The following is a 116,514-nucleotide window of genomic DNA, read 5'->3' as shown; positions in this document are numbered from 1 at the left end:
TGTGTGCATGAGAGAGATATGTAGTTGTGTGAGAGGTAGTGTGCGTGATGGGCAATTGTGTGTGCATGAGGCAGCTGTAAATGTGTGTATTGTCAATGTTCAACTGTGTGTGTTTTTTCTATACAGGCACAGTGCTCATTATTTGATGATACTAACAGTATTATTTGAGATGTGACAAAAAATGCTGGAGTAACTCAGCGGATGAGGCAGAAGGAATTGGCAGCGTCGAGACCCTTCTTCAGACTGACTATTTGAGGTGTGTCAGGTAGCGGCTTGAAGGGGTCAATGTCTGGGTAGCACGGTTCTTTGACGATGAATGCCAACACCTGTACATCTGGCAGGACAAATCAAAATAGGACGTACATGGTAAATGGTAGGGAATTGAAGAATACAGTTGAACAGAGGGATCTGGGTATAACCGTGCATAGTTCCTTGAAGGTGGAATCTCATATAGATAGGGTGGTAAAGAAAGCTTTTGGTATGCTAGCCTTTATAAATCAGAGTATTGAGTATAGAAGCTGGGATGTAATGTTAAAATTGTACAAGGCATTGGTGAGACCTAATCTGGAGTATGGTGTACAATTTTGGTCGCCCAATTATAGGAAGGATGTCAACAAAATAGAGAGAGTACAGAGGAGATTTACTAGAATGTTGCCTGGGTTTCAACAACTAAGTTACAGAGATAGGTTGAATAAGTTAGGTCTTTATTCTCTGGAGCGCAGAAGGTTAAGGGGGGACCTGATAGAGGTCTTTAAAATGATGAGAGGGATAGACAGAGTTGATGTGGACAAGCTTTTCCCTTTGAGAATAGGGAAGATTCAAACAAGAGGACATGACTTCAGAATTAAGGGACAGAAGTGTAGGGGTAATATGAGGGTGAACTTCTTTACGCAGAGAGTGGTGGCGGTGTGGAATGAGCTCCCAGTGGAAGTGGTGGAGGCAGGTTCATTGGTATCATTTAAAAATAAATTGGATAGGCATATGGATGAGAAGGGAATGGAGGGGTATGGTACGAGTGCAGGCAGGTGGGACTAAGGGGAAAAAAATTTGTTTGGCATGGACTTGTAGGGCCGAGATGGCCTGTTTCCATGCTGTAATTGTTATATGGTTATATGGTTATATGGTGTGTGCGTGTGTGATCCATGTATACACGTGTGTGCGCTCAATGCGCGTTTGTGGGTGCCCAATGAGTGTGTGTGTGCCCATTACCCGTGTGTGTGTGTGCCCAATGCATGTGTGTGAGCCCAATGCGTGTGTGTGGGGTTGAGTTAGTGTTGGTGAACATCTGCAGGTGCACAGTAGAGAGCATGCTGACTGGTTGCATCGTGGCTTGGTTCGGCAACTTGAGCGTCCAGGAGCGGAAAAGGATGCAGAAAGTTGTGACCACTGCCCAGTCCATCATTGGCTCTGACCTCCCCACCATCGAAGGGATCTATGGCACCATCGAAGGGATCAAGGACCCACACCATCCTCGCCATGCACTCAACTCTCCGCTCCGCTACGGACTTGCTGACATTTTTAAATTTTGTTGTACATGGTTCATGTTACAATGACAATAAAGAAACTATTCTATTCTATTCTATTCTACCAGCGGGCAGAAGGTACAGGAGCCTGAGATCTGTTACATCCAGATTCAGGAACAGCTTTTTTCCCACCCATCAGGCTATTAAACTCGCAAACAAACAGACTCTGAACTAACAGCCTATTGCACTTTATCTGCTTATTTATGTGTATATTGAACTGAACTGTTCTGTATTTTTGCTTACAATATTCTGTTGTGTTGCAGCAAGCAAGAATTTCATTGTCCTATCTGGGGCACATGACGATAAACTCTCTTGACTCTTGACTTGTCTTGACTTGTGGGCAGGGGTCTGTCTACCTTGGGCTAATTTGTCACAGAAACAAGTTTGTGTGTTCAGTCTCTGTACACCAGCTGGGCTGTGCAACGTTGAACACACCCTGGGAATGTATTGATGTATCCCAGGCTCGCTCCTCAGGTGATCTCTGAGGAAGAACAAAGCAAAACTCCGACATGGGACTAAGCAGAGCTGAGGCATCCTGGGAACAGAGGCCTCTGAAGCAGGCTGCTTGCACACAAGGGATTGTGGGATTTGTAGTTCTTTTTGCCACAGATTCCTGTTGCAACTGCTCGACACAAAGTGTTGGAGAAACCCAGCAGGACAGGCAGCATCTCTGGAGAAAAGGAATAGGTGACGTATCGGGTCGAGATCCTTCTTCAGACTGAGTCAGGGGAGAGGGAACCGAGAGATATGGGAAGGTACATAGGACAAATGAATGAAAGATATGCAAACGGACAGATGAAAGCCAGCAACGATGATCAAGGAAAGCTGGAGACCACAATTGTTGGCTGTGGGGAAAGTGATAATGAGTAACATAAACTGAAACTCAGCAATGCAACAACTATGGTGGCGGAGGACAAAGAGAGAGGGGATGTAAGAGTTACTTGAACTTAGAGAAATCAATATCATACCGCCTGTGCTGTTTCTCCAATTTGCATTTGGCCTCACTCTGACAGTGGAGGAGGCCCAGGACAGTAGGTCAATGTGGGAATGGGAAGGGGAGTTAAAGTGTTTGGCAACTGGAAAATCAGTGTAATCAGTTCCTTCCTGCTCAAGACACAATGTGTGTAGGATGGAACTGCAGATAATGGTTTACACCAAAGATAGACACAAAATGGGGGCGGGGGGAGAGGGAAGGATGGGAGGGTGGGGGAAGAAGGGGGAGAGGGGAAGGGGGTAGGGGGGGGGGGGGGGGGGGGAAGTTGTGGGGTGGGAGGGAAAAGGTGGGGAGGAGAGGAGGGGGGGAGGGGATGGGTGATATCAATGTGATCTCAATTGCTGAGATCATTGGACACAGTAAAGACCATGGGGCAGTCAACATCCCAGCTGTACTACTGAAGATCTGTTCTCTATAACAAGCTGAACTCCGAGCTGAACTGTTCCAGTTGTTACAATGCTAACAACCCAACTATGTGGAAAATTGCTCGGGTATGTTCTAACATAAAAAGCAGGAGGAATCCAGTCGATCTAATTATCACCTGTACCTTGTGTCTACCCTCTGGTAAATGTTGAGAGTGTTATTAAAATGCTCACCATAGAAGCAGAAAAATAGGTGCCATTCAGCTCTTCGAGCCAGCACCGCCATTCAATATGATCATGGCTGATCATCTAAAATCAGTACACCGTTCCTGCTTTTTCCCCATATCCCTTGATTCCTTGAGCCCCAAGAGCTAAATCTAACTCTTTCTTGAAAACATCCAGTGAATTGGCCACCACTGCCTTCTCTGGCAGAGAATTCCACAGATTCACGACTCTGGGTGAAGAAGTTTTTCCTCATCTCAATCCTAAATTGGCGGCGGCCCGGAGCTGATGCTGTGGCGGGACGTCTAGGAGTGGAGACGGCGTTCCGGCTTTTGGCGGCGGGGACATCACCATGGAGGTCCGCTGGACTGGAGAGCGGCATCTTCAGCCTGGATCGATCGCCTCAGCGCAGAGGGAGAACAAGGAGGGAAGAGACGGAGACTAAGACTTTGCCTCCATCGCAGTGAGGATGTGGTTGGTGAACTCACTGTGGTGGATATTTAATTTGTGTTTATTGTATGTTTTGTTATTATTGATTCTGTGTATGACTGCAGGCAACATAATTTCGTTCAGACCGAAAGGTCTGAATGACAATAAAGGATCTATCTATCTATCTATCTATCTATCTATCTATCTATCTATCTATCTATCTATCTATCTATCTATCTATCCTACCCTCTATTCTTAAACTGTGACCCCTGGTTCTGGACTCCCCCAACATCGGAAACATGTTTCCTGCATCTAGCCTGCCCAATCCTTTGAACATTTTATATGTTTCTATAAAATGCCCTCTCATCCTTCTAAATTCAAGTGAATACAAGCCCAGTCGACCCATTCTTTCATCATATGTCAGTCGCGCCATCCCGAGAATTAACCTGGTGAACCTACGCTGCACTCCCTCAATAACAATAATGTCCTTCCTCAAATTAGGAGACCAAAATTGCACACAATGCTCCAGCAGCGATCTCACCAGGGCCCTGTACAACTGCAGTAGGACCTCCTTGCTCCGAAACTCAAATCCTCTCGCAATGAAGGCCAACATGCCATTAGCTTTTTTCACTGCCTTCTGTATCTGCATGCTTACTTTCAGTGACTGATGTACAAGCACACACAGGCCTCATTTTACCTCCACTTTTCTTAATCTGACCATTCAGATAATAATCTGCCTTCCTATTCTTGCTACCAAAGTGGATAACCTCATATTTATCCACAAAAAATTCCAGAAGATTAGTCAAGCATGATTTCCCCTTCATAAATCCATGTTGACTGACCGATCATGTCACTGCTTTCCAAATGCACTGCTATAACATCTTTAATAATCGACTCAAGCATCTTCCCCACTACCAATGTAAGGCTAACTGGTCTATAGGGTGATTTCACGAAAGGTCACTGGAGCGTAGATCCGCACCCATGTGACCGAAAATCTCAAGTGGAGGACATGCTAGACATCCGGTACATGTTAGTGGATGGGAAAACATGCACTTTCCCACCCGTTAAAAACATAGAAAACGGCCAGATTTTGATCTGCAATTTGCTGTGCCAGTCGGGGTGGCCATGAGGCACAGCTACCTAGATTTACAGTAAAAAAAAAAGATAGAAACTAAGGTAAATTAAACAGGGAGCTGAAGGTGCCAATCCAGCGGAAGTGAACAGCGGACATTTGCCGTGGAGATTTAAAGGTCCAAAATATCGGGAATTATCGCGTTTGCCCGCTGAATTTCATCAAAAGTAAGTCAATAATGCCTTACTTTTGATGAAATTCAGCGAGCAAACGCGATCACGGTCACCCCGACTGGCACAATAAATTGCAGATCAAAACCTGGCCGTTTTCTATGTTTTTAGAATAGAATATAGAATAGTTTCTTTATTGTCATTGTAACATGAACCATGTACAACGAAATTAAAAAATGTCAGCCAGTCAGTGCACCATTCAAACATTTCTAAAAGCTAACGATACATACAAGATAAAATATTAAAAGATAAACAACTAAAATAAATATCATGAAAATAGCATGCATAAACACCCAACCCTCCATCCTTCTGTCGATTTCACAGTGTACCACAGTCCCTTAGTATGTCTCGCCCCTGCGTTCCTTGGCAGCTACATTTAGTGCTTTTATAGCAGTGGGGTAAAAACTGTTTTTTAGTCTGTTCGTCCTTGTCCTTGTAGATCTGTACCGTCTGCCTGACGGCAACAGTTCAAACAGGGAGTGTCCGGGGTGGGAAATGTCCTTTATAATACTCTGGGATTTTTTGATGCAGCGGGAACTGTGTAAGTCCTCCAAGGTAAGGAGAGGGCAGCCGACAATCCTCTGGGCGTTGTCAATGGCCCTCTGGAGCGCTTTCCTCTGAGCCGCTGTGCAGCTGGTGTACCACACGCATACACAGTATGTTAGGATTCTCTCAATGGAGCACCGATAAAAGGACAGCAGCAGTCTCCGAGTGATGTTATTCTTCCTGAGCACCCTCAGGAAGTGCAGTCTCTGCTGGACCTTTTTCAGCAGCGCAGTGGTGTTCACGCTCCACGTCAGGTCCTCCTCAATATGGATTCCCAGGAAGCGGAAATCCGCCACCCTCTCCACACAGTCCCCTCCGATAATTAATGGTACCATGTCCGTTTTATTCTTCCTGAAGTCTATTATTATTTCCTTTGTCTTTAAGGTGTTGAGGAGCAGGTTATTTTCTTCACACACCACTGTCAGCTGCTCCGCCTCATCCCGGTAGGCGTACTCGTCCCCCCCGGAGATGAGTCCCACCACCGTAGTGTCATCCGCAAATTTGACAATGGTTTTGCTGTGGTGGGCGGGGGTGCAGTCATGTGTGTAGATGGTGTAGAGCAGGGGGCTCAGTACGCAGCCCTGTGGAGAGCCGGTACTGAGGCTGAGGGCCGTGGATGTATGATGGCCCACTCTGACTCTCTGGCTGCGACCCGACAGGAAGCTATTTATCCACGTGCAGGTGCAGTGTGGAAGACCCAAGTCCCCCAGTTTGTCCACCAGTTTGTGGGGAAGGATGGTATTAAAAGCAGAGCTGTAGTCCACAAAGAGCATCTGCACGTAGCTTCCCCGCTGCTCCAGGTGGGACAGTGCAGCATGGAGAGCTGTGGCTACAGCGTCCTCTGTAGATCTATTTGCTCTGTACGCAAACTGGTGGGGGTCAAAGCTTCGGGGCAGGAGCGATGTGATATGACCCCGGACCAGTTTTTCAAAACAATTCATCACCACTGGTGTGAGTGCGACTGGCCGGTAGTCGTTGAGGCTGGAGATGTTGGTTTTTTTGGGCAAGGGGACTATGGTTGCGAACTTCAGACAGGGTGGGACAGTGGACTGGGCCAGAGACTGGTTGAAAATCCTCATACAGACTCCAGCCAGCTGGTCGGCGCAGTCCTTCAACACGCGTCCAGAGACGGCGTCAGGTCCAGTAGCCTTCCTTGGATTGATGGCCCGCAGCGTGCACCTCACCTCATGCTCCTCTATCTTGAGGGTTAGGCTGCTGTGGACCATGTGCTATGATGTGGCTGTCTCGGGTGGCTCCACTTCAAAGCGAGCAAAGAAGTGGTTCAGCTCCTCTGCCAACGAGGCGTCACCTTCAACAGCTCCAAGGTTGGTCTTATAGTTGGTGAGATACTGGATCCCCTGCCACACCTGCCTGCTGTTGTTACTGTCCAGGTGGTCCTCTATCTTCCTCCTGTAGTTTGATTTGGCCTCTCTGATGCCTCTCTTCAGGTTAGCTCGGGCCGTGCTGTATAAAGCCCTATCGCCAGACCTAAAAGCGGTGTTCCTCTCTTTCAACAGCCGCTGGACCTCCCGGGTCATCCAGGGCTTCTGGTTGGGGTAGACCCGGATGTGTTTGTCCACTGTGACCGTGTCCATGCAGTTTTTAATGTAACACAGTACACTGTCTGTAAACACCTCCAGGTCCCGGCGTTCAAACACCTCCCAGTTGGTCCTGTCGAAGCACCATCAGGCCAGGTTGTGATGGTCTTTGTAATAGTAGGAGCGGTTTTCCTGAGGGGGGCATATGCAGGAATTAAGAGCAGGGACATATGGTCAGACTGGCCCAGGTGTGGTAGTGGTCTAGCCCTGTAGCCCAGCTTGATGTTGGAGTAGACCTTGTCCAGTGGGTGGGAAAGTGTGTGTTTTCCCATCCACTAACATGTACCGGATGTCTAGCATGTCCTCCACTTGAGATTTTCGGTCACGTGGGTGCGGATCTACGCTCCAGTGACCTTTCGTGAAATCACCCTATAATTCCCTGTTTTCTCTCTCCCTCCTTTCTTAAAAAGTGGGGTTACATTGGCTACTCTCCAGTCCACAGGAACTGTTCCAGAGTCGAGGGAACATTGGTAAATAATCACCTATGCATCCACAATTTCTTGGGCCACCTCCTTGTGTACTCTAGGATGCAGACCATCAGGCCCTGGGGATTTATCTGCCTCCAGTCCCAACAGTTTACCTAACACCATTTCCTGCCTAATGTGGATTCCCTTTAGTGCCTCTCCCACTAGATTCTTGGTCCCTAGCATTTCTAGGAGATTGTTTGTGTCTTCCTTAGTGAAGACAGAACCAAAGTACTTGTTTAATTGTTCTGCCATTTTCTTGTTTCCCATTATAAATTCACCTGTCTCTGATTGTAAGGGACCTACATTTGTCTTCACTAATCTTTTCCTTTTTACATATCTAAATCAGTCGGGTCTCTGTTGTCGTTGGGGCCTAGCACCGTGGAGTGGCCTCCAACCGGAACGACCTGGGGTTCCAGTCGCGGAGCTGCGGACCTACTACCATCATGGAGCTGGCCGAGTTCGGAGCGGTGGTGGCGCGCTGCTGCAGCCCGACCCCGGAGATTCGGAGGCTCCAACCGTAGGTCTGGTGGACAGTAACACCGGGAGCCCGCAGGTCCCTGATGGGAGACCGCTTTTCGGGGTTTCTGCAACAGTAACGACTTCTCCCGCCCGAGTTGCGGGGTTGAAAATTACCTGGAGCGGGGCCTTACATCGCCCGGCGCGGCTTTAACGGCCGTGGGACTTGCTAGCGCACGCCAGGGGCTCCAACACCAAGACCTGGAGCGCGGCCTTGCATCACCCGGCGCGGTTTTAATGGCCGCGGGACACTTACCATCGCCCGCCGGGTCTTTGACTCTGACATCAGGAGGAGAATGAGGAGTGCAGGGGAGAGATAAGACTTTGCCTTCCATCACAGTGAGGAGGAGATTCACTGTGATGGATGTTTGTGTAAATTGTGTTGTGTCTTGGTTCTTTTTCTTGTGTGTATCACTGCAGAAACCACATTTCATTTGAACCTCAAATAAATTGTATCATTGAATCAAAAAACCATCCCGTATAAATTTCCAGGAAATCCTCCTTCTCAACTACTACCAATTTGGTTAGCCCAATCTATAAGCAGATTAAAGTCACTCATGATAACTGCTGTACCTTTGCTACACACATCTCTAATTTCCTGCTTGATGCTATCCCCAATCTCCCTACTGCTGCTTGGTGGTCTGTATACAACTCCAACAAGCATTTTCTGCCCTTGGCTATTTCACAGTTCTACCCATACTGATTCTACAGTATCCAACATAATGTCTCTCTTTGCTATTGCATTAAACTCCTCTTTAACCAGCAATGCCAACCCACCTCCTCTTCCTTTCTGTCTATCCTTCCTGAGTAACGAATACCCCTGCATGTTTAGCTCCCAGCCTTGGTCTCCCTGGAGCCATGTCTCTCTAATTCCAACTACGTCATATTCCTTAACTACTAACTGCACATTCAATTCATCCACCTTATTACAAAATTATCACCAATAACAAACATGCTCACCATTTCCCAGAGGATAGGCACAAGATGCTGGAGTAACTCAATGGGTCAGGCAGCATCACTGGAGCTACAAGATACGGGAGTAACTCAATGGGTCAGGCAGCATCACTGGAGCTACAAGATACGGGAGTAACTCAATGGGTCAGGCAGCATCACTGGAGCTACAAGATACAGGAGTAACTCAATGGGTCAGGCAGTATATCAGAAACATCGCATCGCATTCAATTCATCCACCTTATTATAACTCAATGGGTCAGGCAGCATCACTGGAGCTACAAGATACGGGAGTAACTCAATGGGTCAGGCAGCATCACTGGAGCTACAAGATACGGGAGTAACTCAATGGGTCAGGCAGCATCACTGGAGCTACAAGATACAGGAGTAACTCAATGGGTCAGGCAGTATATCAGAAACATCGCATCTCCAGAGATGCCGCCTGACCCGCTGAGTTACTCCAGCATCTTGTGCATATCTTCGGTTTATACCAGCATCTGCAGTTCCTTCCCTCACCATTTCCCAGCTTGGATTTCACTAGGGCTAGTTGTCTCTGGACCTTGGTCCAAACATGATGCAAAGGTCCGACTTCCAGAGGTAAAGTGAGAGTGATTGTCATGGAGTAATACGGCAGTGAAACGGACAGCCTGGTGGTAGCAGTGAGGAGAGGGATGGCCCGGGTAATGGGGACCCTTGTATCTCCTTTCCCAGAATGATGCCTAGATTAGGGAGGATTGGCTGCAAGGAGAGGTGGGACAGGTTTGAATTGTTTTCTCTGGAATGCTTGAGGTTGAGGGGAGACACATAGAAGTACATAAAATTCTGAGAGGCATAGAGAGGGTAGACAGTCAGAAACCTTCTTCCCCAAGGTGGAAATATCAAAGCCTAGAAGGTCAAAGACAAGAATATCAAAAACTAGACCTCATAGTCTCTTGAAGACTAGAAGGTGAGAGTGGTAAAGTTTAAAGGAGATTGCTAGGCGATTTTTGTATACAAAAACAAAGCGGTGGAGTTACTTAAGCAGGTCAGGCAGCATCTCTGCCAACATGGATCGGTGATCTTTCTGGTTGGGAACCTTCCTCACACAATGATATCACAATGGATTTTTTTTTACGCAGGGTGCCTGGAACATGCTCCTGGAAAGATAGTGGAGGCATATACGATTTTACATTTAAAGGGTTCATATACAGTCACGTGGATATGCAGAGAATGGAGGGATATGGATCATGTGCAGGCAGAGGAGATTAGTGTATCCTGGCATCATGTTCGCATAGACATTGTGGTCCTGTGCTGTTCTGTTCTATGTTGTATGTTCGACCTATGCAAGTACACAGCAAACAGAAGTTGGCCACGCCACCCCTCAAGCCTGCTCTGCTTCTCGTCGCTGATCCATGCCATCTAGAGAAAGTTGCCTGACCGGCTGAGTTACTTCAGCACTTTGTGCCTTTTTCTGTAACCCAACATCATGGCTTCTTCGACATATTAAAACGTATTGTGTTTTTCTAAATGTAAATGAGCATCTGCAGTCCCTTTTGTCACCAACCATATTGAAGAGAGTGCCTGTGTGGGTGTAGGGTGATATCTGGGCTGGAGGTTTCTGTGGTAATCCCATGGTGAAACTGATTGCCTTCCCTCATTGACGATGCTCTCCATAAGAAATAGTTACTGTTGCCAGAAGTCCATACTCTCGACTGAATCAGCAATCAAAGGAGATGAAGGAAGGCTCCACATCTCTGAAACGCAGAATCAAACATTGCTACCTGTACCACAATGACCTTTATTGTTGGCAGGGATAAAGTGTAACTGTCCTTATTGGCTTCACTGACAACCTTTGCACTGGTGCTCCGCCATTATCAACCAAGTTGGACATTCAAGCATTGTGCCTTTATTCTGTAAATGAGTTGATGTTTCAACCGTCTGTCAATACTTGCAAGGACAAACAAAAAACAAGTATTGTTGGTTTCTTCCGTTGATTTTAGCAGTGACTGATATGCAAGAAACCGTGGGGCGAAAGGTGAACTGAAAAGACAGTGAAAAAACAGTTGGACTATTTGGATTATTTTCTCTCAAATGTTGGATGCTGAGCGATGGGACTATATAAAATTATGAGAGGCATAGATAGAGGGTAGACAATCAGATTATTCTTCCCAGAGTGAAAATATCAAAGGCTAGAGGTCAGAGCTTTAAGGTGAAAGTGATAAAGTTTAAAGGAGATGTGTGGGGTAATTATTTTTGTAGGGAGTGTGGTAGGTGTCTGGAACACACTGCCGGTGGTGGTGGTGGAGTTTAAAAGGCTTAAGATAAGCATATGGATATGGAGGGATTTGGATCACATGCAAGCAGAGGAAATTAATTTATCTAGGCACCATGCGTGGGCTGAAGGGCCTGCTCCTGTGCTGTGCTGAGCTGTGTGCAATGTTCTAAGAATGCCCAACACTTTATTTTTAACAAGAATAAATGTAATTAATGATTGCAATAATATATACAACACAAAACAATACCAAACAAACCCACCACTATTATACAAAATCACCCAATTATCTAAAACAAATATTTTTAAATGCTACACCCTGATACAACTATATTACATTCCTTGTCAATGATGCATTCCACCCCCCCGGTGCCCAGCGGTCCCAGAAATCCCCCAGAATGCCCGCGGACAGCGCGTAGTCCCTCTCTAGTACCACCCGGGTGCGGACGTAACGCCGGAAGGAATGTCCAACAGCAGGGGGCGTAGCTATAAGGTGAGAGGTGGAAAGTTTAATGGAGATGTATGGGGCAATTTTACACTAATTCTACCCGACACACTAGGGACAATTTACAGAAGTCAAATAATATATAAACTTGCATGTCTTTGGGATGTGGGAGAAAACCGGAGCACAATGGCCGGTTTATGAATGCACAAACTCCATACAGACAGCACCCTTAGTCAGGATTGAACCTGGTCTCTGCTGCTGTAAATTCTGCAATTCTACCGCTACGCCATTGCACCGGGCCCAAAGACCTGTTGAAATCCTCTCCTGACAGCTGTGGGCTTTAAATTCATTTGTCAAAAAAGCAACAAAGAGCTCATCGTTATAAAGGTGGCCATAAAATGATTGGAATTTAGTCAAATCTCAGCTGCTTCACCAATGTCCTTCAGGGAAAACAATCTGGCATTATTTCCTGCCGTGACCTATATATCATTTGCTATGGAGAGGGTACGGTTCATATCCCTATCAGGCAAAAGGTATAGAAGTGTGAAAATGCACACCACCAGATTCAGGGCCAGTTTCTTCCCAGCAACTTATCAGGCAACTGAATCAACCTACTACACCCAGAAAGCAATGCTGAACTAATATCTACTTCTTTGGTGACCCTCGGACTATCCTAGATCTAAATTTCGTGTCTATCCTTGATCGGACGTTGCTGGTTTTACCTTGCACTAAACGTTATTCCCTTATCATGTACACTGAACATGGATCGATTGTAAACATTGTATTGTCTTTCTGCTGACTGGTTAGCACACAAGAAAAGCTTTTCACTCTACCTCGGCACACGTGACAATAAACTAAACTGAAGTCTGAAGAAGGGTTTCGGCCCGAAACATTGCCTATTTCCTTCGCTCCATAGATGCTGCTGCACCCGCTGAGTTTCTCCAGCTTTTTTGTGTAACCCTGAACTCTTTGCAGAGTGTGTATTTGCGGAGACGATCTGGAGAACGATGCACGGGTCCCAGTCACGGTTCATCCCGAGCAGTTGCATAACGGAGGACTCCCTGATTTACGGACTGTTCCCAGGGACACTGTTGGGGATGCTCTTTGGTCTCCCAGCAGAGCCGTCCATCAGGGAATGTTGCCGACTGGCCTGCTGCAGACTGCAGGAGTACGTGCTGAGAGACGCACTGAAGCTCAGTGCAGCCAACGCCAAGGCTCTGTTGTGGAGGACCACAGTCTGGGGTCCTTCTGCAGCTGGACATTGAGGGATAGAATTTGGTGTGGTCACCCCTCAAACAAGGGAAAGGATATCACCCCAGGGGCCACGTCAGTGGCAAAAGTGTTTTCACAAGCTCACAAGTTATAGGAGTAGATTTTGGCCATTCGCCCATCACGGCTACTCCGCATTCAATCATGGCTGATCTCTGCCTCCTAATCCCATTTTCCTGCCTTCTCCCCATAACCCTTGACATTCTAATCAAGAATTTGTCTATCTCTGCCTTAAAAATATCCACTACATATTTTATGTAAATACAGATGCAAACACTAATGAGTATGACACCATTGAACGTTAGGACTAAAATTGCGTGAAGATTTTTACACAGTTTTTGTCAGTTTAATTTTTTTAAAGATTAAAAATAAAATTAAAACAAATTTGTGATTCCAGACCATGCATTGTAGCTGACTCTTAAATTCCTTTGAAATTGCCTAGAAAGTCATTTTGGGAAGGTAATAAACGCTGGAGATGTTAACGATGTCTTCATCCTAAACCGAAACTAACTTTAAAATAAAGTATTACAATGGGGTGGGGGGGGGGGCGGCATGGTGGTATAGCGGTAGAGTTGCTACCTTACAGCACAAGAGGCCAGAGTTTGACCCTGACTCCGGGTGCTGTCTGTATGGAGTTTGTACGCTCCCCATGTGAGCCTTCTCCGGGAGCTCTGGTTTCCTCTCACACTCTATACACGTACAGGTTTACAGGTTTGTAGGTTAACTGGCATTGGTAACGGTTGGGAATTGTCCCTAGTGCGTAGGATAGTGCTGGTGTACAGGAATTACAGGTTGGCGCGGACTCAGTGGGCTGAAGGGCCTGTTTCTGCGCTGTATCTAATCTAAACTAAACTAATTGATGATGTACCAGTGATGATGTACCATGATGTGCCAGTGAATGTCCTGTGTTTGTTAATACCCACCACTAAAATCTGTTGTGGACAAGACCCAAAGAGTGCAGGACACCGGGAAGGTCACAGTTTGACCAGGGACGTGAGCATGTGATCGACCTGACAGCACCTGCAGTGAGTTGGAGGAAGTGGTCATGAGGGCCAAGTTAAAACATAGAGGGGAACGATTGGTCAAGCCCCGCTTTGCTCTGCCCCTAACTTGTTGGTGTCCCAGCACCGCGAGATATCCATCAAGGAATGCTGCCCACTGTCCACTGAAGTACTGAATGTGTAGCCCACTTTTTAGTTTTGTTTAGTTTAGAGCTACAGCGCAGAAACAAGATCTTTGGCCCACCGAGTCCGCGCCGACCAGCGATTCCTGCCCACTAACGCTAGCCTACCCACACTAAGGACAATTTACAATTTTAATCAAGCCAATTAACCTACAAACCTGCATGTCTTTGGAAAGTGTGAGGAAGCCCGGAGCACCCGGGCGGTCACGGGGAGAATGTGCAAACTCCGCACAGACAGCACCCACTGTCAGGATCGAACCACTGTCTCTGGCGCTGTAAGGCAGCAACTCTACCGCTGCGCCAATGTGCCACTTGACCTAGCCATGTTAGGCAAGCAATATCCAATCCCGTTTTGATTGCATATCTCCATATATTAGTGTCTCAGGGACACGGAGAGCCCAGAAGATAAATGGAAGCTACCCATTCCATGCAATAGCGTAATATCAAGGAACAGCAGATGCTGGCTTGTACCAAAGATAGACACAAAGTTCTAGAGTAACTGAGCAACTCAGGCAGCATCTCTGGAGGATAGGTGACGTTTCAGGTCGGGACTTCTCCTGAAGAAAGGTTCTGATCCGAAACGTTGCCTATCTATGTTCTCCAGAGATGCTGCCTGACCAGCTGAGTTACTCCAGCATTTTGCGTTTATCTTTCATGCAATATAGTTAAAGCAATTGGCTTTACAAAAGTGAACAAGAAATGCAATAAAAATGTTGTGCTATGCAATAGAAAACGCTTCCTCCTCTCGCTTCTCATCCCTCAATTACTTTACATCCATATTCCCTGGTTTTAGTCCTATTTTCATCTGGAAAATAGTTCTCTCTATTTAATCTTCCTTGTTCCTTGTAATTATATTTAACCTCCTTTGTTATAAAAAATCTCTAGTTTACCTAGTCATCTTTCATAATTAAAATGGAATGGTCGCAGCAACATCCAGGTCAACCTCTGTAATCAAACCTTTTGGGAATTGTGGGAGGAATGGGATTAATGGGACTGCTCTGGGCATTGGGATAGATTAGTGGGCTGAATGGCCTCTTCCAAACCATAGAAATTAAAGGAGAAATACAGGGGTCTCTGAACTGATGAAATGATATGGGTTGCATGGCCATTGACGGGTGCATTCTTTATGCTTCAGACTTTATTTTAGAGGTACAGCGGGGAACTAAGCCCCTAAGCCCACTGAGTCCGCCCCGACCATCGATCACCTGTACACCAGCACAATCCTACACACTAGGGACAATTTACAACTTTACCAAAGCCAATTAACCTACAAACCGCTACGTCTTTGGAGTGTGGGATGAAACCGGGAAACCTGGAGAAAACCCACACAGGTCACTGGGAGAACGTACAAACTCCATACTGACAGCACCTGTAGTCAGGATCAAAACTGTTTCTCTAGTGCTGTAAGGCAGCAATTCTACCACTGCGCTACTGTGCTGTCCTCATAATTAGGTTTAATTTATTGGGTGATCTTATGTGGTTCTTTAATCTTTACATGTGCAGTAAAAATAGGTTCCACCAGAGGGAACCAAAGGGACAGAATACCGAAAAATAAACTTTCAATAAACTATAAAGTACACAAAAATGCTGGAGAAACTCAGCGGGTGCAGCAGCATCTATGGAGCGAAGGAACCATGTTCTTGTGCTCCTAGGTCCCGAAGTTCTATAAACCCCCCCCCCCCCATCCCCCCCCCCCCCCCCCCCCCCCCACCAAGATCCTACCATTTGCATCCACTGTGAAAGTCCTGCCCTGCTTTGACTTTGCAAAATGCAATAGCTCACACTCATCTGAATTCATCTATATTTGCCATTCCTCAGTCCACTTCCCCAGCTTAGCTTTAAGTTTAGATATACAGCACGGAAACAGGCCCTTCGGCCTAAAGAGTCCAAGCTGACCAGCGATCCACGTACGCTAGCACACTCGGGACAATTTACAATCTTTACCAAAGCCAATTAACATACAAAGCCATGTCTTTGGAGTGTGGGAAGAAAACCGAGCACCCGGACAAACCTTACGCGGACAAAGGGAGAACATACAAAGTCCGTACAGACAGAGTCCATAGTCAGAATGGAACCCGGGTCTCTGGCATTGTAAGGCAGCAACTCTACCACTGCGTCACCGTGCCGCCCACCAAGATCCTGCTGTAATTCTTGGCCTGTAGCCTTCTAAGTGGCGTTTTAAGCTCTTAACTAAATACTTAACTGCTCTGCAAATATCTGCAGTGGTTTCCAGATTTTAACCACCCTCTGGGCGCAAACAAATGGTCAAAACCCCTCTAAATCTCCTTACACCTTACTCTAACCTATACCCTTATATAATGGATGCTTCTTAAATGGAAAATGTTCTCAATTGCTATTCAATGTATGTTCTTTATAATTTTGCGTACCTTAATCAAGTACCTCCTCAGCTATCTCCACTCTAAGGGAGACAAACTCAACCCTACTTGTGTCCACTCATAGCTGAAGCCTCTTAAAGCAAAGGACAATAGGAATCACAGATCACAAATCAGATGGCACAGTGGCGCAGTGGTAGAGTTGCTGCCTCACAGCACCAGAGACCCAGGTTTGATCCTGACTACGGGTGCTGTCTGTACTGAGTTGGTACGTTCTCCCGTGAGCACGTGAATTTTCTGCAATGCCCCGATTTCTTCCTACACTTGAAAGATGTACAGGTTTGTAGGTTAATTTGGCTTTGGTAAAAAGAATTGTAAATGGTCCCTGGTCTGTGGAATGTGCTGGTGTACAGGAGTCACTGGTCGCCACAGACCCAATGTGCTGATGGACCTGTTTCCACGCTGTATTTCTAAACTAAACTATACTATACTAAACCAAACCTGATCCTCCTAAGTTTGTTCAGTTCACCACATGTCTTGTCTCAAATTACTTAGCTTTCAGAGTATTCGTTTACAAAAGATAATATTGCAGCATTAATTTACATGAAATGCTTCATTTGTCGTCTGGGGAAGTTTCAATGAAGATTTTCCACTGAAGTATATATTCTGCAGGGATGGGATCCCTGTGCCATTCCCAGCTCACTGATGCTGCATACATATCAGGAACAGACGCTATACGCTTCTCACTGCCTCTGAAAAATAGCCAACAGCATCAAAGGCTGACACAAAGTGCTGGAGTAACTCAGCGGGTCGGGCAGCATCTCTGGACAAAAGGATAGGTGACATTTCGGGTCAGGACCCATCTTCAGTCACGACCTGAGAGGTCACCTACACTTTTTCTCCACAGATGCTGCCCTACCCGCTAAATTAATCCAGCATTTTGTGCCTAACTTTGGTATAAACCTGCATCTGCATTTCATCGTTTCTACATAATCAAAGGTTTGTCTCATCCGGGTCATTCCTTCTTCTCCCTGCTCCTGTCGGGCAGAAAATGCAGAAGCTTGAAGGCACACACCACCCGACTCAGGAACCGCATCTTCCCCTCTGTTATCAGAATGCTGAGCAGACCTTTCATAAAAGAGGGTACTGTCCGTTTCACCTCTGTCCCATTGTGGACATTGGGCTTTGTCTATGGAACTGAGAACTATATTCCACACTTTGTATTACTTTAAGGTGAGAGGGTCAAAGTTTAAAGTACACGGCATTGGGGGTTCAGTATTGATGTGGATAGAGAACTGGCTGGCAAACAGGAAGCAAAGAGTAGGAGTAAATGGGTCCTTTTCACAATGGCAGGCAGTGACTAGTGGGGTACCGCAAGGCTCAGTGCTGGGACCCCAGTTATTTACAATATATATTAATGATCTGGATGAGGGAATTGAAGGCAATATCTCCAAGTTTGTGGATGACACTAAGCTGGGGCACAGTGTTAGCTGTGAGGAGGATGCTAGGAGACTGCAAGGTGACTTGGATAGGCTGGGTGAGTGGGCAAATGTTTGGCAGATGCAGTATAATGTGGATAAATGTGAGGTTATCCATTTTGGTGGCAAAAACAGGAAAGCAGACTATTATCTAAATGGTGGCCGACTAGGAAAAGGGGAGATGCAGCGAGACCTGGGTGGCATGGTACACCAGTCATTGAAAGTAGGCATGCAGGTGCAGCAGGCAGTGAAGAAAGCGAATGGTATGTTAGCTTTCATTGCAAAAGGATTGAGTATAGGAGCAGGGGGGTTCTACTGCAGTTGTACAGGGTCTTGGTGAGACCACACCTGGAGTATTGCGTACAGTTTTGGTCTCCAAATCTGAGGAAGGACATTATTGCCATAGAAGGTTCACCAGACTGATTCCTGGTATGTCAGGACTGTCTTATGAAGAAAGACTGGATAGACTTGGTTTATACTCTCTAGAATTTAGGAGATTGAGAGGGGATCTTATAGAAACTTACAAAATTCTTAAGGGGTTGGACAGGCTAGATGCAGGAAGATTGCTCCCGATGTTGGGGAAGTCCAGGACAAGGGGTCACAGCTTACGGATAAGGGGGAAATCCTTTAAAACCGAGATGAGAAGAACTTTTTTCACATAGAGAGTGGTGAATCTCTGGAACTCTCTGCCGCAGAAGGTAGTCGAGGCCAGTTCATTGGCTATATTTAAGAGGGAGTTAGATGTGGCCCTTGTGGCTAAAGGGATCAGAGGGTATGGAGAGAAGGCAGGTACGGGATACTGAGTTGGATGATCAGCCATGATCATATTGAATGGCGGTGCAGACACGAAGGGCCGAATGGCCAACTCCTGCACCTAATTTCTATGTTTCTATGTTTCTATGTTTAACATCACAGAGCTTGCGATCCGTTTGCTGGGGATCGAAGCACCAACCATCGGCCCTGTGGACTTGAACATCGTGAAGCTGCCCTCATCTCTGGAGTCATAGTCATACTTCAAGGAAACAGGCCCTTCAGCCCAACTTGTCCACACCTACCAACATGCCCCATCCACATTAGTCTCAACTGCCTGCCTTTGGACCATATCACCCTAAACTTATCTGATCCACGTACCTGTCTAAATGTTTCTTGAACATTGCAATAATACCTGTGGTTGGGGTGAAGTGATTTAAAAGAGAAAGGTGATAGCCCAGTTAGCACAGACATCCCCTGCCTCCCTCTCATCCCCAGCAGTCAATGTAGACAATGAGCAGGTAGCTTCCAATTTGATAAACACCGGCACGTCAAACCATTGGAAAGTTGCCAAGGCTTATGATTCATCCAGAATACATGCTGAAACCGGAAACAGTCACCTGTTGGGAGTTTTGCATTACAATCACCTGTTGGAAGTTTAGGCTGGATGGCATTAGGTTATAACTGTGTCTGATCTACCCGGCTGTCCGCAGTGATCCTGGGTACATGATGGAAGGACTACTGTTCCTGGGTTTTGTTGCAGTGATTTCAGAAGCTGTTTCTGGTGAATTTTACTCCCGGTAAGAAATATCACTGGATGTACTGCATAAATGTAGGTGTCGGAGAATTTTTACCACCACAAAGAAAATCTGAGATTTACGTTTTTGTTTTCAAAGGGATAAAGTTTTACGCCTAAAGCCTGAAAATGAACAACATCTGCAGTTCTTAAGGAATGTATCTCATCCTGAGCAGGTATTATTTTGTATTCATATCTGAGATTAAAGAGAGTGGGGGTGAACTACAGAACTAATGGGGTCTTTCATGTGCATGCAGGTTGATTTCTGGAAGCCAGCTTCTGCAGAGCTGGTGACTACAAACAGTACTGTGGACATTAGGGTCCCTGCAGACTGGGTTGCCGAATTGCAAAGTGAGCTGGAGAAGATTGCATTGAAATTTGAGTCAGTTTCAGATACTTTTAAACATTCACCAAATACTATCATTGTTCATTCCCCTCCTTATTTTATGTCGGAACAATACAATGCTTTGTGTTCTGCAGGGTTTTAACTGAAGATTTGCAAATCTTGATTGAGAACCAGTTTGACCAAAGATCAACACGAGATATCCACCACAATTATGAAACTTATCATAGCTGGGATGAGGTAACATTCATTTCATTTTTAGTAGTATTATTTCAAATTGTGTAAAACAGCATTCTGGACTGTTAAGTTAAATTTAAACGAAACAGTAGAAAAACAGGTTCTTCAGCTCGCCGAGTCCATGCTGATCATCACAAATTAGTTCTATGTTGTGCCTCTTTCTCTTCCATTTCCTACATACTCGGGGGAATATACAGAAACCAATTAACCTATAAGCCTGCGTGTTTAATTTAGTTTAGTTTAGAGATACAGAGTGGAAACAAGCCCTTCGGCCCACCGAGTCCGCGCCAACCAGCGATCCCCGCACATTAACATTATCCTACACACACTCGGGACAATTTACAATTTTACCAAGCCAATCAACCTACAAACCTGTACGTCTTTGGAGTGCGAGAGGAAACCGGAGCACCCGGAGGAAACCCACGCAGTCACAGGCAGAACGTGCAAACTCTGCATGGGCAGCACCCCAAGTTGGGATTGAACCTGGGTCTCTGGTGCTGTGAGGCGGCAGGTCTACCAGCTGCGCCACCATGCCGCCCCCTAAGAGAGAAGAGAGTGGACGTATGAAACATCTATTCAGCCTCATGAATCATTTGAGCCATTTGATATAATCTGTTCGGGAGCTTCAATTACTGCCTCTGGTTAGAAATCTGTTCAACTGCCTAATTGTAAAAAGGACTTGCCAGACGAGGTATGGCCATTAGTAGGAAGTGCTAGAAAATATTAACACTGAATACCTTCCTGACCTCGTTAGTGGCTGTCAATAATCAAGTATTATTTTAGAAATTATATCTAATTATATGTCTGAGTGAAACAGTGTGAAGAAGGGTCCCCTGCCCAAACATTCCCTCCACAGATGCTGCCTGACACTTTGAGTTCGTCCAGCACTTTGTGCAATGCTCAAAATTCCAGCACCTGCACCTACTTTTGTCTTAATGTTAACTATGGTTTATATAAATCACTGCATTTCCCTGTAAGTGAATAGCGTGCCATCTATGCATACAATTCAACAACAAATAGAAGCATTTATATGGTGCCATTCACAACTTCACAAGCAATTCCATGTATGAAACTGGAACTTTAGGAATGTGGCAGCAAATTAATGTGCAGCAGATTATTATTACACCTCCCCTTAGGAAATATCCAAGTTATCAGTTCGGACATTTATCAATGGACAAAATTAATAAACTTTTGTTAAGATGCTAGTTTACAAAACAAAAAGACACAAAGTACTGGAGTAACTCAGCAGCCAGGCAACATGTAGAGGCGACATTCCAGGTTGGGACAGTTCTTGGGACTTTTTGAGGTGGGGAGGGGGAAAGAAAGCTGGAAGAGAGATTAAATTCGGGATAAAGCCTGGCGAGTGATATGTGGATACAGGTGAGGTGCTGGAGGAATTTAGCACTTTGTCCCATCTTCATCTCTTCCAGCTTTCTTCCCCACCGCTCCCCTCCCAATACAATAATTCTCGACCCAAGACGCCAGCTGTCCATAATCTCCAGAGATGCTGCTTTGGGCAGTTGAGTTACTCCATGACTTTGTCTCTTTTTTTCTGTAAACCAGCACCTGCAATTTAGGTTAAAGATGCAGGTCAGTTTTAGCGTTATCCCTCACGGCCCGGATAAATCTGGTCAAGATGGTCGTCCTACCCAAATTCCTGTATCTTTTCCAGCATGTTCCTATATTTATCACTAAATCTTTTTTTGATAAATTAGAAAGGAGAATATCTAAATTTTTATGGGGTAGCAAACCGGCCAGAATTCGAAAGACGGTACTACGAAGTCTCCTAAGAGTGACGGCGGTTTGGCACTTCCTGACTTTAGGCGATACTACTGGGCTGCTAACTTGCACAAAATCCTGTACTGGATGAATGATGATTGCGACCACCTACCGATCTGGGTACACATGGAAAAGGCGAGTTCACATCTCCCGTTGCGGTCTGTCCTATGCTCTCAACTCCCCTTTCTATAACATCTGCGGGGGCAGGCCCAGTTGCGTCCCTCTCGCTCAAGATATGGAGTCAACTTAGGAAAAACTTCGGTTTACAAGGCCCTTCCATCTTGACCCCACTGCTTAAAAATCACATCTTTAAACCTTCAAGTACAGACTCCGCATTCAAAACCTGGCATTAATGGCATCAGTAGTATCAAAAACCTATACAAGGATGGCATTTTTTTGTCTTTTGCGGAGCTTTCGTCCAACTATAGCCTCCCAAACTCCCACCTTTTTCGTTTTTTCCAGATTAGGGATTTTGTGAAGAAGATATTCCCCCATTTCCCAAATCGTCCCCCTGAAACCCTGACCGATTCCATCCTAGCTCTAGATCCCAACCGGAAGAAATGCATCTCTTTTTTGTACAACTTGTTAGGGTCGGTTATATTGAAACCTCATACCGCATTAAAAGCTGTATGGGAGGGCGAGCTGAATACGAAACTAACAGACCAGCAATGGGACTCTGCCTTGGATTTGATCCATTCTTCCTCCATATGTGCCCGTCATGGTCTAATCCAATGCAAAGTCCTTCACAAAGTCCACTACACAAACGCAAGATTATCTAGAATATACCCCGCTGTTAAAGGCACCTGCAACAGATGCAATCAATCCCCTGCCAACCATAGTCATATGTTTTGGTCTTGCCCTAAGCTAGCAACCTTTTAGAGGAGTGCTTTCGACGTGCTAAGCAGAGCCTATGGCCAGGCTATTCCTCCAAACCCACTGTCAGCTATTTTTGGTATTCCTCCCAACACCCACCTCTCTGTTGCGTTGAAGCGGGTCCTGGCTTTTACAACATTGTTAGCCCGGAGACTGATCTTGCTTAACTGGAGGCTTACCTGTCCCCCGACACACGCCCGCTGGATCAAGGAGGTGCTCTACAACTTAAAGCTTGAAAAACTTAGGTTCTCTCTCAGAGGCTCTACCAAGACATTCCTAGATACATGGAACCCTTTCCTGGAACTTGTTAACTCTCATAACTTGTTTCCGGACTCGGAAGAGGACTGAGTGCCCTCTATCACTGCTCTGTCTTATTGCAGCTGCTATCCCCTCAACCCCCCCCCCTCCCTCCCCCACCCCACACCTTTTTTTATTTTTTTTTTTCATTTTCATTTTGTTTATCTTATCGTATCTGTGTGGATGTGTACGTATGTGAGTGTTGTTTGTCCCCGGGTGGCGAGGGTGGGTAAGGGTAAGGGTTTTGAGGGTCGTTTACATACTGTTGTACAATTATGTCCTGACTATCACTGTCTGTTATCATTGTATGTATGCAAATTGCAGTCAAATTCAAAATTCAAATAAAAAGATTTAAATGAAAGATGCAGCGCATAAACGGGCCCTTCGGCCCACCAAGCACGCATCAACCAGCAATCCCCATACACTAGCACTATCCTACAGACTAGGGACAATTTACAATCTTTTACCAAATACAATTAATCTACACAGCTCTACATCTTTGGAGTGTTACATAGAAACATAGAAATTAGGTGCAGGAGTGGGCCATTCGGCCCTTCAAGCCTGCACCGCCATTCAATATGATCATGGCTGATCATCCAACTCAGTATCCCGTACCTGCCTTCTCTCCATACCCCCTGATCCCTTTAGCCACAAGGGCCACATCTAACTCCCTCTTAAATATAGCCAATGAACTGGCCTCAACTACCTTCTGTGGCAGAGAATTCCATAGACTCACCACTCTCTGTGTGAAAAATGTTTTTCTCAACTCGGTTCTAAAAGATTTCCCCCTTATCCTTAAACTGTGACCCCTTGTTCTGGACTTCCCCAACATCGGGAACAATCTTCCTGCATCTAGCCTGTCCAACCCCCTAAGAATTTTGTAAGTTTCTATAAGATCCCCCCTCAATCTTCTAAATTCTAACGAGTACAAGCCAAGTCTATCCAGTCTTTATTCATATGAAAGACCTGACATCCCAGGAATCAGTCTGGTGAACCTTCTCTGAACTCCCTCTATGGCAAGAATGTCTTTCCTCAGATTAGGAGACCAAAACTGTATGCAGTTTAAACCACACAGTTTAAAACCGCCCGTGTAGCAGTGGCAAACCTGCCTGCCAGAATGCTGGTCCCCCACCTGTTAAGATGCAATCCGTCCCTTTTGTGTTGGAGGAAACCAGAGCACCTGGAGAAAACCCATGTGGTTACAGGGAGTACGTACAAACTCTGTACAGACAGCACCCATAGTCAGGATTGAACCTAGGTCTCTGGCGCTATAAGGCAGTAACTCTACCGCTGTGACACCCTGTCTGCTTGTGTCTGCTGGAGCAACTCGGCAGGTTGGGCCACATCCGTGGAGGGAAATGGACAGTCGACATTTCGAGTCGAGCCCTTCATCTGGACTGCAAAGGTATAAGGGAGATAGCCAGGATAAAGAGGTGAAGTGGGGAGGGGTGGGCCAAGAGCTGGCTAGAGGTCGGTGAAATATTGATTGGCAGTTTGGTGGGTGTTGGGAGGGGAAAGGGGGAAAAATCGACAGAGGCTTGGTGGGGATGTGTCAGGGGTTGTGGGGAGAAGGCAGGAGAATGGGGTTGAAAGGAAAAGATAGACCAGCCATGATTGAACGGTGGAGTAGAATTGATGGGCCGAATGGCTTATTTCTGCTCCTGCAACATGAACATATGAACAACAGAGGGCTGTAAGATCATGACATCCAATAAGAAATGAAGGGGTGAATGTGGTGGTCCAGTGGGAATAGTGGCATCAGAGGATAAGGGAGGCAGTGGGAGCTGTGTGTAGGCAATGCACAGATATGGTAGGTGGGGGAGGAGGAGAGGAAACTAGGTCATATGGATGAGTGGAAAAAGAAGGGGTTGCATAGAAAATCAATTCTTACAAATCCATACCGGCTATCTACTACTTCAGTCCAGATGAAGACCAAGGGGACTCACTCAGTGGGTACACTGAAGGCAAAGGTATTTGATGTTCTGAGGATCAAGGGATGTACTGACAATGGAATAAAGTAGTACTGAGGTAGAAGATCAGTGACAATCCCAATGAACGACACAAGGGCTAAATCATCTCCGCTTGTCTCTTTGCCTCATGTTTAGTTTAGCTTAGCTTAGAGATACAGAATGGAAACGGGCCCTTTGGCCCACCGAATCCGTGCCGGCCATCGATCACCCATTCACATCAATGTGCACAACTATAATAGTCTTGAATAGGAAGGGACTGCAGATGCACTGTAGATAGACACAAAATGCTGGAAATGTCTAACTCAGTGGGTCAGGCAGCATCTCTGGAGAAAAGGAGTGGGTGACGTTTCGGGTCAAGACCCTTCTTTAGACGTAATGGACACCACATTTTCACAAATCCTTTTACTGTCAGGCTGACACATTTAAAATAATAAAATATATCCAGGGTAATTAAAGGTTTGATAATTGATTGTAGATTGAATCTTGGACTGGCAGAATAGCAGAGGAAAACCCAGACCTAGTTTCACGGATGGAGATTGGAAAGACCTATGAGGGAAGAAGTATTTACCTGCTGCGGGTAAGATCATTTTTTATTATCATACGATATTTCACTGAGGTGGAGGCTTGTGCTCGCCCGGTTCCACCCTGTTAATTTGTAGCCAAACCCCTGTGGTTTAATTTTAAAGATGGTGAGTTGAGTTTGAGTTCAGTTTATTGTCACGTGTACTGAGATTAGTGAAAAGCTTTTATCGCATGCTAACCAGTCAGTGGAAAGAGTGTACATTGATTACAATTGAGCCATCCCCAGTCTACAAATACATGATAAAGGGAAAAAAGTGAATTCAGTTTAGTGCGAGGTAAAGTCCAGTAAAGTCCGATCAGACAGAATTTGCGCCTGGTTCAAATCCAGATCTGCATTTTCCAAAATAAAAATGGAAATACTGGAGGAACAGCCAGTCACGCTACTGAGGGCCAGGCTGCTGCCCCTCCACTCTTCCCTCAGTTCTGAAAATGAGTTCCCAACCCAAAACATTAACTGGAATCAGAGTCATACAACATGGAAACAGGCCCATTGACTCAACCCATCCATGCTGACCATCTAAGTCGTTACAGCACGGAAACAAACCGTACAGCCCAACCTGCCCAGGCCGACCAACATGCCCTATCTACACTGGTCCCACCTGCCTGCGTTTGGCCCATGTCCCTCTAAACCTGTCCAATACATGTACCCATCCAAATGTTTTCGAAACGTTGTGATATTACCTGCCTCAACTATCTCCTCTGACAGCTCGTTCAATATACACACCACCCTTTGTGTAAAAAAGTTGCCCCACAGGTTCCAATTAAATCTTTTCCCCCTCATCTTAAATCTATATCCTCTGTTTTTTGATTCCACTACACTGGGTAAAAGACTATTCTGCTCATGATCTTATACAGCTCAATAAGATCACTCCTCATCCTCCTGCGCTCCATGGAATAAAGCCCTAGCCTCCTCAACCTCTCTCTATAGCTCCCGGCCTTGAGTTCTGGCAATGTCCTCATAAATGTTCTTTGCACTCATTCCAGCATATTTCCAGCATATTTCCTATAACATGGGAACACAATACTCTAAAAGTGGCCTCACCTATTTCTTGTTCAACTGCAACATGACGTCCCAACTTCTATATTCAATACTCTGTCTGATGAAGGCCAATGTGCCGAAAGCCTTCTTGATCATTGCTTACGCTTTCCACTTGTACTGCATGAATGGCTGAATTGATCCGCGTTTATTATCGGACCTTGCTGCAGATTCAGGCATCTGCAGTTTTAATTGTTTTGCATTTTCCAAAAGCTCGAATGGATGCAATGATTTCACTTGATGACGCAGCCTTTCAATTAGACTGTCTGTTCCAATCCTTTCTTAAAGGTCGGCAACAAAACAGGTGCAGAGAAGCCTGCCATCTTCATGGACTGTGGAATGCATGCCAGGGAGTGGATTTCCCCAGCCTTTTGCCAGTGGTTCCTGAAGGAGGTCAGTGGAGAAACCTGATGTCTATCAGTTGTGGAGTTTTTATTTTGCATTTCTCATTCTTCTAGGCCTTGAGAAACATACCCAGGTCTAATTCAATGTGAATAGATGGTGGTTTGGCATGGTAGGGTTGCTGCCTTACAGCGCCAGAGACCCGGGTTTGATCCTGACTATGGGTGGTGTGTGTATGGAGTTTGTACGTTCTCCCCGTGACCACATGGGTTTTCCCCGGGAGCTCCAGTTTCCTCCCACACTCCAAAGGCGTACAGGTTTGTAGGCTAATTGGCTTTGGTAAAGATTGTAAATTGTACTTACTGTGTAGGATAGTGTTAATGTACGGGGATCGTTAGTCACCGCGCACTCGATGGGCGAAAGGGCCTGTTTGTAAACTAAACTAAGTTAGAGACAAGGAAATACAGATGCTGGTTTACACATAAAAGAGGTAAACTGGGGTAACTCAGCGGGTCAGGCAGCATCTCTGAAGAACATGGAAAGCTGACATTTCGGGTCAGGTCCCCTCTTCAGACTAATTGTGGGGGAGGGGGAGGGGGAAGCAGGGAGAGAGAGTTAAATATAAAGACTTTTATATTTTTTAGGTTGTTGGAAGCTACAATTGTATGCCCCTGATAACTACACTTTTCAATCAATTGGATTTCCTGGTTGTTCCTGTTGTAAATGTGGATGGTTACGTCTACAGCTGGACTAAGGTAAGCATTCCTGTAAAGCATTGTATACATAGATCCTGTTGCCTGGGCATTTACTTGGTTCTCCTGCTATCTACTCAGCCTAAATAATTTATCTATCTGGTCTTAACTCAACCCGACTTTCCATTCCTACTCTGTTATATTCCTGTTATCCTCCACACCAACCAAACACATCGTCCATTAAAACTCAACTTGCTAAGCTCAATAGTTTATTCATCCATGTACAAGTATGGTACCCAGACGCCGAGTTCGCAGCTGGCTTATGTCACAATTCATGCAGTGAAAAGTATACCCTAAGAAGAATTGTGTATATCCGGCATCGTCCAATTTAGTTTAGTTTAGAGGTACAGCATAGAAACAAGCCTCTCGGTCCAACCTTCGATCACCCATTCATATTCGGTTTTAGTTATCCCAATTTCTCATCCATTGCCTTTACAGTTCAAAGTAGACAAAAATTGCTGGAGAAATTCAGCGAGTGAGGCAGCATCTATGGTGAGAAGGAATAAACAACGTTTTGGGTCAAGACCTTCAGAATTTACAATTTATAGAGGCCCTTCAGCCCAACTTGTTCATGCTGACAAATAAACTCATCAAACTAACCTACAACCCCTCCACTTCCCTCACTCCCCCCCCATGCCTTGTTCCTCGCTTGTTTCTCCACACCCCCACCTGGATGTGCATCCACTTCTCCCTTTCTCCTCCCTCTGTTCCCCTTCCACCTACACCCCTTCCTCTGACTTCATAAATTCGGCAGATTAGGCAACATCGTAGGCTTAATTTTATTATTGTCATTTGTACAGCTGAAAGCTTTGTTTTTGCACACTTTCCAAACCGAGCAGATATACCATACATAAATACAATCAAGTTCACCCAAACTCGAATAGATGGCGCAAAGGGGAAGGTACAGGGTGCAGAATATAGTTCTCAACATTGTAGAGCATCAGTTCCATAGACAAAATCAAAAGTCCGCAAAGGGGTCGAGGTATATTGAACAATACCCTAGCTTATGGAAGGACCATTCAGCAGCCTGATAGCGGAAGGGAAGAAGTGGTTCCTGAGTCTGGTTGTGCGCGTTTTCAAGCCTCTGTACCCTCCACTGGACGGGAGCAGGGTGGAGAAAGAATGACCAGGGTGGGACAGGGACAAGTCTTTGATTATGTTGTCTACTTTTCTGAGGCAAAGTGAAGTGTAGATTGAGTCAATGGTGGGAAGTCTGGTCTGCGTGATGGACTGGGCCTACATCCAAAAGTCGGCAATTTCTTGTGGTCTTGGGAAGAGCTATTTCCAAACCATGCTGTGGTGGAACCCAACAGTGTGCTTTCTATGGTGCATCTCTGGGGAAGGAAATGGACCCTGAACCAGATTTCTGAATCAGTTTTCTGAAGGGTCTTTGACCTGAAATATCAACTCCATTTCTCTCTCCACAGATGTTGCCTGGCCTGCTGAGTGACCATGCTCTGCTTTTGCTTTAGATTGCTGAAACCTGTTTTTTCTTATGGCTTCAGTTTCCGGATGGAAAGAAGCTGTATCTCCAAATATACAATGGGAAGTCTGAAGCCTCAACGGCTGGAGGCTTTCCCAGCCACTGACTCCAGGACCCCACATCCCATCTTCCCGAACATCACTGCCCTGAACCAAAGTGGGCTCGTTGCAACCCTTAACAACCCATTGAACATGGAACATATAACAGCACAGCACAGGAATAGGCCCTTCAGTCCACAATCTCGGTGCCGAATATGATGTCATGTTAAACTAATCTCCTCTGCCAGTATGTGATCCATATCCATCATTCCTGCAATTCCGCGCACCTATCTAAAAGCCTCTTTCATGCCACTATCGTATCTGCCCCTATCTCTGTCCCTTGCAGCATGTTCCAGGCAAACACCTAACTCTGTCAACAAGCTTGCCCTGTACATCTACTTTAAACTTTGCTCCTTTCATCTTAATGCTACACCTTTGACAATTCCAACCTGGAAAAAAGCTTGTGACCATCTACTCTATCTAAACCTCATGTAATTTTATATATAAAGTGAGATTGAGTTCTGATGTGACTTGGTTTAGATGTTTTATATACTCCTATCAGGTATCCCATCGGCCTCCTAAGCTGCAGAAACCAATCCACGTTTGTCCAACCTTTCCGTATAGCTAATGCCCTCTAATCCACGAATTGTTCTAGTAATCCTCTTTTACGCCCCCTCCAAAGCCTCCACATCCTTCTTGTAATAGGGTGATCGGAACTGCACACAAAACTCCAATGTGGCCTAACTAAACTCCTAGAAAGCTGCAGACGGAAACAGAGTGCTGGAATAACTCAGCGGGTCAGGCAGCATCTCTGGAGAAAAGGAATAGGTGAAGTTTTGGGTTGACACCCTTCTTTAGCTCCTATAAAGTTGTAACATGACATCCTGACTTTAATATTCCATGCCCCGTAGAAGGCAAACATACTGAATGCCTATTTTTACCACGCTACCTACTCATGTTGAAGAAAGAACTGCATTCCTTCGCTCCATAGATGCTGTCTCACCCGCTGAGATTCCCCAGCATTTTTTTCTACCTACTTATGTGGTGTCGTATTTTTGGACTTTGGTTTCTGATCCCACCTTGTCAGTGAACGTGGTCATTTCTGTACCTCCGTGACACTCCTGTCTATGTAGCAAGCGACAGGGTCTTTGTTAATTCTCTGGCTTGTTTCCCATGCTCCATTCTCTGTAAACTGGTTCAGCTGTGTTTTGGCTGAGACATGGATATGTGATACATTGATATTTTGGGCGTAGTGAATACAATCGGGCTTAATTCAATTTCCCAACATTGTGGCATACATTTCACAGCAAAGATAAAGCTCAGAACGGGGGCCGCGGAGCATCTTTGAAAGTGGGGGGGCTGGGCGATCACTTATCACTGGCCTTGGGGGTACCTGGCGCGGGAGTGGAGAGACTGAGTGGAGGAAGGGTGTGGGAGGGGTTGACCCCCCTCCCATGGTAGGGACTTTTTGAAATTTGATGTATTAAAATCATGTTTTAGTGCATTGTAGATATGATTTCAATGTTTTTTGTTTTAAGTATTTTTAAGATAATGTAGCTCCTACATGAGAGATAGGAGCAGGTGACTATTATATTTGTTATTGTTCGACCTCCAAAAACTGGAGGATAATAATACAGGCCATCCCCAACCACAAAAAGTGGGAGGATATATTCGGTTTCCTCCCACTCTCCAAAGACGTGCAGGTTTGTAGGTTTGGTATAGATTGTAATTTGTCCGTAGTGTGTGTAGGATAGTGTTACCGTGCGGTGAATGCTGCTCAGTGCGTACTCGATGGGCCGAAGGGCCAGTTTCCACGCTGTATCTCTAAACTAAATTAAACTAATAAACTAAGATTCAAGATTTCTACAGCTTTTCTTTCTCGATGCTAGCTGATGAGAGGACTGTTCAGCTGCCTGAGTGATAATAGTGGGGTTGGGGAATATATTGTGGTGGGTGGGTGCCAGAGTGAGTAAGAGTAAGGAGGGAGTTGAAAGGATGGGTAATGTGTCAGCAGGTTCCTTTTATTCCACATTCCCTTGGTGCTAAGTCATGAGAATGGCTTCTGTTCATCTGTTGTGGTGTTGCAATATATTTTGCATTGTTGCTTGCATAGGCAAATGATGAGGGTACAGTTATCAACAAAACATCTTATTTAATAGATTGTGATTGTTGATAACTGGTGTATCCTGTCATATCTCAGGGTAGACAATTCTTAAAGGTACACTCACTGTTATGTACACTCTAAAGGTGTCTTTAAGTGAAGCTTTTCTTTAACCTGGTTTTGCAGGTATTCAGCTTTCAAACTCCCTAATGAGTATATTCCCACTACTGGAGAACTACAAGACTTCACATTGCCCACCACATTAAACCATTGGGGGAAGCTGATGAGATGTTAGAGGGAGAAGAAATTGCTGGGAAATAAATTGGGGAGCTGGGACGGATGGGATTGGCATGAGGGCCAGCATAGAGTCAATGAGCCAAACGGCTTTCTTCTGCGTCATAAGGAAATGTGAGCCTGGTGTCTTGAAAAGTGTTCCTTCCACCATTAACTCACAAGCTCTCACAATATCTCACAAGCGTGTTCAGTTCAGTTTCAGTTCACTTTAGTTTATTGTCACGTGTACCGATGCACAGTGAAAAGCTTTTGTTGCATGTCAACCAGCCAGCAGAGATACAGTGTTTAAGAAGGAACTGCAGATGCTGGAGAATCGAAGGTACACAAAAAAGCTGGAGAAACTCAGCGGGTGCAGCAGCATCTATGGAGCGAAGGAAATAGGCAACGTTTCGGGCCGAAACCCTTCTTCAGACTGGGATACAGCAGAGATACAGTATCTGATTACAATTGGGCCATTCAGGGTGTACACAATACACGATAAGGGAATAATGTTTACTGCAAGGTAAAGCCAGTAATGTCTGACCAAAGATAGTCCAATAATAGTTCAGGATGTGATGAATGAACACAATGTTGAACCTGCCTGGAGCTGAGACTTATTCCTCCAATTAAAGGAAGTGCAAAGTCATCTGGCCCTTTCCATGAAGTGATAAGGTGTAATGAAATCAGTGTTTACATCATAATTCCGAGTCGTGGCACTGTGTGGTTACAGCATATTTACATACTTCCAGTTTGCGATAGGAGTAAAATTAGGCTATTTAGCCCATTGAGTTTGCCTCGAGGTCCTTGCTGGTCTGCTGCTGCTGAAAATACTGTCCCACCATATCCAGTAAGTTATGCTCCCTCCCTTCAATGGGAGAAGCCGAATCCACCTCTTGCTCCGATTGTGAGCTCATCAGACTTTCAATATCCCCCTCAGAGGAGTCTGAGATATCGTGCAGCCCTTGAAGGGAACCTGCTGTGGGGCTTACATAGTGCCCACTGTGGCTATCCTCCCTCTCACGGAGCCTGCCACTCAGGACAATTTCGTCCAGCAGCCGCTCCAGCCGACTTTTCGAGATAGGTCGATCGCGGGTGCTTACCGGGCCACTCCAACCGACTTCCGTGCACTCGGGCTACCCGTTGCCGGTCCCCATGCCTCCCAGCACTGGTCGCTCCCGGCCGCTCCATATTATCCTGCCGCCCTGACCCCATCACGAGCACCTGTCGCCGGCGGCTGGGCATCCATCCACTGATAGCGGCTTTCCAGCTCTGTAGGGCTGGCCGCTCCTCATGGCTGTAAGGACTGTCTCCACCACCCGAATTTGGGACTTACGTTTTGCCGGCCTTCCCTCTCAAGTCGGGCACCCCATTCTCCTTCCTTCTACCTGTACTGCATTTGTCCCGGCTCCTTCCCGACTCATTTGCTGCTTCCTCACGCACTCTGTCCTCTTAAGTTAGAAATCAGAGAACCTGCCGTTCGTCGGCTTTTATTCTATCACACGTCCTCCCCATGCGACTCGTTCCGCTTGTTTGCGATAAAAATGTCCAGACTCCTTGGCTATTTAGCCCCACTGTCATGGTGAACTGTGGCAATGTAACATTTCACCACCCTAATCAAGAACCTATCAACTTTAAAAAAAATTGGCCTCACTGTCGTCTGTGGCAATGATTCACCACCCTCAAGTAAACAAAATTCCTCCTCGTATCCATTCTAATGGCACGTCCTTCTATTCTGAGGTTATGCCCTCTTGTCCTAGACTCTCCCACTAGTGGAAACATCCTCTCCACATCAACTGCAAATAGGTATTTCATTATTCGATAGGTTTCAATAGGATTCCTCCTCATCCTTTTTAACTCCAGCGAGCACAGGCCCAGAGCCATCAACGATCCTCATAAATTAATCCCAAAACGGCTCCATATTGAGACAACGTCGGTGCCAAGAGAAAGCCCTCAAGGCGGATGGATCGATGACTCGGATCTGCTGGCAGAATCATGCAGAGCTCATTCACCTGCCACTCTGACTGTGCTGAAGTCTGAGACTCCAAGAATGACTTAAACGTCAGTGCGACTTAACATGGAAAATTCCCACTTCATTCCAATGTGGGAATAGAATGGCAGAAGACAAAGTTTTCTGGCACTTATGGTGGGAACTCTGCCCCTGACCTCTGCCTGTCAGCAACATTTTGCTCAGTCAAGTGGCGCAGCGGTAGCATTGCTACCTTGCAGTGCCAGAGACCCGGGTTCAATCCTGACTACGGGTACTGTCTGTACGGAGTATGTATGTTCTCCCTGTGAAGCGTGGGTTTTCACCGGGTGCTCTTGTTTCCCCCCCATATTACAAAGAATTGCAAGTTTGTAGGCGTCGGTAAAATGGTCCCTATAAGTGTAGGATAGAAGTAGTGTATGGGAGATGGTTGGTCAGTACGGACTTGGTGGGCCAAAGGGCCTGTTTCCACGCTGTATCTTTAAACTAAATTGAACAAAATAGTCCCTGTTCTCTGTCAAAGAGCAGATCTGTTGGGAGTTTTAGTTTTTAGATGGTTTTGTTTTTGAGATACAGCGCAGAAACAGGCCCTTCGGTCCACCAAGTCCGCACCGACCAGCAATCCCGGCACATTAACATTACCCTACACACACGAGGGACAATTTACATTCCTACCAAGCCAATTAACCTACAAACCTGTATTCTGTGGAGTGTGGGAGGAAACCGAAGATCTCGGAGAAAACCCATGCGATCGTGGAGAAACGTATAAACTCTGTACAAACAGTATCCATAGTCGGGATCGAACCCGGGTCTCTGGCGCTGTGAGCGCTGTAAGGCAGCAACTACTGCTGCGCTTCCGTGTCGTCCTAGTTGAATAGAGTTAATCACACTATCCTTTTTCTCAGAACATCATCAACTTCCATTGACGTCTAATCCCAAACCTAGTAAAGCCTTCCAGGGGAATTCACAGGGATGTGATTAGATAAAATTTAGCACCAGGCTTCACAGGAAATGTTAGGGCAGGATGCCAACAAGCTTGCTGAGAGAGAAAGGCTTTAAAAATGAGTTTTGAGGCAGGGATAGTGGTGGCAGGGCAATAACCTCATCAAAGCAATTCCAAAGCTCAGCGCACACTATTCCAGAGATTGGATATCAAATGATAATATGCCAAGTTGCTGCAACTATTAAATCATAATTATTGCACTGGAGTGAAATAGCAGAACATAATTAAATGTTTGCATAAATTGTACCTATGGTGTAATAACTGCCCGATATTTATTCCGACTGTGCCTGTGCATGTTTGTGCGTAGGATCGATTTTGGAGGAAGACACGGTCCAAGAACAGTGGCAGTAGCTGTGTGGGAACTGACCCCAACCGAAACTTTGATGCCAAGTGGTGCAGTGAGTTAAAGCTTTTTAACAGAGACCTGCCGTGTGAGGGGTGGGGAATTTAAATTAGGAATGTTCTAAATATTTCCCCTTGTGGAAAGCGATGATGGTTGGTGCCAAAGAACCATAGCATGTTCCTTCCTTTTGCTTCAGTCTTGACACTAATTGATGATCCAAACATGGTTTAGTTGAGTTCAGTTTAGTTCAGAGATACAGTGCGGTAACAGCCCATTTGGCCCACTGAGTCCAAACTGACCAGCGATCCCCGCACCTCAGCCCTATTCTAGGGACAAATTACAATTTTACCGAAGCCAATTAACCTACAAACCTGTACATTTTTGGAGTGTGGTAGGAAACCAGAGCACCCGGAGAAACCTCACGCAGGGAGAATGTACAAACTCCGTACAGATAGCACCCGTAGTCAGGATCGAACCCGGGTCTCTGGAGCCTCAAAGCAGCAATCTACCGCTGCAACACCATGCCACCCTGGATGGGTTGGACTCAGGTCATTTCAACGTTTCAAGATTTCAAGGTCAGTTTATAGTCACATGTACCAATTAAGGGACAGTGAAATTTAAGTTAGCATACAGCCATATTAAGTGAAAAGCAACATGACACACAACCACATAAAAGTAAATATAAACATCCACCACAGTGGATTCCGCATTCCTCACTGTGATAGAAGGCAATAAAGTTCAAACTTCTTCCTGCTCCCACGGTCGGGGCAGTCAAACCATCCGCTGTCGGGTGATCGAACAACCTCGCGTCATGGCGGTTGAAACTCTCTCCGCGGCATGGAGCTCCCGAGTTGGCCTCTTCTACCAGGGACCGTGGGCTTCACGATGTTCAAGTCCACAGGACCGATGGTTGGTGCTTCGATCCCCGGATCGCAAGCTCTGTGATGTTAAAGTCCCGCAGACTCCTGCGGTTTGGAGCGCCAGGTCAGTCTCCAGGAAAGACCGCCAACTCCACGATGTTAGGCCGCAGTGGGGACGGAGATACGAAACGGAAAAAAAACGCATCTCCGTCGAGGTAAGAGATTGAAAGAAAGTTTCCCCTAACCCCCACCCCCCACATAAAATAAACGAATGCCACTGTCCCACTTAGGAAACCTGAACGGAAACTTCTGGAGACTTTGCGGCCCACATAAGGTTTCCGTGCAGTTCCCGGAGGGTTTTGTCAGTCTCCCTACCTGCTTCCACTACCTGCATCCTCCAGCAATCGCCTGCAACCTCCGGGAACCGCACGGAAAACTTGTGTGGGGCGCAAAGTCTCCAGAGGTTTCCGTTCAGATTTCCTAAGTGGGACAGGGGCATTGGGAACACTAAAGCCTACTTTTTAACTCATACTAAAATTACCAAAAAAGAAGAAAGGACAGACAGACTGTTGGCGAGGCAGCCACTGCTGGTGCAAGAAACATAGAAACATAGAAATAGGTGCAGGCGTAGGCCATTCGGCCCTTCGAGCCTGCACTGCCATTCAATATGATCATGGTTGATCATCCAACTCAGTATCCTGTACCTTCTACTATCACCTACCAAACTACCATCTAACAAACTACCATCCTTGAGTAAAGCACAAAGTGCTGGAATAACTTGGTGGGTCAGTCAGCTTCTGTGGATGGAATGTACAGGCAAAGTGTTTGGTCAGGACCTTCTTCAGACTCAAGAGTGTTTGGAGAGTTGTGTGCAGTTTAAATGTCAGAGACTAGGAACCATAGCTCGAAGGTGTGAGGGAATTTTTTTTAAACAAGATGTGTGCAGCAATTTTTTTCATGTAGGTGGGTGCCTGGGGTGGTGGTGGAAGCAATTACAATATTGGTCTTGAAGAAGCTTTCGGATAGGCACATCTCTTGAAGGAAGAAACCTTTGAAAAAACTTTTGAAGAAAGGACACCCTAAGTGAATCTCAACATATGGAGCTGGGAATAAGGGCATGGGATTTAGTAGAAATGTATAGGAGTCTGAGGAAGAAGGGACTCGACCCGAAACGTCACCCATCCCTTCTCTCCAGAGATGCTGCCTGTCCCACTGAGTTACTCCAGCTTTTTGTGTCTATCTCTGGGATTTAGTAGAGTCAGGCTTTTCACTGTGACCCACACTTTATTTAAAGTATAGATGATATTCCCGAGAAGAAGGAAGGAATTAAATATCCCAGTAGAGTTGCTGCCTCACATCTTCAACAATCTGAATACTAATTTGACCTCTTGAGTTGTTTGTGTGGAGTTTGCATGATCTCTCTATGATTCAGTGAGTTTCCTTTGAGTGCTCCCGTTTCCTCTGGCATCTCCAAGATGTGCAGGCTGATAGGTTTATAGTTTAGTTTAGTTTAGTTTAATTTTGTCAAGTTGGTTTATTGTCATGCATACTGAGATGCAGTGAAAAACGTGCTATCCAGTCAGCGGAAAGACGATACATGATTACAATCAGGCCATATCTGTACAGATAGAGGATAAAGATCTGTTACAAATTCACCCTAGTGTATAGACAAGTGACAGAATCTCAGATGGGAATGTGGTGGGAATAAAATTGCAATTGGTGTAAATGGATACCTAATGGCCAGTGCAGACTAGATGGGCTGAAGAGCCTGCTTCCTACTATGTATGAATCTATGACTCTATAATGATGACTTATCTCACCCACAGCCACGGGTACCTCAACAAATCCATGCTCAGCCGTTTACTGTGGAACGCATGCAGAATCCGAAAAAGAAGTCAAAGCTGTTGCAGACTTCATCCGTAACCATAGTTCGATCATCAAGGCATATCTCACCATCCACTCATACTCCCAGCTCCTCTTGTATCCATACTCCTATGACTTATCTCTTCCATTTGATCACAAAGAGCTGGTAAGTTACCGTGTGTTCCAAATGAATTAGTAACAAATTTAAGGCCTATATAGAAATTAATTGTTTATTTGAAAAACATGCCCGATTCATTAAGGCATCATTTAGAACCAAGACAAAAATAGTAAATGGTAAAGTCAGCTCTGTAATTAGAACTAATTTTCTTTTGTCTGGGTTTTTTTTTAACTTCCCCTCATTGGCCTATCAATGAGGATTCAATAAAATATTAGTGTCAGATGAAACTTTACATATCAGATGATATCATATGATTTAAAGACAATAAAGACAATAAAGTATCATCATCATCATCATCATCAATATCTTATCCCCATGACAATTCCCGCCACACTCTATCAGAGATTCCCTTTGTCCGATCCATCTCTCCCTCACACGATATGTGACTGAAAACAACTTTGTTTTTCTCTCATTCCCAGTTCTGGCAAAGAGCCTTTGAAATATTGACTCATTGCCATTGAAACATTGACTCTTTTCCCCTTTCCACAGATGCTGCCTGACTTCTGAGGGTTTCCAGCATTTTCTGGTTTTATTTCAGATGCTCGGTTATTGCCATTCTTTGATTTATTTAAAATATAGAACATAGTCATAGTTTAAGACAAAAGGGGGTCCCCATCCACAATGGAGTAGAATGTTTCTCGCCCTACGGTTTGGAACTCAACGAGTGGTGGAAGAGATACTTTGAATATTTAAAAAGTGTCGATAGATCCTTGATGTTGAGAAAGTTCATAAGTTATAGGAGAATTAGGCCATTCAACCCATCAAGTCTACTCTGCCATTCAATCATGCTGATCTCTCTTTCTCTCTCAACCCAATTCGCCAGTCTGCTCCCCAAAACCCTGACACCCTTACTAATCAAGAACCTGTCAACCTCCGCCTTAAAAATATCCATTGACTTGGCCCCCACAGCCATCTGTGGCAATGAATTCCAGAGATTCACCTGCCTGTGACCAAATAAATTCCTCGTCATCTCCTTTCCAAAGGTACGACCTTTTATTCTGAGGCTGTGCCCTCTGGTCCTAGACTCTCCCGCTAGTGGAAACATTCTCTCCACATCCAGTTCATTGGAAAGATGTGCAGTTGAGGAGTTGAAGTTACAATCAAATGTACAGGTTAATTGCCTCTGTAAATTGCATCTAATGTGTAGGGAAAGGGTGCAAAAGCGGAATAACATATAACTAGTGTGAACTGATGGCTGGCACGGACTCAGTGGGCCGACCGGCCTGTTTCCATATCTCCATGTATCTCCAAAAGAAACTAAACTAAACTATATATCTGTCTACATTTTGTCAGAGCTACCAAGTTGTCCCACCTGCCAGCTCTGTTACCACGATCATGCCAACCTTTCTTTTTTAACACATATTCAATTTACATTTGAACCATCTTCAATGCAACTTAATCTAGATAATTAAATCACAATCACAATAATACTTTATTAGCCAAGTATGTTTTGGAACATACGAGGAATTTTATTTGCCAAGTCAGTCATACAAATAAAAAGCAACGGAACACACAAAATAGTTTTTAACATAAACATCCATCACAGTGACTCCCCCACATTCCTCACTGTGACGGAAGGCTAAAAAAAAGTTCAAATCGCTTTCCTTCATTGCTCTCCCGCGGTCGGGGGCCTCGAGCCTTCCGTTGACGGGACGATCTTGACTCCCGTAGCGGTAAAGTCCGCAGGCCGCGGTTGGAGTGATCCCAGGCAGCCCAGCTCAAGGTCAGTCCAAGGAGGCCTCCAGGTCCATCGATGGTAGGCTGCAGAACCACCGGAATTACAACCCGGAAAACAATCGCATCTCCCGCAAGGTAAGAAACTGAAAAAAGGTTTATACCAAAATACCAAAAAATCATCTTCAGCCAATTTTTTCCAATTTTCTTCATTCTATGTCCCCTGCTCACTAACTTGATTCTGCTGCTGATAGCAGCTTATTTCAATTAATTCCACCTAAGTCATCTTTGAATTTCTCCTTTACCTTCCTGGTTCTTAGCTACAGCTTTGCAAATTAGTTTAGTTTAGTTTAGTTTAGAGATACAGCATGGAAACAGGCCCTTTGTCCCATCGAGTCCATGCCGACTAGCAATCCTCACACACTAGCACCATCCTTCACACCAGGGATAATTTACAATCTTTACCGAAGCCATTTAACCTACAAACCTGTACGTCTTTGGTAAGTGGGAGGAAACTAGAGCACCTGGGGAAAACCCATGTGGCCACAGGAAGAACGTACAAACTCCATACAGACAACACCCATTGCCAGGTATGAACCTGGATCACTGGCGCGGTAAGGCAGCAACTCCTGCGTCACAGTGCCGCCCATAATCTCTTCCTGTAACTGAATTCATTTCACTCTGCAATTTCAATTAAAACTTAAATGCGCAACATTTAACATACAGCAACGGAACAAGCCCTTCGCCCCACAGTGTCCGTGCCAAACATGTTGCCAAGTTACATCTACTCTTTCTGCACATAAGCCATATCTCTCCATTCCCTGCATATCCATGTGTTTATCTAAAAGTCTCTTAAATGACACTATCGTGTCTGCTTCCACCACAATCCCTGGTAGTGTGTTCCATGCATATACCATTCTCTGCAAAAAGAAAATTGCCCAACACATTGCCTTTAAACTTTGCTCCTTTCACATTCTAGCTATGTCCTCTAATCTTTGACATATCCACTCTGGGGGATTCTGACTGTCTCTACCTTATCTATGCCTCTCATAATGGTATGTACTTGATTTCTCCTATGTGTTAATATCCTTCCTGAAGAGCAACCTTATTTGGTAAGCATTTGACCTGAGCTCTAATCAAAAGAAAATAGACAATAGACAATAGGTGCAGGAATAGGCCATTCGGCCCTTCAAGCCAGCACCGCCATTCAATATGATCATGGCTGATCATCCACAATCAGTACCCCGATCCTGCCTTCTCCTCATATCCCCTGATCCGCTATCATTAGAGCTCTAACAAACTCTCTCTTGAAAGCATCCAGAGAATTGGCCTCCACTGCCTTCTGAGGCAGAGAATTCCCCATATTCACAACTTTCTGGGTGAAAAAGTTGTTTCTCATCACCGTTCTAAACGGCCTTATTCTTAAATTGTGGCTCCTGGTTCTGGACTCCCCCAACATTGGGAACATGTTTCCTGCATGTCCAATTCCTTAATAATTTTACATGTTTCAATAAGATACCCTCTCATCCTTCTATACAAGCCCAGCCGCTCCAATCTGTCAGCATATGACAGTCCCGCCATCCCGGGAATTAACCTCGTGAACCTACGCTGCACTCCCTCAATAGCAAAAATGTCCTTCCTCAAATTTGGAGACCAAAACTGCACACAATACTCCTGGTGTGGTCTCACTAGGGCCCTGTACAACTGCTAGTGAGTACTAATTATTAGTATGTGTCCTGAGGAAGGGTCTAGGGCTTGAATTGTTCATTCTGTTTTTCTTACCACATGTTGCCTTGTTGAGTGTTTCCAGCATTTTCTGTTTTTATTTCAGATTTCCAACATCAACTTACCACATGTTGCCTTGTTGAGTGTTTCCAGCATTTTCTGTTTTTATTTCAGATTTCCAACATCAACTATTTTTTTAAATGTTCACCATCAAGTGCTTCCCAGAACTTCGTCACATTTTTGCTCACAGATTTTATTAACCCAAGGGTCTAATTTGCCTTATATATTATTATCTTGTCCTGCTATATTGCTTGTTTCTACATTGGGGACGATCAGCCATGATCACAATGAATGGTGGTGCTGGCACAAAGGGTCGAATGACCTCCTCCAGCACCTATTTTCTATGTTTCTATGTTTCTATGCTGCCTTCATAGATTTGTGTATTTCTGATCCTGGAGATCTAGGAAAATGCCATAATTTTGTTTATACAGGTGCACAACCTTTTATCCGAAAGCCTTGGGACCAGACACTTGTCGGATTTAGGAATTTTTCGGATTTCCGAATGGAAGATTTTTAGCGTAGATTAGGTAGGTAGCGCGGGCGGCTTGAAAAGTCTGGAGCGGCTGCCTCCTCCCCGGAGACCGGGGAATCATTGTAAATCATTGCATAAATGTTAGTCAGTTAGTTTGGAGGGATTTTATGTGGTTGGTGGGGGGTGAAAGGGGAAACTTTAATTCTTAGTCCCCTACCTGGTCGGAGAGGCGGGGAGCGGGCAATGCCTTACCGGGTCGCCGTGCAGTAAGCTCCGGAGCGCTATGGCCGCCGACTCCCAACATCGCGGAGCTGGGGGCTCCGTCCGGCTGCGGGCGGCGCCGGTTGGAGCTCCGACCCCGGCAACTCTACCCCTGGCTGCGAGGCGCTCCAAATCCAGCGCGGCCCACGGCCAGACGCCCGCAGCCCCAGCTCCAGCTCCACGATGTTGGGCGTCGGCGGCGTCACAGCGCTGGGATACCAGCGGGGAGCGGGCAATGCCTTACCGGGTCGCCGTGCGGTAAGCTACGGAGCGCTGTGGCCGCCGACACACAAGATCGCGGAGCTGGGGCTGCGGGCGTCCAGACGCGGGCCGCGATGAATTTGGAGCGCTGCGCAGCCAGGGGTAGAGTTGCCGGGGTTGGAGCTACAACCGGACCCCGCAGCCCCAGCTGGGAGTTGGCGGCCACAGCGCTGCGGAGCTTACTGCACGGCGACCCGGTAAGGCATTGACCGCTCCCCGACCAGGTAGGGGACTAAGAATTAAAGTCCCCCCCCCCCCTTCACATAAAAGCCCTCCAAACTAACTGACTAACATTTAAGCAATGATTTACAGATGTTTAAGTGTCTCCCCGGTCTCCGGGGAGGAGGCAGCCGCTACAGTAGTACAGACCTGGGTTGACCGTGGGTCGTTTCGGGTCAAGTTTGGCGCCAAGCGCAAGCTTTGGTGTGCAGACGACATCCTGGAAAAAATGGCCGGTTTTCGGAGTTTTTCGGTTTCCGGAACTCCGGATAAAAGGTTGTGCACCTGTATTGGGTTTTTTGTTATGTTATTCCCCATCCAAACCTGCAACAACCTGTGAGCTGTCGAAACAAGGAGCAGCAGTTGCTAGTTTACAAAGACACAAAACATGCTGGAGTAACTCAGCAGGTCAGGCAGCACATCTGGAGAACATGGATGGGTGACATTTCATGGAGACCATTCTAGTTTAATTTAGTTTTTTGTCATGTGTACCAAGGTGCAGTGAAAAGTTTTTTGTTGTGTGCTAGCCAGTCAGCGGAAAGACTATACATGACTATAATCGAGCCATCCATAGTGTACAGATACATGATAAAGGGAAATGCATTTCGTTGTCTCTGTACTGTACACTGACAATGACAATTAAAATTGAATCTGAATCTGAATCTGAATCTGAATAACCTTTAGTGCAGGATAAAGTTCAATAAAGTCTGAATTAAAGATAGTCCGAATGTCTCTATTGAGGTAGATAGTAGCTCAGGACCCTTCTCTAGTTGTCGATGGGATTGTTCAGTTAGCTGATAATATTCTTCAATCCGAAGAAAGGATGGGACCGAAACTTCACTATCCACGTCCTCCAGAGATGCTGCCAGACCCGCTGAGTTACTCCAGCACTCTTTGTCCTCAATCTGTGAGATGTTGCGTTAATTTAACCCACAGTTTGCCTTTGTTTCAATGGATGTTATTTCATGTTATTCTGATTGACCCAACCACTGGAGTAATCATCGCACCAGACACATTCAGATCAAAAATGAATGTTTAGATGCTGTGCAGGAGAGAGGTTCTCTTTCTGACCTGTATTGACAGAGTCTAGGCACTATGGTGGAGCAAAGCCCAACTAGCTGAGAATGTAGAAAGAGACGGCACGGTGGCGCAACAGCAGAGTTGTTGCCTTACAGCGCAAGAGACCTAGGTTCGATCTGGACTACAGGTGCTGTCTGTATGGAATTTGTACATTCTCCCCTTGACAGTGTGGGCTTTCTCCGGGTGCTCTGGTTTCCTCCCACACTCCAAAGAAGTGCAGGTTTGTAGGTTAATTTGGTTGCAGTAAAAATTGTAAAATGCCTGTTCAAGTTCAAGTTCAAGTGAGTTTATTGTCATGTATCCCTGTATAGGACAATGAAATTCTTGCTTTGCTTAAGCAAGCAGTTTCTGCACTGTATCTCTAAACTAAACTAAACTAAATCCACTCGTACATTTCAATTTGAAATTTCTGAAAATCACATTGTTCTTGGTAATTTTATTTCAGGATGATCTAGCTCGGGATGCGGTTAAGAAATTACGAAGCCTTTATGACACTAAATATATCTATGGCCCTGGAGGAAGCACAATATGTAAGCATTACATTATTTGGGTCTGCAGAAAGCATTCCTTTAATAGGATTGGTGTTGTAGAGTTTTGCACTGAGTCTCATTTACAGCAGTAAATTAGGCAATGCCAAGTTTCCTTACTCGTTTTAGGCAATGCAGCACGAAAATAGGCCCTTTGGCCCATTATGTCCACGCTGACCGTTAAGCATCTTGACGACATGGTGACACACTTAGTAGAGCAGTTGCCTCACAGTGCCAGAGACCAAGGTTCCAACTTGACTTCACATGCTATTTGTCAGTGAAAAACCATCTAACCAAATCATACCATGCATGAGCACAATCAATTCCTAAACATGTATAACAGGTAGTGCAAAGATAAAAATAAACAGAGTGCTGAATATTGTGTTACAACATTTCTGTGCAGCAGCTAAAAAGTGCAGATTAAAAAAGTGCAAGAACAGCAATGAATTAGATTGGGAGGACAGGACTAAACCCTTGGCTTATGAGAGGTCCATTCAGTGGTCAGGTTACAATGGGGAATAAGCTGTTTCTGAATTTGGCGTTACGTGCATTTAAGCTTTTGTATCGTCTGCCCGACGGGAGAAAGGAGAAGAGGGAATGACTGAAGGGTAAGTGGTCCTTGACTAAGTTGGCTGCTTTCCCAAGGCAACATGAAATATAGACGGGTTTGGTGCAGGGAGGCTGCCTAATTCATTCACAATTCTCTGCAATTTCTAGCGGTCTTGGGCAGAGCAGTTGCCAAAACAAAGATAGACACAAAGTGATGGAATAACTCAATGGGTCAGGCAGCACCTCTGGAGAAAAATGATGTGCGATGTTTTGGGTTAGATTCCATCTTTAGACCTTCTTCAGACCCCATACCTACTCTAACCTCATCCCCTCCGAATGTACAACCCTCGGCTCACTTTGCTTTAATTCGGGCCCTCGTTGCCAAATCAAGTTGTGATGCATCCCGATTGGATGCTTTCTATGTTGAAGTTTGTAGAGTCATTGGAGAAATGAGGATGGAGAAGTGAAGAGTTTGAACAATGTAGGGTTTCCCCCACTTTCCTCCCACAGCCCAGAGACTTAACAATTGCTGGGTTGATTAGGCACCGTAAAGAGCCCCAAATATGTGGTTGAGTGGAAGAATCTGCATTTGGAATAAAACTGAATCAGTGTTGGGCGGCACAGTGGTGCAGCAGTAGAGTTGCTGCGTCACAGTACCAGATACCTGGGTTCGATCCTGACTACCGATCTCCCTGTGACCCGTGGGTTTTCTCTGGGTGCTCCGGTTTCCTCCCACATTCCAAAGGCGTGCTCATTTGTAGGTTAGTTGGCTTCTGTAAATTGTCCCTAGTGTGTAGGGTAAAACCAATGTATAGGTGATCATTGGTTGGTATGGCCTTGGTGGGCCGAAGGGCCTGTTTTCATGCTGTATCTCTGAACTGAACTAAACTAAACTGTAGATTGGATGTAGATGGTCAGTGCAAACTCAGTGGGATCGAGGGCTTGTTTCCATGTTGTTTGTGAGTTATGTCTCCATAGCTCTCATCTATACTATTCCCATTATTCCCTCTTGCATTCCCATCAAGCTCTCTCCCTGATTCTTCTACCACCCATCACCAATGCTGGCCAATTGACCAACCAACTCCCTAATTTTTGGGAAGTGACTGGTCACTTGAGCCTCCCAGAGAGAAACACCTGCAGTCAGAGGAAGCACGTGCAAACCTCCTACAGATAGAACCAGAGGTCAGGATCGAACCAGGGCTGCTGGAGATGTTAGTGAGTGGCACTAACTGCTGAGTCACCGTATAGCTAAGTACAGCCTTTATTTTGTTTCCAACCTCCAGGAATTGGGTAACTCTTGCTAAGTGGTTGGAAACAAATTCCACTGTGGTGTAATAGAAGAAACTTTATATCTCCCCATCTGTTGATTACTCACCCAAATTATACACCATGGAACATTGTTGATACCATTGTCATCCCAATACGTTAATTAGGCCGGCTCATAACTTTGCTAACCCCTGCCTAGCCTTACATGGCAACCACTCAAAACACAAATTGCTGGAGGAACTCAGTGGGTTACACAGCAGCCGAGGAGGGAATGGGTTGATGAAGTTTTGCATCCGGATCCCTGAAGAAGGATTCTGACCCAAAACGTCACCTGTCCTTTTCCCTCCCCAGTTGTTGCCTGACCGCTGAGTTCATAAGTTCTAGGGGCAGAATTAGGCCATTTGGCCCATCAAGTCTACTCCACCATTCAATCATGGCTGATCTATCTTTCCCTCTCTACCCCATTCTCCTGCCTTCTCCCCATAACCCCTGACACCCGTACTGATCAAGAATCTGTCAGTCTCCACCTTAAAAATATCCATTGACTTGCCCTCCACAGCCGTCCGTGGCAATGAATTCCACAGATTCACCACCCTCTGACTAAAGAAATTCCTTCTCATCTCCTTCTTAAAGGAACGTCATTTAATTCTGAGGCTATGACCTCTAGTCCTAGACTCTCCCACTAGGGGAAACATCCTACTGTGGCAATGAAATTTCTCCAGCACTTTGTGTTTCTCTCGGGATTCCAGCATCTGCAGTTTCTTGTGCCTCCCAAGTATTTTTACTGTTTAAGTGTAAGTTGACAGATTTAGAAACTATGTTGTACTAAAGCAGCATCATTGTGTTTTCCCATCAGATCTTGCGTCTGGGGGTTCAGATGACTGGGCCTACGATCTTGGCATCAAATACTCATTTACCTTTGAACTCCGTGACACGGGCGTGTATGGCTTCCTATTGCCTGAGTCGCAGATCAAGCCAACATGTGAAGAGACCATGTTGGCAGTCTACCATATCACCCAGTATGTTCTTGACAACCTATATTAAACTTTTTAAAGAAAGGGCAAAGTTAAAGATGGGTATTGGGTGACTTTAAAGCTTAGGTTTAGATTTAAAAGCAGTTTTGATTTTGCTGGAGGAAATGACTAATGCATCTTTGAAAAGTATCAAGGATACACTGGTTCAGTAGGATAACATTTAGAAACATAGAAAACATAGAAATTAGGTGCAGGAGTAGGCCATTCGGCCCTTCGAGCCTGCACCGCCATTCAATATGATCATGGCTGATCATCCAACTCAGTATCCCGTACCTGCCTTCTCTCCATACCCCCTGATCCCCTTAGCCACAAGGGCCACATCTAACTCCCTCTTAAATATAGCCAATGAAGTGGCCTCAACTACCCTCTGTGGCAGAGAGTTCCAGAGATTCACCACTCTCTGTGTGAAAAAAGTTCTTCTCATCTCGGTTTTAAAGGATTTCCCCTTTATCCTTAAGCTGTGACCCCTTGTCCTGGACTTCCCTAACATTGGGAACAATCCTCCTGCATCTAGCCTGTCCAACCCCTTAAGAATTTTGTAAGTTTCTATAAGATCCCCTCTCAGTCTTCTAAATTCTAGAGAGTATAAACCAAGTCTATCCAGTCTTTCTTCATAAGACAGTCCTGACATCCCAGGAATCAGTCTGGTGAACCGTCTCTGCACTCCCTCTATGGCAATAATGTCCTTCCTCAGATTTGGAGACCAAAACTGTACGCAATACTCCAGGTGTGGTCTCACCAAGACCCTGTACAACTGCAGTAGAACCTCTCTGCTCCTATACTCAAATCCTTTTGCAATGAAAGCTAACATACCATTCGCTTTCTTTACTGCCTGCTGCACCTGCATGCCTACCTTCAATGACTGGTGTACCATGACACCCAGGTCTCGCTGCATCTCCCCCTTTCCCAATCGGCCACCATTTAGATAATATTTGCCTTGGTTTAATTTTCCCTCATCAGATCATAGAGTTCAGAAGAAAAACATTAGGCTCACAGTGTCTGTGCCAGCTCTTTGAATGAGTAATACAATTACCCTCAATTTTCTTTGACGCAAGCTGTTATTATTAAGTGCTTGTCTAATTCCCTTGAAAATTGTTTGAATATTTCCTATCACTGCACATTCAGGCACCATGTCTGCATTATAATAACTTGGTTCTCCTCTGGTCTCTATCCTTTTTGGCTTCCTGCTGGCGGAACCAAAGGCCTATCTAAGCTAGGCCCATTTGTCCACATTTACCTCTAATCCTTTCTGATATGTCCATATGTCTTGCACATAAGTGATAGGAGCAGAATCAGGCCGTTCAGGCCATTGAGTACTCCGCCATACAATCATGGTTGATTGAACTCTCCCTCCTAACTCCATTCTCCTGCCTTCTCCCCATAACATCTGATACCTGTATTAATCAAGAATCTATATATCTCTGCCTTCAAAAATACCCACTGACGCCCTCCATGGCTTCTGTGGCAAAGAATTCCACAGATTCACCATCTTCTGACTAAATAAATTTCTCCTCATCTCCTTCCTAAAAGAATGTAGTTAGTTTTTTTAATAGAATGCGCGTTAGTTTTTTCAACTTTTTTTATATTTTTAGTATGTTTTAAAGTATGTTTTTGATGTTTCTCGGTGTGTTTTGTGTGGGGGGTGGTATGGGGGGACTGGTCTTACCTTGCCTTTGACTTTGTCCCTTACCATCCGGACGCCACCAGCAACGGCTGCGGAGGGTGGAGGTCCCGACCACGGGTGAAAATGGAGGAGGTCTGGCCAAGTTCTGTGCCTTTCACCACAGTGATGAATGCTGTGGTGGATGTTTGTGTTATATTTTTTTATTGTGGTTGTGTGTTCTTTATTATTGTACCGCTGCTGACAACCCAAAATTCCACCGACCCTGGTTGTGTGGCAATAAATTCTATCAAATTCTATCAATCAATGTCCTTTAATTCTGAAGCTATGATCTCTGGTCCTAGACTCTCCCACTAATAGGAAACATCCTCCCCACATCCACTCTATCCAAGCCTTTCACTATTCAATGAGGTCCCCTCTCATTCTTCGAAACTCCAGCGAGTACAGGCCCCGAGCCGAAAAACGCTCATCATAGGTTAACCTACTCATTTAGATAGATAGATATGCCATTTATTGTCACTATACATGTACAGTGAAATTGAAAGCTGCTCGTACTCAGTGCATACATATAATTTAGTACAAAAAACAAGAAACAGAAAAAACAAAAAAAAGAAGGGGAGAAGGGGGGGGGGGGGGGGGGGGGGGGGGGATAGGTGCACAATTCTGCGGCGCTACATACATATATACAGATGGAAGTCCGGGTGTTGGGCTGTGAAGTCAGTGCATGTGTGAATTTGAATTAAGAGTAGTTATAATTTTCGGAAAGCAACTGTTTCTGAGTCTATTTGTCCTGGATTTGATGCACCTATAGCGCCTTCCAGAGGGCAGCAGGTCGAACAGTCCAAACGCAGGATGGGAGCTGTCTTTGATGATCTTCTTTGCCCTGCTAAGGCAGCGGGATGTGTAGATATCCATCAGGGAGGGGAGAGGGCAACCAATGATCTTCTGTGCTGTCCTAGTTACCCTCTGAAGCCTCTCCCTGTCTGCCATGGTGCAGCTGCCATACCATGCTGTAATGCAGTATGTCAGCAGGCTCTCGATGGACGAGTGGTAGAAGGTCAGCAGCAGGTTAGAGTCCAGGTTGTGCTTCCTGAGGACCCTCAGGAAGTGCAGCCGCTGCTGAGCCTTCTTGATGACCGCTGTCGTGTTGTCTGTCCAGGAGATATCAGCAGCGATATGGACGCCGAGAAACCGGAAGGTGTTGACCCTCTCCACACACTCGCCGTTGATGTGTAGGGGGACTAAGTCGGTGCTGTGCCTCCTGAAGTCGACAATGAGCTCTTTTGTTTTCCTGGTGTTGCCAGATTGTTTTCTGTTACTCATTTCTGTCAAGTCAAGTCACTTTTATTTCTAGAGCACATTTAAAAAACAACTCTCGCTGACCAAAGTGCTTTACATTGGTGGAGGTACTAACGTTATACAACATTGGTTCATAGATTAAGTACATAAATACATACATATAGCCCTCCCTCAGAGGACGTCAGGAAAGGCTTGAGAGTAAAGATGAGTTTTAAGTCTCGACTTAAAAGAGTCGATGGAGGGGGCAGTTCTGATGGGAAGAGGGATGCTGTTCCACAGTCTAGGAGCTGCAACTGCAAAGGCGCGGTCGCCCCTGAATTTATGCCTAGACCGCAGGATGTTCAGTAACCCCAAGTCGGCTGATCTGAGGGACCTGGGATTTTCTGGGATCATTCTTGTAAACCTCCTCTGAACCTTCTCCAGAGCCAACACATCCTTCCTCACATATAATACCTAGAATTGCTCAAAATATTCCAAATGTGGCTTTACCAGCGCCTTATAGATCCTCAACATTACATCCCTGTTTTTGTATACAAGCCCTCTTGAAATAAATGCTAGCATTGAGTTTGCTTTCTTTGCTACTGATTTGACTTAAGGGCCTGTCCCACTTGGCCGTCATTTACGCGATAGGCCGGTAGTGACTGTCGCGTGCATCATCATGCGTCTTCATGCATCAGCTCAGCCGTCTGGAGCGCAAGACATCATTTGAATACCCTGTGGAATATTGTTTAATGCATAATACTGTATTTTCTTTCGAATTATGGTGTAATTCAGAAAATTGTTCGCTTTGCTGTTATGTTTTCATCCTCCACTTCCCTTCCCCCCCACGGAATATACATGATTGCTCCGTGCTCAGTACATTGGTATTGATCCAATCGCTGTATTGCGGATGGTTCCCCGCACTGAGGTAATGGCTAAACACCTATTAATTAAGTGACTTGTGCGCGTTCCATTGGGGGTGTGGGATGGGGGTTCGAAATGATGAGAACTTGACACGTCGTAAGTGAAGCTGGAACAAAAAATAAATAAACTGGTAAAATAATCAGAGCTGACTCAGCGTATAAGCAAAATACCGAATATTGTTCTTTGATTCCCTGACCTTGCATTAACATTAACCTCAATTATCGGTTCAGCTGCCCGTTGAACAAAATATTTAAAACTCTATAAAATAGCATGTCAAGTGTCAGAATATTCACAAATTTTTACTGAATTTTCATCAGCATCAAACATCACAGATCTGCCTATCGCAATATGTCACCTGCATGTATACAAGCAAATGACTCAATAGAGATGACATTCTCTGGGGACTTTCTGATTTCCAACTCCATCGCAAATGCACCTACATTCCACCATCAAAAACATGTACAATCAAGATATTCATGATAGTTGATTTGTATACTACAGTACTGCACGTACGAGGTCAGGACATCAGCGTGCGTATGCGATACGTCACGCCGGAGGCGCGTGAAGATTTTGTGTACTACAAAATCCTGGAGTGCCGCGCAATACCGCGCGCAACTCCATACCCCTCCGCGGTTCTCCATGCGATCGTCCCGCGCCACCCACATGCTACCCGTGCATCTCAATGCGACGACGAGGTCGCGCAAATGACGGCCAAGTGGGACAAGCCCTTTACAGATTAACTTTTTGGGAATCCTGTACCAGCACTCCCAAGTCCCTTTGCACCTCCGATTTCTGGATCCTCTCCCCATTTAGAAAGTAGTCTACGCCTTTATTCCTATTACCAAAATGCATGACTCCACACTTTGCTACACTCTTTTCCATCTACCACTTCTCTGCCCAATCTCCCAACCTGTCCATGTCCTTCAGCAGTGTCCCTGCTTTCTAACACTACCTGTCCCTACACCGATTTTCCAATCATCTGCAAACTTGGCCAAAAAAACCTCAATCCCCTTGTCCAAAGCATTAATATACTGAGTGAAGAGTAGCGGCCCCAGCACCGACTCATGCGGAACTCCAAATGTCTTTTAAATGTTGGTTTAGTACCTGCCTCAACTACTGCTTCCTCTGGCAGCTCATTCCATATACTTACCACCCTCTGTGTGAAAATGGTGCCCTTCAGGTTCCTTTTGAATCTTGCCCCTCTCCCATTAAACCTAAGTCCTTTTGTTCTTGATTCCCTTATTGGCTGACTGTTGTGGCTAATCACTAGTCGGTGGATAAAGGGCAATTACATAGAGGACTAGCTTAGATAGGCGTCTTGGTCGGCAATGGAGGGGTTGGGCCGAAGATGGGTATAACTCTATGACTTCATTCACACAAGCTGTACAACATTATCAGTTCATGTGGATAAGTTCATAGGGGCAGAACTACACCATTCAGCCCATCAAATCTACTCTGCCATTCAATCATGGCTGTCCCATCTTTCCCTTTCAACCCCATTCTGCTGCCATCTCCCCATAACCCCTGGCACCCTTACTAATTAAGAACCTGCTTATCTCCACCTTAAATATACCCAATAACTTGGCCTCCACAGGTGTCTGTGTCAATGAACTCCACACCCTTTGATTAAAGATGTCAGTCCATTAACCAGAACCAATACTAGGGTGAAATTGGTTCCTAGAGACTAGTATTGAGTAGTAACCAACTATATTCAGCTCCATCTATCTGGTTCCACTGAGAAAGGAACCAAACAGATATTCGTATTCGGTGCTATCACAAATCAGTGAAACTCAATATGAAATGGGCGGCTCGATGGCACAGCTGATAGAGCTTCTGCCTCACAGAATCAGCCACCTGGGTTCGATCCTAACTGTCGGTGCTGTCTGTGTGGAGTTTGTCTGTTCCCCCTGACTTTCCTCTGGAGCTCCGCTTTTCTCCCACGTCCAAAGCATGTGCAGTTTTGTAGGTTAAATAGCCTCCGTAATTGCCCCTGGTGTGTGGGGAGTGGATGTAAAAGTGGGATAGAATAGAACTACAATGAGTGGGTGATCAATGGTTGGCGTGGACTCGAAAATGGAAGGGCCTGTATCCATGCTGTGCCATTCCATCCATTCCACTCCACTCACTCCTCAACGCCCCTCCCATTCAATTACACCCCACTTATCCCATCTCAATCTCCTAATTGCCTAAATGTCTAAAATAATTTTCATTTGATACCCCAAGGGGAGCATTACATGTATAGGAAAGAACTGCAGATGCTGGTTTAAATCGAAGGTAGACACAAAATGCTGGAGTAACTCAGCGGGACAGGCAGTATAGATACATAGACAATAGGTGCAGTAGGCCATTCGGCCTTTCGAGCCAGCACCACTATTCAATATGATCGTGGCTGATCATCCACAATCAGTACCCTTCTTCAGACTGAACATTACTGAACAGGAGTATTACATGGGTACCTATGAAAAGGGCAAATCTTTTAATTCACCTCAGTTATATTAGCTCTGCAAAATATAAAGGAAATAGGTAGTGTGGATCAGCATGGCAGGGTCACATGACATTAAAGTAAAAACCCTGGTTAAGGTATAATTCCATTACCACAGTACTGAGCAAAAGCACATCACTGAGGCCACATAAGAGACTGAGAATGAGAGCTAAGGTTTTACGATTAGCTGACTGGATCATCTTTAACCAAGTCACCAGGTGCAGGTAATATTTTGGGGTTTGGAGGGGGTGTGCTGTGTTGTCCAAGATTCTCTGCAGTTTGAGGAGTATCCTCCCCTCCAAGACCAGCTCCCATGAATAAAACTCTGCCCCAGGACGAAGCAGTAACACTGCGTCATCAAACGTTGTAGTAGTAGATTAACAATCCTACAGTTATACACTGGATTTCTCTCTCAGATTTGAGAGAGGATTCGATGAGAGGAATAGATCAGCTAGATGCACAGAGTTTCTTACCCAGAGTAGGGCAATCGAGAACCATAGGTTTAAAATGAGGGGAAAAGATTTAATAGGAACTTGAGGAGTAACTTTTTCATGCAAAGGGTGCTAGGTGTATGGAATGAACAGCCGAAGGAGGTAGTTGAGGCAAGTACTATCGCAACGTTTAAGAAACATTTAGACAGGTACATGGATAGGACAAGTACATGGATGGGCCAAATATGGGGAAATGGGACTAGTGTAGAGGGGGCATTGTGGACGAACTGGGCCAAAAGGCCTGTTCCTGTGCTGTATGACTCAATGAGTCATTCAAGAAAGACCAACTGCAGGATTTACACACAACAGCTCCCTTGTCCTATCATGTGGGAGGGAAAATCTAGAAATTTATTTTGTCATCATGTATTGGTTATTGAATAAACAATGAGGTTGGGCTAACCTTATGATGTTAGCTTTAGAGAGATGGGACATGTTGGTCAATGTGGACAAGTTGGGCCGAAGGGCCTGTTTCCACGCTGTAAGACTCTATGACTATTTCTACCCTGCTTGGGAAAGTCTTGAGTGTGTGAAGAGGCTAAAATATTAAATGAATAACCGTCACCTAATCCTTGTGTAAAGAAATGCATCTGAATACTCCATCATAAAATAGCAGCCAGTTAACAACAAATAACCAATAGACCTAAAGTGTTCAACGGCCTTTGAATTCTGCCACAAACAAGTTTTAGCTGTTCTCTTGGATCAATTTCCATCTCCTGAAACTTATGTAGTCTTTGGGAAAGGAAGCTGAAGAAAATAAAGTTGTGAATCTTTGCTGTTGTGCAGCTTGTGTGTGTGTGTGTGTGTGTAGAAAGGAACTGCAGATGCTGGTCTAAGCTGAAGATAGACACAAAGTGCTCAAGTACCTCAGTGGGTTAATGTAGCATCTCTGGAGAAAAAAAAGATGGGTGACGTTTGGGTGGGGACCTTTCTTCAAACTGAAAGCAGAAGGGAGTTAACTGGAGTTAAGAAAAGGCCAGAACAAAGCAGGGCCGGCAACAGACAACCAAGGGAGGGTGGAGCCCATACTGACCCATTGTTGGCTGGTGAAGAGGTGATAGTGAAGGGTTACAAGGATGCGAACAGTGGATCTAGTAGGACGACTAATGTCAGTCATTTCTTAGGCAATGAGTATATTAAAAAATAAGTGATATCAGTGGTCTGAGGCGGGATCTCATTGAAATGTACCAAATAATGAAAACCTTAGAGGTGGAAAGGATGTTTCTAGTTGTGGGAGAGTCTCGGACCAGAGGGTACAGCCTCAGAGTAAAAGGACGTACCTTTAGAAAGGAGATGAGGAGGAATATTTTTAGCCAGAGAGTGGTGAATCTATGGAATTCATTGCCACTGATGCCAAGTAGTCAATGAGTATTTTTAAACCAGAGGTTAATAGGTTCTTATTTAGTAATGGCGTCAAAGGCTAGGGGGAGAAGGCAGGAGAATGGGGTCAAGAAGAAAAGTCAGATCAGCCATAGTTGAATGGCAGAGCAGATTCAATGGGCCGAATGGCCTAATTCTGTTCCTATGATTTATGAACTTATGGGGACGCCAGGACGCAGTGGAGTATTTGAAGCAAAGGAGAAGCTCCAAAGCTGTCATCAAGGTCTCCATTTGTGAGAGACAATCAGTAGCATGAGAGGAGGGTGCACAGAGTGTGAGACATTTCATCAGTCGGATTGTGAAAGGATCACACATTGTCCAGTGTCCAAGCATTGGTGGTTCACTAAACAAGGAAGACCTCAGCTCACACCTCCACTTTCTTAAAGGATCCATCCACATTCAGAGATTAAGGCACTGTTAGTGTTAAGGTGATAGCCTACATATTGCTAACCTCCAAAAATGTTATATGTAAACAGAAATAGAACCAACTGGGCAAAAGGTATCTTAGAGCCACAAGGGACTGAAGATGCTATAATCTTGAGCAAAACACAAAGTGCTGGAGTAAATCAGCGGGTCAGGCAGCATCTGTGGATGGAATGGCCAGGCAATGTTTTGGATCGGAACCCTTCTTCAGATTCTGAGACACAAGGAACTGCAGGTGCTAGAATTATGGGCAAAACACAAAGTACCGGAGTAACTTAGGCAACATCTGTGGAGAAAATGGACAGACAGTGTTTTGGGTCAGGACCCTGAGTCTGAAGAAGTCCCTCCACAGATGCCGTCTGTCCCACTGAATTACTCCAACACTTTGTGTTTAGCTCAAAAGCTATCTGAACCTTAGAGAGAAACACCATTTCCAATTCTCCAGAAAGTGCCATGATTCCAATCATCTTTTAAAAAATAATTATTCATTTTTCAGGATACAGCGTCACTGGCAAGACCAGCATCTGTTGCCCATTCTAAATTGCTGTTGAGAAGGTTAAGAAGTAAACTATCTTGTTAAACTGCTGCCTGTTGTCTAGATGTAATGGCGCAACTGGGCAAATTCCTGGACAATTCCAGAGGGCAATTAAATCCTTGCTGCAGTTCTGGAGTCAACATAGGCCAGGCAATAATAATAATAATAATAATAATAATAATAATAATAATAATGATAGAAACATAGAAACATAGAAAATAGGTGCAGGAGTAGGCCATTCGGCCCTTCAAAAATACTTTATTGATCCCCTCAGGGAAATTCAGATGTCCAGAAGCCCCCAACCAACAAACCCACAGATTCAAAACGAACGCAGACAGAAAATACATAAAATACACTGTGGACACTTCCTGAGAGCAGTAAATACTTAAGTAGACCAAAAATTAACAATTAAAAATTAAAAAATGCAAAAATGCCTCCCCCTACAGCCTAGCGGTCCAAATTATGAAATCTAATGGCTGCAGGGGTGAAGGATCTCCTGAACCGCTCCGTTCTACAGGGCAGGGAGAGGAGCCGGTTGTTGTTCCGAGTGCTCTTTTGACTCTCCAGAATTACATGGAGGGGATGCCCGGGGTTTTCTAGGGTGACCTGCACCTTGTACCTCATACGCCTCTCAAGCACATCCATCCCAGAGTCTACTCTCCCCTCCAGCACTGAGCTAGCTCGTTTAACCAGTTTGTCCAGCTTCTTGTTGTTTTTTGCACTAATGCTGTTGCCCCAGCAGACAACCGCGTAGAAAATAACACTTGCAACCACAGTGTAGTATAACATGTGCAGCATATCATTACGCACATATGCTTAAGACTTTAGACTTAAGAAAAATAGCATGGAAACAGGAGCTTCGGCCCACCGAGTATGCACAAACCAGTGATCACCCAGTACACTAGCATTATCCCACATACTAGGGACAATTTACAAGTTACAGAAGTGAAGTAATATACAAAGCTGTATGTCTTTGGCGTGTGGGAGGAAGCATCTGGAAAAAAATCCATGTGGTCACAGGGAGAATGCACAAATTCCTTACAGGCAGCACCCGTAGTCAGGATCCAACCTGGGTCTCTGGCTCAAAGGCTGCAACTACCGTTGTGACACCGTGCTGCCCACAGGCTAGTTAAGGATGGCTCATTTCCTCCTATGAGAACATTAATGAAACAGATGGGCTTTCACAACACTCCAGTTGTTTTTGTAGTCATCATTACTACTTGCTGTTCTCCAGAATTGCAAAACATATAGTGTATTTAAATTCTTCATTGTTGTGGTGGGATTTGAACTCAGGTCCCTGGATTGCTAATCCTGGCTCTGGATACTGGCCTATTCATCTGATTTAACTGGTGTACCAGCAGTCTTCCCTGTATTAATTCTCATGATCATGGCAGGAGCTTCCGGTGAGCTGTGGGCACGCTCCGACAGCAGGTCTGGTTGTCCTGCTGCGGAACTGGGAACCCACCTGGTATCATCCGAGTCTCATCTCCTGCTCGACCCTGAAGACCAAGAAGTGACGAGAGTGGAGGGAGTTGGCGATGGCGGCAGACTGTACTCTTAACAACTTTGAAGTCTCGTTTGTGCTGGAAACGCAGCAACTCTTTGTGTACTGTCTCGGTGAAGTCTACTATTACACTACAGTCATTGCACTTTTGTGCTTATCTATGATTGTCTACGATATGATTTGACTGGATTATAAGCAAAACAAAGAATGTCACTGTACCTCGGTACATATGACAATGACTCATTGAATATCATTGAAGTTATTGAAGCTGTTAATACATTTTTTTTCTCTTGTTATATATTACTCAAACAAGATAATCTACCAGTAAGATGAGACAGAGATTTTACTTCGGAGTCACGTGAGTGACTACGTGAAGAAGGGCCGTCCGTCTGCGTGCGCGTCATTATGCCTGAACGCAACACGCACGACGTTCTGGCAGGCACTGTGTCCTCCCAGCCGTTGGGATGAGCAGGTAAGGAGAGTTGAACTACTTACCTGCGTTCTTTCGGGCTTGAAGCTTTTTTGTAGTTTTCAGAGCCCATGATGTCAAGGAGACGGCCCGCCGGGATGTCGGCTGCCGAAGACCACAGCATTCCAAGTAGCGGGCGACGGTCTTGTTCCCGACATTAGCGCACTCTCAGTGGAGAGCCAGCAGTTGGCAGAATATCCGCACGCTACAATGCCGGCAAGGGAGCGCTATCAGCCGCCGAATCCTCTCTTCAGGTAAGACCAGAAGAACGAAGCAAAAACTGTCGGACCAATCAAGGTACCAACGACAAGCAAATCATCAGTAGGCGACAACACAACCCACACCTCCATAGGGGGTAAGCGGTTCACTGAATCCAGTGGTAGCTTGAAAGCTGGCCACGGAAATATGATCAGAGTCGTCTTTCAAGGCAGACTCAAAATAATGGCCAGAATTGTCCTACAAGGCAGGCTCAGTATGATGAGGGTTTTCAGACCACACCCAAGCAGAGGTCAGGAGAAACATGGAATCCACACTCCCTACCAGCCCTACTCCCAATCAAGGAGAGAAAAGGAATCCACATCAGGAGCCTTTGTGCTTACCACAAGACCACCGGTAGCCATGGAGGTAGGTGGGTCTGGGTTTACTGAAACAAGGGATTGTGGACCAGTTACATGTTGGTAATTTACTCTTGTGATTATTTTTACTGCACAACACACATAGGTTCCAAGCAGACTTGGAACTTGGACTGGAGTTGTCTTTGAGGCAGGCCCAGTATTTTTGGGCAGGATTGCCATTCAGGACATGTGACAGATGGAGGATGTCACTTCATCCAGGTTTAACTCATTTGTGCAGTACAGACGTTTAGAAACAATAATTTTTGTTACGGTCTAACTACTGTTTTATAGGAGCTTCCTATAAAATGGTCACATGGCATGCATCGACCTCAAAGATGCATACTATTCGGTGTCTATTCACTAAGAACAGGAGATATTTGAAGTTTAACTGGATGGCATGGATCTGCCAAATGGGTTGACATCAGCTCCTAGACTATTGACTAAACTACGGAAACCAATTCTGGGTCTACAAAGTTCTCAGAGCCACATAGTAATGGCATATTTGGACAATTTCATTTTGGAGTCACCAAGAATTGGCAGAAGCATCAGTCATAGCAAACCAAAACCCTGTTTGATAGAATTGGTTACCTCATCCATCCAGTTAAATCAAAATTGACACCTACAAGGGTAATTGATTACCTAGAATTTACTATCAAAAACAGTAAATATGTTGGTGACTTTGCCTAGGGGCAAATTACTATATTTATCAAGCCTGCTATGACCTGATAGTCAAATACTAGCCATCTATCAGGCAAACAGCGAGTGTAATTGGCAAATAGTAGCTGCATTTCCAGCAGAACGTACGGGCCTTTGCATTACCAGAATTTACAGCTAGCAAAGGAACGAACACTCAGATTCCATGCAGGCCAAATTGGCAAAACTATGGATTGCCAGCAAAGGCCATTGTTCAATAACTATGGTGGATAAGGAACGTGAGAAAGCTCAAGGTAAATTTTGCTTGAAAGCCATCGAGGGTTCTTCAGACCTATGCAAGCGGCTAAGGATGGGGAGTCACAAACACAGTCTAGAGCTGTGGGGGCAGATGGAATGAGCAGGAGTCTGTAATTCCCCAACACATGGAATCAATTACCCAGAATTGTTGGGGGCACAATTTGGACTCAAGGTTCTCTGTAGCAATATGCAACCGGTGCTTGTTCAAATTCAGATTGATAACACCACTGCGGTGGCACATATCCATTAACAAGGGTGGTGTAAAATCTGTATCTTACGACAGTTTGTTGAACCTCATTTGGCACTGGTGCATCAAGAGGAATATTTGGGAAATCTACGAGGTAGATATAACGCGTTGACAGATGCTGGATCATGAATGTTTAATAACAACACAGAAAAATGGATGTTGAATCAGACAGTATTTAACAAAATAACTACACGATTTGGCATACCAGATATTGATCTGTTTGCATCTAGACTAACCATCAGTTACCCAGATATGTGTCCTGCAAAGCAGGATCCAGGAGCAAAGGCAGTGGATGCTTCCTCCCTCAATTGGGGAGGATTGTTTATGTATACTTTCCGCAAATTTGTCTCACAAACCGATGCTTGACCAAAATCAAGCAAGACTAAGCCACAGGCATATTGGTAGTGCCAGATTGGCCTACTCAAGCCTGGTTCCCAAAAAATTTGGGAACTATACTCCAGCCAGTTATGGCTGTGCCCAAGAGCAGGGACCTCCAAGTGAACCCAGTTACAGGGAGTAATCATCCACTACACGAACGTATTAACTTGTTGGTCTGCAGATTCTGAGGAGGCCATTTCAAGGCATAGGACTGTCCGAACAAATACAACACAGTTTGGATAACGGATGTCTTAGAGTTCCTATCAACTCTGTACCATAACTATAAACAAAGTTATAGTGTAATCTATAGTGCCAGAGGCGCACTCTCCTCCTATCTGATGCTGGAAGCAGGGCACGGGTCGATAGGAACGCATCCCTTTACAACAAAATTCATGAAGGGAATTTACAACTTAATACCTCCAAGGCCAAGCTACACGGACACATGAGATGTGAGCGTGGTACTAACCCTACTTTGACAGTGGGGACCGCCTATAACTAGCCCTGAAGGTGGTATGCTGACAAAGAGTCCAGACACTGCAAACGCTACAGTTGGACTACATGACCACCAATATGAACAACATAACATTCCTAATCAGGAACCTGATAAAACAGAGCAGGCCAGGAATGCCAGGGATGGAGATCCAGTTCTTGGCATATCCAGAGGACCAACGGTTGTGTGTGTGGTAACATACTAACACCACTATCTGAGAGTTACGGAGAACCTCAGAGGCTCAGAACAATCGGTCCTCATCAGCCATAAAAAAAATCACACCAGAAGGTATCAACTCAAACCATCTCCAGATGGTCAAAGGAGGCAATGGCGGTAGCAGGAGTGAACATTTATATCCTTAAATCTCACTCCACCAGGGCTGCATCTATGTCGGCAGCAAGAGCTATGGACGTGCCCCTTAATGACATCCTAGTGGCTGCAGGATGGACGAATGAAATAACGGTCCACCGGTTTTTATAAAACACCCATAACCGGACTGGGGGTGTTTGCACATACCATTTTAAGTTCTGTCCCTTAGTTTCCCCCCAAGGTTGGGAAGGGTAACTTTTTAAAAAACTTTTCTTTCATTTAAAGCATCAGTTTCTTTACTTAACTACGTAATGTCTGAATGCTTTAATGATTACACGCATCCATGGTCAATCCATTCAGTGTGTGACGCTTGGATTCGTAACCGGCGTAAAATCACAGAGATTTGAAATCTTCACGTAGTCACTCACGTGACTCCGAAGTAAAATTGTAAGATTAAACGAGAACTTACCAGTTTGAAGTTTGATCTTGATTTTATGAGGAGTTACGATGAGCGATTACGTGCCCACCGCTCCCACCCTCATATTATCAAGGTCATATGGAAGTTCAAGTTTTTCACAATCTTACTATTCACAGGTCTTCTTTTTTATCTGTGATTTAACACCGCTGCTTTGAAGATTGACGCGCACGCAGACGGACGGCCCTTCTTCACGTAATCGCTCATCGTAACTCCTCATAAAATCAAGATCAAACTTCAAACTGGTAAGTTCTCGTTTAATCTTACTATTAAATTGCCCTTTCATTTGTAAGGGTACCTTTTGAAACATACTAAACTCAGAGTGCTCAAATGTAGATTTGTTTCTTTGTGTTATGTAACTCTCAGGATCAAATGTCTAAAATTCGTATTATATGTTCTTTATTTATGGTGTAAAATTGTTCTTGAAATATACTTAATTGAACAAAGTACTCCAATGAAAGAATGGAAAAAAGCAAGACAGGTCAATAGGCCCGACAGAATGGTTTAATGCGGATTAATTTGCTGAATGATTTGAAACAAAGGATTTTTTGAGTAGTTTATTTTATTGTAGCACTTACAGGTATATTATCCCCCAATGAGTAAGGAAACAAGATCATCCTTAAATATAATGTAGACAAAGACATACAATGCGGAGTAACTCAGCTAGTATCTCTGGAGAACATGGATAGGTGACATTTCGGGTCGGGACCCTTCCTCAGACTGATTGTAGATTGGGGGAGAAAGATGGAAGAAAGGTGGAGGTGGGACAAAGCCTGGCAAGTGATAGGTGGATACAGGTGAGGGGGGTATTGATTGGCAAATGGTTGGACTAAGGCCAGAGATGAAAAGATAAAAAGGTAATGAGATGAAGCATGAAGAGGCATGGAATGTGAAGCTGGAGGAAGAAATGTAGGTGGAAGGGGATGGGGAGAATGGGGAAGGGCGAAAATATAGGTGCGCACCCAGATGGGGCACAATGGGGAACAAGGAGAGGTGGGGGGGTTTGTAGATTAGTTATCTAAAATTGGAGAATTCAGTGTTAATATTTTTGGATTGCAAGCTACTCGAGCATAATATAAGGTGGTTGTAAGATTAAATAACATTTAATAGGCAGTGATGATAAGTGAGAATCATATAGTACCGAAACAGGCCCTTTGCCCCAATTTGCCCATGCTAACCAAGACACCCTATCTACACTAGCCCCACCTGCCCATGTTAGGCACATAGTTCTCTAAACCTTTTCTATCCACATTCCTGTCCAAATATCTTTTAAATGTTGTTTGTAGTACACTGTCCTTTCATTCTTATTGATGTATGTGTACACACACTCAATCCAAACTTTGTTTGTATACAGTCCAAATGTTGTTATGGAAACCTTTCCTATCCATAGTTCTGAATTCTAAGAGTGGTTTGGAGACCTGTGTTGTACTTGTAACACAGCCCATATAACACAGCCCAAACATTGAACCACAGGATGGAAACTCCACCTCTGCAAGTACAAATATCTGGAAAGTACAACATGAAGCAAACCACAGATAGGCAAACAGGGTTCCTTGCCTTGGGATGGGAAATGGGGTTCTGCACAGGGAATGTTCCCCTGTCTCACTTTTTTAGGAAGTTCTGCTCCAAAAAAACATGGCTGGAGAAGATGAAAAGCCTGTGGAAGTCATTGCCACGGACGACTGTGGAGGCCATGTCATTGGATATATTTAAAGTGAAGAATGATCGGTTCTTGATTAGTAATGATGTCAAAGGTTACAGGGAGAAGGCAGGAGAATGGAGTTGAGAGGGAAAGATGGCTTAGCCTTGATTGATTGGTCGAGCAGACACGATGTGTCGAATGGCCTAATTCTGCTCCTATGTCTTATGAACGTCCGAACCTATGTCTCTAAACCCAGATCTACTTCCCATGCATTGTTAGAATGCCACCATGCAATTGGGAGCGAGAGATTTTGGACTATTATCTACAACCCTGTGGTAAATGTTAGGATTGTGCAATTGAGACTTTATGGTTCTCCCTGTGAGTCAGAGAATCATGAATAAACAAGACCCAGCTGTTGTTATTGTGAGAGATTGGGCGGACTATGATTTTATTTTATGGAGCAAAGGAAGTAGAGGGATGTTCTTGTGGAGGTATATAAAATCTTGAGGGGAATAGATAGATGTGAATGCACAGTCTTTACCCAGTGTCGGGAAATCAAGAACTAAAGGACATAGGTTTAAGGTGAGAGGGGAAGGATTCAATATAAACCTGAGGGGCAACTTTGTCACGTAGAGGTTGGTGGATATATGTAGGTACGTTGCAAAGCGTACCTGAAGCGTCGCTGAAAATCTGCCCCAGCCCATGTGCTCGATTTTGGCGCCGTTTAGAGGGGGGCGGGTTCAAAACGCGATTTTCTCTAGGCTGTTCAAATCGAGTTTGTTCAGCCTAGTTAAATATTAATGAAAATTCGCTGGTAGGTTCCCTCACATGAGTTATTATTAGTTTTACGAGTTTTTCCCAAGTGCTATAGTAGTTTAAAAATTAACCTCTAAACCCCCGACGGCTCGCAACCAGCTGGGTCTATAGAGCAGAAATCTGAAGGGTAGCAGTATATTTTTACATTAAAAAGGGCTTCTTAAGATCACTTTGTACAAAGTTTAATATTGCGAGTAGCTAATTTTGGGCCCTGCAACGGCGACCCTCCCAGTATTTTTCTGGGCATTTGAGGGCAGAAATCTACCGCAATGACACCATTCTAAACCAGCGCGTTCTGGATCCCACTAGAAAGCTGATTGCGAATGGACTTTAATTCACAGCAATTGAACCGGTGTCCTTCCATTTGGCCTATAAATTAATGTGGCTTGAGATTTTAAAATCATGTTTTATTGTGAATTATTTGTGAATATTATTTGGACACTTAGGCTATTAAAAATGTTAATCATTTATTAAGAAATGGATAGATGTTTAGATCTAGTAATGAAGTTTGAATTTAGCTACTAGTGGGTACACTAACTAATTATATGCTTTAATTTCATGTCATTAAATGTAATTATTTTATATTTGTTTCAGAATGGTTCAATCTATGATAACTAAAGTTTCATTCAGTTTTCTTAATTTTTAAGAAGGTTATGAGCTTTTGACTGTTCACGATCACAGCTTTTTTGTTATGTCCATAGAAAATCAATAGGGAACAAGATGCTAATTTCCGAGTATGAAAATGGCCATAACTTTTTAAATACTTGAGATATTAAAGTGAATTAGGTGCCAAATTAAACTTCTTTTTATGCTTTATCTGATGGGATAAATTACAGACTTGATTTTTTAAATCTCATAATTTTGTAACAATGCTAATATATGGACGAGCTGCCAGAGGAAATAGTTGGGGCAGATAAAATAATGAATTTTAAAATACATTTGAACGTGTACATGGATAGGAAAGCTTGAGATGGATATAGGGAAATGCAGATAAAATGGGACTAATTTAGATGGGGCATCTTGTTCTTTATGAACAAGTTGGGCCGAAGAGCCTGTTTCAGTGCTGTATGGATCTATGACTCTCTGATAGGGACAGACACAGGGTTGAAAATTCATTATAAGCCTGGATACTGTGATTTTCTACCCCTCAAGGCAAGCTTTGGGGGAATCGGATGGGAAGGTATGGTAGAAGTTGTAAAGTCTATGGAGGGTGGAGGTAGGGAGAGGTTATGGCAACATCAGCCTTCTTTAGGAAAGGCCATGTTGATTGATTGCTAACATGGTCTCTTCACATGTTGGTTTGACTCGGGCAACAGGAAGCCACACTGGCTTGAGTCTCGGAGTTCAAAGGTAAACAAGTATGTGATGCCAAAATTAAGTGACGAGAAAAGACAAACTGAACATCGAGTGTGGTGGGAAAAGTGATGGGAATGAAGGGGAGTTAATTTTCTAATTGGAGAGTGAAGGGTTTGTGAACTGGAGGAGCAAGGATGAGTTGGGGGGAGCAGGATTAATTCGATGAATGAAGGAGGAAGTGGAGACAGAACCTCAAGGTGGGACATTTATCCTGTGATAGACACAAAAAGCTGGAGTAACTCAGCGGGACAGGCAGTAAGCTGATGCTGATGTTGATGCTGTCAGTCCGGCTGAGTTATTCCAGCTTTTTGTGTCGATCTTCGGTTTAAACCAGCATCTGCAGTTCCTTCCGACATGTTTATCCTGTGACCTACATGCACTTACGCCATGCCCATCACCTCCTCCAGATGGGACAGAAGGAGGAGACAAGAAGAAGTAAAAAGAAAAAAACTATGAAGAGATAAAGAGGAACAATAAGAACCGGGCATGGACAAAAAGCTGGAGTAACTCAGAAGGAATGGGTGACATTTCAGGTTGAGACCCTTCTTCAGTTGTCTCGACCCAAAGCGTCACCCATTCCAGAGATGCTGCCCGTCCTGCCGAGTTACTCCAACATTTTGTGTCTATCTTTGGTTTAACCATATAACCATATAACCATATATAACAATTACAGCACGGAAACAGGCCATCTCGACCCTTCTAGTCCGTGCCGAAACACATAATCTCCCCTAGTCCCATATACCTGCGCTCAGACCATAACCCTCCATTCCCTTCCCATCCATATAACTATCCAATTTATTTTTAAATGATAAAAACGAACCTGCCTCCACCACCTTCACTGGAAGCTCATTCCACACAGCTACCACTCTCTGAGTAAAGAAGTTCCCCCTCATGTTACCCCTAAACTTCAGTCCCTTAATTCTCATGTCATGTCCCCTTGTTTGAATCTTCCCTACTCTCAGTGGGAAAAGCTTTTCCATGTCAACTCTGTCTATCCCTCTCATCATTTTAAAAACCTCTATCAAGTCCCTCCTTAACCTTCTGCGCTCCAAAGAATAAAGCCCTAACTTGTTCAACCTTTCTCTGTAACTTAGTTGCTGAAACCCAGGCAACATTCTAGTAAATCTTTAAACCAGCATCTGCAGTTCCTTCCTACACAATAAGAACTGGGCAATGGAGGAACACAAAGGAGAGATCATCTAATAGAATAGCAAAGCTGAGAGAATTATGATAAGAGATTTCCCGGCCCTGCTCCCTCCACCTATGAAAATAAACACTTATACATAGCAACAATGTTTTATTGTTGAGAAAAGGTGCCAGTATGCACATAATAAACATACATGTCACGTGGCTGGAAAAAAAATAATGACGGTTAACTTTTTAGTAGTGCTAGTGTATAATATTGTCACATCTAAAAAATGTACTAGATTCTAAACAGTGGAAACATACACGTGCATTATTTTCTGAGAAATCAATGGATTCTTCTCTTTCCCCCGAGTGTGGTTAATGTGGATGAGTGAGAACGTAAGTGGCGATATAGTTGATCGCTAACATGGTCTCTTCACATGTTGGTTTGATCTGGGACTCGGGCAACAGGAAGCCATACCGGCCCGTGTCACGGAGTTCAAAGGTAAACGAGTACTTGATGCCAAAATCGTAGGCCCAGTCATCCGAACCCCCAGCTGAAGGATCTAGAAAGGGATAGAATAGAAATGTGGATAGACATAAAACGCTGTAGTAACTCAGCGGGACAGGCAGCATCTCTGGAGAGAAGGAATGGGTGACGTTGCGGGTCATTCCTTCTCTCCAGAGATGCTGCCTGTCCTGCTGAGTTACTCCAGCATATTGTGTCTATCCTCCAGCACTTTCTGTTCTTGCTCAGGATTTCAGCATCTGCAGTTCCTTGTGCCTTGATAACAATCTTGTCTTCATTGGTCACTTTCACTAGGCTTCACTGATCATTGAGCAAAACACAATTCCATTGATGCTGTTTCCTTTAATTGGTAGAGTTGATGGGACTGTGTGGAGCTATCGTTTGATTGCTCACTCTGGCATGATCGAACTGGGCAGCAAGGTAGCGCAGCGGTAGAGTTGCTGCCTTATCGCGCCAGAGACCCAGGTTTGATCTTGACTATGGATGCTGGGACAATGCACAGAACTCAATTAACCAAAAAAACTGCATGTCTTTGAAATGTGGGAGGAAACCAGAGCACCTGGAGAAAACCCACATGGTCACAAGGAGAATGCGCAAACTCTGTACAGACAGCACCTGTGTCCAGGATCGAACCCAGGTCTCTGACGCTATAAGGCAGCACCTGTACTGCTGCGTCACTGTGCTGACAAAGGGCTAGAGATGAAAGGAGACAAATGGGAGAAAAGGAGAGGAGAGGGGAAGTGAAATGTAAAGCTGAAGGAAGGGATATGGGAGGAAGTAGGGAGGGGTGGGGGGGGGGGTGGTGTTGGGAAAGAGCGGTGAATAATGGGGAACTCGCCACTTACATATTGTGATTGCACCTGGGCCGTAGGTGTATTGAGTGCCATGAAGGTCCTTTAAGGCCATAACTGCATTCCTGGCGATGAAATTCTAAAACAAGATCAAAGAACCATTGTGTCAACAGCAAAATATGACATGGACAGTCTCACTTTGTCTTACTTTAAATATTCATTATGGGAAGTTTTTGCATAGAACTTACCACAGAGTTGCAGCTCATTCATAGGGTCATGGAGTATAGAGGCATACAATACGGAACCAAGCCCTTCGGCCCAATTCATCCATGCCAACCAAGCTGCCCCCTCTAAGCCTCCTAAAGCGGACCTCCAGCACCTTTAAAGTTGGCCCCGGGATACAGGCGGTCGGCAGAAGAGAGGGAAGTCGGGTCGGGCTCACCTAGACTTACCTGGATCGGGGGCGCTCCACAAGTTCCAACACCTGGTCTGGAAATTACACTTTGGATTGTTCGTGGTTTTTTTCCTTCTCTTTTTCTTTTAACAGTGCCACAACAATGGTGATTGTGCATTTGTGGCTGTGCAAAATAATTTCATTGTGCTGTGCATATGTGACACTAAAGAACCATTGAACCATTGAAGCTTGTACCATTTGCCCATTTGAAGACATGCGCTCTAAACCTTTCCTACTATGTATCTGTCCAAGTGCCATTCAGTGCAACTGGTCCATACTAAAGATAGACACAAAATGCTGGAATAACAGAGCGGGACAGGCAGCATCTCTGGAGAGAAGAAATGGGTGACGTTTAGGGTTGTGACTGTATGGGACACCCCATCGCTACTTTTAAAATTATATCTATCACAATATTTAGTTTAGTGTAGAGATACAGTGTGGAAACAGGCCCTTCGGCCCACCGAGTCATCGCCAGCAAACGATCCCCATACACAAGCACCATCTTACACATTTGGGACAATTTACAATTTTTACCGAAGCCAATTAACCTACAAACGTGTACAGCTTTGGAATGTCGGAGAAAACCGGAGCACTTGGGGAAAACCAACACGGTCACAGGGAGAACTTACAAACTCCGCACAGATAGCACTCGTAGTCAGCATCAAACCTGGGTCTCTGGCACTGTAAGGCAGCAACTCTACCGCTGTGCCACCATGCGACCCCTATCTTCATTTCCTTTCTCTCGCATGTTAGTCGAGCTATTATCCTCAGCTTTCCACATCGCTGTCCATATCTCTTGTTTCCCTTATCCCTAACCATTCTGAAGAAGGGTTTCGACCCGAAACGTCAACCATTCCTTCTCTCCAGTGATGCTGCCTGTTCCGCTGAGTTACTCCAGCTGTTTGTGTCTATCTTCGGTTTAAACCAGCATCTGCAGTTCCTTCAAATGACACACTTCCTTCACTTGGTAGCACATTCCACATCCTCATCATCCTCTGGGATTATAAATCTTTCCGGAATTGCCGATTAGATTTATTGTTGACCATTTTGTATTCTACCTCAAGTCAGTGTGAGCAGTACTCGGACAAAGACACAAACATAAATTATACCTAAATTACACAAATTCAGCATGTTAGTTAAGAGAAAAATAAAGGGCCTGTCCTACTTGATAGATAGATAGCCTTTTATTGTCATTCAGACCGAAGTCTGAACGAAATTGCAGCAGTCATACATATAATACAATACAATAAAACAACAATAAACACATATTAACATCCACCACAGTGAGTCCACCCAGCATCTCCTCACTGTGATGGAGGCAAAAGTCTTAGGTTTGCAGTCTCTTCCCTCCTCATCTCCCTCTGCGCTGGGGCGATACCCCCCCGGGCGATGTTAAAAACAATCCTGCGGCTCAAACACCGCGGCCCAGGGTGGTTGAAGCTGCCGCCCACCAGTTCTGCAGACGCAGCCGCTGGCCCGCGGCCGAACCCCGGACTCAGGCCACCACCGCCAGAACACCGTCCCAGGCACCCTCACGTGAGTACTGCGCCGTCTTCAGCCTCGGGCTGGGCCGCCCCGACTTGGGCGCCGAACCTCCCCCGGACCGGGCCGCCCCGACTTGGGCGTCGCTTCTTCCCCGGGCTGGGCTGCCCCGACTTGGGCGCCGAACCTCCCTCGGGCTGCCAGCGCCGCACCTCCCCGAGCTCGGCCGCTCCGACGGGAGCCTCGTTCCACCCTCGGGCTGGCCGCCCTCACGGGAGCGTCCCAACCTCTTCCAGCCCTGAGCCGGACCACCCTCACGGGAGCGAGCTCAGGGCGAGTCCTGGCGGGCTCTGCCTCTGGAGCCTCGAGGTTGTCAGCTCCATTAGGCCTCAGCACAGACGGAGGCAGAGAAGGGGAATACGACAAAAAGGTCGTATTCCCCCGCAGGGAGAGACTGCAAACCCCGTTTCAACCCCCCCCCCCCCCCCAAAAACACAAACTAAAACCAAAAAACTAGACTAACCAAAACAAAATAAACAACATAAAAAACACAAAACAACGGGACTGCCGGTAAGCCGCTGCAGCCAGAGCCGCACCGCCACTGGACAACCTAATCCATGAGTTTAGAAGAGTTGAAAAAAATGTCAAGGTCGTGTTGACTTGCAGATGTAAAAGGTCTCCTACGACCTCCTACGACCTCCTACGACTATATCTATGACCTCCTATGACTATGTCTACGACCTCCTACGACCCCCCTTGACCTCAGCCTTCCACACCTAAGACCAACTAGCTACGAGTGAAAAATGATCACATGATAAATTATGTCATGTTTGCATTTTTTTCTTGGGCCAGTTACTGACCTACGACTGCCTACGACTACCATCACGATCTACTACGATCTACCTACCACCCACCTACGAGTAAAAAGTATCAATTTTTTCCATGCCGACTTTTTTTTAACTCGTGGACATTTTTTATCAGGCTGGAACAAACGGCGCGACCTACTTGATGCCACGAGTACACAGAGACCACTCACGAGAATGAGGAAGCGTTACGAAGACCTCTTATGACCTTGTGGCGACCATGCTGCGAGTATGAGTCAAGGGCAAACTCGGCAGAGGTCGCCAATTAGGTCGTGAAAGTGGGACGGGGCTTAAGACTGAAAAAAAAACAGGACATCAGTGCAAAACACAATTAGAAATGAAAAATGGAAGTCCATGGAAGTGCAAGAGGCAGTTTGTAGGGTTCCATTGTCGAGGTGTAGGGTAAATGAAGGAAGAATAACAGAGGCATTGATGGGCATGCATGGGGAATACATTCCAGGGACATGGAAATAAGGGAAGGGGAAATGTGTTGGTGGTATTACACCCTGACATTGATGTGGTGGCTTGCATGGTATTTGGTGGTATTTTGAAAGTTCACTGATGGCTATGTGGGAGAGGGGTTGAATAGAACCAATGTTCAGAGCATGAAACCTCTAACATTAAAATCCCCTTTCCTTTTATCTACATGTTATGAACTGAGAATAAGAACAATGAACAATTCTGGCACCGAAGGAGAATGTTCAACCCATCAGAGACATGCTGCTTCCCAGCAGAGCAATTCCATCAGTCCCATTCCCCCTTCTCTTACTTTCATGAGGCATTGGAACTTATTCCCCACGCATGCCCATCAATCAAAATCTTTTGCAAAGAAGGCCAAAATGACATTTACCTTATTGGACCTGTCTGATAACTTATTGTGCCAACAAAAGCAGATGGGTAACATAACATGCTAGTAATTTTGTTATGACTGGTTAATTCGCACTTGGAGTATTGAGGGCAGTTCTGATTGCCACGTTAAAGGAAGGATGGAGCAGTGCTGCATTTGATTGGAGAGGTTGGGCTTGTTATGGATAGAGACTGGTTAGGCTGGCCTTATTTTCACCTGGTGTGTAGAGGTTTGACGGCTAACCCCAATAGAGGCATATTAAACGTTGAGCAGTCTAGAGAGGGTAAGTAGTCAGAATCATTTTCTTTTGGAGTAAGGTTGTTAAAAAACAAGGGGATGTAAGCTTAAAGTGAGAGGAAGGAGTCACTTTTACTGAGTAGAAACAAGGAACTGCAGATGCTGGTTTACCAAAAAAGACACTTTGGACGGTACAGTGTTAGAGCTGCTGCAGGTGACCCATGTTCGATCTTGCCTACAGGTGCTGTCTATACAGAGTTTACACATTCTCCCTGTGACCGTGTGGGTTTTCTCAGGGTGCTCCAGTTTCCTCCCACATTCCAAAGACATGCAGGTTTGTAGGTTAATTGGCTTTGTACATTTTCCCTAGTGTGCAGGAAAGAACTAATGTAAAGGGCGATTGTTGGTTGCCATGGACTCAGTGGCCAAAGGCCCTTTTTCCACGCTCTATCTCGAAAACTAAAAACTAAAATACAATGTGCTGGAGTAACTCAGTGGGTTAGGTAGCATCTCTGTAGAACATGGATTGGTGGCAGGATCCTTCTGGACTGATCGCTTTTCCAGATACTAGTTTTTTTTAAGCTTTTAACAGATTTTAATTATTTTCATGAATTTAAATTTCCCCTGCGGCTGTGTCCGGATTCAGATTCAGTAGCCTGGATCTCTGATCTGTAATCCAGGAACTGATTCACTGGTGTTTAAATGCTTCATTCATAATTGGTGCGAAATGCAAAGTCACATAGATTGGTACAATCTTCACACAATTAATTCATGTGTGGAGCAGCAGAGGGAACCAGAGAGCCTCGGTGCAGGAGTGGATGGAGAGCGAAGACGGAAGACCTGGATGACGGATCTGACTAAGGCAAGTTTAAACATGGCTCTGGGTCAATGGTCAATAAGTAACCCATTACACTCCTGTACACCTGCCCTGATCTAGGGCATTTTACCTGCTGAACCTGCATCGCTGGAGATACAAAACTCCAGAATAGATTAAAGGCAGCCTGAGGTTCCAGCTCCCATCTTGAGTGAAATTAATGTTAGTATCTTGCTAACGTTAATGAAGCTGGAAGATAATGCTACAAACACATCTTAAATTGGATAGTTATATGGATGGGAAGGGAATGGAGGGTTATGGTCTGAGCGCAGGTATATGGGACTAGGGGAGATTATGTGTTCGGCACGGACTAGAAGGGTCGAGATGGCCTGTTTCCGTGCTGTAATTGTTATATGGTTTATATGATTATATGGTTTTCTTAAAGAGGATGTCTGCCTCCTCCCTGACCATGGTTGCCCCACTGTTGCACTGCAAACCAACAGTAATCCCATAGCTCTAAGTATCTCACAATAATAAACACATGCCTGGCACTTACCAGTTCCTTGTGGTTTGGAGGCAATGAGTAGGTGTAGGAATATGGAAAGAGACACATCTGAGAGTATGAGTGGATGGTGATGTAAGCCTTGATGGCTTTGTAGCTACGGATGGCATTCGCCACAGCCCTGACTTCCTTCTCAGACTCTGCGCGGGACCCACAGTAAGTTTCGTCACAGGGGTTCCTCGAGGAACCGATGGCTGCGGATAAAAATGGAACAGGTTTGCGCAAAGATTATAGAGGACAGTAGGGCCTGGTTCAACACTGTGTATCTAAACTAAACTAGAAATGTGAGTTCATGTCACTACAAGGTTCAGTGCAGTCATTGCTAACCTGGCGTCATGACTAGCGCCACAACTTTCACAACCCTGAGTTTTTTAGTGCCAGTTAACTAATTTTGAAACAAAGTCGCTGTGGCGATGCAGAATAAGTGCTCTGCCATTAACAAGGTCTTACCCACAGCAGTGAATATCCATGGACCTGCAGTGGCCATCCTGTGAGGACCAGCAGGAGGTCCAAACAGTGCCTGCACCATAGACGACTCAATCCAAGGCCTGACTTCCCCTAACATCCTCCAACAGCTCTTCTGGCAAACCCCTTTTCTCCTGCCCCATACTGCTTCTGATCAAAAATAAAATACATAAATATATATTTTTTAAATTTGAAAAAAATCATTTAGAAACACATTCAACCTATGTGAATTTATGTTTTAGAACAATGTTTGCCCAATGCTGCGGATAGCTTAGATTTATCTTCTTTTGTTCGAACAAATGCTTCCGCCTTTGTTAAAATATATAAACTCACAGCACCACTTGGCATCGAAGTTTCGGTTGGGATCAGTGCCCACACAGTAACTGCCAGGGTTCCTGGAACGAGTCTTTCTCCAGAGTCGATCCTGTGGGCAGCAAGAATAACAATCTTTTCCAACTTCCAATTCCTTCTTCTCCCTGCTCCCGTTAGGTAGAAGATACAGAAGCTTGAAAGTGTGCACCACCAGACTCAGGAACAGCTTCCAAGTCCGCCCATAAGCTCGGGTGCTGTCCGATACACCTCTCCCCATTGCAGACATTGAACTTTGTCTCTGGAATTGTTGCACTATAATACTGAAGATTATATTCTGCATTTTGTACCTTTACCTTTGCTCTACCTATAGCACTTGGGTTGTGCATGATTTTATTTCTGTATAGTATTATCTGTTATGATTATATAGCATGCAAAAGCTTTTTATTGTACCTTGGCACACATGACAATAATAAACCTAAACCTAAATCACTGAACCTAGAGAAATGTCCCAAAGTACAAGTCCCCAAGTCCTAAAAGCTAAAGAGAGGCACCTTAAGAGAATGGGTATTGGGAATGAAACCAAATAAGGTTTCACTCAGACAATGTCTAAACTATAAATCCTTTTTTTTTTTAACTTTTCCAGGCATCAAAAGACTTGCTCTACATTTTGTTTTCCTGAATGAATATTTTCTTGTTCTTTTATTTTAGGTGTAGCTTAGTGGCACAGCTGACAGAGCTGCTGCCTTATAGACCCAGTAAAATGGGTTAAATCTTCACCTCGGGTGGAAGTTTGATCCTGACCTCAGGTTATGTTTGTGTGGAGTTTAAAATTCTACCTCTGTGTCATTGTATGTTTCCTGAGGGTGCTTTGGCTTCCTCCCTTATCCCCAAAACATGCAGGATGGTTGGCCACAGTAAACTGAATTGACCTTGGTGTGCAAATAAGTGGTAGAATCTGTGAAATTGATGAGAATATGGGGAAATTAAAATGGGCCAATATCAGAGTGTAAAAATGGGTGTTCGATGGTCAGCATGGACCGTGTGGGCCGAAGGGCCTGCATTTGTACTCGGTCTCTCTATAACTCTATTGCTTTATTGTGTGTAAATAACCGTTATTGGTTCCAGCTGGGATCTTGAATTCCTATCACCTTGTACACTGCAAAATCCAACAAGAAGCAGTCAGATATATGACAGATAATGGAGACACAAGAAACTGCTGAGCAAAAAACACAGTGCTGGAGGAACTTGGCAGGTCAGGCTGCATTTGTGGAGGGAGTGGACAGACACGCTTTAGATCAGGACCCTTCTCCAGACCCTTCTTCAGACCACCTGAAGTGTAACACCTTGAAGAAGGGCCCTGACCTGAAGCATCGTCTGTCCAGTCCACCCACAGATGCTGTTTCGACCGTTAATTTCTTTCAGCACATTATTTTTTTGCAAATGACAGATTTGGTCTGTTTTTCCACCAAACTTTGTCTTACACATCATTCAACTTATAATGAAATCAGTTCCAGAGGTTCCACTTCCCTGACACACCGGGAACCTAGTCTTAGTCAGGTCCATCCACACATAACATGGCGCTGCAATCATTTTATCTACTGTATCTGGGCTGAATAAACTGCCTTTCAAAAGGATCTGCTAGGAATTAAGAGTTCAGTTGAAATATATCTATTTACCCAGGAACAATTGTCTTAAATGTCTTAATTAGAGGAAGCACAGTGGCACAATGGTGGAGTTGCTGCTTTACAGCGGCAGAGACTCGGGTTCAATTCCTGAATAAGAGTGCTGTCTGTATGGAGTTTGTATGTTCTCCCTGTGACCACGTGGGTTTTCTCTGGATGCTTCGATTTCCTCTCACACTCCAAAGACATACAGGTTTGTAGGTTAATTGACTTCAGTAACATTGTGACAAGCTAAACCCTTAGCTAAACTTAAGTATCTGCGACAAATGGGGAAGAACCATTAGGTAACTGTAAATAATCTCATAAAAGACTGAGGTAGAGGCGGGTTTTCTCTCTTTGTTGAACCTAGAACCAGAGGTCTCATCTCTGGATAATGACTAACCAACCAAGACTGCAAGGAGGAGAATACTCCTATAAGAGAGAATATGGTTCTTGGAATTCTTTAACTTAGATCTGTGGATCTCTGAGTAGAGAACAATCGATGAATGGATTCAAAGGTTAGATAATCAAGGAGGAATATCTAGTGGAGAAGGATTGTTGAGAAGCAGATCAGTCCTGAACGTACCAATGACATATAGGCTTGAGTGCCACATACGTATATTTTACATAACTGGGTAACGTACTAGATCCTTGTCATCCATTATTTGCTTTAAATCTTATCATGCTTTGCCTCAAAGACTTTCAGTGGCCATTTCTCCCTAATCTTAGTAGGATCACAAAGCTGGTCAACATAGTGTAAACTACTTTGTGTCATCCAAAGAGATTCTGATACTTACCATGGTCCAACTGTATATATAACCATCCACATTGACAACAGGAACAATCAGGAAATCCAGGTTATTGAGAAGGATGGTCATGGTACAATTACTATCATATGATTCAACAGCCTGCGGAAGCATAAACTTATTAGGCGATATATTCTTCAATCTGGACTAAAAAGTTTCATTCAGTAAGCAACACAATTCATCTACTGACCTCCTTCACAAACCACTGGCAAAAAGCTGGAGAAATCCACTCCCTGGCATGGATTCCGCAGTCCATGAAGATGGCAGGCTTCACCGCACCCGTTTTCTTGCCAACCTTTAGCGAGAGATTGGTGGACAATGTCATTATTGGGATTGATCGCAGCATGATTTTGGAACAGCTCCATCCAAGATGGGAGAGGGGAGATGAGGGAGTGACCGAGGTGATCCTTGATTAAGCTGGGGGCCTTGCCGAGGCAGCGTGAGGTGTTGATGGAGTCAATCGAAAGGAGATTGGTTTGTGTGATTGTCTGCGCAATTCTCCGCAATTTCTCCGGACACTCCCTCATCTCCCCTCTCCCATCAGACAAGAGGCATTGGCAAGTGTGAAGATGCATACCTCCAGATTCAGGAACAGTTACTTCTCAGCTGTTATCAGGCAACTGAACCATTCTACCACCAACCAGAGAGCTGTCCTGACTTACCACCTACCTCAATGGAAACCCTTGAAATACCTTTAATCAGACTTTACTGTTCTCCTGGTCTGAGAACACTGATGCAATTATAAAGAAAGCACATCAGCGCCTCTACTTCCTGGGAAGATTACGGAGAGTCGGTATGTCAAGGAAGACTCTCTCTAACTTCTCCAGGTGCACAGTAGAGAGCATGCTGACGAGTTGCATCGTGGCTTAGTTCGGCAACTTGAGCGCCCAGGAGCGGAAAAGACTACAAAAAGTAGTAAACACTGCCCAGTCCATCATAGGCTTTGACCTCTCTACCATCAAGCGGATCTATCGCAGTCGCTGCCTCAAAAAGGCTGGCAGCATCATGAAAGGACCCACACCATCCTGGCCACACACTCATCTCCCCGCTGCCTTCAGGTAGAAGGTATAGGAGCCTGAAGACTGCAACGTCCAGGTTCAGGAATAGCTACTTCTCCACAGCCTCAGGCTATTAAACTCAACTCAAACAAAACTCTGAACATTAATAGACCAGTATCAGTTTATTTGTACTTTATCTGTTTATTTATTCATGTGTGTATATATTTATATAATGGTATGTGGACACACTGCTCTGTTCTGTATTCATGCCTACTATATTCTGTTGTGCTGAAGCAAAGCAAGAATTTCATTGTCCTATCTGGGACACATGACAATAAACTCTCTTGAATCTTGAATCTACTGGACACTATCTTGCACTAAACATTATTTCCTTTGTCCTATATCTGTACGCTGCGGATGGCTTGATTGTAATCATAGTCTCAATGTATCACACCTTTGTGACTGGAAACATATCATCTGTCCTTTTTCATCTACTTGCTGAAACTCCTTATTCAACATCATGGTGGGAGGACTTTCACTAGAAGGACAGCAATGATTCAAGAAGAAGGTCAACGATTATCTTTTCAAGGGCAAATTGGATGGGCTATGATACAACCCTTAGATATAATCGTGACTATGGGTGCTGCCTTACTGGCTCAGAATAAAATGACAAACCTTTTCAAAGGAGACGAGGAGGAATTTCTGTAGCCAGAGGGTGTTGACTTTGTGGAATTCATTGCCACTGCCGGCTGTGGAGGCCACGTCATTGGGTATTTTTAAAACTGTTTTTGATTAGTAAGGTCGTCAAAGGTTGCAGGGAGAAATCAGGAGAATGGGGTTGAGAGGGAAAGATGGATCAGCCATGATTGAATGGTGGAGCAGACTCGATGGGCTGAATGGCCTAATTCTGCTCCTATGACTCTTTGTTGGCTTCAGTAAAATTGTAAATTATCCCTATTGTGTAGGATAGTGTTAGGATAAAGCCCAGATGATGAAAATGAATTAAAATAGAAATAAAATAACCAATTTAGACCTAGCAAGATCCGACAACCTGCAATCTGCTTGGGCAATGTAGACACAAGGAACTGCAGATGCAGGTTTACCAAAAAAGACACGAAGTGCTGGAGTTACTCCAGCACCTTGTATCTGCTTTGGTTATGTTGTTTGAGGAGAAAATGAACTGTGCAGCATATTGGGGTGGCGTTACAGCCCAGCGGTGTGTTGCTGCCTTACAGCGCCAGAGACCCGGGTTGAAACATGCTGTCTGTATGGAGTTTGTACATTCTCCCTGTGACTGCATGCCTTTTCACTTTATTTAAAATTATAATAAATTAAGCCAGAAGGGTTTTACCCGGAGGATATATATACTGCGATGTTGATAGGTCCTTCCGATTCTGAACCAGGAAACTAGTGTTGGGTGTTGAGCAGCAATTTTAGACATCCAGGATTCAATCTAGAATAAAGAATGTAGCTGTGAGCTCCTTTTCAATGTTAACACTCTTGCATTTGGTGGCAATCTTTTATCAACCCTTAGATATATTTAAGAAGAACCTGAGGGGCAACTTTTTCACTAAGAGGGTGTTGGGAACCTGAGGGGTTACTTTTTTTTTACACAATGAGTGGTGGGTTTATGGAATGAGCAGCGAGAAGAGGTAGTTGAGGCAGGTACAACAACAGCATTTAAAAGACACCTGGACAGGTACTTGTGCAGAAAAAATGTGGAGGGATATGGACCAAACATGGGCAAATGGGACTATCTTAGATGGGGTCAGCATGGATGAGTGGGCTGAAGGCCGTTTGCTCATGCTGTATGACTCTATGACTAATCCAAAGCCAGGATTCTCAAGGTGCTGAGCGGATTTTAAAGACTGTAATAGTACCTGCCTCAACTACCTCCTCATTCCACGAGCTCTTGCCCCTCTCACCTTAAACTGATATCCTTTGGTTCTTGATTCCCCTACCATAGGTAAAAGACTGCGCATTCACCCTATATATTCCTTTTATGATTTTATATACATCTATAATATCATCCCTCAGCCTCCCGCGCTCCAAGGAATAAAATCTCTGCTTGCTCAACCTCTCCCTGTGGCTCAGTCCCGTGAGTCCTGGCAATATCCTCATCAATTTCTGCGCCCTATGATTAGAATTACTGAAATGAGCCTTGTATAGTTGATATCTTAAATTTCATTCGTTTGTGGCTGTTTGAGGGTTACAGCCTTTGGGATTGGGTGTCTGAATCAGTCATATAAACCAATATCTCAGAAAGACCACCCCATCAGGTTCCCAGCACCTACCCATGGCACCCTCCTTAACTTGGACAGAAGAATTGGAGAAACAGCACCTCATATTTTGCTTAGGCAGCTTACAACACAGCTGTACAAATTTTGAATTCTCTAACTTCAAGTAAGCCTTGCATCCCCTCTCTCTCTGTCCCACCCCCACCCACTCTAGTCATCAAACTAGTTTCACTGTCTTCCTGCTTAGTTTCACTGCTTGTATCACTCGTTATCACCTTCCCTACAGCCAACAATGAACCATTGTGAGCACCACCTTTCCTTGATCATCATTGCTGGCTTTGATTTGTCCTTTTGTCTATCTTTCATTCATTTGTGTCGCTATACTTTTTCATATCTCTCATTTCCTTCTCCCCTGATTCTCAGTTTGACAAAGGCACCTGTTCCTTTTCTCCAGAAATGTTGCCTAACCCGTTGAGTTACTTCAGTCTATCTTCAGTGTAAACCACCATCGGCAGTTCCTTCCTACACATTTCAATGGGACATTAGATATTTTCCTCTTCATCTACAGCATGCACACAACATGCACAAAAACGCTGCAGGTGAAGCCGGTTCCATGTTCAGAACCCTTCCTATGTCCTTTGAAAAGACTCGGAATAAGAATTAGGGTTCTGTAACATTGATATAAAAATTGACATAAAATTACCAGCGCATTTAAAAATAGATGGTTTGTGGTCTCATTAGGAAAACAAATCAGGAAAACCTTTCTCAGTCATATATGTCCCTCATCATATGATGAAAGAATGGATCGACAGGGCTTATATTTATTGGCATTTAGAAGGATGAGAGGGTATCTTATAGAAACATATGAAATTCATAAGCAATTGAACAGGCGAGCTGCAAGAAAAATGTTCCCCACGTTGGGGGAGTCCAGAAGCAGGGGTTACAGTTTAAGAATAAGGGGTAGGCCATTTAGGATTGAGATGAGGAAAAACAATTTCACCCAGAGAGTTGTGAATCTGTGGAATTCTCTGCCACAGAAGACAGTGGACGCCAATTCACTAGAGAGTTAGATATACAGTAGCTCTTAGGGCTAACAACATCAAGGGATATGGGAGAGTTAGATATACACTCAGTATCCCGTACCTGCCTTCTCTACCCTCTGATCCCCTCTTAGGGCTAACAAACCCTCATCAAGGGATTACCACTCTCTGTGTGAAAAATGGTTTTAAAGAAAGCATCGGGATGCATCTAGCCTGTCCAACCCCTGAATTTGTAAGGATGATCTATCCAGTCTTTCTTCATGAGTCCTGACATCAGGAATATTGAATGGTATGGCAATGCAGATTTGGAGCTCAAAAAGGGCCGAACTGCAGTAGAACCTCCCTGCTCCTATACTCAAATCCTCTTGCTATGAAAGCCAACATGCCATTCGCTTTCTTTATTTGCTGCACCTATGCCTACCTTCAATGACTGTTTCATGACACCCATGCATCTCCCCCTTTCCCAATCGGCCACCTAATCCCTTCAATGATCATATTGAAGTGCTGGCTCAAGGGCCGTGGCTACTCCTGCACCTATTTTTATCTCTGTTTCTATGTTTCTATCTTACACAGAGCAATGTGCATGTTTTATCCCTGTATAAAGGTTTTTACAGTATGCATTGCTATTTTGTTCTGGTTTCGTATTTTTGTCATGATTTTTACCTCAGTCCACTCATGGTATTTTTCATAATTGTAGCAGGTTGTATTCCGATCCACTTGGTCAAACTGTTTCTCCACCAGGGTCTTCACGTTGTCAATTAACACTCTGTGTGGAATAAGATTAATTAGGAAACAGTCTGTGTACACAGTGAAGATTAAAGGCTTGAGTTTCTATTGGCTTTGCAATTTATCTAAAACTAACCAAACCTTTGTGAAAGAAAAATGAACTTCAGGGGGACGTCATAGTGAATATAATTGAATTCACCCGATCTTTGATGCTGGTTTAAAAAAAAAATCACATTGAAAGCCACACCCCTTAAACTGGCCTGAACTAAGATTAATTATTGATTAATCATTGATTAATTTACAATCAATTATGAATTAATTGTAATTGTTTATTAGTTAGTCATGATTAATTATCAATTATTTTGGATTAATCAGGGTTTGATCACATAATGAATCATGAATCAGGAGTGTTATCCTCATGAATCAGGATGAACATAGTACAGTACAGGATTAGGCCCTTCAGCCCACAATGTTTGTGCTGATCATGATGCTACGTTAATCAGCCTAGACATGATCCATTTACTTACATTTCTATGTGCCTATCTAAATTCTAAAAGCCTCTCAAATGCCAGATTAATCTCTTTAATAAACTATTTTTTCAGTGCACTCTCTGCTTTCTCAAACTCGATGGCACCCCTTAAAATATTATAATTTTCTATTTTACTAAGAAATTGAACATTGTATATTTTATAGTTAAAAAAATCGACATATTTTTAAAGTAATTTGCGTTCATTTAAAATTCATTAGAATTAATTTTTTTAATGGATGCTCCTGCTATTTTTTATTTTGCAATGACCCCATTTTTCAGTTGTATTAGTCAAACCATAACTGGTTTCCATGAACCAAGGCTACATTTCTGTCGGTGAAAACAGCACTGTTTTTAACAATTATGTTGGTTCCTGAAAGATTATGTGCACAAAAAATAATAAAAGTTTGAGGGGAAACTATAAATAGATGCAGAAGTATTGGTTTCTTCATTCCATAAGATCATGGGTGAACTTTTACCCAAGTGCCATTTTTCTATTCAAAACCCCAATGTCTTGTGGCCCTCAGTTCACAAATATACATCAGCCACATGAGCATAGATAACCCCCTTGGCTGCAGAATGGCTCTGATTCAGTATCCTCTGCACAGCCTCATATTTCACTCAGACCACGTACAACTCATTGGTATGAATATTGATTTATTTCATTTCAAATAACCCCTGCATTCCCTCTCTCCCCCTCCCCCATTTTAGTTGTCCTGCCTAATCTATTGTTGGCATCCTTGTATCCCTTCATTATCACCTCTTCCCCAGCCAACAATCGACCATTAGGGGCTCCATCCTTCCTTGGCCATCTGTTGCTGAACCCAGATTTGTTCTGCCCTCTTTCCTACCTCTTGACCCCCCCCCCCCCCCCCCCCTCCTCTACTTTCAGACTGAAGAAGGGCTCTGACCCGAAACATCACCCAACCTTCTTCTCGAGAGATGCTGCCTGACTCGCTGAGTTACTCCAGCACTTTGTGTCTATCCTTGGCCATTCTCTTATTTTGAGATTGTGTTCCCTGTTTCTATACACCAGGCCAGAGGAAACAACATCTCTGCATTTACCATGACAGCCTTATAGTATAGAACAGTTGCATCACAGGAACAGGCACTTTGACCCACAACATCTGTGCTGAACATAATACCAAGAGCAACTCTTACCTGCCTGCACATCGTCCATATCCCTCCATTCCCAGCATATCCATGTGCCTATCCAAAAGTCTCTTAAATGCCACTATTGCAACTGCCTTCACCACCACCTCCGACGGCACATTTCAGGTGCTCACTGCCGTCTGTGTAAAAAAATCTATCCCACCCACCTCCTTTAAACTTTGGCCCTCTCATCTTAAAACTATCCACTCTAGTATTTGATATTTCCATCCTGGGATAAAAGTTGTGACTGCCTACCCTATCTATGCCTTTTATAAGGAAAGCCAACAAATTAACTTTGCCAAACTTATGCATCTTTGGACACTATTGTCCTGAGTTAACGTAGGATCTGAATCTAACTCATATTTCAATCCAATCTTCTGCAGCCGGTACTGGATGCTGGAAACCCAGTCTGCAGGGACTCTGAAATCCACAGTCCTGTTTGTAGTCACCAGCTCGGGAGAAGATGGCTGCCAGAAGTCAATCTGCGGACATATCAAGGACACAATTAAACATTTGGTTTCATCACAAGTTACTAGAAATCAATTTATTCAGTAGCAACAGGACATCATACCTTCATAGTCTGAGCCATGTCCCTTATAAACTGCAGCTGCTGTTCGTTGTTTGGTTTCAGACGCAAAACTTTATCCCTTTAACGAGAGGTAAGTGTGAGCCTTATCACATATCACACCAATGGTTCTTGAATACTATGCCTGATGTTTGTGTCATTCCTTTCACCGATGTTACAGGAAGAATATTAGACAACATTGATTCTGAGCTTAAAAGAGTGGAAACTTCATAAAGGTTTGTGTGAAAGAGGCTAGTAGCCCGAGACCATTCAGTGCTTTATAAACCCGCCCAAAAGGCCTTCGCCGCGTCAATCCACGACAAAAGGGGAAAACATGCTTCTCAGAGACCGTCAGATGATGGCGTAACAAAGTGGGAGCTTGGACCAGTCGCTCAGGCTGTCCGCAGCCAGAGATGTCGGACAATCCACGAGCTGCAGGGCCAGACATCATTCCTGGATGCGTTCTAAGAGAAGCAAGCACTCTGCAAGTTTATTTATACAGCACATTTCAGCAACAAGGCAATTTAAAGTGCTTTACACAGAGCATTAAAGAGCAATCAAAAGCAATTAAAAACTGTCATTTAAAAGAATAGAAAATAAAAAAATACGCTAAAATAAAATAAGACAAGTATAAAATACACGAATAAAAGTTACAATGCAGTGTAAGAAATTGATAATAATTTAATTTAATTAAAGGCAGTGTTAAACAGAAAAGTCTTCAGCCCCGATTTAAAAGAACTAAGTGGACCCGCATTTTATCTGGAAGGTTGTTCCATATATGTGGTGCATGAAAATTAAACACTGCTTCTCCATGTTTAGTTCTGACTCTGGGGACAGAAAGCAGACGTGTCCCAGACGACCTCAGAGGTGTAGATGGTTCATAATGTAGCAGAAGATCAGAAATGTATTTTGGCCCGAGACCATTCAGTGCTTTATAAACCAACAGTAATAGTTTGAAATTAATTCTTTGACAGACTGGAAGCCAGTGTAAAGACCTCAAAACTGCAGTGATGTGATCCACTTTCTTGGTCTTAGAAACGACTCGAGCAGCAGCATTCTGAACCAGCTGCAGCTGGCGAATCGATTGTTTTAGGGAGACCAGTGCAGACAGCATTACAGTAGTCATGTCTACTGAAGATAAATGCATGGAAAAAGTTTTCCAAATCATACTGAACCATAAGTCCTTTAACCCTTGATATATTCTTAAGGTGATAGTAGGCTGACTTTGTGATTGTCTTAAAGTGGCTGTTGAAGTTCAGGTCTGAGTCCATGATTACACCAAGAGTTCTGGCTTTGTCCGTGGTTTTTAACATTGCCGATTGAAGCTGAGCACTGACTTTTAATCGTTCCGCTTTGGCTTCAAAAATAACGACCTCAGTTTTGTCTTTGTTTAATTGAAGACATTTTTGGCACATCCAATCGTTGATTTGTTCGATGCACTTATTCAGTATTCGTATTGAACCATAGTCCCCTGGTGATATGGTTATGTAAATTTGTGTGTCGTCTGCATAATTATGGTAACTTATTTTGTTGTTTTCCACAATCTGAGCCAGTGGGAGCTTGTAGATGTTAAACGGAAGAGGCCCCAGAATGGAGCCCAGGGGAATTCCACATATTTGTCCACTCTGATGTATAATTACCTATAGACACAAAGTAGTCCCTGTACTTTAAGTAGGATTCAAACCAGTTTAGTACTGTGCCAACCCAGTTTTCCAATCGGTCTAGTAAAAACCGAGTCAAATGCAGCACTCAGATCCAGTAATACTAAGACTGAAATTTTGCCACTGTCTGTATTTAAGTGGATGTCATTGAAAACCTTAACAAGAGCAGTCTCAGTGCTGTGGTGTCGTCGAAAACCCGACTGGAAAAGTTCAAAACAGTTGTTTAGTGACAAGAAGTTGTTAAGCTGTTGAAAAACAGCATTTTCAATGATTTTACTTAAAAATGGAAGGCTTGATATGGGTGTGTAATTGCACATTAGTGACGTGTCTAGATTGTAGTGAGGGTGAACTGTGGTAATGCCTCCAGCGCCTACATGATCGGCTGCAGGAGCCGACCCCGAGACACAAAGATGGTGGGTCGAGGAAAGGAGAGGTTCACTTGTGACTCGGTGGGAACAAGGTCCTGTTTCCACACTGTATCTCTAAACAAAACTAATCTAGAATATATAAAATACTAGATCTGAGGGAGCACAGACTTCTCGTGGCATGGCCGAGAGAGGGGAGAGCAAGACTATGGAAAGAATTGAACAAAGCGAGAGAAAAAAAAAGTCTCTCCTTACCCGGCATATTGGTCACCTGGAACTTTGGCTAAAACAACCGCGACAAAGCTGAGAAGCAAATGTCCTTCCATCGCCTCCCTGGGATGGTAATGGGTGCCCAGTCAGATTGGACACACTTATACTGGGTGCAGTATCTGGAGTAAACACACAACTTGTTGCTGACATGTAATTGGGATTTGTGCATGAATGTGCCATTTCATATCCTTCAGGTCGTTCGCTGAAGGGCTGTTTCCTTGTGGTTAATTATCTCAGGATGATTGTCTCTCTGACACAGAGCTAAACATAGTCACAAGTGTTCTGTCCTCAATATGTAGCTTACTGCTCCTCCACTTCTATTTGTATAAATTACTTGCATCTTGGGATTTTGCAGCCCCCAAACCTGTCTCCAGCGAGGCAACGTGTAGAAAGGAACTGCAGATGCTGCGTTATACCGAAGGTAGACACAAAGTGCTGAAGTAACTTAGAGGGTCAAGCAGCATCTCTGGAGAAAAGGGATGGATGTCTTTTCAGGTAAAGTCTGAAGAAGGGTGCATTTTCTCCAGTGATGTTATCTGACCCAATGAGTTACTCCAGCGCTCTGTGTCTATCTTCATTGACAGGACAGAGGTGGAGAGTGTCAAAAACATTAAAATCCTGGGCGTTCCTATCTCTGAAGATCTGTCCAGGACCGAGCACATTGATGAAGAAAGACCCTCACCGTCTCTACTTCCTTAGAAATTGAGGAGATTCTTTATGTAGATGAACACCCTCTTGAACATCTACAGGCGTACAGTGGAGAGCATCTTGCATCACTGGATACATCACTGGCTACATCACGGCCTGGTGCGACTTGAATGCCCAGAAATGAAGGAGGTTTCACGAAGTGGTGAACTCTGTCCAGTCCATCAACGATACTGACCTTCCCACCATTGAAGGGATCTACAGGAGTCGTTCCTTAAAGGCAGCCAGTATCATATGAGACCCACACCATCTTGGCCACACTCTCAATTCACTCTTGCCATCAGGTTGAAAGTATAGGACCTTGAAAACTGTAATGTCCAAGTTCCAGAACAGCTTCTTCCCTACAAACATCAGGCTACTGCATTCAATTGTGGGCTCCATCAGTTACCCACTATACAGACACTAATTTTCCTTCATTGGCTTGTTCAAGTTTTTTTTCTTCTTTTTAGAGATACAGCGTGGAACAGCACTAGACACCGAGGCTTGATCCAGACCTCGGATGCTACCTTGTGTGAAGTTTGCACATTCTCCCTGTGACTGGGAAGGTTTCCTCTGATATCCTGAAGATGCATGGGTGTGTAGGTTAATTGGCCTGTGTAAGAATTAAAATTGCCCCCAATGTATAGGGAATGGATGAAAAATTGGGATAGCATCACATTAGGCTAATCGGTGGTTGGCTTGGGACTCAGTGGGCTGAAGGGCCTGTTTCCATGCTGTCTCACTAAACTAAACTAAACTAAGCTAAACTAAACTGGGGAACAATTTGGACAAGCATGGGTAGATTGAAAGACCTATTCCTGTGCTGTATGACTCTATGACTATATATATATATGACAATGGGAACTGGCACAGAACCAAATTGTTAAGCCAGAAGTGACAGGAGGAAGAGGGTTTTTGTGATAAAAGGGATGGTATTTAGGGATGAAGAAAATGGCCTTTGGCAAACGTCCATATGAAAGAGTATGCTGTGGGAAGATAACTTTGACACTATTGTTATGAATTCTATTAAAATGCTAAATTTAAATTGTTCTCTGGGTTAAGTTAGAGACTTATATTTCCTTTTATCCTCAGAAGAGTAAGGATGAAAGATTTGATAAATGCTGATAACAATTTGGGGGTTAAGAGTCCAATTATTGGCCAGGACGCCTGCTGTCCTTTGCAACGGCACAATGATATTCTGTGACAACCACCTCAAAGTGTAGACGGGAACTCAGTTTAATGCTTCATTAGAAACAAAATGCTTCAAACTGGGCAGCTCTCGCCTAAAATGAGGGATTTAAAGCCGTATCTGATGGGTTACTGTCACACTGTGTGAGGCAATAGTGTGCTGAGTTCTATAAAATTGTTAAGACAAGAAGGGATTATAAAATGTCATGTGGATGTAATAATTATGAGCTGGAGTAGATAAAATGTCCCTTCAATTCTGATTCTCCATCTCTGCGAAACATTCCTGCAGTGTTCCTATATTTCACGATTCACTTAAAATCCAGAAATCGATTAAGAATAGTGAACAGATTAAAGATGCAATCAGCAAACTGCTATTTTAAACTACATGGCTTATAGCACATCCTTTACTGGTTTGCTTGGTTTAGTTTAGTTTAGAGATACAGCATGTAAACAGGGCCTTCGCCCAACTGAGACCATGCTGAATATCGATCACTCATTTACACGAGTTCTATGTTATCCCACTTTCCCATTCCCTGCACACTAAGAGTAGTTTACAGAGGGACAATTAACCTACAGACCTGCACGTCTTTGGGAGGAAACCGGAGCACCCAGTGGAAACCTGTGTGGTCACAGGGAGAATGTATAAACTCCATACAGTCAGCACGTGAAATCACTATCGAACCTGGGTCTCTGGTGCTGTGAGGCAGCTGCGCTTTGCATTGCAAAGTGCAAATTAAATATGAGAGGATGTTTGGGCTGAGTTTTACTCACACTCTGGGTGGAGAGGCTGTGGTGGGCGTGCGTTGGGTGCTGGCCAAATTTTGGCTGATGTTGTAACAATTTCTTCAGATGATACAGTGACTCTCTGGTCAAGCAGCATGCTCAAGACATTGATGCTGATTAATTAGCAGATTTTCTTTGTGCCTTATTTATCACCTTGTGCCTTATGTTGTATACTTTTAATTTAGATTTACCCAATGACCCACGGTAGAATATTTAAAGTTGGCAGTGGACCCCATAAGTTTCAAAGGAGGGCAGAAAACAGAAACAGATGAGTTTCGAGAGAGTAATGGGCCTGTCCCACTTAGGCGATTTTTCAGCAGACTGCCGGTGACTGGAACGGCGACTGTCAGAGTGGAACACACACACACAAACACATCGCTTCCTTCACCAGCTTGTTATGCAGGCAGGGGACAGGGCAAGCGGGAGGAGCTCTGTCTAAAAAAGTCACATGGTGCAAAGCCAAGGTGAAACTGACACACACCGCGATGAACAGGAAGGTTGGTGCTGTAAAAAGATGGCTAAAGCACAGTGTAAGGTAAATCCTCTAAAAGAGGGGGGAGAAGGAGTGGAGACAACTTTTAATAAGCCAGAGATACACAGCTGTGTAGCTTGCCGGCCATTTAGCGTTACCGGTCGGTTATCCTTGGTTCTGAAAACTACTGCTTACCTTTTTTTTATCCCAATGAGCCAATGAAATTCACAAGTCAGCACTGGCTACAACCTACGAGAACCTCGGAGAGCCTCCGACCTCCTGGCGACCCATTAGGACCTCCTGGCGATCTACGTCGAGGATTCTCGCTCCTCTCCATGGCGGCTTCATTCTAGTCGCGGGCAACCACCCGCGAACATATGGCGACCCATGTGGCGACTGCATAATCTCCTGCAGTCGCCTAAAAAGTGGCCTAAGTGGGACAGGCCCATAAGGGAACCGGGGTCCCAATCATGAGAGGGGCTGTGAGAACTTGAACCCCTGCCTGTTAATAGGAATAAAGGATCTGGACCCTAGCATGTTATCGGGAACATAGGAGTTGGGGTCCGTTTGTTAAAGATGATGTGGGAATCAGCAGCTGGCAAATCAGATTACAATAAAATTGGAGTTTTTCAAATAGTTGTATAATAAATGATTGGAGTTTTGGCTACACTTCACTGTACAGTGGCGCAGTGTGTATGGGGGGGGGAGGGGGGTTGCTGGTCGGTGTGGACTTGGTGGGCCGAAGGGCCTGTGAGATTAGTACAGATGGGGAAAGAGGTCAGCAAGGACATGATGGACTAAGGCGGTATTTCTTTGCTATATGCTCTAAGCCTCTATAAATCCATTATCCAACTTCTCCTCAAAGCTCCTGGCAATATCCTTGTACATTTTCTCTGCACCCCTGGTCACACCTCTCCTGCAATGTGGTGACCAGAACTATACACAATAACGTCGACCGTGCCTGCAGCAATGATAATAGATGACAGATTGTCAAATTGCTTTATTCACTGACAAGTTGTTTTCAATACATGTTGTTGGTGACGTAGTTAGCGATGTATTTAATGGCCAACATTGTTTCTTCACAGGTCGGCTTGATTTGAGATTCCGGTAACAAGAAGCCATGTCTACCAGTATCACGGAGCTCGAAGGTGAAGGAGTACTTGATGCCCATGTCATAGGCCCAGTCATCTGAACCACCTGCTGCTAGATCTGCAAACAAAGATCACATGAAAGGATCATTATTGAGGTATCTTCCATTCAGTCCTTTGGCCTCAATCTGACAGTGTCGGAGACCCAGGATAGAAAGGTCAGTATGGCAATGGGAAGGGGAGTTAAAGTGTTTGGCAACCAGGAGATCGGGTAGGCAAGGCAGACTGAGCCTCCTATATTGTCAGAGTGAAGGCAAATGCAAATTGGAGAAACAGCACCTCAATTTCCATATAACCATATAACCATATAACCATATAACAATTACAGCACGGAAACAGGCCATCTCGGCCCTACAAGTCCGTGCCGAACAACTTTTTTTCCCCTTAGTCCCACCTGCCTGCACGCATACCATAACCCTCCATTCCCTTCTCATCCATATGCCTATCCAATTTATTTTTAAATGATACCAACGAACCTGCCTCTACCACTTCCACTGGAAGCTCATTCCACACCGCTACCACTCTCTGAGTAAAGAAGTTCCCCCTCATGTTACCCCTAAACTTCTGTCCCTTAATTCTGAAGTCATGTCCTCTTGTTTGAATCTTCCCTATTCTCAAAGGGAAAAGCTTGTCCACATCAACTCTGTCTATCCCTCTCATCATTTTAAAGACCTCTATCAAGTCCCCCCTTAACCTTCTGCGCTCCAGAGAATAAAGACCTAACTTATTCAGCCTATCTCTGTAACTTAGTTGTTCACTTGGGCAGCTTACAACCCAGCGTTAGAATATTGATTTATCTAACTTCAAGTAACCCTTGCATCCCCTCTCTCTCTGTCCCTCCCCTATCCTAGTCACCGTACTAGTTTCACTGTCATCCTGCTGTGTTTCACTGTTTGTATTACTCATTCTCAACTTCCCCACAATCAACAATGAACCATTGTGGGCTCCACCTTTCCTTGATCATCGTTGTTTTTTGCATATCTTTTATTAATTTGTTCTATGTACCTTCTACATCCCGTTTCCCTCTCCCCTGACTCTCAGTCTGAAGAAGCATCTGAACCCTCCTCAAACTGTGGAGCATCCTGGACAATACAGCTCACCCCCTCCTGGTCAACCTGAGGAGTACTGGTTCCACCAAGATGCAGGACAGAATGCCACAGGAGATCCTTCTTCCCTTTGGCTATCAAACTTTACAACTCCTCCCTATTCTGTCGTGGGGTAGACTGAGACTGAGACTGACCCGCCCCCCCCCCCCCCCCCCCCCCCCCCCCACCTCCACAATCTTTACACATCCGCTAAGCCTTACAACTTGTCATGTTATTTTCATGTTTCATGTATTTTGTGTTTTTTATGACTTGCCAAATTAATTTCTCTCTTGGGATAAATAAAGTGCTATCGTATCGTATCGACCCGAAATGTCACCTATTCCTTTTCTTCAGAGACGCTGCCTTGCCCGCTGAGTTACTCCAGCCTTTTGTGTCTATCTTCTGCTCCGTTACATTGCTGCAAACTCTATTCTGCACTCTGTGTCTTCTCCTTTGCTCTATCTATTATACTTGATTTTGAGTTGATTTTGTTTATCTTTGGTATATCTATGTATTTGGTGCATGCAAAACAAAGCTTTTCACTGCAACACAGTACAAGTGACAATATTAAACCTGAACCTAAACCTACATTCCATACTCCCACCAATTGAATAAATCAGATTCTCAAACAGAAGATCGAATGGGTTATAGACAGCCTGGTCAGGACAAAATTGGCTCAATTTCTTAGATAGGCACGAACACTCCAATATCTGATGGGAATAGTATGGACGGGACATCAGGCAGGAAGATGTGAAGGTGCGTTGTGGAAACGCATGCAAACTAAAGGAACAGCACCTCATATTCTGCTTGGGCAGCTTGGTATGAACAATAAATCCTATAATTTTAGGTAACTAAATTACAAATAAACCAGTGGCCCAGTTTCAATTCTGACCTTGGGTGCTGCCCATGAGGAGTTTGCATGATCTCCCTATGACTGGCTAGGTTTCTACTCACAGGCAAAATATATGTAGGCACACAAAAAAGCTGGAGAAACTCAGCGGGTGCAGCAGCATCTATGGAGCAAAGGAAGAAGGGTTTTGGCCCGAAACGTTGCCTATTTCCTTCGCTCCATAGATGCTGCTGCACCCGCTGAGTTTCCCCAGCTTTTTTGTGTACCTTCGATTTTCCAGCATCTGCAGTTCCTTCTTAAACAAAAGATATGTAGACTGCTTGTTTTTGGCCACTGCCAATTTCTCCTCATGTGTAGGTTAGAGGTGGAATATGGTTTAAGTTTATCGGAAACCAAGGAAAATAAAATGCGTTACAAATAAATGTTAGGTGGTTGGAGCCGGATTGATCGGCTGAAGGACCAATTTCCATTCCGTATTACTCTATGACTCTCAATGGTTCAGATATGAATCCTCCATACAATTGAAGCCTATTCTTGTATCTAATTCCCCTGATCAAGGACACTAGGAATTGCAGAAGTTGGAATCGTTCACAAAACACAAAGTGCTGGAGGAACTCAGGGTCCAGATAGCATCTGTGGAGGGAAAGGACATGTGGCATATGGGATTGAGACCCATCTTCACACTCATTGGTATCAAAAAGATTCTGCTAGCTTTTCTTGTTTCTTTCTATATCTTCATCTTAGCCTTCTCCGAATCTCACATTAGTTCCCTCAGTACTCTGCAATCTCTCAACACTGAGATAATGTCCTTTTTGTTTAAAATTTACTGCCAAAATAGACAATATCTTATTTGGCCACATTAGATTCTATTTGCCCAATATGTCACCATTCAGTTAACCTTTCTACATCCCCTTACATCCTCCTCAGATCCTCTCCACCACCTACTTTCTTATTACCTTTGTGTCGTCATCAACATCGATGTCCATATACAGTGGCTTGCAAAAGTATTCATACCCCTTGAACTTTTCCACATTTTGTCACGTTACAACCACAAATGTAAATGTCTTTTATTGGGATTTTATGTGATAGACCAACACAAAGTGGCGCATAATTGTGAAGTGGAAGGAAAATGATACATGGTTTTCAAATTTGTTTACAAATAAAAAACTGAAAAGTGTGGCGTGCAAAAGTACTCAGCCCCCTTTACCCTGATACCCCCAAATGAAATCCAGTGCAACCAATTGCCTTCAGAAGTCACCTAATTAGTAAATAGAGTCCACTTGTGTGTAATCTAATCTCAGTATAAATACAGCTGTTCTGTCAAGGCCTCAGAGGTTTGTTAGAGAACATTAGTGACAAACAGCATCATGAAGCCCAAGGAAGACACCAGACAGGTCAGGGATAAAGTTGTGGAGAAGTTTAAACCAGGGTTAGGTTATAAAAAAATATCCCAAGCTTTGAACATCTCACGGAGCACTGTTCAATCCATCATCCGAAAATGGAAAGAGTATGGCACAACTGCAAACCTACCAAGACATGGCTGTCCACCTAAACTGACAGGCCAGGCAAGGAGGACATTGATCAGAGAAGCAGCCAAGAGGCCCATGGTAACTCTGGAGGAGCTGCAGAGATCCACAGCTCAGGTGGGAGAATCTGTCCACAGGACAACTATTAGTCGTGCACTCCACAAATCGGGCCTTTATGGAAGATTGGCAAGAAGAAAGCCATTGTTGAAAAAAAGCCATTGTTGAAAAAAAGCCATAAGAAGTCCTGTTTGCAGTTTGCCACAAGCCATGTGGGGGACACAGCAAACATGTGGAGGAAGGTGCTCTGGTCAGATGAGACCAAAATTGAAGTTTTTGGTCTAAATGCAAAACGCTACATGTGGCGGAAAACTAACACTGCACGTCACCCTGAACACACCATCCCCACTGTGAAACATGGTGGTGGCAGCATCATGCTGTGGGGATGCTTTTCTTCAGCAGGGACAGGGAAGCTGGTCAGAGTTGATGGGAAGATGGATGGAGCCAAATACAAGGCAATCTTGGAAGAAAACCTGTTAGAGTCTGCAAAAGACTTGAGACTGGGGTGGAGTTTCACCTTCCAGCAGGACAACGACCCTAAACATACAGCCAGAGCTACATTGGAATGGTTTAGATCAAAGCATATGCATGTGTTAGAATGGCCCAGTCAAAGTCCAGACCTAAATCCAATTGTGAATCTCTGGCAAACTTGAAAATTGCTGTTCACAGACGCTCTCCATCCAATCTGACTGAGCTTAAGCTATTTTGCAAAGAAGAATGGACAAAGATTTCAGTCTCTAGATGTGCAAAGCTGGTAGAGACATACCCCAAAAGACTTGCAGCTGTAATTGCAGCGAAAGGTGGTTCTACAAAGTATTGACTCAGGGGGGCTGAATACTTTTGCACGCCACACTTTTCAGTTTTTTATTTGTAAAAAAAGTTGAAAACCATGTATCATTTTCCTTCCACTTCACAATAATGCACCACTTTGTGTTGGTCTATCACATAAAATCCCAATAAAATACATTTACGTTTGTGGTTGTAACGTGACAAAATGTGGAAAAGTTCAAGGGGTATGAATACTTTTGCAAGCCACTGTATTTATGGTGCATTCATCCAAGTTACAAAATAAAATTAGAGCCTGGCTATTGATTTGAAACTAATGTTATTGAGTGAGAATCATAGAGTCATACAACGTGGAAACAGGCCTCTCAGTCCAACTTGCCCACACCGACCAACATGTCCCATCTACAATAGTCCTACCTGCCTGCGTTTGGCCCATACCCACCTGCCCTATCCATGTGCCTGTCCTAAATCTGTCCTATCCATGTCCCTGTCTGATTGTTTCATAAACGCTGTGATAGACCCAGCCTCAACTACCTCCTCTGGCAGCTTGTTCCAAACACCCACCACGCTTTGTATGAAAAAGTTACCCCTCAGATTCCTATTAAATCTTTCCCCCTTCACCTTAAACCTATGTCCTCTGGTTCACAATTCCCTTAGTGTTGTTAATGTTTTATCAGACACTGGAAGAAACAGAAATCTTACAGATGGTGGTTGCTCCAGGCCCGTAGGTATACCGTGTCCCATAAAGGGATTTCAGACGGCTTGTTGCTTCTTTGGCAAGTTGATTCTGAAACACAGAACGGCAAGAGTAAATGCTTGTTGCTTAGTTACATTCACACCGTAATCAGATTCAGAGTCCGAGGAAAGACTCCATTTTATTCTTTACAGATAGTAATTAGCAAAAGTCTCCTTTAATGAAGGACATTCCCGGCATTGCCCCAACTCAGAAGTGCACATGGAACCTTTGCTCGTGCAATCACTTACAGTGGTTGCACCAGTAAGAAAGATGCTTCGGTTAATCTCACCTGAATAACTTCATGCCCAAGTATAAGGTAATTCACTGAAGAGTCAGAGTAGACTGATGTTCAGATTAGGAAGCGGAAATTAAAATATGTTCAGGCACCACTGCAGCCAGTGAGGATTGCTGTCAGTTAGGGACAAGTTTAGAAAGTGCAACCTTTACGTGAAACTTCAGTTCAGTGGGCTGTTATAATTCCCCAACAACACCTGCAATTTAGCCCACTGTTCATCCTTTCTGTCAATACTTAACTGTCCGCAGCATTGCATAATGCATCAAGATAAGAATTGGATGAGATCTGTGCTTGATCTATTGCCACTGTAGATATAAGGAACTGCAGATGCTGGTTTACAAAAAAAGGCACAAAGTACTGGAGTAAACTGGCACCTGCTGAGTGACTCCAGCATTTTATGTCTACTTCCAAATGGCAGGTCCGGAGACACCAAGGCCAACTGTAGCATCTAATCCAATGGAGCAACCAGGAATAATCCACTAATCATTGCCTAAGAAGCAAGTCGTCAAATCAAGTCACGTCGGGCTTTGAACTTTAGAGATACAACGCTGAAACAGGTCCTGCGGCCTACCAAATCTGTGCCGATCAGCGATCACCCAATATACCAACACTATCCTACACACTACGGACAATTTACAATTTTACCAAAGCCAACTAACCAATTAGGCCAAGTTAGTGGATATTTTAAAGGCCGAGGTAGAAAAGTTCTTGATTAGAACGGGGGTCAAGGGTTATGGGGAGAAGGCAGAAAAATGGGATTAGGAGACAGAGATCAGCCATGATTAAATGGCGGGGTGTACTTGACAGGCTGAATGGACTAATTCTACTCCTATAACTTGTGAACTTGTTATCCCACTTTCTCACCCATTCCTAATGCACTGAGGACAATTTGCAGACGCCAATAACCACATGTCTTTCGAATGTGAGAAGGAACCAGAGTACCTGCAGGAGACTCAGATAGTCACAGGGAAAACATGCTAACTCCACATAGACAGCACCCGTGGTCAGGATTGAACCCGGATCAATTTAGGTCAGTTTATGAGGCAGCAGCTCTACCAGCTGTGCCACTGGGCCACCCCTTCATTGCATCTGCAACAATGTGCCTCCCAATTTTAAACTCTAAAGCCAGTAGAAATAGGTGCAGTGGAGACCAAGTACTCATCTGAATGTTTCTAATCTGGCTGCTTTGATCATTATCCATTGTTTTTTAAATCCCCCAATGAGTCATCAGATGAATTATTTGCCATGAGAGTTTCAGAGCACTATCCTTCCCCACTCCTGTTCCTTTGTTGTGGACAACGCACAATCTGGCCCTCACCACCTCCCAGCTGATGTGTGTAGATGCTCCATGATGCGGGGTATCCAAGACCCCAAAGGTGGCGCAGCGGTATAGTTGCTGCCTCACAGCGCCAGAGACCCGGGTTCGATCCTGACTACGGGTGCTGTCTGTACGGAGTTTTATGTTCTCCTCACGACCTGCGTGGGTTTTCCTCCGAGAACTCCAGTTTGCTCCCACACTCCAAAGACATAGAGGTTTGTAGGCTAATTGGCTCGGTACAATTGCAAATTGTCCCTAATGTGTAGGATAGTGCTAGTGTACGGAGATTGCTGGTCGGCGTGGACTCGGTGGGCTGAAGGGCCTGTTTTTGTGCTGTTTCTTTAAACTAAAAACTAAAATGTGTAGGCATCTGACTCCATCATAGGGAGGAAGGAATTTTGTGCCTTGGAAGAAACAAGGAACTGCAAATGCCGGTTTACACAATAGGACACAAAGTGCTGGAGTAACACAGCAGGTCAGGTAGCATCGCTGGAGAACATGAATAGGTGACGTTTCGGGTCGGGATCAAAATGTCGAAACAACGAACTGCAGAAGCTGCTTTACACAAAAGAACAAGTTCCAACCTGAAGCGTTACCTATCCATGTTCGCCACAGATGCTGCCTGACCTGCAGATTACTCCAGCACTTTGTCCTTTTCTGCCTTGGTAACTGGGTGAGGTTAGTGGAGGGAGGGGAGAGCTCTGTGAAAAGGGAGCTATGTTCCAAACTGAGAATTTGCTGCACAGCCTTTCACCAAATAACATAGAGAGGATTTAGATTTGTAGCAGATGTTGCTGCACCTGACTCTGTCGGTGATGCACTGATGTACTGAGATACTCACCAGTTCATTGTGATTTGCAGCCAAGTCGTAGGTGTAGGAGTACGGGAAGAGGCACATCTGCGAGTACGAGTGGATTGTGAGATAGGCCTTGATGCTGTTCCTGTGGAGACGGATGAAGTCTGCAACAACTTTGACCTCCTTCTCAGACTCTGCCTTAGAACCACAATAAGTCTCGGAACAGGGATTTGATGAGGCACCGACAGCTGGCAGACACAATGGGACAGTAAGGTGTGTTTGTGTGTGTGTATGTGTTTGTGTTGTGTGCATGTTGTGTGTGTGTATGTGTGTTGTGTTTGTGTTGTGTGCGTGTTGTGTTGTGTGTGTGCATGTGTGTGCGGGTTGTGTGCGTGTTGTGTGCGTGTGTGTTGTGTGTGTGTGTGTGTTGTGTGCGTGTTGTGTGCGTGTGTGTGTGCGTGTGTGTGTGTGTTTGTGTGCTAGTGTGTGTGTGTTGTGTGTGCATATGTGAGAGTGAAAGGGCATGTGTGTGTGCGTGTGTGAGTGTGCATACGTGTGTGAGTGTGAGAGCGTGTGTGTTTGAGTGAGCAAGCGGGAGAGTGAATGTGTTTGTGTTGATGTATGAGTTTGTGTGTGTGTGTATGTTTGTGTTTGTTAGTTTGTGTGTGCATTGCGTCTGTGTGTGCATGTGCCTGTGTCTGTGTCCGTACATGGTGTGTGTGTTTGAGTCTATGTGTCTTTGTGGGCATTTGTGCATCTGTGAGTGTGTGTACATCTGTTTATGTGTATGTGTGCATATATGTGTGAGTGTCTAATTGTATGCATGTGTCTGTGAGAGTGTGCGTGTGCATATGTGTGTATGATTTAGTCTGTCTATATGTGTGTATGAATTTGCCTGTGAGTGTATGTGTGTGCCTGAGTTTATGAGTACATATCCATGTGTGTGTGCGTGCATATCTAGTGTGTAAGTGTCTGTGAGTCGGAGTGTATGTGTATGTTGTATGTGTGTCTATCTGCTGACTGTGTGCGTGTCTGGCTGTCTGAGTGCATGTGTGGCTGCATCCATGTGTTTCTGTGTGTCTGTCTATTTGAGTGTGGACCCCAGTGTCTCCCTGCACTGTAATGCAACCTACAGTAAGTACCAGGAGTGTACATTGTTCAGTCAGCATCTAAGATAAGAGGAACGATTGTCCGATGTTTCAAGCAAAATGATTCTAGAGGCTATAGGTGAACCTTCTTAGGAAACCACTACATTCACAAGTATTACTATAAACAGTTATTCTATCTGTGTATACATGTGTGCTGTAAATAAGCCTGGCCTGTTTATCTCAGTGATCTATTCCAGTTATAACCCTCCCTGTCTCTAATTCTCGTCTTTTCGACGTCCCTCCTTCCACCACTGCCAGCTGCCTCTTCTCCTGCATTCTCTCCACTCCCCTCTCTTCCACTTTCGCCCACCCTTGTTGTCCTACCGGTTCCACTGGTCACATCCTCGTATCCCTCTCGTTATCACACCTTCCCCAGCCAACAATGGGCCATTCTGGGCTCCACCCTTCCGTAGGTCATCTGTTGCCGCCCCTGATTTGTTCTGGCCTTTTCTTGTCTCCAGTTTATTTCTTCCCTATCCCCTCCACCTCTACTTCCAGTCTGACGAATGGTTCTGAACTGAAATGTCACCTATTCTCTTTCTCCAGAGATGCTGCCTGACCCGCTGAGTTGCTCCAGCATTTTGCGTCTATGGATACATGTGTGGTGTATGTGTGTATGTGGCTGAGGAAACTCCTCAACCTCATCCCGTCGCACACAACCCTTCCACTCAAACCATGGGACAGCTGCTTGCAAACTACTTACTGCACCATCCCGCATCCCAGTTTCTGTTGGGGTCAACTCCTCGGCAATTGCTCCCGGCATTCCTCGATCGGGTCTTTCTCCACATACGGTTCTTCAGATAGATGAATGACAGAGGTTAAGGATGATGGACCTCCCACGGTCCACCATGATACAGAAAGAGGAAGTATTGGCAAATGAGTGGGGGCCTCAATGGATAGCTCCTTCCCTGGACTAGCATGGACTTGAAGGCCGAGTAGCCTCTGTCAGTGGTATCTGATTCCACTGGGAATTCCCCAGGCTTTGCCCTAATGAACAGTGAAGATTTGATGTGGAAATGGACACAAATGCACTACAGGCAGCTGAGAGTAACCTGATAAGGGCAAAGCACATTAATGGCGCACTGAAGCACGTATGTGTACATGTGTCTGGACGCGTGTGTGGGCATGTGTTTGTATGTGTACCTGGACGGGTGTGCAGGTATGTGTTTGCATTGTATCTAGCGGAGTGTTGTATATTATGTGTGAGTGTGCTTATGCAGTATTGAGATGAGTGTGCATACACACGTATATGTGTTTTTCAGTGTGTGTACAGTGATGAATGTGTGACTGCATGAAGGTACATCTGTCTCCAGAGATTTGTGAGTGCGTCTGCCTCGAGATGAATATGTGTGTGTGTGTTTGTGTGTGTGTGTGTCTCTCTGTGTCTGTGTGTCTGTGTGGGCGTATATATTTCTGCATTAGTCTCTTGTTGAGTCTGAATGTATGTGCACATTGGTTTCTAGGTGAGGAGTGGATGCCTTGTTCCCTGCATCAAGGCCAAAGGGTGCAGAGAAGATTTACCAGGATGCTGCCACAATTTGAGGGCCAGAGTTATAGGGAAAATTAAGCAGGCTCAGACTTTATTCCATGGTGTGCAGGGGGATGAGGGGTGATCTTATAGAAGCATACAAAATCATGATAGGAATAGATCGAGTAGGTGTACAGTCTCTTGCCCAGAGTAGGGGAATCAAGAACCATAGGACATAGATTTAAGGTGAGGAGGAAAATATTTGATAGGAATCTGAGGGGTGACAAAAGACAATAGACAATATGTGCAGCAGTAGGCCATTCGGCCCTTTGAGCCATTCACTGTGATCATGACTGTAACATTTTCACACAAAGTCTGGTGGGTGTATGGAACAAGCTGCCAGAGGAGATAGTTGAGGCAGATACAATCACAATGTTTAAGAAACATGTAGACAGGAACATGGATAGGACAGGTTTAGATGGATATGGCCAAATACAGGCAGGTGGGACTAGTGTAGGTTGGACATGTTAGGCGGTGCGGGCAGATAGGGCCGATGGGCCTGTTTCCATGCTGTATGTTTCCATGCTGTTTGCTGTATGACACATATGTCTCTATGTGTCCATGACTTGCACTCACACGGCCAACGTGTACTTGGCCAACACCAGACTCCTGAAACCAATGCTCTGCCAAGAGGAAAGGTGGGCAGTGGAAAAACAACCTAATCTGTCATAACTCCATACCCAAGTATATCCTGGATCACACCTCAGGGAACCTCTGGCCCATGACCACCCAAAGTGGGGAAGGAGCTCTGGGGATGGTACTGAGCTCTTTAAGGCCAAAGCACGGAGCAACCCGAAACAGAGGAAGTGCATCAGCTTACAAGCCACCCACCCTCCTGCCCCACCTACGGGAGGGTCTGCTGATCTCACATTGACCTCACCATTCACCGCAGAATCCCAGTCGACTGCCAAGGAAGAAGAATGAGCACTATTCAAAGAGCCATTATATGTGCACTCCAATACATCAGGGGCAGCACAGTTCTGCGGCATGGTGGCGCAGCAGTGGAGTTGCTGCTTTACTGCGCCAGAAACCTGGGCTTGATCCTGACTATGGGTACAGAGTTTATATGTTCTCCCCGTGACCTGTGTGGGTTCTCTCTGAGATCTTTGGTTTCCTCCCGCACTCTGGCTTGGTATCAATGTAAATTGTCCCGAGTATGTTGGGTAGCGTTAATGTGTGGGGATCGCTGGTTGGTGCTGGACTCAGTGGGCCGAAGGGCCTGTTTCCACATTGTATCTAAACCAAAGTGAATGTAATCGTAGTAAACATTTTCCATCTTTTAATGTTGTTATTGTACTTACATTTGACCAGGTGTAGGAATATCCGTCAACATTGATAACGGGGACAATAAAGATGTCCACGGAGTCCAGGATGTGGGTAAGAGTGGGATCCGATCCATAAGTATCCACTGTCTAGAGATGACAGACATATCCCTCATACACAAAGTACAGGCCTTATATTGAATAGACCATTGATATTAAAATGCCCATGAGGCCTTATATTGATAAATAAAGATTTCACTGCAGAAGCTAATTTTATTTGCAGGAAATAATTGGCTCTGTGCAAATCAGAGCAATTTTGCAATTTAAAAAGGTGTTATGTTTACATCAATCTATGATCTGTTTATTCTATTGCTGGCTATTGACTCACAAGCCATCGTGCACTGAGTATAGACTCACCACCTCACCTGTAGGGTTTGTGTGTCTGTGCTCAATTATTACATGAGAAGAACATTTGATTTTGTTGATACACATGATGCTCACAATCTAAAACATAATTTAAAGGTATATTTCTAACTTCAGAATAAAGAGTAACGGAATAATGAACGTTGGACTAAAATAACTCTGTTGATCATTACCTGGTGACAAAACCTGGCTGTCTGGTTGGCAACATACTTTATATCACTGAGACTCAGTGCTGGAGTAACTCAGCGGGTTAGACAGCATTTCTGGAGAAAATGGATAGGCGAAGTTTTGGGCCGGGACTTCTCAACCTTTCTCATAACTTTGAAGAAGGATTCTGACTCGAATCATCGTCTATCCATATATACTCTAGCGATGCTGCCTGGCCCACTGAGTTAACCCAGCATGTTGTGCCATCTATGGTATAAACCAGCATCCGCAGTTGCTTTTTATTACTTTAAGATATTGCCACATTAATAACACGTTAACACACACTGGCAGTCTTGGACGTGTATAATAGTTGTGGCATCTCAATCATATTATTTTTAACAATCTATATCAAAATGTAAACAGCCAAATTTTTATATTGACCTCCTTCACAAACCACTGGCAAAATGCTGGAGAAATCCACTCCCTTGCATGAATCCCACAGTCCATAAAGATCGCCGGTTTAGCTTGACTTGTTTTCTTGCCGATCTTTAACAAAGAATGAAATAAACAGTCATTTATTTTCATAGCATGGAAATATATCAATGAGGAGCTGGAAGTTAAAAAACGGGTCTTAGCTCATCTGCTCAATCCGTTGTGTTAGTTGGTGAAGCAGATGCATTGAGATCACCCCTACCATTCCAGGGCCTAATCTACCTGCCTCTAAGTCTTTCTCCAAAATGGATAAGAAACCATTCTATTTTTACTGTATCAAGTAGCTCAGTTCCACTCATTCTGGAAATAGAAACCTTTTCTGCAAATAAGCTCTCTACATGATCAACTTGCATTTATTTCAGGTATGCTTGGGTTGAATCAAATACCCTGATTTGAATATGGCGGCTTGAAAATGGAGCCAAAAACTGGGGCTCTGTGTATTGTCTCACTGTACTACAGCTACTACAGCTATACACTTGTACTGTATCTGAGATGCTTGTCTAAGATGGATCTAAGTGCTTATGTATAGTGATACCTGTACTGAACTGTATACAAAAATGAACTTCACTGCACCTCGGTACATGTGATAAATAAAGCACGATTGGTTCCTTTCTCTAAGTTAAATATATTTCCCAGATATTTCTAACAACTTAGCTGTTTCCACCAAACACTAGATTTGGCCTCTGTAACCTTTATGTAATTGTTCCTCACTGCTGGTAGAACTACTGCCTTACAGAGCCAGAGACCCAGGCTCAATCCTGACCTTGAGTGCTGTCTGTGTGGAGTTTGCACATTCTACCTGTGACGACACTGGTTTCCTCCCACATCCCAAAGACGTGCAGGTTTGTAGGTTGATTGGCCTCTTAAATTGCCTCTAGTTTGTAGAGAGCGGATGAGAAACTTGGATAACATAGCGGGAACGGGTGATCGAAGTTCGCTGTGGATTCAGTGGGTCAAAGGGCCTGTTTCCACGTTGTATTTCAAAACTAAATTAAACGGCGCAGTGGCGCAGCTGCCTCACATCACCAGAGACCTGGGTTCAATCCTGTTTAGGAGTGCTGTCTGTACGGAGTTTGTACATTCTTTCCGTGACTGGTAGGTTTTCTCCGGGTGCTCCGGTTTCCTCCCACATATCATAGACGCACAGGTTTGCAGGTTAATTGGCTTCTGTACATTGTCTCTTGCGTGCAGGATTGAACTAGTGTACGGGGAGATTGCTGGTCGGTGTGGACTCGGTGGTCCGCAGGGGCCTGCTTCCACGCTGTATCTCTAAACTAAACTAAACTAAACTAAGCAAAAATATTCAAAGAAATAACTGTAGCTACCTTGATGACATAGATTGGCCTTCCTTCATAGCTGGTTCCGATTTCTGTGAGAGACATCATGTTTGCATTTCTGGCGACGGTGCTAGTAATCCAGGCGTTGATCTGTTTCAGATGAAAATGGAACATTTAAAAAAATATATAAAGACAAAATGTATACATTAACCTTAACACACATTGCCCACTATTGCAAATGGCCTACAAACGTGTTTCTGAAGTGTTAACTGCTCTCAATAGTAACTCTCTGCACTCTGGAGGTTGTGGCATCAGAGACTGAAATATAAATTGAGGACTGACTATCGGTCTGAAGAAGGGTCTCGACCCAAAACGTCACCCATTCCTTCTCTCCAGAGATGCTGCCTGTCCCGTTGAGTTACTACAGCATTTTGTGTCTATCTTTGGTTTAAACCAGCATCTGATGTTTCTTCCTACACACTGTAATGTAATTGTTGGTTATGGTTCCCTAAAATGTAGACAAAAGATAATTGGAATGAGTCTTTCCTCCTTCCCCTGTATGGCATCTCTGGTCATCACTGGATTAATCCCAGGGTTTGATATAATCAAGTTAGATCCAGTCTTCACAGTCAGAAGACTAAGTGCAGCATGTCTCCAATGACTCTTACCGACACCTATGGATACACCATAGAAAGCATCCTATTGGGATGCATCACAGCTTGGTTTAGCAGGAGCTCTGCATTGCAGAGAGTTGTTAATGTAGCCCAGACCATTGCATAATCCAGCTTCCCCCCCCCCCCCTCCCCTCCATAGACTCCATCCTCACTACACCTTGCCTCGGGAAAGCAGCCAACATAACCAAGCACCATTCTCACACTGGTCATTCCCTCTTCTCCCCTCGCCCATCAGCCAGAAGATACGAAAAGTTGAACGCACGTACCACCAGATTCTGGTACAACTTCTTCCCCACTGTTATCAGACTACTGAACAGTCCTCTCATAAACTAAGGGTGCCGGTCTGATCTCCCAACCTATCCCATTCAAGCTCTTGCACATTTTCTTGTTTAAGCTGCACTTTCTCTGCAAGTGTAACATGACAACACTGTAGCATTATATTCTGCATCTGGTATTTTTCACCTTGCACAGCTTGATTGTACCCATGCATAGTATGATTTGACTGGATAGCTCGCATTCAAAGTTTTTCACTGTGTCTCGGTTCACATGATGATAATAGACAATAGACAATAGGTGCAGGAATAGGTCATTCGGCCCTTCAAGCCAGCACTGCCATTCAATGTGATCATGGCTGATCATCCCCAATCAGTACCCCATTCCTGCCTTCTTCCCATATCCCCTGACTCCGCTATCTTTAAGAGCCCTATTTAGCTCTCTCTTGAAAGTATCAAGAGAACCTGCCTCCACCGCCTTCTGAGGCAGAGAATTCCACAGACTCACAACTCTCTATGAGAAAAAGTGTTTCCTCGTCTCTGTTCTAAATGGCTTACCCCTTATTCTTAAACTGTGGCCCCTGGTTCTGGACTCCACCAACATTGGGATCATGTTTCCTGCCTCTAGCGTGTCCAAACCATTAATATTCTTATATGTTTCAATAAGATCTCCTCTCATCCTTCTAAATTCCAGAGTTTAGGACATGCCCTGCCGCTCCATTCTCTCAGCATTTGACAGTTCCGCCATCCTGGGAATTAACCTTGTAAACCTACGCTGCACTCCCTCAATAGCAAGAATGTCCTTCTTCAAATTAGGGGACCAAAACTGCACACAATACTTCAGGTGTGGTCTCACTAGGGCCCTGTACAACTGCAGAAGGACCTATTTGCTCCTATACTCCTATTGTTATAAAGGCCGACATGCCATTCACTTTCGTCACTGCCTGCTGTACCTGCATGCTTACTTTAATTGACTGTTGAACAAGGACCCCCAGATCCCGTTGTGCTTCCCCTTTTCCCAACTTGACACCATTTAGATAGTAATCTGCCTTCCTGACTTTGCTACAAAGTGGATAACCTCACATTTATCCACATTAAACTGCATCTGCCATGCATCTGCCACTCACCCAACCTGTCCAAGTCACCCTGCATTCACATAGCATCCTCCTTACAGTCCTCACACTGCCACCCAGCTTTGTGTCATCTGCAAATTTGCTAATGTTACTTTGAAACCCTTCATCTAAATCATTGATGTATATTGTAAATAGCTGCGGTCCCAGCACCGAGCCTTGCGGCACCCCACTAGTCACTGCCTGCCATTCTGAAAGGGACCCGTTAATATCTACTCTTTGTTTTCTGTCTGCCAACCAATTTTCTATCCACGTCAGCTCCCCTTGGAATCTTTCTTCCTCTATGGAATGAACTGAGCCCGCACCTTCTGTATTATTATAGCAGAAAACTCCCAAAAAAAGGGGGTGAGGTGAAGAGCTGGAGGCAAGAAAAGTCCAGAAACAATCAGGCAAATGACCTCAGGCAGGACTGTGCCTGGCTTGTCTGTTGCTGAGAGAGAGATTTTATTGACTAGGGAACGTGTGATTTCAAGAGAAAAACCATATGTTTTATTGTGGAACTGGTAAAACGACTAGGGTGGAGGAAGGGGTCCAGAGATTTTAGATTATAGTCGGCACAGACCTTGTGTGCCGAAGGCCCTGCTCCTGTTCCTATTCCTGTTTCGCTGTTTAACTGTTCTATGTTCTAAGTTCTATTTTGGCAGAGATTCTGCATACTGATATTAATATGACCGTCTATAAAGCCCTGGACATCCAGTGTATTTCTCAACTATACATCATTCACAACTTATCCAGCAGTTCTTTGGCACCCAAATTGCCTCATGAGTCAGTACGCACCGTGTCCATGTCATTGTACTTCATGTAACTGTGCACAGAGGCTGATCGCTCCTTATTGTCGAGTTGTTGATCAATCATTACTTGAAGGTCTTCAATTAAAACCCTGGAGGTGGTTGGTGGGGAAGGAGGGTGATGGTGGATGGGGGTGGGTCGGGGGGGAGAGAGAGAAAATTAAATTGTTATAATAATGACTAGCTTCAGCACTTTAGTAAACATTTAGTACAGCCAAAGATAGTGCTGTAAGTGTTGGGAGGTCACAGGTGAAAGAAAGACTTGGAACTGGGTTACAGACAAGATTTTAGAGGTTTAAGCAAATAACGAACTGCTGGAGTAACTCAATGCAGCGTCTGTGGAGGGACACTGACAGTCTAAAGAAGAAGCTCGACACAAAATGTTGTCTGTCCATTTCCTTCCACAGATTTAGACATGAAACTTTAGAGGTACAGTGCAGAAACATGCCCTTGGAACCGCCGAGACCACACCTACCAGCGATTATCCCGTACACTAGCACGATCCTACACACTAGTGACAATTTACAATTTTTTCATAGACCATTTAACCCACAAACCTCTATGTATTTGGAATGTTGGAGAAAACCAAAGTACCCGGAGAAAACCTCTGTGGACACAGGGAGAACGCACACACTCCGTACAGTCAGCACCTGTACTCAGGATCGAACCCGGGTCCCTGGCGCCGTAAAGCAGCAACTGCGTGCCGTCGAGCAGCAGGATATTGACAGCCCCAAGTGAACTGAAACATTTGAGGGTCAAGAAAACGTACTCATATTCTAGGCCACTCTCTTCCAGAAGCTCTTGAACATTCGCTGCATCCTCGGCGCTAACACGGATATCCACAGTGACATCCGCCGCCACTTGGTCGAAGGAATCTGGTTGCCATAAATCAACCTGGATAGAGTGAGAAAAATAGAGAGATTGAGTTCCTTTGCTCATTTCTTTCCCCCACTGAGAAGCACCTTTAAGTGGTTTAGATCATCAGGTCTTACCGTTGCGTAATCAGCCAGGCTTCTTATAAAACCCACACCCGATTCACTGTTCGGCTTCAGGCGAAACACCTTCTCCCTTTGCAAGGAAACAAAACGGCAGAACATGAATGGCTAGTAAACCCTAAAGAGACAGGAGCAGGATGTGGGCCAAATCGTCCTCCAAGCCTAATCAACTATTGTCACATACGGTTAATCAAACTCCTATCTGACCACTCGATCCAAAGGTTTACTGGCCTTGGCCCTTGAGTTTAGTTTAGTTTAGTTCAGTTCAGTTTAGAGATAGAGCATAGGAACAGGCCTTTTGGCTCACTGAGTCGGCACTGACCAACGATCACCCAATTTAGCACACACTAGGGACCATTTACAGAAACCAATTAACCTACAAACCTGTACGTCTTTGGAATGTGGGACAAAACCGGAGCACCCGGATAAAATCCACACAGGTCACAGGGAGAACATGCAAATTCCGTACTGTCGACTTCCGTGGTCAGGTTTGAACCCGGGTCTCTGGCGCTGTTAGGCAGCAACTCTACCATTGCACCACTAATGATTAGGGATGGTGAATCCAATGTCCTATCTGATCACTTGGTCCATAATTACATTGGCCTTAACCCTTGAATATTCCCAGTAACTCAGTATCTACCGGCATCCGCAGTAGGTTCACATCCCTCTTAATAAAGGAGTTTCTCAACATCTCTGACTACTTATCCTGGAATATCTCCAGTCTCAGGAAACGGCCTCTAAGCAACCAACCTGTTTATCCCACTCAGAATCCTGAATGTCCCATTGTGGCCACTTCCCTTTCTTCTCATCCAGAGACCATGAGCTGGTCCTGGTTAATCGTGCCTGATAGGACAACCTCCACATACCAAATGATCTAGTCCTCCGACTCTGCCCCTGGATTTGGTGACCAAGGTTGCCCACATTACTCCAGGAGTGGTCTGGACAAAGCCAGGTGTAACTACAGTCATGGTTTCCATGCTCCTGTTCTCTAACCCTCATTAAGTAGAGGCCATAACCAAAGAGTCAGATCTTTTACACTCCGAAGCCCATTTAATATGATGCAATGTTCATGAGTGTTGCCTTACCCATCGAATCGTTCTGGACTAGTACCAGCCAGGACGGCTGTAACCAGCCCAAGGAGACAAAAAAACCTTCATCCTTCTGAAAATCCAGCTGCCTTGATGCTGCCTTTATATACCCTCAGGGTGAGCTGCCACCTGTCCTAACACTTTGTTATTTACTGATATGGAGGAATTTATAACTTGCACAACCTTGAAGTTCCTTCGTTTTAAGAATTAATGTCCCTAATCTCCGTAATGGGATTAAAACTGGCACCTCCACAAATCATATTTTATCAGCTTCTGACCAGGCAGCCATTTCGCATAAACAAGGCGGGAATCAGGTAGGTGGTTTGGATTGGAAGGGGGTGTTTTGAAAGGATCTTTTTGCAAGAGCTTTCTCTACACATACATACGTCCAGCAGGCTTGCAAAATTAGGATCTAAAAATGTGAAAGTTAGAAAGCTGCAGATGCCGGAAATCTAAATCGTGAGCAGAAATATGTGGTCACGGGCCAGGGATTGCCTAATGTATGGGCCCGGAGGGCTGGAATTTGTTGAATGTTTCCAGGAAGGTTTCTTAAAGAAAGTAGCGAGTTGTACTAGCGAGGGTGCTGCACTTGACTTTGAGTTGGGCAATGAGGATGGCCATGTGGTGGAGCAATGTGGAAGAACCATTTGCAACATTGACCATTATTCAATAAGCTTTAAAGTAGTATAGGAATGTATGTATGGTATATATTTGGGCGACACATTGACGTAGTGATAGAGTTCCTCCCTCACAGCGCTAGAGACCCGGGTTCGATCCTAACTGCAGGTGCTGTTTGTATGGAGTTTGTAAGTTCTACCAGTAACTAAACATTTCAACTGCCCTTCCCATTCCCACACTGACCTTTCTGTCCTCAGCCTCCTCCACTGTCAGTGCAAGGCCACATTGCAAATTGGAGGAAAAGCACCTCACATTTCACTTGGGTAGCTTAAAACCTAGTGGTATGAATATTGATTTATCTAATTTCAAGTACTTCCTACATTCCCCCCCCTCTCCCCCCCCCCCCCCCCCCCCCCCCCCCCCCCCCCCCCCCCCCCCCCCCCCCCCCCCCCCCCCCCCCCCCCCCCCCCCCCCCCCCCCCCCCCCCCACACACCCTAATCATCTTACTAGTTCCACTGTTCGCATCCTTGTATCCCTGTCATTTTCCTCAGCCCTCAATGGGCCATTATGGACTCCACCCTTCCTGCGTTCATCTGTTGCCGGCCCTGTTTTGTTCTGGCCATTTCTGTCATTACGTCTGAAGAAGTTGTTCTTACCTGAAACGTTGCCTATTTATTTTCTCTAGAGATACTGCCTGACCCGTTGAGTTACTCCAGTATGTTGTGTCTATCTTTGGCATGAATCAGCATCTGCAGTTCCTCCCTGACATGATCATTTATCTCGTTTCTGGAAGTGGGAGTTTGCTGTATCCTATCAGCCATGGAATTCATCTTTAGGATCTAAATTTATCTATGGTGATCTATACATAGGAGATTCTGCCTCAAAAAAGGCAACCAGTGTCATCATAGACCCACACTACCCTGGCCAGGCTCTCATTTCTTTCCTAACATAGGGAGGAAGGTAAAGAAGTCTGAAACCGTGACCACCAGGTTCAAGAACAGTTTCTTCCCAAAACCTGTAAGAAAGAACTGCAGATGCTGGTTTAAATCGAAGGTAGACACAAGATGCTGGAGTAACTCAGCGGGGCAGGCAGCATCTCTGGAGAAAGAATTCCTTCTCTCCAGAGATGCTGCCTGTCCCACTGAGTTACTCCAACATTTTGTGTCTGCCTTCTTCCCAAAACCATCAGACTCTAGCACACCACATAGCACTAAGCTATGAACTATATACTATGTTTGCACTAAAGACTTTGAGCTTTTATTTGCACTATGATTGGGGTTATTAATTGATTGATTTTTGCGGATTAAATGTTATCTATGTGTATTGTGTTTGCAGGCCTGTTATGCTGCATCAAGTAAGAATTAGATTGTTCCGTTGTTGGTACAGATGACAATTAAATGCTCCTTACTCTTGAATTTCCTAACTTCTCTCTAAAGAGAATATCCCATTGTCTGAAGTGCTTTGGGACATTGCGTAGCATTGAAACTTGGTGGATCAATGCAACACCTTTCTTTTGACCTATAACATATTACTCGAATAATGGAGGCAGCTCACTGTTATAGCACATTGAAATATGTTTATTAAAGTTAACTGATGACAATAGAGGGAAAACTTTATTTAAGAGTCGTGCTCTTACAAAAAAGCAATGCTAAATAGGACCAGACGTGATAAATATTCAAGTATGCCAACAAGTTGTCCACAATACCCAACAGTTAAAAGCTTTCAAAATAGATGAACAGAATTTTGTGGGTTAGGATGAACATCATAAAATAGTTTTATGTAAGTCTTTCTTTAAAGTTTCATGGGGCTATTTCCCCCTAATAGTATAAATACAGAGAACACAACCAGTATGTACCTGTCCATACAAATGGCAAGGAAGAGAATGGGGATGCTGTGATAATGTTGAAGAGCAGCCGTGATAGTCGTAAATGGCAGAGCAGGATCGAAGGGCTGAAAATGCCTATCCCAACTCCTGTTAAATACACTACTATAAATACACTTCTTAACACAATGTCGTGCAAATCTTTATTTTGTTTTAGTTTCAGTGATACAGAGAAGAAACAGGCCCTTCGGCCCACCGAGTCCACACTAACCAGCTTTCCCTGCACATTAACACTACCCTACACACACTAGGGACAATTTACCATTTCTACCAAGCCAATTAACCTTCAAACCTGCATGTGGTTGGAGTGTGTGAGGAAACGAAAGATCATGGAGAAAAGCGACACAGATCATGGGGAGAATGTACAAACTCCATACAGACAAGCACCCACAGTCGGGATCGAACCCTGGTCTCTGGCATTGTAAGGCAGTAGCTCTACCGTTGTGCCAACGGGCCGTCCTTGCTTTCTGATTCGCAGGGCACTGGTTATGCTAGAAGTTTATTATATGTAGGCAGTCAGGGCAGAAATGTCAAATACTAGAGGGCACAGCTTTAATGTGAGAGGGAAAGATTAATGGATGTATAAGACAAGCATTGTGGTAGGTGCCTGGAATCCACTGCCAGGGGAGGTGGTGGAAATATGTACTGTACAATGATTAAGGGGCCTATCTAAATTCAGGGAGGTTATGGAGAGGTGCAGACCATGTGCAGGCAGATGGGATTTGTTTAATTTGGTATTTTAGGAACCACAGGCGTCGAGGGCCAAAGGGCTTGTTCCTGTGCTGTACTGTTCCATGCTCTATTTACTATATCCTGCATCATGGTCAGTATAGACATTGTGGGCTGAAGGGCCTGTTGTTGAGCTGTACTGCTATATTACATGTATTATGGTCTGCATCATTGTCAGTACAGACAACGTGGGCTGAAGGGCCTGTTCCTGTACTGTACTGCTCTATGTTTTATTTATTCCTCCTCCCTGTGGCCGGGAATGAGTCTTGGGTACAGTGGCGGTGACAACTGTACGTAAAACCTCTGAACACCTTGGATACAAGCAGGTGATCAGCTCACAAATCACTGTTTTCATTGGTTAGGGGGAGTGAAAAGTGAAAATCTACTGTCTTTGGCAAACAAATAAATGTGAGGTTATCCATTTTGGTGGCAAAAACAGGAAAGTAGATTATTATCTGAATGGTGGCCGATTAGGAAAGGGGGAGATGCAACGAGACCTGGGTGTCATGGTACACCAGTCATTAAAAGTAGGCATGCAGGTCCAGCAGGCAGTGAAGAAGGCGAATGGTATGTTAGCATTCATAGCAAAAGGATTTGAGTATAGGAGCAGGGAGGTTCTACTGCAGATGTACAGGGTCTTGGTGAGACCACACCTGGAGTATTGCGTACAGTTTTGGTCTCCTAATCTGAGGAAAGACATTCTTGCCATAGAGGGAGTGCAGAGAAGGTTCACCAGACTGATTCCGGGGATGTCAGGACTTTCATATGAAGAAAGACTGGATAGACTCGGTTTGTACTCGCTAGAATTTAGAAGGTTGAGGGGGGATCTTATAGAAACTTACAAAATTCTTAAGGGGTTGGACAGGCTAGATGCAGGAAGATTGTTCCCGATGTTGGGGAAGTCCACAACAAGGGATCACAGTTTAAGGATAAAGGGGAAATCTTTTAGGACCGAGATGAGGAAAACTTTTTTCACACAGAGAGTGGTGAATCTCTGGAATTCTCTGCCGCAGAAGGTAGTTGAGGCCAATTCATTGGCTATATTTAAGAGGGAGTTAGGTATGGCCCTTGTGGCTAAAGGGATCAGGGGGTATGGAGAGAAGGCAGGAACAGGATACTGAGTTGGATGATCAGCCATGATCATATTGAATGGCGGTGCAGGCTCGAAGGGCCGAATGGCCTACTCCTGCACCTATTTTCTATGTTTCTATGTTTCTATGTATTTAATTAGTGGAACCCTGGACTGTGGCGCTGTGAGGCAGCATCTCCACCGGCTGTGCCACTGTGCCACTGTGTCGGTACTTTATGTATTTATGAGTCGAGGGCATTATTTTCAGGTTCAACATAGACAACACAATTGCCTATGAGAAGATGGGGATGAATCTCATAGTTGAGCTTCGGTTATCCTTCTGATAAACCGTTCTTCCCATGTTGAGCGAGGGATTTCCAGGATTCAGACCCAGCGATGATAAAGGACCACTGACATATTTCCAAATAACGTGCGACTCGGAGGAAAACTGTCAGGAGTTAGTATTCCCACGCACTTGATGCTTTGTTCATAAGTAATAGGACCAGAATTAAGCCATTCGGCCCATCAAGTCTTCCCCGCCTTTCAATCGTAGCTGATCTATCTTTCCCTCTCAAACCCATTCTCCTGCTTTCTCCCCATAACCCCTGACCACCGTACTAATCAAGAATCTGTCAATTGCCACCTCAAAAAAAATACGATTTAGAGGGATATGGGTCAAATGCAGGCAGGTGGGACTAATGTAGATGGGGCATGTTGGTTGGCGTGGGCAAGTTGGGCCGAAGGGCCTGTCTCCACGCTGTATGACTCGATGACTCTATTCAATTGAAACTTGCTGCTAATCGGTGATGGAATTTGACCCCATCATGGTGACACCCTCCGAGTAGTGTCCATCTGCTTCCTCGACGGGTCTATGACCCGATACGATAATGAGCTTTGTTTGGTCGACAGGCTGGTGTGGTGTTTTAACTTGGGTCTCCTGCACCTCAGGAAAAGAAAGAGCTTTTCTCTGAAGTTTCGGCCAACCAAGCTGTAGAGGATGGGGTTGAGGCAGCTGTTGAAGTAAGCGATGCAGATGGTGAAGGGGATGGAAGTGTCGATGATTTCTGCAAGGCGGCAGTTCTTAATAATCTGCAGACGGGACAGCATGTCCAAGAAGGTGAGGACCTGGAATGGAAGCCAGCACAAGATGAAGGACACAACGACAGCCACGATGAGTTTAAACACTTCCTTGCTTGATGGCTTGCTTCTTCTCACTTGATAGGTCTGCACCAAGCTTCTGATGATGAGGGAATAGCAGATCAAAATAATGAGAAGTGGAATTAGAAAGCCCAGCAGTGTCTTAAGCAGCGCCATAACAAATATCCACTGGGTCTGGTACCTCTCGGGGTAATCGAACGCACAGATGGTTCGATTCCAGCTGTGATAGTGGGAGGTGTTTCGGAAGAAGGTGGCGGGGAGGCTGGCAATGGCGGCCAGCAGCCAGATGGCGATGCAAGCCGCCCGGGCATGGAGCAGGGTACGCCGGCACCTCGACCTCATGGGGTACACGATGGCGAGGTAGCGGTCCACGCTGAGGCAGGTGAGGAGGAAGACGCTGGCATTCATGTTCAGTAGCACCACTGTGGCGCTGGTCTTGCACAGCAAGTTTCCGAACATCCAGTGGTACTCCATGGCGGTGTAGGTGGCCCAGAAGGGCAAGGTCATCACGAAGATCAAATCGGCCAGTGCCAAGTTCAGCAGGAAAATGTTGGCAACTGTGGTCAACTTCAGGTAGCAGTAAATAATGATCACCACCATGCTGTTTCCCACAACCCCCACCACAAAGATCACGGTGTATATAATAGGGATCATAAGGAAGATATAGTTGTGCCTTCCCCCTATTGTGCAATGGGTGGCATTGGCCTCAGCTGAGGTATTCCCCAGTGAATCATTGGACGCGGTTTCTATCATGTTCTGGTCAAAGTCGGAGATCGGATTTTGAAGGATGCTGGTGTTTTCGATCACCTGTGGCCACCACATGCCCAGCACCTGGTGGGAGAAAAGATTTCATGTGAATATACATCTGTACGGATCCGCAAATCCGCACTCATTCAAGGATGTTTCAGAGGAGACCTGGAGCAAGTAAGAACAATATTCCATTTAGGAGCATACGACAATAAAAACAGTCTTGACTCTTGACTTGATCTTATCCACACAGTGGCACGTTGGAGTGATGCTGGCAGTGATAGAGATGTTGTCTTACGGCGCCAGAGACCCGGGTTCGATCCTGACTACAGGTGTTGGCTGTACCTTCTCCCTGTGACTGCGTTGATTTTCTCTGGCTGCTCCAGTTTCCTCCAACACTCAAGACATGCAAGTTTGTAGGTTAATTGGCCTCGCTAAGTTGTAAAGATTGTTCCTGGTGTGTGCAGGTTCATGTACGGGGTGATCGCTGGTTGGCACGGACTCGGTGGGCCGAAGGCCATGTGTCCAACATGTGTTCAATAATGTGGTAGCTATTTACGTGTCCAGAAGTGGCTTAATGTAAGTATATTGTCCAGAATGGGACTCTTCAAGGTGCAAGGGGAGAGTTGCTGCCTCACAGCTCTAGAGACCTGGGTTGTATCCTGACTACTGGTGCTGTCTGTACAGAGTTTGTACTTCTCCCCGTGACCACGTGGGTTTTCTCCAGGTGCTCAGGTTTCCTCACACACTCTAAAGATGTACAGGTTTGTAGTTTAGTTGGGTTTGGTGACAATTGTTAATGGGCCCTAGTGTGTAGGATAGGATAGTGTTAGTGTATGGGGATCTCTGGTCAGCGTGGAATCGGAGGGCAAATGGGCCTGTTTCTGTACTGGACTGTATCAAATGCAACTTTGAATTGTTTGAACAAATGCGCTAGTCTTGTCTGTCACCAGGATGAATGAATTGGGCTGGGTTTCTACAATTAATGGCAGGCTAGTGTTTTGACTACCTTGGGCCCTTTAGTGCTGGCCTGGTGTCAAAATGCCCAGATAATTTATTGATCAGCCTTGCGGCACATGCAGAGTATAAATTCCTTTGCTCAAATGAACCATTAACACAAACCTAAGAACGTAGAAAGTCTATAAGTTAAACAAAATGCAAAGCTGGTTTGAAAATAAATGATATTTTTCTTTTACCCACTAGGGACTACTGATCTGCAGTACAAATTCACTATTCATTTATTTAAAAGAAAACTTTTTTGAGTGAAGAAACATCACAAACCAGCAGCTCCAGGCTTGCACAAAGTGCATGGCAACTGATAATCAGAATGTAATCCATTTTCCTCATGTCTCCATCTTCTGGCTTGATTTCTCTCCAGTAAGTGTGTGACTAACTGGGATTTGGTGAATACAATAAAGTCATGGAGTCATACAGAGGGAAACAGGCCCTCGCCCAACTTGCCCACACCGACCAATAAATCCCATCTACAGTAGTCCCACCTGCCCGCATTTGGCCCATATCCCTCTAAACCTGCACCATCCATGAATCTGTCTAAATGTTTCTTAAACGTTGCGTTAGCACCTCCTCAGCCACATATCCGAATGTTAACTAT

At 44.6% G+C, this 116,514-nt stretch overlaps 4 protein-coding genes across 5 annotated transcripts; 1 reads left to right on the top strand and 3 right to left on the bottom strand.

Moving 5' to 3' along the window:
• Nucleotides 1–19,223: 19,223 nt before the first annotated feature.
• On the top strand, nt 19,224–49,041 carry LOC129703334 (carboxypeptidase B-like). 2 transcript variants are annotated; one of them, XM_055645700.1, is made up of 11 exons: nt 19,224–19,419; nt 19,516–19,591; nt 19,673–19,797; nt 19,896–19,998; nt 25,390–25,491; nt 26,821–26,925; nt 27,519–27,629; nt 34,816–34,906; nt 37,538–37,740; nt 43,950–44,034; nt 46,703–49,041. In XM_055645700.1, exons 1-11 carry the CDS (start codon nt 19,346–19,348, stop codon nt 46,888–46,890), a joined length of 1,263 nt encoding a protein of 420 aa, XP_055501675.1. In that variant the 5' UTR covers nt 19,224–19,345; the 3' UTR covers nt 46,891–49,041. The 2 variants fall into 2 exon arrangements, with proteins under 2 accessions (XP_055501675.1, XP_055501676.1); XM_055645701.1 differs by lacking the exons at nt 19,224–19,419; nt 19,516–19,591 and having other exon boundaries at nt 19,672–19,766.
• A 17,330-nt stretch (nt 49,042–66,371) lies between these two features.
• Nucleotides 66,372–86,163, bottom strand: LOC129703333 (carboxypeptidase B-like). The gene is made up of 11 exons (XM_055645699.1): nt 85,736–86,163; nt 83,461–83,536; nt 83,247–83,371; nt 81,149–81,251; nt 78,560–78,661; nt 76,401–76,505; nt 76,202–76,312; nt 73,765–73,855; nt 72,961–73,160; nt 67,762–67,846; nt 66,372–66,953 (listed from the first exon to the last, which is right to left on the bottom strand). Exons 1-11 carry the CDS (start codon nt 85,804–85,806, stop codon nt 66,766–66,768), a joined length of 1,257 nt encoding a protein of 418 aa, XP_055501674.1. The 5' UTR covers nt 85,807–86,163; the 3' UTR covers nt 66,372–66,765.
• Nucleotides 86,164–89,835: 3,672 nt separating this feature from the next.
• Nucleotides 89,836–108,987, bottom strand: LOC129703790 (carboxypeptidase B-like). Its single transcript, XM_055646500.1, has 12 exons — nt 108,977–108,987; nt 108,696–108,761; nt 107,608–107,683; nt 107,385–107,509; nt 106,605–106,707; nt 103,800–103,901; nt 102,424–102,528; nt 101,452–101,562; nt 99,326–99,416; nt 97,520–97,722; nt 95,032–95,116; nt 89,836–90,086 (listed from the first exon to the last, which is right to left on the bottom strand). The coding sequence occupies exons 1-12, from the start codon at nt 108,985–108,987 to the stop codon at nt 89,899–89,901; spliced, it is 1,266 nt and encodes a 421-aa protein (XP_055502475.1). The 3' UTR covers nt 89,836–89,898.
• Nucleotides 108,988–111,128: 2,141 nt separating this feature from the next.
• On the bottom strand, nt 111,129–116,256 carry agtr1a (angiotensin II receptor, type 1a). Its single transcript, XM_055645698.1, has one exon. The coding sequence runs from the start codon at nt 114,975–114,977 to the stop codon at nt 113,820–113,822; it is 1,158 nt and encodes a 385-aa protein (XP_055501673.1). The 5' UTR covers nt 114,978–116,256; the 3' UTR covers nt 111,129–113,819.
• Between the last annotated feature and the right edge of the window lie 258 nt (nt 116,257–116,514).

This window comes from Leucoraja erinacea, chromosome 14 (genome assembly GCF_028641065.1).
Source record: "Leucoraja erinacea ecotype New England chromosome 14, Leri_hhj_1, whole genome shotgun sequence".
Classification (NCBI taxonomy): Eukaryota; Metazoa; Chordata; class Chondrichthyes; order Rajiformes; family Rajidae; genus Leucoraja; species Leucoraja erinaceus.
Note: the sequence above shows the minus strand (reverse complement) of the source record. Positions and strands in the feature narration are given on the sequence as shown.

Coding starts and splice junctions, on each gene's coding strand:
- LOC129703334 (XM_055645700.1), top strand. CDS start 19,346: ATGATGGAAGGACTACTGTTCCTGGGTTTTGTTGCAGTGATTTCAGAA. Junction 19,592..19,672: donor ATGTATCTCATCCTGAGCAG/GTATTATTTTGT, acceptor ATGTGCATGCAG/GTTGATTTCTGGAAGCCAGC. Junction 26,926..27,518: donor GCCAGTGGTTCCTGAAGGAG/GTCAGTGGAGAA, acceptor TATATTTTTTAG/GTTGTTGGAAGCTACAATTG.
- LOC129703333 (XM_055645699.1), bottom strand. CDS start 85,806: ATGGAAGGACATTTGCTTCTCAGCTTTGTCGCGGTTGTTTTAGCCAAA. Junction 76,506..78,559: donor GCAGTATATATATCCTCCGG/GTAAAACCCTTC, acceptor CTCTCGCTAAAG/GTTGGCAAGAAAACGGGTGC. Junction 67,847..72,960: donor CTCCAAACCACAAGGAACTG/GTAAGTGCCAGG, acceptor ATCTTGTTTTAG/AATTTCATCGCCAGGAATGC.
- LOC129703790 (XM_055646500.1), bottom strand. Junction 106,708..107,384: donor GAGAGTGGCCTAGAATATGA/GTACGTTTTCTT, acceptor AACCACCTCCAG/GGTTTTAATTGAAGACCTTC. Junction 97,723..99,325: donor CTGGGATGCGGGATGGTGCA/GTAAGTAGTTTG, acceptor TGTGTCTGCCAG/CTGTCGGTGCCTCATCAAAT.
- agtr1a (XM_055645698.1), bottom strand. CDS start 114,977: ATGTGGTGGCCACAGGTGATCGAAAACACCAGCATCCTTCAAAATCCG.